This window comes from Lampetra fluviatilis, chromosome 62 (assembly GCF_964198595.1).
Source record: "Lampetra fluviatilis chromosome 62, kcLamFluv1.1, whole genome shotgun sequence".
Lineage (NCBI taxonomy): Eukaryota > Metazoa > Chordata > Hyperoartia > Petromyzontiformes > Petromyzontidae > Lampetra > Lampetra fluviatilis.
The window spans coordinates 6719158-6831787 of NC_136336.1; the positions used below are offsets into that span (position 1 = coordinate 6719158).

A 112630-nucleotide genomic window follows, 5' to 3' on the forward strand; every position below is an offset into this window, starting at 1 on the left:
ACAATACTTGCAGTCAAAATGCAAACAAAAACACGCTATGATAACGCTGGTCAACACACTTTTTCTGGCATAAGGTATTCCAACTGTTTTAAGGTAATTTTGGGGTGCTGATTCCAAATCTGGCATCAGTTTTTGTCTATCACATCAGGTTTTTGAGATATCAAATATTGCATTTTCAATAAAAACTGCAGAAGAAAAATATTAAATAAATGTGGATATCAACATAAAATTATATTATAAACACTATCCTACAACACCATGTTTTAACACTAAAGCAGTCACTGACTCGCAACAACTTGCAATCATAAGTGACAGAGTTAATTTAGGGTAAAATAAATGAAAATGGGGTATGCCGATAGCATAAAAATGAGATGTGATAGAGCAAATCTGAGATCAGATTTGGAATCACCACCCTGAAATTAGTCTAAAACAGCTGCAAAAGTCCAGGCCAGAAAAAAATAGTTTTTTTGTTTGTTGACCAGTATAATATATGCATTGTCCTTGAAACTGATTGGTCCACACCAAGGGACGGCTTTCTTTGAGACTCGACCCAATTGGTGCTCGACCAGAGGACGCCAAAAGGCGTACAGCTCAAAGACAAGGCCACCATCAAAGTAATGAGGGCTCGGGGTGAGCATCTCAATCATTAGACCTACTTTTGCCAGTACCAAAGTATAATAATAATAGGGGTTTTCCCCTTTTTTCTGGCAACAAAACTTAAACCTTTTTACGAGGAATCGTGTCTGCATTAACCACAATTCTTGTGGGTTGGTCAAAATGCAAACAAAAAACCACACTCTGATCATATATGCATTGTCCTTGAAACTGATTGGTCCACACCAGAGCCGCGTGTTAATTGGTGCTAGACCAGAGGACGCCAAAAGGCGTTTTTTGTTTGCATTTTGACCACAAGTATTGTGGTTAATGCAGACACGATTCCTCGTAAAAAGGTTTCAGTTTTGTTGCCAGACAAAAAGGGGAAAAACCCCGATTATTATATGTTGGTGCTTTTATACAGGTAACAAGCTGAGATTAGGAGCACTCCCTTTAAGAGTGTGCTCCTAATCTCAGCTCGTTACCTGTATAAAAGACACCTGGGAGCCAAAAATCTTTCTGATTGAGAGGGGGTCAAATACTTATTTCCCTCATTAAAATGCAAATCAATCTATAACATTTTTGACATGCGTTTTTCTGGATTTTGTTGTTGTTATTCTGTCTCTAACTGTTCAAATAAACCTACCATTAAAATTATAGACTGATCATTTCTTTGTCAGTGGGCAAACGTACAAAATCAGCAGGGGATCAAATACTTTTTTCCCTCACTGTACTTTATGAATCCGTAATCTCTGCCATTACATACAATGAAACAATAAATGGTAAAATAAAACAGAGCAATGTAATACAATACACTATTAGACATTGTAAAAAATAAATAAAAAGTCCATCCCATGTGTGAGTGAATTTTTTAAACATTTTAGGCAGGAAATGAGTTTTCTAATTTAGATATTTTTTTCTGGGTTGGGACCCCCAGACACCCTGGAAGATTTGGTCCCCCCCAATGTTGACTCCATGGCTACGGCCTTGCATTACACATACACACACACGCGCCCGTGCGCGCGCACACACACAAGGCGCTTGCCACAAATGAACCACAATGCCTCGCTGCTCATCTCGTCGTGGCAGCATGAAGCATCGTCACGTGACACGATACTCGTCGCAGCAGCAGCAGCAGCGTCTGTTGGCTGCCGAGCCATCGATCGAAGGCGGTAATCACCGCATCGCTCGGCGCTTCCAGATCCGCTTCCGCGGCCGTCTGGAACGCTCTTCCCTTCCGAGCATGAACCGTCAACTTTTCAAATATAAATTGAAATCGAATTTCTTGAGAAGCGTTTTGTTTTTTTTGCGTGCGCTCAGTTTGTTGCCCCTTTTTGCCGCGCCTCCGATTGGCACGGTTAGCTAAGTACGGCGCGAAAGAAGTTCAACATTGCATTACTACCTCGCCTGTGTATAGCAGGCGAGGCAGTGAGCATCTCTCGCCCGTGTTACATCAGGCAGGCCCCACTCCGAGCGTGTATATCACTCGCTCGATCCCAGCCTGCCCCCTGAGATAGGCATCAGACAAGCCGCGGGGAGCTGAGTGGTGTGTAAATGCTTGAACTATTTTTAAAACCACACACACACACGTGTGACGGCCAGGTTTATGGACCAGAATGTGCCCAATCTCGTCCGAATCTCGGAAGCTAAGCAGAAGCAGCATCAGCAGCACCAGCATCAGCAACAGCATCAGCAGCATCAGCAGCAAAATAGAAGTTTGGGGGCTTGGGTTGTGAGGTTGGCAGGCTGAGAGATGGTAGACACAGCAGTGGAATTATTGAATCTATCTGTGTGGAGCGTTAAGTGCGTCCCCGCCACCCCACCAGTGTATGTGTAGTGGATTTTCTTTCACCCAGATTTTTTTTTATTATATTTGGTCACTGGGTGTAGGGGTGGATCATTGACCAGGGCGGATAAGTGATGATAATGATGACGATTGATTATCATGTTGATGCTGTGGCTGCTGCTGATGACGATGATTATGCTGAATACTAATTATTTGATTTATGATGATTAATACTGTCCTGTTGATGGTGTTACCGATGACGGTGATGACACTGCTGATGATGATTATGACAGGGCTGATATCAGAATCAGATTATTCATTGACACTGGAGGAATCCGATGCCCTATAAAGTACAGTAGATAACGATACCACTTCTCAACCCGGATTCGGCACGCGATCACGTGTCCCCCCCCCTGATCTCACAGCCGGTGTCACCACCACCACCGCCACCCCCCTCTTCAACCTCATCGATCGCCAGCACTCGTCAACTCGAGTGGCATCCATACTACACGCGACATCAACATCGCCGCTGCCACCACCGTCATCATCATCACGACTCGCACAGCGACTATCACCAACCACCACAATTCATTACGATCATCAGCACTATCAACACCATTGCCACCATCGTCACAACTTGCACAACTATCACCATCACCGAAAGACAAAGATCCCTCGTGTAGCCTTAACAGACTTTTGGGGCAAGTGCTGTTAGCGAGCAGCACCTATGAAGGCCGGCACGGTACACGAGGGGGTGGGTGGCCCACACACATGTAACATGCAACTATCACCAACATCACTATCATTACGATCCTAAGCACCACCATCAGCACCAGCACCATCACAACCACCACGACTAGCACAACCACATCTATCACCATCACCAAAAGATAAAGATCTCCCGTATAGCCTTTAACAGACTGCTGGGGCAAGTGCAGTTAGCGAGCGCCTATGAAGGCCGGCACGGCACACGAGGGGCTGGGTGGCCAGCACCACGCCAGGCCGCCTTTGTCTCCCTAGCGTCGATGTTTATTACACACCGCACCGGATACCCAATTACAGTAGTTGGAGGCCCAGGACAAGTGCGGACACAACTCGCCACTGTTATGAGCCATGGCCGTGATTGTGGTGCGGTGTGCAAACAGCTGCACCACCACTCACGCCTCTCCCCCTCCACCCTTCTCCAAAATCCCAGCCCCAGGGCTTGAACCCAGGGTGGTCTTGAGAGTGCTGGTTCAGACGCCAACAACAGCCACCACCACACTTCTTCGTCTTCCTGAGATACAGCTGCCCACAGGGCTCGAATCCAGCATAGCAGGCGTGCCGGCTGAGAAACACCAAACACTCGTCATGCTCCTGAGATGCAGCAAGCCACCAGGGATCGAACCCAGGTTCCTATTAGGTGCTGGCGCATTTACCCCCTTAGCACCCATAATCCCCGTGAGATATTCTTAGGTTTTTTCGGTAAAGTCACGTAGGTAAAAAATTAAAATTGATAAAAGTAAAATAAAAATAAAATAAAAATCACGACGTTTTCGGTAAAGTCACGTAGGTAAAAAATGAAAATTAATAAAAGTAAAATAAAAATAAAATAAAAATCACGACGTTTCGGAGGCAACACAAGCTTAATAAAAGTAAAATAAAAATAAAATAAAAATCACGACGTGTGTTGCCTCCGAAACGTTGTGACAAGCTTGTGTTGCCTCCGAAACGTCGTGATTTTTATTTTATTTTTATTTTACTTTTATTAATTTAAATGTTTTACCTACGTGACTTCACCGAAAAAAACCTAAGAATATGAATCCTTGCAGTCACGAAAGCTTCAAATCTAGAATCCCCGTGAGAGTCAACCAGGAATTGAACCGAGGTTTCTCAGGTGTGCGTGTTGTCACGACTCGCATTCATCATCGTCATCATCGTCATCATCATCGTCGTCGTCGTCATCATCATCATCGTCGTCATCGTCGTCGTCGGCATCATCATCGTCGTCATCATCATCATCATCGTCGTCGTCGTCGTCGTCATCATCATCATCATCATCGTCATCATCATCATCGTCCTCCTCTTTCTTCTAAACGACTCCTTCAAGACTCCTCGTGACAGCGGTTGAACTCAGGTCCTTGAAGGCGCAGGGGGCTAAGTTTCCCGACGCACACACGCGCACGCCTATAGCAGTACAGCAGTAGTAGGGCAATGATATCGTTACACCGGTGCAACAGTAAACGTATAATCCGCGTATTGTTTCCCTAACTCGCTCTGTAATCGCGCTCAGGTCGATGTAAACACACAGTTTGCCCGAGCCAACTTTTGCTGCACGGGAGTTACAATTTAGGTGCCGGCCATAAATGACGTCACGCGATTTTGGACGATTTTTTACCCCCCCCCCCCTTCGTCACACGGCGTTACAAAAAGTCAGACCCCCCCCCCACTCAAATATGACGTCACAAAGCTCTGCCCCCCCCCCAAATAAAACATGCTTCAAATCGCTTTAAACTATTGTCATTGTAGTGCGTATTTAATGTGGCGCTGCACTCTGATGTTGTAGGAGAAAACATTTATTAAAGTCTATATAATTAAGTAGAACGTGTTGTCGATATTTATTTAAAGTTGAACATCTTGATTTGACGTCACATTTCTCAACCCCCCCCCCCCCATCGTCACACATCGTCACAAATGTCTGACCCCCCCCCCCTCCCTCTAGGTGCGTGACGTCATTTATGGACGTGACGTCATTTATGGCGGTCTTGTTAACGCAATATCATCGTACGACGCGATTGCTTTCGCTCAGATTCACAATGAACATCATCATGATAACACTGGTCAACACACTTTTTCTGGCATAAGGTATTCCAACGGTTAGAAGGTAATTTTGGGGTGCTGATTCCAAATCTGACATCAGTTTTTGTCTATCACATCAGGTTTTTGAGATATCAAATATTGCATTTTCAATAAAAACTGCAGAAGAAAAATATTAAATAAATGTGGATATCTACATAAAATGATATTATAAACACACTATCCTAAAAATACAGCATCATATTTTAACACTAAAGCAGTCACTGACTCGCAACAACTTGCAATCATAAGTGACAGAGTTAATTTCGGGTAAAATCAATGAAAATGGGGTTTGCCGATAGCATAAAAATGAGATGTGAAAGACCAAATCTGAGATCAGATTTGGAATCAGCACCCTGAAATAAGTCTAGAACAGCTGCAAAAGTCCAGGCCAGAAATTATTATTTTTTTACCAGTGTTATTAATGATGCACATGCATTTACAAGGAGCCTTGTCAGAATGAGGACCAGGAAAGGCCCAGGGAGACGGAGGAGCTAAGTCGGACTAAGCCGACTTCAAGGAGATGCGGGTTTCAAGTCGAGACTTAAAAGCCCCGCGGCATCGTCGGGATGCACGTGGTTCCAAGCAGAAGGGCATTTTCAAACCGTGGCACACGGACACCGGCAATCCACCGCTCACCCCCCCCGCTCAGCCCTCCCCCGCTCAGCCCCCCCCCCCCGCTCAGCCCCCCCCCACGCTCAGCCCTCCCCCGCTCAGCCGCCCCCCCCCGCTCAGCCCCCCCCCCCGCTCAGCCCCCCCCCACGCTCAGCCCCCCCCCCCCCGCTCAGCCCCCCCCCCACGCTCAGCCCCCCCCCCCGCTCAGCCCCCCCCCCGCTCAGCCCCCCCCCACGCTCAGCCCTCCCCCGCTCAGCCCCCCCCCCCCGCTCAGCCCCCCCCCCCCCGCTCAGCCCCCCCCACGCTCAGCCCCCCCCCCGCCCGCTCAGCCCCCCGGAATCGAAGTTACGCACACAAAGGGGGAGGCAGAGACTGCAGATCTGAACTAACCTTGAGAAGGGGGTTAATGTAGTCGCTTCATTTGCTGTACTCTTCCTCTTGGTTCTTTCGGTAAAGTCACGTAGAATGGAAATAATAAAATAATAAAAATACAACATAATAAAATAGTATTTAAATAATTGTATATTATTTTATAATGTTTTATTTTTATTATTTTATTATTTCCATTCTACGTGACTTTACCGAAAGAACCAAGAAGATGAATCCCTGCAGTCACGAAAGCTTTAAATCGAAATTGCTGTACTCTGTTGTTGCTGTCACATTTGGTTGATGACCACCCCCTGCCCCCCACCCACCCCCACCCAAGTCTGTCTGGAGTTGAAACCCAGCACGGTTAAAATAAATATATAAAGAGGTTTTTGGGGGGAGAGAGGTGGTTAGAGCGCGTAGGATTTACGGATGATATTGGTCGCGAAAGCGGACGTGTTCAACCAAAAGAAACACACTTGAAACAGTTGGATCGCTTCAACCTCTCAGAGAGAGAGAGAGAGAGGCACACCCAGAGCCTCAGGGGTTGAACCCAGGTCGCTCACGTGTACTGGCTCAGTGACCGCACACATTCAAAACACGTCCTCGTTCATCACCCCCCCCCCCCTTTCTAAAGACTCCGAACTCGGAAAATCGAACCGCTCACCGCACCTCCGCGCATCGCACTCACCACACCGCCGCTCACCACACCGCCGCTCACCATTCTTGCCACAACTCCACTCACCACACCGCCGCTCACCACACCTCACCACAGCAAGCGCCACGCTATTCTCCGTGCGACGTTTCCGACTGGATTCACCGTCTCGTGGCAACGCTGTCCACAGCGTGGCACGGCGTGACACGGCGTGCCGAATCCCAGCTGTGTCGGCTGCGGTGTTCCCGACACGGACATTATGACCTGACACCCACCCACCCACACACCAACCCCGCACCCACCCACACACCCACCTACACACCCACACATCCACCCACACACCCACCCACCCACACACCAACCCACCCACCAACCCCGCACCCACCCACACACCCACCCACACACCCACCCACCCACCAACCCCGCACCCACCCACACACCAACCCACCCACACACCCCGCACCCACACACCCACACACACACCAACCCACCCACACACCCACAGACACACCCACCAACCCCGCACCCACCCACCCACACACACACCCACCAACCCCGCACCCACCCACACACCCACACACCCACCCACACACCCACAGACACACCCACACATCCACACACCCACCCACACACCCACCAACCCCGCACCCACCCACCCACACACCCACCCACCCACACACCAATCCACCCACCCACCCACACACCAACCCACACACCCACCCACCCACACACCAACCCACACACCAACCCACCCACCCACACACCCACCCACACACCCACCCACCCACACACCCACCCACCCACACACACACCCACCCACACACCAACCCACACACCAACCCACACACTAACCCACCCACCAACCCACCCACCCACACACCAACCCACACACCAACCCACACACCAACCCACCCACCCACCCACACACCCACCAACCCACACTAACCCACCCACCCACACACCAACCCACCCACACACCCACCCACCCACACACCCACCCACACACCCACCCACCCACACACCCACCCACACACCCACCCACCCACACACACACCCACACACCCACCAACCCACACTAACCCACCCACCCACACACCAACCCACCCACACACCCACCCACCCACACACCCACCCAGACACCCACCCACCCACACACACACCCACACACCCACCAACCCACACTAACCCACCCACACACCCACCCACCCACACACCCACCCACACACCCACCCACCCACACACACACACACACCCACACACCCACCAACCCACACTAACCCACCCACCCACACACCAACCCACCCACACACCCACCCACCCACACACCCACCCAGACACCCACCCACACACCCACCAACCCCGCACCCTTCCCCCGGCAGCTCCGATTAGCACGGTTGGCTCCATACAGTGCGAAATAACTTCAACACACAAGCTTCGAGTTTTAGTTGAAACTTCCGTGACTGCAGGAATGCATATTCTTTGGTTCTTTCGGTAAAGTCACGCAGATATAAAAAAATGAAGTGAATAAATGATGACGACCGCTTGTGTTGCGATCGAAACGTCGTGCTATTTTATTCACTTTATTTTCATTTTATTTTCCTATCGAAGTGACTTTACCGAAAGATCCAAACAATATGCATACAAACCCCATACCCACCCACCAAACCAACCCCATACCCACCCACCAAACCAACCCCATACCCACCCACCCTACCAACCCCATACCCACCCACCAAACCAACCCCATACCCACCCACCAAACCAACCCCATACCCACCCACCCAACCAACCCCATACCCACCCACCAAACCAACCCCATACCCACCCACCAAACCAACCCCATACCCACCCACCAAACCAACCCCATACCCACCCACCAAACCAACCCCATACCCACCCACCAAACCAACCCCATACCCCACCCACCAAACCAACCCCATACCCACCCACCAAACCAACCCCATACCCACCCACCAAACCAACCCCATACCCACCCACCAAACCAACCCCATACCCACCCACCAAACCAACCCCATACCCACCCACCAAACCAACCCCATACCCACCCACCAAACAAACCCCATACCCACCCACCAAACCAACCCCATACCCACCCACCAAACCAACCCCATACCCACCCACCAAACCAACCCCATACCCACCCACCAAACCAACCCCATACCCACCCACCAAACCAACCCCATACCCACCCACCAAACCAACCCCATACCCACCCACCAAACCAACCCCATACCCACCCACCAAACCAACCCCATACCCACCCACCAAACAAACCCCATACCCACCCACCAAACCAACCCCATACCCACCCACCAAACCAACCCCATACCCACCCACCAAACCAACCCCATACCCACCCACCAAACCAACCCCATACCCACCCACCAAACCAACCCCATACCCACCCACCAAACCAACCCCATACCCACCCACCAAACCAACCCCATACCCACCCACCAAACCAACCCCATACCCACCCACCAAACCAACCCCATACCCACCCACCAAACCAACCCCATACCCACCCACCAAACAAACCCCATACCCACCCACCAAACCAACCCCATACCCACCCACCAAACCAACCCCATACCCACCCACCAAACCAACCCCATACCCACCCACCAAACCAACCCCATACCCACCCACCAAACCAAACCCCATACCCACCCACCAAACCAACCCCATACCCACCCACCAAACCAACCCCATACCCACCCACCAAACCAACCCCATACCCACCCACCAAACCAACCCCATACCCACCCACCAAACCAACCCCATACCCACCCACCAAACCAACCCCATACCCACCCACCAAACCAACCCCATACCCACCCACCAAACCAACCCCATACCCACCCACCAAACCAACCCCATACCCACCCACCAAACCAACCCCATACCCACCCACCAAACCAACCCCATACCCACCCACCAAACCAACCCCATACCCACCCACCAAACCAACCCCATACCCACCCACCAAACAAACCCCATACCCACCCACCAAACCAACCCCATACCCACCCACCAAACCAACCCCATACCCACCCACCAAACCAACCCCATACCCACCCACCAAACCAACCCCATACCCACCCACCAAACCAACCCATACCCACCCACCAAACCAACCCCATACCCACCCACCAAACCAACCCCATACCCACCCACCAAACCAACCCCATACCCACCCACCAAACCAACCCCATACCCACCCACCAAACCAACCCCATACCCACCCACCAAACCAACCCCATACCCACCCACCAAACCAACCCCATACCCACCCACCAAACCAACCCCATACCCACCCACCAAACAAACCCCATACCCACCCACCAAACCAACCCCATACCCACCCACCAAACCAACCCCATACCCACCCACCAAACCAACCCCATACCCACCCACCAAACCAACCCCATACCCACCCACCAAACAAACCCCATACCCACCCACCAAACCAACCCCATACCCACCCACCAAACCAACCCCATACCCACCCACCAAACCAACCCCATACCCACCCACCAAACCAACCCCATACCCACCCACCAAACAAACCCCATACCCACCCACCAAACCAACCCCATACCCACCCACCAAACCAACCCCATACCCACCCACCCACCAAACCAACCCCATACCCACCCACCAAACCAACCCCATACCCACCCACCAAACCAACCCCATACCCACCCACCAAACCAACCCCATACCCACCCACCAAACCAACCCCATACCCACCCACCAAACCAACCCCATACCCACCCACCAAACAAACCCCATACCCACCCACCAAACCAACCCCATACCCACCCACCAAACCAACCCCATACCCACCCACCCACCAAACCAACCCCATACCCACCCACCAAACCAACCCCATACCCACCCACCAAACCAACCCCATACCCACCCACCAAACAAACCCCATACCCACCCACCAAACCAACCCCATACCCACCCACCAAACCAACCCCATACCCACCCACCCACCAAACCAACCCCATACCCACCCACCAAACCAACCCCATACCCACCCACCAAACCAACCCCATACCCACCCACCAAACAAACCCCATACCCACCCACCAAACCAACCCCATACCCACCCACCAAACCAACCCCATACCCACCCACCCACCAAACCAACCCCATACCCACCCACCAACCCTCTGTTAAAAATTGCTTCATAGCTCATCAGATTTCCCCCCAAGTGTGAACAAACATACTGACCCCTACCCACCCACTGATCCCCTACCCATCAACCCCCTGTCCACCCACCCACCGACCTCTATCCACACAAACGCTCGCTCGCTCACTCACTCACGCTGATCATGATACACATACATGCGCAAAGGGACCCCACCCCCCGTATAGCCTTTAACAGAGTGTTGGGGCAAGTGCTGTTCGCGAGCATCTATTAAAAAAAAAGGCCGGGAACGGCACGTGAAGGTTGGTGGAGTTTGCCAGCACCGCGCCCGGCCGCCTTTGCATCCCCAGTGCCGATGTTTGCCCAGAACGCGCCAAGAACTCTCGTCTTTGAGGGCCGAGTCGACCTAGGCGAGGTCCGAGCAACGGTTCAAGATGTTCGGTGGTGGCCGCGAACGGCCGGGTTCGTGGGGCAGCGCGCTAACCGCTGCGCCACCGCTCCCCCCGCTCGCCCACTCAGTGGTGGCGCTAGACAAAATTAAACCAAACGCAAAAGGGGTTTAGGGGCCCCAAATAGCTCACGAATTATAGGGGTGGGGTGGAGCACAGATTATAATCAATCTCGAACGTTGATCCTCAGAACAATGAATACATCCGAAGTTATCATTGTTCGGTGCGTACGCAAGAACTTCTTTCGCACCGTACGTAGTCAGCCGTGCTCATCACCGGGAGGTGCGATACCTTAACGACCGCTCAGCTACGAAGGATCATGGCCCGAAACGTCGCGTGCGTCGGCACCGCACAGACGCGGCACGGCGAACACGGGGGCATTCCCTCCCTTCGTGATGTTGGCACTCAAAAAAAAAAATCCCTGCCCCCCCCCCCTCTATACTCACCCGACAACAGACTACTGTCAACCACGTGGCAACAACAGCACCACGTGGCAACAACAGCACCACGTGGCAACAACAGCACCACGTGGCAACAACAGCACCACGTGGCAACAACAGCACCACGTGGCAACAACAGCACCACGTGGCAACAACAGCACCACGTGGCAACAACAGCACCACGTCGCAACAACAGCACCACGTGGCAACAACAGCACCACGTGGCCGATCAGACCGGTGGAGGTGAGAACAATCACCGATGACACTGCCCCAACGCAACCACGCTACGTTCTGGAGGAACCAGCGGGCTGCTCCACTCAGCTACCCCAACACAACCACGCTACGTTCTGGTGGAGCGAGCGAACTGCCCCACTCAGCTACCCCAACACAACCACGCTACGTCCTGGTGGAGCGAGCGAACTGCCCCACTCAGCTACCCCAACACAACCACGCTACGTTCTGGTGGAGCGAGCGAACTGCCCCACTCAGCTACCCCAACACAACCACGCTACGTCCTGGTGGAGCGAGCGGACTGCCCTACTCAGCTACCTAAACACGATCACGCTACGTTCTGAAGAAACGAGCGAACTGCTCCACTCAGCTGCCGTGTGGGAATGGCTCACGACATTAAAAAAAAAAAAGCCGCGACAATCGATAACTTTTTTCTCTCCTCTTGACTTTTCTTTTCCAAAACTGCACGCGCAAGGCACCAAAAACAAAACGGAAAAACCCGACAGAGGTTTTCATCTCTCGGGGGAGAGGGTGGGGGGCGGGCGCTCACCGTGGGCTGGAGAGGTGACCTCCGTCTCGCTGACACCACCTCGGTCACCTTCGTGCACCACCACGATGATAGTGGGCCTCGGGTCGGCGTGACCTCGCGGGGTCACGTCGACCCCGACCTCTCCAGCCGGGCCACCCGCCCGCGATCCGGGTGACGATGATGCAGCAGCAGCAGCAGCAGCGGCGGCTAAAGCTGCCGACGAGGACGAGGAGGTTTCCGCCGCACAAGCCGCCGCCGTCGTCGTCGTTCCATCTGCGTCTTTACGCACGAAGATTCTGCTGAGCAGCCTCCTGATCCTCCCGTCGTGGTGCGTCGCGCCGAGTGAGCCGGGGCTGCCCAAGACCGCGTCAATCTCGTGGCCGTCCCAGGTCCTGTTCCTGCCCTGGCGGTCCCTGGAACGCCGCGAGAAACGCCGCTGAAGAAACGAGGACGATGCCGACGATGCTGACGACGACGGCGGCGGCGGCGATGATGATGACGGGGAGGAGGTGGTCGTGCAGGTGATGTCGGAGGCGGCGATCGTTTCGCCTCCGCAGCCCGTCTGGCGAGGGACCAATCCGTTGTGCGAGGCGCTCCCGTTGGCCGCCCTCGGCTCCGCCGTTGTCCACATTCGCCTGCCGAGGACAGGAGAGGCGCACGGGCTGCTTGGGCCATGCGGCCTGCTGGGCCGGCCGCTACCACCACCGCTGCCCTTGAGTCGGAAGCTGAAACTCTTCCTGATGAGTCCCACAAACTTCCACTCCCCAGCCTGCTGCTGCTGCTGCTGATGATTGCTACAGTTCTGGCGCTGTTCTCCGTTGTTGAGGGTTCCATTACTGCTGTAGTGGTGGGAGTGATTGTGATGATGGTGGTGGTGGTGTTGGTGGTGACATCCATCATCACGATGATCACGAAGAGGCGTTGAGTGCGCATTCGGCCGTTGCTCCTCAACACGACCTGGGGATCTGCAGGTGGCAACTTCTTCACAACGTCCACCATCACCACCACCATCACCACCACCACCACCACCACCACCACCACCACCGCGTCCTCTCGCAGAGGTTCCGCGCGCCTTCTTGAAGCTGGCGCTCAGAGCCACGAGGCGTCGCGCGAACCTCCACGGATCTGCGCCCTCTCTCCTCGTGTCGACGGGAGGCTTTTCGGGCCTGGTAGTGGGCTCCACCATCAGGCTCATGGGCCGGGTCCTCCTCCTCTGCGCTGCGCCTGCACCAGCGCCATCATCCCCACCGGCGCTGCCACGACGCAGGATCTCTGCGTCGATTTGACCGGTGAAAGACGAGGCTCTGTGACGACGAATTGGCGCTGCGACATCGTCGCCACCACCACCAGCAGCACCACCAGCACCAGCAGCAGCAGCAGCAGCACCACCACCAGCACCACCAGCACCACCAGCACCAGCAGCAGCAGCAGCACCACCAGCAGCAGCAGCACCACCAGCAGCAGCAGCAGCACCGACAGCGGCTGCATCAGTGGCGGGTGTCGCACAGGTGCTGTGCCTCGCGAGGTCTCCCTCTGCCCGGCTGCTTGCTCCCGAGAAACAAATGCTCCGTGGACGTCGAGGCGTGGGGCTCTTCGCCGGAGGCTCGGGTATGCTGCGGAGTCCGGAATGGCCCAGAGCGCCGCTCGCAAGCTCCGGGTGGCTGTACAAACTCGCAGGACGCGGCCGAGGTGCGGTCTGCTGATGCAGCTGACGCCGGTCACCGCGTTGCTGCCGCTCGAAGCTACTTCTCCTCAATCTCACGTCCTGTTGCTGCTGCTTGAGACCTCCTCCCATGATGCTGGTGGTGGTCTCGCCCCGCCTCGCGTCTTCAAGGCCGAGGCATCTCGCGGTCACGCTGCCAGTCGACGACTCTGACGACGAGCCCGTGTCAGACTCACCCTTGTTCAGGAGCTCTGCTCTCATTCCTACTCCCGTTCGGATCTCCTCCTCCTGCTGCTGCTGCTCCACGTCTCTCTCCTCCTCCTCCTGCTGCTGATTCACGTCTCTCTCCTCCTCCTCCTCCTGCTGCTGATTCACGTCTCTCTCCTCCTCCTCCTGCTGCTCCACGTCTCTCTCCTCCTCCTCCTGCTGCTCCACGACTCTCTCCTGCTCCTCTTCAACCTCCTCCCAGCCCTGCTTCTCAACCTGCCCCCCCACTTCTCCCTCCTCCACCTCCTCCTCGTCGATCTCTCGCTGTTCCTCCTCCTCAACCACCTCGTCCGCCGCCTCGCCACCCCCTGGGGCGCCGAAATCCTCTCTCCAAGACGGACACTCCAGGTCTGCGCAAAACTGCCCGATCACTTCCGTCCACGCATTGCGGCTGTTCTGCAGAATCTCGAGCGCGAAGTTGGACTCGCGCAGTGGACCCGGTCCGAGCTGGTAGCGGCCGGGTTCGATTCCCTCGTTCTGCTCCACTTCCTCGCCGTTCTTCCCCTCCTCTTCCCCCTCCTCCTCCTCCTCCACCTCCTCCACCTCCTCCTCCTCCTCCACCTCCTCCACCTCCTCCTCCTCCCACCCGACCACGACGGTCTTCGCCGTTTCGCTGCGACGTTGTGCCTCCAGGTCTCGAGATGTGTCCACTCTCATCGATGTCGCGACAGCATCCGCAAGACCATCATCGATGCGAGGTCCGCGTGCGTTTCACTCTCTCACGACGTCCCCAAACTCAAGAGTTTGCTCCGCAGAAACACGTTCGCACGTCGTGATGTTTAACTCTGCCGGGTTAACAATTCGTTTCGGATCTAGGCCCGAATTGCTGCTGACGGCCGCAAAGTTTCTCTCTATCGGGACGAACAACATGGAACTTCCGTGGCGTCAAGGGCGCACGTGGGCGACTCGAGAGGGAGCGGTGCCATCTCGCTGCGCCAGAGGTCGTCCCGCGGATGACGAGGAGGAGTTGCGCTTCAGGGTGGAGCACTTCAGGGTGACGCACGTACCCAACTTCATGGGGAGACAAAACGCGATCTTCGTTGGGGAACCCCTCTGGCCCTCTTGGCCGTGTCAGACCGATGCTCACACACGGAGACACGCACCCACCTGGCTCTCGGAGCTCGTGTTCACGCGGAGGGACGTTGATTCATCTTCGACGCACGACACCTTCTCACCGACAAGCCGCATTGCCCAGCTTGGTGAAGTATGGTGGAGCACTACCCCCACAACGGCGCTCATCCACCAACCCACAAAGGTGGAGTTGCCGGACCGGACTGGGATCGTTTCCTTTGCCTTCCTCTTGGGGTCCAGTCTCTCCACCACCCACCGACAACACCAGCCTCTCAAACTAAAATAAACTAATACAAACTCTTCGTGAACTATATAAACAACATATATATATAGAAGTCTTCTTGAGCAGTAAACAACTCCGTCGGTCTTGTGTCTTCACGCGACGGGGAAATGAAGAGGAGGAAGCCGAGACGAGCGGCTCGGCGCTTACTGCGTTTGCAGAGTAATCGCCGCCACCACCATCACCACCATCGTCAACATCATCACCACCGTGGCCTTCAGAGAGACGCACAAGGGAACTTCTGCGCGTAACTCATTTCATATTTCCTCGTCTGAATCATCATCATCAGCAGCAGCAGCGTCGTCGTCATCATCATCATCATCAGCAGGACTCTCTGGTTGTCACTGGAACATAGTCACCCCTCGTCCCATCCTCGCCTGCGTCACCAGCAGCGGACGAGGACAGAAGAGCCCCCGATGAAGGTAGAGGACTTCGACGATGACGACGACGACGATGACGGCGATGATGACGACTTCACCGTTACGGTCAAGGTGGCTACGTCTCTTGACGATGTCGTGGCTGTGGCACCGGCCGCGCGTGAAGAGAGACCCCAGCTGTAAGGTGCGTGCGCGCGTGTGTGAACGTGTGTGTGTGAACGTGTGTGTGAACGTGTGTGTGTGTGTACGTGTGTGTGAACGTGTGTGTGTGTGTGTGAGTGTGTGAACGTGTGTGTGTGTGTGTACGTGTGTGTGAACGTGTGTGTGTGTGAACGTGTGTGTGTGTGTACGTGTGTGTGAACGTGTGTGTGTGTGTACGTGTGTGTGAACGTGTGTGTGAACGTGTGTGTGTGAACGTGTGTGTGTGTGTGTGTACGTGTGTGTGAACGTGTGTGTGTGTGAACGTGTGTGTGTGTGTACGTGTGTGTGAACGTGTGTGTGTGTGTACGTGTGTGTGAACGTGTGTGTGTGTGTGTGAACGTGTGTGTGTGTGAACGTGTGTGTGTGTGAACGTGTGTGTGTGTGTGAACGTGTGTGTGTGTGTGTGAACGTGTGTGTGTGTGAACGTGTGTGTGTGTGAACGTGTGTGTGTGTGAACGTGTGTGTGTGTGAACGTGTGTGTGTGTGTGTGAGTGTGTGAACGTGTGTGTGTGTGAACGTGTGTGTGTGTGTGAACGTGTGAGTGCGTGCAGGCGCTCGCCAACAACAACACTTGCCCCAACAGTGTGTGAAGGCTATCTATTATGGGGGAGCATCTCCTGTCGACGTGTACTACATCTGTAGCGATGTGGGTGTGTGTGTCTAAGCGTGTCTTAACACAGCACTTGCTCTTTGTCTTTGTTAACACTGCAGCCAGGCTGCGCAGATTTCTCTCGCCACATCTGATGATGATGATGAAGATGACGACGCCGCTGTGCGCGTGGTGCCGGGGTTCCTCCTCGATTGTGGCGACTGGGATCCGGGCGGGGTCGAGTCTCTGACTAGGGGCGGGGCTGTGGGCGAAGGGCGGGGCTGTGGGCTGAGGAGGGGTGGAGTTTGGGAGTTTGTGTGGGGGGGTGGAGGAGCGGTGGGGGGAGCGGTTAGCGCTACATTGCGCTACGAACCCGGCGACCCGGGTTCGATTCCCGCTCACGGCCAACACCACCAGTGACGATTATCTCGAACCGGTCCTGGGGCCTCGCCTAGGTCGACTCAGCCTCAAATAAGTACCTGGTGCGGTGTGTAAACATCGCCACTGGGGAGACAAAGGCAGCCGGGGCGTGGTGCTGGCCACCCACCCCCTCGTGTGCCGTTCCGGCCTTCAAAGGTGCTGCTACTCGCCAACAGCACTTGCCCCTACAGTCTGTTACAGGCTACACGGGGGATCTGTGTCTTTGTGGAGGGAGGGGGTGGAACAGAGTTGGTGAGTGGGGGCTTCATAATGATTCACCCCTCCCCTCCCCCCACACACCAAAGACAAAGATTCCCCCCACCCCGTATAGCCTCTCCACTGTTGAGGGCAAGTGCTGTTAGCGAGTAGCAGCGCCACCTATGAAGGTCAAGAGGAGGTTGGGGTGGCCAGCACCACGCCCGGCCGCCTTTGTCTCCCCAGTGTCGATGTTTACCACACCGCACCGGGTACTCATTTGAGGCCGAGTCGACCTATGGGAGGCTCGGGTATAGGGGTTCAGCGGGGATTAGAACTCGGGCAGCCGAACTCTGCCCGCGGGGTTCGTAAGGCAGTGGGTGCGCTAACCGCTGCGCCACCGCTCTCCCACTCCACCCCTCTCACCCAACTCACTGCCACATTCTCATCTCGCCAGCCAATTCGATGAATGATGCACACAAACAAAAACACATCCAGTGAAGGTCTAGGCCACACCGTGTCGGGCATGGAGTTGTTTCCATTTAAAGCTTTCGTGACTGCAGGGATTCATATTCTTGGTTCTTTCGGTAAAGTCACGTAGAAGGGAAATAATAAAATAATAATAAATTCACATAATACAATAATAAAACATAATAAAACAAAATTCTCACGACGTTTCGGCCACAACACTCAACCCAACCATTGAACCCAACCACTGAACCCAACCACTATCCCAACCACTGACCCAACCACTATCCCCAACCACTTAACCCAACCAGTTAACCCAAACACTTAACCCAACCACTTAACCCAACCACTTAACCCAACCACTATCCCAACCACTGAACCCAACCACTATCCCAACCACTGACCCAACCACTATCCCCAACCACTATCCCCAACCATTGAACCCAACCACTGAACCCAACCACTTAACCCAACCACTTAACCCAACCACTGAACCCAACCACTTAACCCAACCACTTAACCCAACCACTATCCCCAACCACTTAACCCAACCAGTTAACCCAAACACTTAACCCAACCACTATCCCAACCACTGAACCCAACCATTATCCCCAACCATTATCCCCAACCACTTAACCCAACCACTAACCCAACCACTAACCCAACCACTATCCCAACCACTATCCCAACCACTGACCCAACCACTGACCCAACTACTATCCCCAACCACTTAACCCAACTACTAACCCAACCACTTAACCCAACCACTATCCCAACCACTATCCCAACCATTATCCCCAACCACTTAACCCAACCACTTAACCCAACCACTAACCACTAACCTAACCACTGCACCACAGCTCCACCGCCGAACAAGGATAACGACTACGCATCTCCGATGAGCACTGCTGGCTACGTACGCTGCGAAAGAAGTCCAACACACACACATGCGACGGCTGGCCTCGACTCACCACGAGGTGTCATCTCGTGTGGTGAGTTTGGGTCGTCTGTGCACAGATTCGTTGCTCCATTGCACCGAGTTAATTGTGGCTCGCTGGCTGTTTGTTACTGGCCGTTTGGCGTCTGTGGAGGGGGTGCGGGGGGAGTCTCTGGGCTGTCGCGTAGCAACTGCACGAACAGACACGCGTGAACACGGGGCGATTAATCGATTCCTGTTCGGCAAGTGGCCGGGTAAGTGCTGGGGTGAGTGGTGGGGTGAGTGGCACGTGTATACTTGGTCTAAGTGTTGTTGGGTCAATGCTTGGGTGAGTGGCGGGGTGAGTGGCGGGGTGAGTGGTGGGGTGAGTGGTGGGATGAGTGGTGGGGTGAGTGGCATATGTATACTTGGTGTAAGTGTTGTTGGGTCAATGTTTGGGTGAGTGGCGGGGTGAGTGGCGGGGTGAGTGGTGGGATGAGTGGTTGGGTGAGCGGGGTGAGTGTTTGCGGTGAGATGAGTGTTGGGGTGTGTGCTATGTGCTGGGTGAATGTTGGGTGAGTGTTGGGGTGAGTGCTGGTTGAGTGTTGGGGCGAGTGCTGGGTGAGTGTTGGGGCGAGTGCTCGGTGAGTGTTGGGGTGAGTGTTGGGGTGAGGTGAGGTGTTTGGGTGAGGTGTTTGGGGTGAGCGAGGTGAGGGCGTGGTTTTGAAAGTGCCCCTGCCCCTCCACGTTCTTGGAATTACAGAGGACCCCAAGGTAAGTGATGTGGGTGGGGGGTAGAGGGTGGGGGGTAGAGGGGAGGGGCTGGGGGGGGGGCTGGGTGGGGGGGGGAGACCACTGCAGACATTCAGCATCAGAATCTTCATTCATTCCGGAGAAATGCGCACGGGGTGAGGAAAGGGAGGTTCTCATCCAGCAGTCGATAGAACACGTGCACGACGGCAGGTACAACTACACAAAGACAAAGACAAAGATCCCCCGTATAGCCTTAACAGACTGTAGAGGCAAGTGCTGTTAGTGAGCACTTATGAAGGCCAGAACGGTACACGAGGGGGTGGGTGGCCAGCATCACGCCCGACCGCCTTTGTCTCCCCAGTGGCGATGTTTATACACCGCACCGGGTACTCATTTGAGGCTGAGTCGACCTAGGGGAGGCCCAGGACCGGTTCAGATAATCGTCACTGGTGTTGGCCGTGAGCGGGAATCGAACCCGGGTCGCCGGGTTCATAGCGCAGCGCGCTAACCGCTACACTACCGCTCCCCCCCCTACACACACACACACGTGTACACACACACACGTGTACACACACACACACACACGTGTACGCACACACACGTGTACACACACACACGTGTACACACACACACGTGTACACACACACACACACGCGCGCACGTACTACAATGACACCACAGCCTTCACAGGCTGTTGGGGCAAGTGCTGTTAGAAAGCAGCTACCTACGAAGGCCGGCACGGACACACGAGGGGGTGGGTGGCACGGCAACCACGCACGGCCGCCTTTGTCTTCCCAGTGCACACACACACACAAAGACAAAGATTCTCCGTGTAGCCTTAACAGACTGTTGGGGCAAGTGCTGTTAGCGAGTAGCGCCGATGAAGGCCGGCACGAACACACGAGGGGGTGGGTGGCACGGCAACCACGCACGGCCGCCTTTGTCTCTCCCGAAGCGGCGATGTTTACTACGACGCCGGCAACAGGTTACTCGTTTGAGGCCGAGTCGACCTAGGCGAGGCCCAGGACCCGGTTCAGATGATCGTCACCGGTGTTGGCCACTGCGGCGCAACAAACACAATCGGAATGCACAAAGCCAAAGGGGTACCCTCCTCCGCGTAGGCCTCAGACTTTTTGGAGCAAGTGCTGTTAGCGAGCACCTATTAAAAGTCGACACAGCGCACGTGGGGGGGGGGGGGTTGTGGCCAGGATCACGAGACCCCCTCCCCCACAGCTCACCCCTCGTCCCCTCCCCCACAAACCCCCCCCCCCTCCCCCCACAGCTTAAGATGTTCACCTGAAAACAGCTCCCCGAAGACGTGAAAGCGCATTCCACATCTCGGAAAGGTGAAAGGTCACCTGGGAAGTAATTTCTCAAGTCACCCCCCCCCCCACGCACCCCCCACTCGCACCCCCCCCCACCTCACCATAACTCACCCCACCCCCTCCCAACCGGCTACATGAACTCACAACCGCAACATCGTGGGCCATGATCAATCCACTGCTAGATGAAGGTCATCCTCGTGCAACGCTCGCCACTCAGCTCATTCCTTCACGCGCCACCCAACTCATTCCTTCACGCGCCACCCAACTCATTCCTTCACGCGCCACCCAGCTCATTCCTTCACGCGCCACCCAACTCATTCCTTCACGCGCCACCCAACTCATTCCTTCACGCGCCACCCAACTCATTCCTTCACGCGCCACCCAACTCATTCCTTCACGCGCCACCCAACTCATTCCTTCACGCGCCACCCAACTCATTCCTTCACTCGCCACCCAACTCATTCCTTCACGCGCCACCCAACTCATTCCTTCACGCGCCACCCAACTCATTCCTTCACGCGCCACCCAGCTCATTCCTTCACGCGCCACCCAACTCATTCCTTCACTCGCCACCCAGCTCATTCCTTCACGCGCCACCCAATTCATTCCTTCACGCGCCAGCCCCAACTCAACAAAGATCCCCCGTATAGCCTTAACAGACTGTTGGGGAAAGTGCTGTTAGCGAGGAGCAGCACCTATGAAGGTCAAGAGGAGGTGGAGTGGCCAGCGCCACGCCCGGCCGCCTTTGTCTCCCCAGTGTCGATGTTTACCACACCGCACCGGGTACTCATTTGAGGCCGAGTCGACCTAGGGGAGGCCCCGGACCAGTTCGGAGAATCGCCACCAGTTGCTAGTGGTCGTCGTGAGCGGGAATCGAACTCAGGTCGCCGGGTTCGTAGCGCAGCGCGCTAACCACTGCGCCACCGCTCCCCACTATCCTACAAAATACGCGATGCGCGTGCACCGCTCCAATGTTCTAAGGAACTGACCCCAATATCTTCTTGGTTCTTTCGGTAAAGTCACGTAGAAGGGAAGTAATAAAATAATAAAAATAAAACATAATAAAACAATTCTCACGACGTTTCGGCCACAACACAAGCAGCCGTCCTCAGGTGAAAACCAGGTCTGTCGAGGCGACAGCGTCTGAATGAAACAGCACACGTGCTTGGAACATATATATAAGCTGGGTTGGAAGGGGGGAAAAGGGCGCCTTGACAAAAGAATATGCATATCAAGAGGCATTTAGCATATTTATGGGAAATCTCAAGCGGAGCAGCATCCTCCTAAAACAAAAAAAAGTATTGATGATGGGGCAGAGGCTTTTTCCTCGGCAAGTCAATAAATAACCTCCGTCATAACTCTTTTGGTTCTGTCGGTAAAGCCACGTAGGTACGAAACAAAATAAAGGTCAACGTTTCGGGCGCAACACACACAAGCGCCCGAAACGTCGCGATTGATTTTATTTTTCTACCTACGTGGCTTTACCGGAAGAACCAAAGAGTATGGATTCCTGCAGTCACGAAAGCCTCAAATCAAGATTGAACCTCGGTCATCATCATCATCACTCGATCATTACCTCTCTCACCAGGCATCATTAATACCCGAGTGCACTGCAGGCGACTCATCATGACCACCCACCCGTCAACCACAGGCAATCAGGTTCAGAGGTCACTTAACCGGGCTGAACAAGGATCCAACTCTCTCGGCTGTGTTAACGATTAGACAATTATTAGCCGTGTAACATCCATCACACCCCTACCACAACCCCAACCCACCACGGCCCCCACTACAACAAGAGCAGCAGCAGCAGCCACCATCCGCCAACAGCAAACACAGTTATTTTCCCCACTGGCACATCCGAGCCGAGCCAGCTCGGTACGGGCTGTGTTTTGTTCCACTGCAGACGTTAGCCGAGCAGAGGCGTAAACATGCGGGATAGAGGCTGCGACCGTCCGGCCAGGGTCGTGGGTTATGATGCATTACGATTGACGTCAGACAGTAAACCGTGACAAAACAAGGACAAAGATCCCCCGTATAGCCTTAACAGGCTGTTAGAGGCAAGTGCTGTTAGCGAGTAGCACCTATAAAGGCCGGCACGGCACACGAGAGGGTGGGTGGTCAGCACCACGCCCGACCGCCTTTGTCTCCCAAGTGGCGATATTTACACACCGCACCGGGTACTCGTTTGAGGCCGAGTCGACCTAGGGGAGGCCCAGGATCGGTTCAGATCATTTGGTCACTGGTTCTTGGCCGTGAGCGAGAATCGAACCTCGGGTCGCCGGGTTCGTAGCGCAGCTTAGCGGCTGACCGCTACACCACCGGCTCCCAAACTCACACACACCGAGTTCCCCACGCACGCACACACAGGCGCGAGAAGCGAGTGACGAGTGAATGTGACGAGGGAAGGAGCGGTGTGTGTGGGGGGGGAGTGAGTTAGAAGGAGTGCGAGCGAAAAGCAACGCTCCCGTTACATCGCAGGCTCCCGGCAGAGGTGATGACCGCCTTGGCAGGGGGTGGTGGAGTGAGTAGCATCAATCTAGCAGCGGGGTGACTACGGGCTATATTGTGCAGGCACTCGGGAACCGAGAAGCTGTGGAGGAGGAAGATGAGGAGAGTCCCCCTGTGTGTGTGGGGGTGTGTGGGCTAGAGACGCGGGGTATGCGGGCAGCACTGTACAGTCTGTACGAAGGGGAGGGTGGTGGTGATACGGCGCTGGCAAATCTCGCCAAACTCGCTCCGAGGTCTCACAGAGAGAGAGAGAGAAACAACGTAATTACTGATCCCACAATCACCGCCGCCACCACCACCAATCACCCCGTCTCCACTGCTACGAAGCGGGAGCCCACCACCCTGGGCTGCGAAGCGTCCACCCGTGGAGTTGTGTCCGCCTCGAACGGTATTCGCAATGGGTGGTGTCCACCACCGCGGGAATTGTCCACCGCGGAAATTGTCCACCGCGGAAATTGTCCACCGCGGAAATTGTCCACCGCGGAAATTGTCCACCGCGGGAAGTGTCCACCGCGGAAATTGTCCACCGCGGAAATTGTCCACCGCGGAAATTGTCCACCGCGGGAAGTGTCCACCACTAAAATTGTCCACCGCGGAAATTGTCCACCGCGGCCAGTGTCCACCAAATGTTTCCTGGACATCCGAACAAAGATTCCTATTCGGTTTAGCTGTGGCCACGAGAGAGAGAGACACCCATTAACAACGTTTAGGGGCAAAAATTCGCGATGTTCGTCTGCATGGGTTCCCCCCCCCCCTCTATCTCTCTCGCCAGCGAGGGAGGTTGCGTGAACGCCAACTGGGCTGACCATGGGGGCAATACGGTGGCTAGGAGATGTTAACTACCTCGCCAGGTATGCAGGAGGTCGTGGCTTCGATCCCGACCCTGACGCCTGCTGCTGTATATTTGGAGTTTTTGGTGTCTCTCTCATCATCATCATCACGGTGGCTAGGAGATGTTAACTACCTCGCCTGGTATGAAGGGGGTCGTGGGTTCGGCCCATGCTCTGACGCCTGCTGTGTATTTGTAGTTTGCGTGTCTCTCTCTCATCATCACGGTGGGTAGGAGATGTTAACTACCTCGCCAGGTATGCTGGAAGGTCGTGGCTTCGATCCCGACCCTGACGCCTGCTGCTGTATATTTGGAGTTTTCGGTGTCTCTCTCATCATCATCACGATGGCTATGAGATGTTAACTACCTCGCCTGGTATGCAGGAGGTCGTGGCTTCGATCCCGACCCTGACGCCTGCTGCTGCTGTATATTTGGAGTTTTCGGTGTCTCTCTCTCTCTCTCCCCGCGGGCGCGTGGATTTTTCTCTGGGTCGTCCGGTTTTTCCCCCTCCACATTTGGAACCAACGTCACGAGTTTAGTTTTTGGCTGCTGCTGCTAAAGATTGCCACGTGGTAATGATAAGCCACTGAGATCAGCCATCACTTGCGATGGCCAAGTCGCTTCTAAAAAAAGAGCTGTGTGCCAGCTCAGTGGGCCTCACCTGGTAAACATAATAACACAGGTTGCTTTAGTTCAATTGGCAACTCGACTTTAAGTTTTCAAAAGCGCGATGAACACAGTTTACGGATACATTTCGATTTAAAGCTTTCGTGACTACAGGCATTCATTTTCTTGGTTCTTTCGGTAAAGTCACGTAGAAGGGAAATAATAAAATAATAAAAATTAAACATAATAAAATAATTCTCACGACGTTTCGGCCACAACGCAAGCAGCCGTCATCAGGTGGAGAACAGGTCTGTCGAGAAGACAGTCAGACTGTCTGTCTGACTCTGGCCGAAACGTCGTGAGAATAATATTATTATTTTATTATTTCCATTCTACGTGACTTTACCGAAAGAACCAAGAAGACAGTTTACGGATGTTAAAAATGAACACGTGACTGACACGGCGTGGCTCATCATCACCACGTGGTAATTTACAGCGGCAGCCAAATAACTCTGAACGCGCGGTGATGTTGCTTCTAAACATGGAGGGGGTGGGGGAACCGGGTACCCGGAAAAAAATCCACGCGACCACGGAAAGAAAGAGAGAGAGAGAGACACGCAAACTACAAATACACAGCAGCATGCGTCAGAGTCTGGACCGAACCCACGACCTCCTGTATACCAGGCGAGGTAGTCAACATCTCCGAGCCACCATGATGATGAGAGAGAGACACGCAAACTCCAAATATACAGCAGCAGGCGTCAGAGCCTGGACCGAACCCACGACCTCCTGTATACCAGGCGAGGTAGTTAACATCTCCTAGCCACCGTGATGATGAGAGAGAGAGAGACACGCAAACTCCAAATACACAGCAGGCGTCAGGGTCGGGATCGAACCCACGACCTCCTGTGTACCAGGCGAGGTAGTTAACATCTCCTCTTTGGTGGGGGGCTAGGGAGCGAGTCTTGGTGGGGGGGGGGGTTGAGTGTGATGGGGCCTTGAAATCCCACAGCGGCTGCCAGCTGCGTGACGTCAGCCTCATCGCCACAGTTCAGCAGCAAGCTGGCGTGGGGAGGCGAAATTCGTGAATAATCCACTCCGTACCCACACACAACCGTTCCCTTAGTAGTAGGTTTATACCCTTTCAACTGGTACAAAACCGACACCTTTATACAAGGGATCATGTTTGCAATAACCACCACACAAGCAGTTAAAATGCAAACAAAAAGAAACAACTCTGATAATGATAATGATATGCACTGTCCTTGAAGTTGATTGGTCCACACCCGAGACAGCTTTTCTTAGAGCCTAGTCTCACATGGTGTTGGACCAGATGACGCCAAAAGGCGTGCAACTCAAAGACAGCGCACTATCAGAGTATTGAGAGCTCGGGGTAAGCATTTACACTATGAGACATCTCCTTTACCAGTGGCAAAATATAGTAGTAGGGTTTTACCCTTTAAACTGGTACAAAAACTGACACCTTTATACAAGGCATCATGTTTGCAATAACCACCACACAAGCAGTTAAAATGCAAAAAAAAACAACTCTGATAATGTATGCACTGTCCTTGAAGTTGATTGGTCCACACCCGAGACAGCTTTTCTTAGAGCCAAGTCTCACATGGTGTTGGACCAGATGACGCCAAAAGGCGTGCCAATCAACTTCAAGGACAGTGCATATCATTATCAGATTTGTTTCTTTTTGTTTGCATTTTGACTGCTTGTGTTGTGGTTATTGCAAACATGATCCCTTGTATAAAGGTGTCAGTTTTTGTACCAGTTGAAAGGGTAAAAATATATTACTATTTTTTGCCACTGGTAAAGGAGGTCTCATAGTGTGAAAACCGTTCCCTTATAAGTATGTGTGTTGGTGTGTACGTTGAACATATTTCGCACCTTACTTAGCCAACCTGCGTTAATCGGCGGTGCAGTGGAAGCACAACAATCTAAACACACAAAAATCCAGTTCTAAAGAAATTAGTTTTTCAATGTAGATGATGATGATGATGGCGATTTCAAAGCGAGCAGCTCCCAATGGCTTCCCGACATCGGAAGGGAAGAGCGTTCCAGACGGCCGCAGAAGCAGCACGTTTGAAAGCGCCGCGCGACGATGATGCGGTGACCGCCGCCTTTGTCGAGAGACAATGTGTGTAGCACACCTTGGGGCAGGGGGGGGGCAGGGTGGGGGGGACAGGGTGGGGGGAGCAGGGTGGGGGGGACAGGGTGGGGGGGGGGCAGGTGGGGGGGGCAGGGTGGGGGGAGCAGGGTGGGGGAGCAGGGTGGGGGGGCAGGGTGGGCGGAGCAGGGTGGGGGGTGGGGGGAGCAGGATGGGGGGACCAGGGTGGGGGGCAGGGTGGGGGGGAGCAGGATGGGGGGGGGGATGAGCAGAATGTTCGCGGTTCGAATTCCAGAGGCCGCCCGGATTAACACCGCGCGGGTTGTACAACCATCACCAATCCCACACTGGAAGTGATAAGATGTGTACGGACCGCATACGTAGCCAACCGTGCTAATCGGAGGTGCGGATACCGCCGCAGACGCTGCTGCTGCTGCTGCTGATGATCATTATTTTACTTTACCGAGTGTTAACATCCCCAGCGTTTAACAGTACTCTCCTTTTTGTATTTGATTGTCAACCAACACTGGGTTAAACAACATGGGCATTTTCGTTCTCTTCTAGCATGTACACCAACAGGTGCATGTACACCAACAGGTGCATGTACACCAACAGGTGCATGTACACCAACAGGTGCATGTACACCAACAGGTGCATGTACACCAACAGGTGCATGTACACCAACAGGTGCATGTACACCAACAGGTGCATGTACACCAGTTGTTCTATTTTAGCCCCTCCCCTCCCAATACGTTCCATTCATTGGCTAACACATTCACATAAGCTCCTCCCCCTTAACTTGTATTTAAGAACTTGTATCTTGGAATCTCTGCCTCACTTGATGCAGCTAATTCGGCTGTGACGATCCCACCTGATGACGGAGACTTGTGTTGCCTCCGAAACGTCGTGATTTTTGTTTTATTTTATTTTCATTAATTTTGATGTTTTACCTACGTGACTTTACCGAAAAAAAACCTAAGAATATGATTCCTTGCAGTCACGAAAGCTTCAAATCTAGAATTAAGTTGGTGTTACAGGCTACATTGACCTCACACGTCCTCCTGCTGCTGTTGCTGCTGCTGCTGGCCCGTTGAGTCCTTGGCATATTGGATGGTGCCAAAGTTGGGATCGCACCTGTGGCAAACCATTGCCCCAACCCCCCCCCCCCCCCCAGGTGACTGCGAAAACATGGCAGGACCCTCTTGAAAACAGTCACGAGACTCGCCTAGTAGGACAGGCGCAAGTTTAAGGAACGACACCAAGAGGCGCGAGTTGAATTAACGACACCAACAGTCGCAAGTTGAATGAACGACACCACGAGGGGCAAGTTGAATGAACGACACCACGAGGGGAAAATTGAAGGAAGCACACCACGAGGCGCAAGTTGAAGGAACGACACCACGAGGCGAGTTGAATGAACGACACCACGAGGCGAGTTGAATGAACGACACCACGCGGCGCAAGTTGAATGAACGACACCACGAGGCGCAAGTTGAAGAAACGACACCACGAGGGGCAAGTTGAATGAACGACACCACGAGGGGCAAGTTGAATGAACGACACGAAAAAAACCAAACCACCACCACCACCACCTGGCCTGGCCACATTCCTGGCGCGTGGCCTCCGAGGAGGGGAACTCGAATGGGCGACTTTCCTATCCCACGCGATAGACACACACAGGTACACACAGGTACACACACAGGTACACACACACACAGGTACAGATGCACACACAAGTACACGCACACACACACTCAGGTACACACACAGGTACACACACACACACACACACACGCACACACACGCACACACACGCACACACACGCACACACACGCACACACACGCACACACACGCACACACACGCACACACACGCACACACACGCACACACACGCACACACACGCACACACACGCACACACACGCACACACAGGTACACACGCGCCCCATAACACCCGCGCGCGCCTTCCTTGCGAGCCACGTCACCCCATCTCTCAGGCTAATTAATGAATTATTTTGTTGACGGAAGACACCCGCGGCCTTGGTCCTCCCTGTTACCAAGGCTTTGGTAAAACAACAACAACAACATTTAACTCCCATCAGCAAGGCAAGTCTGCAACACTTGGGCAAGAACCCTTCTTAGAAAGGGGAGTCATGAGACTCGGCGTGCCTTTCCCGAGTAAACAATAATACGTTCTAGTAATTATTGTGATCGCTATAAATTATTATTTTAATACATTGTCATTATCATTATCATCACCAACGCAACTCCAGCACTTTCATCCTTCGCTACAATGGAACAACAGCAGCGTGGTCGACACAGCGCCCGGCGCAGTTGCACCGCCTTCGCACTCGATAGCGAGCGCCCATGAGCTCGGGTGAGTGGCTGGGTGAGTGAGTGGGTGAGTGAGTGGGTGGGCGAGTGAGTAGCTGGGTTAGTGAGTAGGTGAGCGAGTGGCTGGGTTAGTGAGCGAGTGGGTCAGCGAGTGGCTGGGTGAGTGGGTGAGTTAGTGAGTGGGTGAGCGAGTAGCTGGGTTAGTGAGTGGGTGAGCGAGTGGCTGGGTGAGCGAGTGGCTGGGTGAGTGAGTGGCTGGCTGAGTAATTGGCTGAGTGGACGAGTGAATGGGTGAGCGAATGTGTGGGCGATTGGCTGAATAGGTGAGTGATTGGGTGGGTGGCTGGGAAAGTGGCTGGGTTAGCGGGTTTGTGGGCGAGTGAATGATTGGGAAAGTGTATGGGTGTGTTGGGTAAACTGGTCGAGTGAGTGTGTGAGTGAGCGGGTGAGGATGTATAGGGTGGGGCGAGTGAGTGGCTGAGTGAGTGTGTGGGTGATTGACTGGATGAATAATTATATTGAGAGTGGGTGATATAATGTATGTGTGCTCAAGTGAGTGGGGAGCGGTGGCGCAGTGTTTGACGAACCCAGCCACCCGAGTTCGATTCCCGCTCACGGCCAACACAGGTGATGATTATCTGAAACCGGTTCTGGGCCTCCCCGAGGTCGACTCAGTTTCAAACGAGTACCTGGTGCGGTGTGTACACCGCTACTGGGGAGACAAAGGCGGCCGGGGGTGGTTCCTGGCCACCAACTCTGCCGGCATTCATGTGCTCGCTATCAGCACTTGCCCCAATAGTGTGTCAAGGATTCGTATTCTTAGGTTTTTTTCGGTAAAGTCACGTAGGTAAAACATTAAAATAAATACAGCTGTCGTGGCAGTGACGGTTCCACCTGAAGACGGAAGCTTGTGTTGCCTCCGAAACGTCGTGATTTTTATTTTTCATTTTATTTTACTTTTATTAATTTTCATGTTTTACCTACGTGACTTTACCGAAAAAAAACCTAGGAATACGAATCCTTGCAGTCACGAAAGCTTCAAATCTAGAATTAAGTGTGTCAAGGCTATACGGGTAGGTGGTGGGGGGGGTCTTTGTCTTTGGCTGGCTGTAGCCCTGCATCAGGGCCTCGTGAAGTGGCGCACATCAGGGTAACCTCACGCGCTGTCCCACACTGCTGTTCCACGTGTGGCTCGCGCCGCGCTAATCATCCCCCTCATCAATCCTCGGGGGGCGGGCGGGGGTGTCCGATCAAGTGAAGTGACTGGGCCTCCACACACCACCACCTCCCTTTGTGCGTAGATGTCAACAGCGATTGCCTCCTGCATCTAAACACAACGGACAAGAAAAGCGATAACAGCAGCCGGAGGAGAGATGCTCCCCCTTTAGAGAAGCCAGATGAAAGAGCCATTGTTCCCATGTCGAGTGCATGCGCGTCCTTGGATGAGTCGTTGTCCGACAAGAAACACGTGGTCTCGGGATACTTTTGTCGGCAGTATCAACGTACGGAAAAGGAAAAATCGGTGACAACCCCTTTTTTCGTGACAATTTTTTATTTTATCTTTATACGTGACTTAACCGAAAGAACCAAAGAATAAACACAACAGGAGTTGCGTTCAGATGCTCGCGCACCGAATAGGTTCAACCTTTTTGCGAGGAATCACGTTGCTGCGTTAACCCCACGCGGTACTCTGGTGGTGGAATATGCAAAAGGAACACGCTCTGATAAATTCATCTATATATATAAATAAGAAATGTGTGAATATGTGTGCTTGTTCGAAATGTTTAGCCTACTTCCCGACATGCAACAAACTTGAAATTTGCCATGTGGGTAGCTTCTAGACTGTACACAATGCAAAAAGTATCAAAATAGACTTTTGTATTTTGGGGGGGGGGGGGGCGCAATAATGCATTTTTTTGCACGGCAAGTGAGCGGTGACGTCACATCTGTGATGTCACCCGCATGCGGCAGCGTCACGTAGTGTGGCTGCTGACGTCACGCAGTGTGCCTGCAGACGTCACGCAGTGTGCCTGCTGACGTCACGCAGTGTGCCTGCTGACGTCACGCAGTGTGCCTGCTGACGTCACGCAGTGTGCCTGCTGACGTCACGCAGTGTGCCTGCTGACGTCACGCAGTGTGCCTGCTGACGTCACACCCCCCCACCACCCTCCGCATAGGCCGTGTATTAATCCAAGTCCCGGGCGAAGCCGGGTAGGGAAGCTAGTGTTATACTGGTAGGAACGAAGTGAACCAGCCTACAACAGATTATATCGTCCGTCCGTCACATGTCCGATTAGGTGTAGCAGCATCGCCCCCTACTGCAAACACTTGGCAGGACCCTACAAAAACCTTTAGACTCAGTGAGGCTTTCCTGGCTAAACAAGTGTAACATTCCCTTATAATTCCCTCAGATAGCTTTTAATTAACATTTAAATCAATGAGGCTTTCCTGGCTAACCAGGTGTAACATTCCGTTATAATTCCCTGAGATAGTTTGTTTTAATTCCCCGAGATAGTTTTTAATTAAAACATTTAAATCAAAAATTAACTCACAGCGGCCTAAAGCCTACAGCTAGGCCTAAAGCCTAGAACTAAGCCTCAAACTCTCCCTTCGTATCGTACCCCCGCCATTTCATTATAGCCATTCATTTGTTCGTTCCTACCAGCCCACCCCGCAGGGACCTGTTATATATATTTATATGATGATGTGTCGTCTTTGAAACCGATTGGCCTGCACCAGAGACTAACACCGGGCGTGAACAACCCGATCCGGGGGTAGGGAGAGCTCCGTCAGTATGTGTCGTCTCTCCCATCTGAAGCTGCTGCGTCTCTCGCCGTGCAGACGACGGATTGATGGAGGCACTCGAAATAAAAACCACATCATGCGATACCTTGTTTGGCAGTCTCAAAGCATTAACACTAGCAGTAGGTCAGATCGCGTTATTGATAAATATGTCGTAACCCTCCACCACCCGACACGGCCAAATAGTAAAAAAAATGTGTCACGTTTTTCAAAGGACAAAATAATTCACTTCTTTAGCCCACCGGTGTGTTAAAGAGAGAATCAACAGCATTTTAAAATTTGAGTAGTACGACGTTTCGCTGGTAATTACAATCATCTTCATCGGGCAAGAACGGTGAATCTCTCCTGTTGCTCCCGGTCTTAAATAGAGCAGCAGAAGGGTGACGTCATCATTTGATGATGATATGAGCCACTTCGCTCAGCTGATGGGTGGCCTTACAATTGTTTAAAATATAAAATTTAATTGTTTCAGTTTGAATCGACGAAAGCCGGGGTTTGAGCGCCGCCGGCTGGACACAACTGTGCACTGTGGGGGGAGCGGTGGCGGAGTGGTTAGCGCACCGCGCCACTTATCTCCATATATATTAAAGGCAAAGTTGTGAATACGTGTGTCTGTTCAAAATGTTTAACGTACTTCCCGACGTGCAACGAACTGGAAATTTGCCATGTGGGTACTTTCCAGACTGTACACCGTGCAAACATTATAAAAATACACTTTTGGGGGGGGGGAGCTTAAGAATGCATATATAAAATAAATAATGAAAATTAAACATAATAAAATAATTCTCACGACGTTTCGGCCACAACGCAAGCAGCCGTCCTCAGGTGAAGAAAAGGTCTGTCGGAAAGACAGCGTCTGAATGGCACAGACCTGTTCTTCACCTGAGGTCGGCTGCTTGCGTTGTGGCCGAAACGTCGTTAGAATGATTTTATTATGTTTTATTTTTATTATTTTATTATTTCCCTTCTACGTGACTTTACCGAAAGAACCAAGAAGATGAATTCCTGCAGTCACGAAAGCTTTAAATCGAAATTTAATGCCTATATTGTTTGCGAGGCAAGTGAGCTGTGACGTCACATCTGTCATGTGACCCGCGCATGTGGAAGCGTGACGCATTGTAGTGTAGCAGGTAGCGCGCTGCGCTACGAACCCGGCGACCCGAATTACATTAAACCCGTTTGAATACCTTATGCCAGAAAAAGTGTGTTGACCAGTGCTATCTATGTAAAACAATATATTGGTATGAGTATAAGGGCCCAGTGAGATACGACTATTTTTCAGACACGATCTGGCTATCATGAATTGCAGCCCATCGAAGTGGGTTGATTCTCGTCGTGTGGAAATGTCTCGTGTCGAGCAGCCAAATGACTCGAAACGCGTGGTGGTGATGTCGATTCCAAAATGTGACGGGGGGAAAACAATCGGAGGACCCGGAGGAAAATCCACGCGACCACGATGAGAGAGATATGCATACTTCATATATACAGCAGCAGGCGTCAGGGTCGGGATCGAACCCACGACCTCCTGTATACCAGGCGAGGTAGTTAACATCTCCTAGTCACCGTGATGATGATGATGATGAGAGACACGCAAACTCCAAATATACAGCAGGCATCGTCAGGGTCGGGATCGAACCCACGACCTCCTGTAGAACAGGCGAGGTAGTTAACATCTCATAGCCACCGTGATGATGATGAGAGAGAGACACACAAACTCCAAATATACAGCAGCAGGCATCGTCAGGGTCGTGATCGAACCCACGACCTCCTGTAGACCAGGCGAGGTAGTTAACATCTCATAGCCACCGTGATGATGATGAGAGAGAGACACACAAACTCCAAATATACAGCAGCAGGCATCGTCAGGGTCGGGATCGAACCCACGACCTCCTGTAGACCAGGCGAGGTAGTTAACATCTCATAGCCACCGTGATGATGATGAGAGAGAGACACAGAAACTCCAAATATACAGCAGGCATCGTCAGGGTCGGGATCGAACCCACGACCTCCTGTAGACCAGGCGAGGTAGTTAACATCTCATAGCCACCGTGATGATGATGAGAGAGAGACACAAACTCCAAATATACAGCAGGCATCGTCAGGGTCGAGATCGAACCCACGACCTCCTGTATACCAGGCGAGGTAGTTAACATCTCCTAGCCACCGTGATGATAATGATGATGAGAGACACGCAAACTCCAAATATACAGCAGGCGTCAGGGATGCGATCGAACCCACGACCTACAGTATACCAGGCGAGGTGGTTAACATCTCCTAGCCATCGTGATGATAATGATGATGAGAGACACGCAAACTCCAAATATACAGCAGGCGTCAGGGATGCGATCGAACCCACGACCTACAGTATACCAGACGAGGTAGTTAACATCTCCTAGCCACCGTGATGATAATGATGATGAGAGACACGCAAACTCCAAATATACAGCAGCAGGCGTCAGGGATGCGATCGAACCCACGACCTACAGTATACCAGGCGAGGTAGTTAACATCTCCTAGCCACCGTGATGATGATGATGATGAGAGACACGCAAACTCCAAATATACAGCAGCAGGCGTCATGGTCGGGATCGAACACACGACCTCCTGTATACCAGGCGAGGGAGTTAATATTTCCTAGCCATCGTGATGATGATGAGAGAGAAAGACACGCAAACTCCAAATATACAGCAGCAGGCGTCATGGTCGGGATCGAACACACGACCTCCTGTATACCACGCGAGGTAGTTAACATCTCCTAGCCACCGTGATGATGATGATGAGAGACACGCAAACTCCAAATATACAGCAGCAGGCGTCAGGGATGCGATCGAACCCACGACCTACAGTATACCAGGCGAGGTAGTTAACATCTCCTAGCCACCGTGATGATGATGAGCGAGACACGCAAACTCCAAATATACAGCAGCAGGCGTCAGGGGTCGGGATCGAACCCATGCCCTCCTGCCTACCAGACGAGGTAGTTAACATCTCCTAGCCACCGTGGCGCCCCCTATCGCGTGTCCCAATGTCACTCACGTCAGTGGCGAGCTACACCTCGAATCCCCGCCACGTCCCTCCTCCACTAGGTCGACTCGGCCATAAATGAGCGGCCTCCTCGTGCGGTGCGTAAAACATCGCTACCGGGGGAAGACACTGGCGGCTGTGCGCTGTTTCCAAGTGCGGTGAGCGCGTAGCACCACCTGGTGTCTTTGTAAGAAGATGCCAATTTAAAACTGTTGATTAGGAGAATAAATAAATATTCTCAAGGAGGCCCACTCTCCCCACTGACCTCTCTGTGCGATGGAGAAGGTCCAGTGCCCGAAACGTCGCGGGTTTGTGTATATATTCGTGCATGCACAGACACTCCGGAGATAGGTTCTACAAATCATCACGAGCCATGGTGCATCCACTGCTGGATGAATATCTCCCCATCATCAGGAGTCATGGACTATCCACTGCTGCACGAAGACTTCTCCATCACCACCACGAGTCATCTATCCACTGCTTCATGGGTAAACGGCCAGAACTAGTGGGGGGTGAAGGCCAGTTTACCCACTCGATCACTCAATCGCCCGCTCACACACTCGCTCACCCACACACTCGCTCCCTCACCCACTCTCCCACCCACTCTTCCACTCAATCACCCACCCACCCGCTCGCTCAGAATCAGCGTAAAACGGCCAGAACTCGTTGGGGGTGACTGCCAGCCTGGAGGAGGCGAATTTCAACGACGCGCAACGTGAACCACCTCGCACGACTCCCCCCATCGTCTTCTTAGCAAAGTCAAAACGTTCTTCCGTCCTCTGGTGGCTCAGCGTGGTAGCAAAAAATCGCGATCGCACCGCCCTGGGCCTGTCCAGGTACGTGCTGCACCACCACGCGGAGCACGTGGTGCACACCACGTGGTTTGGCGAAGACCAGACGCGCGACTTCGTGACATCAACATGGCAGTGTGTGCGCGCGTGTGTGGGATAGCATCGTCAGAATCATCAACATCATCAGCATCATCAGCATCGTCAGCATTATCATCAACATCATCAGCATCATCAACATCATCATCAACATCATCATCAACATCATCATCAACATCATCATCAACATCATCATCAACATCATCATCATCAGCATCGTCAGCAGCAGCCATGGTCAATCCACCGCTGGATGAGAGGCGTGTTGAACTCCGTTTAGAAGCAGTCTACCGTCGCGACCAAAATCGTTCTTGATAAAAATGTATTTTGTTGGGTTAGATTGCGTAAATATAAATGTGTCGTACTCCAACTGTGAACGTCGTAGTGGGTTTACTCTCCGACACACAACCGGTTAGTGCTGTACTAGTCACGAACTGACCACGTTCTGTTTACGTGACAACCCTCACTTACTGGCTGTGTCGGGTGGTGGCGGGTTCAACGACACATTTATATTTTTAACACGATCTAACCCATAACCCCCCCCCTCTCTTCCGTGTTGAACTCCGTTGCACTCACCCTGAAAGCACGGGTTGTGGATGACGAGGGACCGATCTTCGCCCTCACCAGAATCATCAGCATCGCCGTAGCCACTACCGCGGCCGACGAGGTCGCGAGGGTGCTCTCCGTGAAGACATCCAAGCACCGCAAACATCTTCACGCCTCTCTCCCTCTCTCTCTCTTGTTCCCCTCCTCTCTTTACCTGTACGTGTGTTGAACTTCTTTCGCACCGTACGTAGCCAACCGTGCTGAATAGAGCTCACTTCCACGCGATCTCACTCCACCTGCCTTTCGCTCCCTCTCCCTCGCTCTTCCTCTGTCTGCACGATCTGCCTCTCTTTCTCTCTCTCTTCCCTCGAACCCTTTGCTTGCGATCGACCTCGCCACACTCCACAAGCCCTCCACCAGCGCCACCACCTCCCTCCTGTTGCCTCTCTCCCCACCTCTCCACCCACCCTGGTCTCTCTCTCCCCTCCTCTCCACCCACCCTGGTCTCTCTCTCCCCACCTTTATACCCACCCTGGTGTGTCTCTCCCCACCTTTATACCCACCCACCTCCCTCCTGGTCTCCCTCTCCCCACCTCTCCACCCACCCTGGTGTGTCTCTCCCCACTTTCTACCCACCCACTCCACCCTCCCTCCCACCCACCCTGCTCTCTCTCTCCCCACCTCTGCACCCACCCACTTTCCTCCTGTTGCCTCTCTCCCCACCTCTCCACCCACCCACCCTGGTCTCTCTCTCCCCACCTCTCCACCAACCCTGGTCTCTCTCTCCCCACCTCTCCACCCACCCTGGTGTGTCTCTCCCCACCTTTCTATCCACCCTGGTCTCTCTCTCCCCACCTTTCTACCCACCCTGGTGCCTCTCTCCCCAACTTTCCACCCACCTTGGTCTCTCTCTCCCCACCTCTCCACTCCACCCACCCACCCTGGTGTGTCTCTCCCCACCTTTCTACCTACCCACCTCCCTCCAGGTCTCTCTCTCCCCACCTCTCCACCCACCCTGGTCTCTCTCTCCCCACCTTTCTACCCACCCTGGTGCCTCTCTCCCCACCTTTCTACCCACCCTGGTGTCTCTCCCCACCTTTATACCCACCCACCTCCCTCCTGGTCTCCCTCTCCCCACCTCTCCACCCACCCTGGTGTGTCTCTCCCCACTTTCTACCCACCCACTCCACCCTCCCTCCCACCCACCCTGCTCTCTCACTCCCCACCTCTCCACCCACCCACCCTGGTGCCTCTCTCCCCACCTCTCTCCCCACCTCTCCACCCACCCTGGTGTGTCTCTCCCCACTTTCTACCCACCCACTCCACCCTCCCTCCCACCCACCCTGCTCTCTCACTCCCCACCACTCCACCCACCCACCCTCCCCCCTAGCGCACTGCCCCACCAACTCCTCTGGCTGCAGACGGGAGCGGCTCCAGCGAGCGCCGTTGACGCTAGCTCCGTGCGCTCTGTGACCTCCGCATTCATCTGCCGCGTGAGGGCGGGTGAGTTGATGTGGTGGGAGGCGATGGGCTGGGTCGCCGTGTATATTCATTGATCGGATCGGGTGTGTGGGTGGGGGTGGGGGGATATTCATTGATTGAGTGGGGCGGGGGGAGGGGTCGGTGTAGCCAAGCGGTTCGCGCGCTGCTCGAAGGGGCCGTCCATAAATGACGTCACGCGATTTTGGACGATTTTTGACCCCCCCCCATCGTCACGCAGCGTCACAAAAAGTCAGACCCCCCCTCAAATATGACGTCACAAAGCTCTGCCCCCCAAAAAAAATAAAACATGCTTCAAATCGCTTTAAACTATTGTTATTGTAGTGCGTATTTAATGTGGCGCTGCACTCTGATGTTGTAGGAGAAAACATTTATTTAAAAGTCGATTTAATTAGGTAAAACGTTTTATCTATATTTATTTAAAGTTGCGCATTTTGATGTGACGTCACATTTCTCAACCCCCCCCCCCCCTCGTCACACATCGTCACAAATGTCTGACCCCCCCCCCCAAGTGCGTGACGTCATTTATGGACGGCCAACACCGTCACTGATTATGCTCTCTGTACGTCAGCATGCACGTATCGTGAACTTCTTTCGCACCGTACGTAGCCAACCGTGAACATCCGAGCAGCTCATGGGCCCTCCCCTACGTCGATTAATTGATGGGGTGGAGGGAGGGTGGGGGGCGTGGGGGGGAGGGGCGTGTCTGAATTCATTTGGTGGAAGTGGAGGGAATAGGGGCGGGGTGGAGGGGGTGGGTGGGGAGGAGGGGGTGGGTGAGTGGGGAGGAGGGGCGGGGTGGAGGGGGTAGGAGGGGGTGGGTGGGTGTGGGTGGGTGAGGGTGGGTGAGGGTGGGTGTGGGTGAGGGTGACGGTGGATGACGGTGGGTGAGGGTGACGGTGGGTGAGGGTGACGGTCGGTGAGGGTGACGGTCGGTGAGGGTGACGGTCGGTGAGGGTTAGGGTGAGGGTGGGTGAGGGTGTTTGAGGGTGAGGGTGGGTGAGGGGGAGTGAGAGTGAGGGTGGGTGAGGGTGGGTGAGGGTGTGTGTGGGTGAGGGTGGGTGAGGGTGTGGGTGTGAGTGAGGGTGTGTGAGGGTGAGAGTGGGGGAGGGTGAAGGTGGGTGAGGGTGGGTGTGTGTGTGTGTGTGAGTGAGTGAGGGTGTGTGTGTGTGTGTGAGTGAGGGTGAGTGAGGGTGTGTGTAAGTGTGTGTGTCTATGAACTGACTGGGTGGCGGTGCGGGTCGCTGCCGCACCCACGTGGTGGCGACTGGAGCGAGCGGGAAGAGAGCGGATTTTGTGATGAAGAGTTCAGGGGTCGAGGATGGAGGGTGTGGCACACACATTCACCACATTCACCACAACACCACGACACGCGCATACACACAGCGACCGTGTCGACAAAACAATGAGGCAGGACATTTGACACATCACATCAGTAATTTGAGCAGCCCGTTTCAGGCTGTCGGCCTGATGACGCTAGTTGTAATTACTGGCGAAACGTCGTACTCGGATTGTAAATGTTGTGGATTTGCTCTCCAACAAACCGGTTATGATTTACTAGTATACTACACTATACACTACACTACTATAAACTACACTATACACTAGTGCTGTACTAGTGACGAATTGGCACGTTCTGTTCACGTGACAAACCTTACTAGTTGGCTGTGTCGAGTGGTGGCGGGTTTAACCACGCACATTTACGCGTTCCCAAAAAAACCTACACTACGGATATTGCTCGCGAAAGCCGAGAGTCGTAAGTTCAACCGCCGCGCAATAGATGGCAGTGGTGGCATCTACATCTGCATAACGTGAAGAACCAGTGGCATCTACATCTGCAGAACCAGTGGCATCTACATCTACAAAACGCAAAGAACCAGTGGCATCTACATCTGCAGAACGTGAAGAACCAGTGGCATCTACATCTGCAAAACGTGAAGAACCAGTGGCATCTACATCTGCAGAACGTGAAGAACCAGTGGCATCTACATCTGCAGAACGCGAAGAACCAGTGGCATCTACATCTGCAGAACGTGAAGAACCAGTGGCATCTACAGTATGAAGGCCGGAACGGTACACGAGGGGGTGGGTGGGCCAGGCCCCCAGTTAGGGTGACGATGTTTACACACCGCGCCAGGTACTAATTTCAGGCTGAGTCGACCTAGGGGAGGCCCAGGACCGGTTTAGATAACCGTCACTGGTGTTGGCCATGAGCGGGAATCGAACCCGGGTCGCCAGGTTCATAGCGCAGCGCGCTAACCGCTACACTACCGCTCCCCAGGACAGTGAACTGAACCACCCACAACCCCCAACCTCTCACCCACCTCTCACCTCCCTCCTCACCAAGGACTTGCCCTGGCATGCCTAGCGGAGTGTTCGACTGGACACCCATTCGTGAGTTGCAGGCGCCCAGAAGAATTGTTCTATCCAGCAGTGGCTTGAACTTGGATATAAGGCGTGCCCATTTGTTTTAACTGCCGCGTCGGGAAATCGAATCGCACGCAGCTAGAGAAACAATTGCGTAGCTGGTCTTGGCTCAACACATCCCAATGTTGAAAGATTTACGACACACATTTCACTTACACGATCTGGTCTCAAAATCAACGTGGAATCATACTCAATTGTTGTTTCTTTCGGTAAAGTCACGTAGATAGAAAAAAATAATTAAAATAAAAAATACATAAGAAGTAATAAAAGCAAAGAACACGACCAAAATAGTAAAATAAAATTTTAATGAAAATGAATTACAATTTAAAAAATGCAAATAAATGATTATTATATTATTTTCAATTTATTTTAATTTTAATTAATATTAAACATTTTGATTGTGGTTTTTTGCTTTTATTATTTTCAAAAAAAAATTTCCTTATTTTTTTCTATCTACGTGACTTCACCGAAAGAACCAAGAATATTCATTCCTGCAGTCACGAAAGTTGTAAGTCAAAATCCATACTCAATTGGAAACGAAGACAAAGATCACCCGTATAGCCTTTCATCGATTTTTGGGCAAAGTGCACTATTTTTGGTCGTGAACGGGAATGGAACTCAGGTTCGTAGCGCAGCACGCTAACCAATGCGCCACCGTTCCCCGCGTAAAAAAAGACAAAGCCCCCCCCCCCCCCTTATAGCCTCAACGGACTGTTGGGGCAAGTGCTGTGAGCGAGCAGCACCTATGGAGGTCGGCACTGTGGCACACGAGGGGGTGGGTGGCCAGCACCACGCCCAGCCACCTCTTTGTCTTCCCATCTCTGTCTGTTGCACTTACATCTCAATTGGCGCAAATGCGGTTGGGCCTTTGCACGTGTAAATACATCGTTTACAAATGTGCATCAAACGTCGACAAAGGGGCATGCACGAGGGGGCCGGTTGGGCGGGCGAGGTGGCCGTACCCACCACTTTACCCCACCACCACACGCGATCTGCCAATTGAATGACGGTCAATCTAGATTTGAAGCTTTCGTGACTGCAGGAATCCATACTTTCTGGCTCTTTCGGTAAAGCCACGTAGGTATAAAATAAAATAAAAATAAAAAAATAATCACGACGTTTCGATTGCAACGCAACACATCGTCATCAGGTGGGAAAACCACAGGAAAAAAATTCTTGCTGTGGTTTTCCCACCTGATGATGATTGCTTGTGGTGTTGCAATCGAAACGACGTGATTTTTTATTTCATTTTATACCTACGTGACATTACCGAAAGAACCAAAGAGTATATTTGCATGGTTGTCGGTATTCCCTTTATAGACCCTTTCTTTTCAACATGCACGTAGCCTGGTACATACGCAGTGTGTAGTAAAACACCCAGGAGCACATTAGGTAAAGTTATTCGTGTAGTTACATTGTAAACTAACAGGTGCCCACTCCACACACAAATACACAGTATACAAGCAAGTACACATTTACACGCGCATGCACCCATCGCAATGTCAATATCTGGCATTCCGCACAGACTCGCGTCGGTTAGACGACGGCGCTGTGCCAGGAGAAGTGCACATCTAGTTGTAAAGACTCGCTGCAGGCGGGAAGTCACGGGGCAGGCCCAGGTCCAGAACGAGCGAAACGGAGCAATTGAGACAGAGACAAACAAGTTGAACGAGACAGACAATACAAACGAGACAGACAATACAAACGAGACAGACAATGCAAACGAGACAGACAATATAAACGAGACAGACAATACAAACGAGACAGACAATATAAACGAGACAGACAATACAAACGAGACAGACAATATAAACGAGACAGACAATGCAAACGAGACAGACAATACAAACGAGACAGACAATGCAAACGAGACAGACAATATAAACGAGACAGACAATACAAACGAGACAGACAATACAAACGAGACAGACAATACAAACGAGACAGACAATACAAACGAGTCAAAAAATACAAACGAGACAGACAATACAAACGAGACAGACAATACAAACGAGACAGACAATATAAAAGAGACAAAACAATACAAACGAGTCAAAAAATACAAACGAGACAGACAATACAAACGAGTCAAAAAATACAAACGAGACAGACAATATAAAAGAGACAAAACAATACAAACGAGGCAGCAGAACGTGTTTAGTTTCCCCATCAGCACCGCTGATGTAGTGGTATCATGGAAGATTCCCATTCTTTCGGCCCGGGTTCGATTCCCGAGTGGTGCAAGACATCAGAATCTTAGTCCATGTTGGACGAGGTCTTCAATTATTGCTGGGACCTTGGTGATTAGAGAGACCGCATCAAAGCTGACGAGGAAATCATCAGAGGACAGCGAAGTGTGTTCTTGATTAGAGAAACCAAGTGAACTGAGTTAAGTACTGCTGAGGCAGGTCTTGCCAGTGAACGGAAGAAAGGTATCAGACAGAAAACGGGCCAGTTTGTAGGTGGGTGAGTTGATAGTGGAGACGAATGGGCCGAAGCGGAGTTGCCATCTTTATGGATCTTGGGAAGACCATAGAATCTGGGTGGTTTAGCCCAAGCCCGAAGGTTTTAGGGTGAGCCGTTTGACTGGTTCGATTAGAGAAATCGAACTGGTAATGATATTCTATGAGACCTCCTTTACCAGTGGCAAAATATAGTAGTAGGTTTTTACGCTTTATTGCAAACATGATGCCTTGTATGAAGGTGTCAGTTTTGTACCAGTTTAAAGGGTAAAAACGTACTACTATATTTTGCCACTGGTAAAGGAGATGTCTCATAGTGTAAATGCTTACCCCGAGCTCTCAATACTCTGATAGTGCGCTGTTTTTGAGTTCTACGCCTTTTGGCGTCATCTGGTCCAGCACCAATGGAGACTAGGCTCTAAGAAAAGCTGTCTCGGGTGTGGACCAATCAACTTCAAGGACAGTGCATATCAGTATCATCATCAGAGTTGCTTCTTTTTGTTTGCATTTTGACTGCTTGTGTTGCGGTTATTGCAAACATGATGCCTTGTATAAAGGTGTCAGTTTTGTACCAGTTTAAAGGATAAAAACCTACTACCATGGTTGGCAATGATATTGTTGGTTTTTCTACTGGGTCGTACCAGCGTGTGTTAGTTGCACATTCCACTCGTTGGAAATGTTGTACATTCACTCCTCTGCCACCATCACCCCGCACCCTCTCTGCTTCTCCTCCCTGGCTCCTCCCCCCCTCCTCTCTTGCCGTATATAATATCGTGTTACGAACGGCTCTTGTCCACTACAGTAATTGTATTTCTTGCTGTGGGTTTCCCACCTGATGACGGAAGCTTGCGTTGCTTCCGAAACGTCGTGATTTAATGTATTTTTTGATTATTTTAAATTTTTAATTTTTAAAAAAATTATAATAAAGTTTTTAAATTTCATTTTATACTTACGTGACTTTACCGAAAGAAGCAGAGAGTATGGAACATTGCAGTCACGAAAACTTAAGATCTAAACTGAGCCGTCACCACTTCAGCTGGCCTGCATGTGCACCTAGCCGGGTACATCATCGGGATGACATCAGCGCCACTTAGTGGCGGATGGCAGTGATTGTTGTTGCTGTTGCGGCTAAACACGTGTACGTACCTGCACATGCGCACGTGCCTACGAGGGAAAAATGTATCTGTACATGCATGTTTAAAATGTAACTCCACGAACAATTTAAAACATTATGCCACCATGTGCTTGTACTGTACACTGAGTACGTGCCAGGCTACGTGCGTGTTTTTAACGTGGGGTCTTTAAAGGGACTAAAGATAAAACAAGATTCTTGCACCGCCCGGGAATCGAACCCGGGTCGAAAGAATGGGAATCTTCCATGATACCACTACACCAGCGGTGCTTGTGGAGAAACGGCACACGTTCTGATGTCTCGTTTGTATTGTCTGTTTCATATTCTATGGTCTTTTTGGTAAACTCACGTAGAACGAAAAAATAATAACAATAAAATAATAAAAATGTGAATAAAGTGAGTAAAAATAAAAATCAAATATCACGACGTTTCGATCGCAACGCAAGCAGTCGTCGTCAGGTTGTTTTTTTACTCGTTTGTATTGTCTATCTTCTTTGTATTGTTTAAATTGTGTGTCTCATTTGTATTGTCTATCTTCTTTGTATTGTTTAAATTGTGTCTCATTTGTATTGTATGTCTCCTTTGTATAGTTAGTCTTGTTTGAATTGTGTGTCTCGTTTGTATTGTTTTGTCTCTTTTGTATTGTCTGTCTCGTTTGTATTGTTCTGCCTCGTTTGTATTGTTTGTTTGGTCGACCTTTTTCTATTGTTTGTCTCGTCTGCACTTTGTGTTGTCTGTGTCGTCTCTATTTTTATTTTTCGTTTGGTTTGCTTGACTCGTTAAAATTGTCTGTCTCATTTGTATTCTCTGACTCGTTTGTATCGTGTGTCTCGTTTGTATTGTTCTGACTCGTTTGTATTGTTTGAATCGTTTGTATTCTGTCTCGTTTGTATTGTGTCTCGTTTGTATTGTTCTGACTCGTTTGTATTGTCTTTCTCGTTTGTATTGTTTACACCTGTTTCGTTTGTATTATTTTCATATTGTGTGTACATTGTGTGTATACTGTGTGTATTCTGTGTGTATGTTATTTGTGTACATGTCTCTGTCTCGTTCGTATTGTTTAGCCCTGTCTCGTTGTTGACGTGCAATTCGCTCTGGGCCTGTCCCGTGACGTCCTGCCAGCAACGAGCCGTCACCACTTCAGCTGGCCTGCATGTGCACCTAGCCGGGCACAGCGTCGGGATGGCATCAGCGACACTTAGTGGCGGATGGCAGTGATTGTTGTTGTTGTTGTTGCAGCTATATGTGTATGTACCTGCACATGTGCATGTGCCTACGGGCGCAAAATAACGTGTGTACATGCGTGTTTAAAATCTAACTTCACGAACAATAAAAAAAATATTATGCCACCATGTGCTTGTACTGTACATGAGTATGTGCCAGGCTACGTGGGTGTTTGTAACGTGGGGTCTTTAATGGAACTAAAGATAATTATAAAACAACATTCTTGCACCGCCCGGGAATCGAACCCGGGTCGAAAGAATGGGAATCTTCCATGATACCTCTACACCAGCGGTGCTGATGGGGACATCCAAACACGGCCTGCTGTCTCGTTTGTATTGTCTGACTCGTTTGTATTGTTCTGTTTTGTTTGTATTGTCTGACTCGTTTGAACTGTTTTGTCTCTTTTGCATCGTTCTGACTCGTTTGTATTGTCTGACTCGTTTGTATCGCTTTTCTCCATTGTCCTGGGCCTGTCCCGTGACTTCCCGCCAACAGCGAGTCTTCAAAATGTCACTTGGACTTGATGTGCACTCGCCTGGCACAGCGCCGTGGTGTGGTCAACGCGACTCGGTGATGAATGGGAGCTGTCGTTGATATTGCTCAGTGCATGTCTTTGTGTGTGGATACGACGCGTCAAAATAGTGTGATTAAAATGTAACTTCACGAACATGTTAAAATAATATACAAAGCATGTGCTTGTACTGTACAATGAGCATGTACCAGGCTACGTTCATGTTTAGAAGACTGGGGTCTGTCAAGGGAATACCGACTACTATTAAAAACAACATCCTCGTTGATTCTTTCAGTAAAGTCACGTAGGTATAAAATAAAATAAATCACGCTTGTGTTGTGCCCGAAACGTCGTGCTTTATTTTATTTTCTACCTACGTGACTTTACCGAAAGAACCAAGGAGTATGGATTCCTGCAGTCACGAAAGCTTCAAATAAAAATACCACTACACCAGCGGTGCTGATGTGGAATCTAAACACGTTCTGCTGTCTCGTTTGTATTGTTTTGTCTCTTTTGTATTGTCTGACTCATATTCTATAGTTATTTCGGTAAAGTCACGTAGAAAGGGAAAAAAATGAAAACAATGATAAAATAATTAAAATGAGAATAAAGTGAGTAAAATTATAAAAAAATATCACGACGTTTCGATCGCAACACAAGTGGTCCTCGTCAAGTTATCAGAGTGTGTTTTTTTGTTTGCATTATGACCACAAGTATTGTGGTTAATGTACACATGATTCGTTGTAAAAAGGTTTCAGGTGTATTGCCAGAAAACAGGGGAAAACCCCTTTTATTATATTTTGATGCTGGAAAAGGAGGTCCAATGATGCGACTAACGAGAATTTTAAAACAACATTCTTGCACCGCCCGGGAATCGAACCCGGGTCGAAAGAATGGGAATCTTCCATGATACCACTACACCAGCGGTGCTGATTGGGGAAACTCAACACGTTCTACATCATGAGACCTCCTTTGCCAGTACCAAAATATACTAATAGGGGTTTCCCCTTTTTTCTGGCAACAAAACTGACACCTTTTGCAAGGAATCATGTTTACATTAACCACAATACTTGCAGTCAAAATGCGAACAAAAAACAATACTCTGATAACACTGGTCAACACACTTTTTCTGGCATAAGGTATTCCAACGGTTTTAAGGTAATTTTGGGGTGCTGATTCCAAATCTGGCATCAGTTTTTGTCTATCACATCAGGTATTTGAGAAATCAAATATTGCATTTTCAATAAAAACTGCAAAAGAAAAATATTCAATAAATGATGATATCTACATAAAATTATATTATAAACATACTATCCTAAAAATACAGCACCATATTTTAACACTAAAGCAGTCACTGACTCGCAACAACTTGCAATCATAAGTGACAGAGTTAATTTTGGGTAAAATCAATGACAATGGGATATGCCGATAGCATAAAATTAGATGTGATAGAGCAAATCTGAGATCAGATTTGGAATCAGCACCCTGAAATCAGTCTAAAACAGCTGCAAAAGTCCAGGCCAGAAAAATATGTTTTTTCTTGTTGACCAGTGTAATGTGTGCATTGTCCTTTAAACTCATTGGTCCACACCAGAGGCAACTTTCCTTAGAGCCGAGTCTCATGGTGTCCGACCAGATGACGCTCGTTCTGGACCTGGGCCTGTCCCGTGACTTCCTGCCGATAGCGAGTCTTTACAACTAGATGTGCACTTCTCCTGGCACAGCGCCGTCGTCTAACCAACGCGAGTCTGTGCGGAATGCCAGATATTGACATTGCGATGGGTGCATGCGCGTGTAAATGTGTACTTGCTTGTATTTGTGTGTGGAGTGGGCACCCGCTAGTTTACAATGTAACTACACGAATTACTTTACCTAATGTGCTCTTGGGTGTTTTACTACACACTGCGTATGTACCAGGCTACGTGCATGTTGAAAAGAAAGGGTCTATAAAGGGAATACCGACGACTATAAAATAAAAATATGTTTGCACCGCCCGGGAATCGAACCCGGGTCGAAAGAATGGGAATCTTCCATGATACCACTACACCAGCGGTGCTGATGAGGCAGCTACACGCGGCCTGCTGTCTCGTTTGTATTGTTCTGTCTCGTTTGTATTGTTCTGTCTCGTTTGTATTGTCTGACTCGTTGGTTTCGCTTTTCTCAATTGTCCTGGGCCTGTCCCGTGACTTCCCGCCAACAGCGAGTCTTCAAAATGTCACTTGGACTTGATGTGCACTCGCCTGGCACAGCGCCGTGGTGTGGTCAACGCGACTCGGTGATGAGTGGGAGCTGTCGTTGATGTTGGTCAGTGTATGCACGTGTCAACGCATGTCTTTGTGCGTGGATACGATGTGTGTCAAGATAATGAGTGTATACTGTGTGATTAAAATGTAACTTCACAAACATATTAAAATTATATACAAAGCATATGCTTGTACTGTACAATGAGCATGTACCAGGCTACGTGCATGTTTAGAAGACTGGGGTCTGTAAAGGTAATACCGACTACTATTAAAAACAACATACTCGTTGATTCTTTCGGTAAAGTCACGTAGGTATAAAATAAAATAAATCACGCTTGTGTTGTGCCCGAAACGTCGTGCTTTATTTTATTTTATACCTACGTGACTTTCCCGAAAGAACCAACGAGTATGGATTCCTGCAGTCACGAAAGCTTCAAATAAGAATAAAACATGTTTGCACCGCCCGGGAATCGAACCCGGGTCGAAAGAATGGGAATCTGCCATGATACCACGACACCAGCGGTGCTGATGGGGAATCTAAACACGTTCTGCTGTCTCGTTTGTATTGTTTTGTCTCTTTTGTATTGTCTGACTCATATTCTATAGTTTTTTCGGTAAAGTCACGTAGAAAGGGAAAAAAATGATAACAATGATAAAATAACTAAAATGAGAATAAAGTGAGTAAAAATTATTAAATTATCACGACGTTTCGATCGCAACACAAGTGGTCCTCGTCAAGTTATCAGAGTGTGTTTTTTGTTTGCATTATGACCACAAGTATTGTGGTTAATGTACACATGGATTCGTTGTAAAAAGGTTTCAGGTGTATTGCCAGAAAACAGGGGAAAACCCCTTTTATTATATTTTGATGCTGGCAAAGGAGGTCTAATGATGGGACTAACGAGAATTTTAAAAGAACATTCTTGCACCGCCCGGGAATCGAACCCGGGTCGAAAGAATGGGAATCTTCCATGATACCTCTACACCAGCGGTGCTGATTGGGGACACTCAACACGTTCTACATCATGAGACCTCCTTTGCCAGTACCAAAATATACTAATAGGGGTTTCCCCTTTTTTCTGGCAACAAAACTGACACCTTTTGCAAGGAATCATGTTTACATTAACCACAATACATGCAGTCAAAATGCGAACAAAACACAATACTCTGATAACACTGGTCAGCACACTTTTTCTGGCATAAGATATTCCAACGGTTTCAAGGTAATTTTAGGGTGCTGATTCCAAATCTGGCATCAGTTTTTGTCTATCACATCAGGTATTTGAGAAATCAAATATTGCATTTTCAATAAAAACTGCAAAAGAAAAATATTAAATAAATGTGGATATCTACATAAAATTATATTATAAACACACTATCCTAAAAATACAGCACCATATTTTAACACTAAAGCAGTCACTGACTCGCAAAAACTTGCAATCATAAGTGACAGAGTTAATTTTGGGTAAAATCAAAGAAAATGGGATATGCCGATAGCATAGAATGAGATGTGATAGAGCAAATCTGAGATCAGATTTCGAATCAGCACCCTGAAATCAGTCTAAAACAGCTGCAAAAGTCCAGGCCAGAAATTTTTGTTTTTTTGTTGACCAGTGTAATGTGTGCATTGTCCTTTAAACTCATTGGTCCACACCAGAGGCAGCTTTCCTTAGAGCCGAGTCTCATGGTGTCCGACCAGATGACGCTCGTTCTGGACCTGGGCCTGTCCCGTGACTTCCCGCCTGCAGCGAGTCTTTACAACTAGATGTGCACTTCTCCTGGCACAGCGCCGTCGTCTAAGCAACGCGATTCTGTGCGGATTGCCAGATATTGACATTGCGATGGGTGCATGCGCGTGTAAATGTGTACTTGCTTGTATACTGTGTATTTGTGTGTGGAGTGGGCACCCGCTAGTTTACAATCGAACTACACGAATAACTTTACCTAATGTGCTCTTGGGTGTTTTACTACACACTGATTATGTACCAGGCTACGGGCATGTTGAAAAGAAGGGGTCTATGAAGGGAATACCTTCGACTATAAAATATGTTTGCACCGCCCGGGAATCGAACCCGGGTCGAAAGAATGGGAATCTTCCATGATACCACTACACCAGCGGTGCTGATGGGGACAGCTACACACGGCCTGCTGTCTCGTTTGTATTGTTTTGTCTCGTCTGTCCTTTGTGTTGTCTGTGTCGTCTCTGTTATATTTCTCGTTTGGTTTGCTTGACTCGTTCATATAGTATCTTTTTCGTATTGTCTATTTCGTTTGTATTGTATCTCTCGTTGGGATTGTATTTCTCGTTTGGATTGTTTACCCCCGTTTCGTTTGTATTATTTTCATATTGTGTGTACATTGTGTGTATACTGTGTGTACAGATAGTCCCTGAGTTACGATGGTCCGACTTACAAAATTTCGTTCTTACGATGGCGCGGCAGGCAAACGCACGTAGCCTGGTACAGACTCAGTGTACAGTATCATCACACCATTGAATAATATTATAATATTTGAAGTTCTTGAAGTAAAACTTTACACACATTATTTTTGCACACATAGGCACGTGTACATGTGCACATAGACATATAGCACCGCAACAACAACAACCACTGCCATCTGCAAATAAGTGGCGCTGATGGCATCCCGATGCTGTGCCCGGCTAGGTGCACATGCAGGCCAGCTGAAGTGTTGAAGGCTCGTTGCTGGCAGGAGGTCACGGGACAGGCTCAGAGCGAATTGCACGTCGACAACGAGACAGGGCGAAACAATACGAACGAGACAGAGACATGTACACACATAACATACACACAGTATACACACAGCATACACACAACATACACACAGTATACACACAGTATACACACAATGTACACACAACATACACACAGCATACACACAATGTACACACAATATGAAAATAATACAAACGAAACTGGGGTAAACAATTCAAACGATTCAAACAATACACACGAGACAGACAATACAAACAAGACACACAATATCAACGAGTCAAGCAAACTAAACGAGAAATAAAAACAGAGACGACACATTTCGATTTAAAGCTTTCGTGACTGCAGGGATTCATCTGTCTCCCCGACAGACCTGGTCTTCACCTGAGGACGGCTGCTTGCGTTGTGGCCGAAACGTCGTGAGAATTATTTTAATATGTTTAATTTTTATTATTTTATTACTTCCCTTCTACGTGACTTTACCAAAAGAACCAAGAAGAGACGACACAGACAACACAAAGTACAGACGAGACCAAACAATACAAACGAGACAGCAGAACGTGTGCAGCTGTCCCCATCAGCACCGCTGGTGTAGTGGCATCATGGAAGATTCCCATTCTTTCGACCCGGGTTCGATTCCCGGGCGGTGCAAGGATGTTGTTTTAAAATTCTCGTTCGTCGCATCATTAGACCTCCTTTGCCAGGACCAAAATATAATAAAAGGGGTTTTCCCCTCTTTTCTGGCAACACACCTGAAACATTTTTACAACGAATCATGTGTGCATTAACCACAATACTTGTGGTCATAATGCAAACAAAAAACACACTCTGATAACTTGATGAGGACCACTTGTGTTGCGATCGAAACGTCGTAGTAATTTTTACTCACTTTATTCTCATTTTAATTATTAAATTATTGTTATCATTTTTTTCCCTATCTACGTTACTTTATCGAAAGAACTATAGAATATGAGACAGACAATACAAAAGAGACAAAACAATACAAACGAGACAGCAGAACGTGTGTAGATTCCCCATCAGCACCGCTGGTGTAGTGGTATCATGGAAGATTCCCATTCTTTCGACCCGGGTTCGATTCCCGGGCGGTGCACGAATGTTGTTTTATAATTATCTTTAGTCCTTTTAAAGACCCCACGTTATAAACACGCACGTAGCCTGGTACATGCTCATTGTGTAGTGAAACACCCAAGAGCACATTAGAAAAGTTAAACAAAAACATTGGCACTGTCTCTGTGTGTCTCTGTGGTATCTCTCTCTGCGTATGTGTCTCCGGTTCTGTGTTTAATCTCTCTCATAAATTTAGCAATCTTTGGAAGAACGTAATCAAGCAGGTAGGGTGTTGACTGTTATGTTAGCCCACTATTTGTGTTGCATTGTATTTCTAAGTTTACGAGGCTTTGTTTTCTCTTTCATTTGTACCTGATGGTGATTGCTTGTATTGCAATCGAAACGTCGTATGCTATTATTTAATTTAATATTTTCTCTTTCTACCGTGACTTTTACCGAAAGAACCCAAGAGTGAGACGAACAATACAAAGGATACAGACAATCCTCACGAGACACGAAACAAAGGAGACAGACAATACGAACGAGTAAAAAACAACAACCTAATGACGACCGCTTGTGTTGCGGTCGAAACCTCGTGATATTTGTATTATTTTACTCACTTTATTCACATTTTAATAATTTCATTATTGTTATTATTTTTCCTATCGGCGTGACATTATCGAAAGAACCATAGAATATGAGTCAGACAATACAAAAGAGACAAAACAATACAAACGAGACAGCAGAACGTGTTTAGATTCCACATCAGCACCGCTGGTGTCGTGGTATCATGGAAGATTCCCATTCTTTCGACCCGGGTTCGATTCCCGGGCGGTGCAAACATTTATTTTTATTTCATAGTCGTCGGTATTCCCTTTATAGACCCCTTTCTTTCAACATGCACGTAGCCTGGTACATACGCAGTGTGTAGTAAAACACCCAAGAGCACATTAGGTAAAGTTATTCGTGTAGTTCCATTGTAAACTAACAGGTGCCCACTCCACACACAAATACACAGTATACAAGCAAGTACACATTTACACGCGCAGACACCCATCGCAATGTCAATATCTGGCATTCCGCACAGACTCGCGTTGGTTAGACGACCGCGCTGTGCCAGGAGAAGTGCACATCTAGTTGTAAAGACTCGCTGTTGGCGGGAAGTCACGGGACAGGCCCAGGTCTAGAACGAGCGTCATCTGGTCGAACACCATATGAGACTCGGCTCTAAGGAAAGCTGCCTCTGGTGTGGACCAATTAGTTTCAAGGACAATGCACACATTACACTGGTCAACAAAAAAACAAAAATTTCTGGCCTGGACTTTTGCAGCTGTTTTAGACTGATTTCAGGGTGCTGATTCCAAATCTGATCTCAGATTTGCTCTATCACATCTCATTTTTATGCTATCGGCATACCTCATTTTCATTGATTTTACCCGAAATTAACTCTGTCACTTATGATTGCAAGTTGTTGCGAGTCAGTGACTGCTGTAGTGTTAAAACATGGTATTGTATTTTAGGATGGTGTGTTTATAATATCATTTTATGTAGATATCTACATTTACTTAATATTTTTCTTCCGCAGTTTTTATTGAAAATGCAATATTTGATTTCTCAAAACCTGATGTGATAGACAAAAACTGATGCCAGATTTGGAATCAGCACCCCAAAATTACCTTAAAACCGTTGGAATACCTTATTCCAGAAAAGTGTGTTGACCAGTGTTATCAGAGTATTGTTTTTTGTTCGCATTTTGACTGCAAGTATTGTGGTTAATGTAAACATGATTCCTTGCAAAAGGTGTCAGTTTTGTTGCCAGAAAAAAGGGGAAACCCCTATTAGTATATTTTGGTACTGGCAAAGGAGGTCTCATGATGTAGAACGTGTTGAGTTTCCCCAATCAGCACCGCTGGTGTAGAGGTATCATGGAAGATTCCCATTCTTTCGACCCGGGTTCGATTCCCGGGCGGTGCAAGAATGTTGTTTTATAATTATATTTAGTTCCATTAAAGACCCCACGTTAGGAACACGCACGTAGCCTGGCACATACTCATGTACAGTACAAGCACATGGTGGCATAATATTTGTTTTATTGTTCGTGAAGTTAGATTTTAAACACGCATGTTATTTTGCGCCCGTAGGCACATGCACATGTGCAGGTACATACACATATAGCTGCAACAACAACAACAATCACTGCCATCCGCCACTAAGTGTCGCTGATGGCATCCCGACGCTGTGCCCAGCTAGGTGCACATGCAGGCCAGCTGAAGTGGTGACGGCTCGTTGCTGGCAGGAGGTCACGGGACAGACCCAGAGCGAATTGCACGTCGACAACGAGACAGGGCTAAACAATACGAACGAGACAGAGACATGTACACACATAACATACACACAGTAGACACACAGTATACACACAATGTACACACAATATGAAAATAATACAAACGAAACTGGGGTAAACAATTCAAACGATTCAAACAATACACACGAGACAGACAATACAAACGAGAAAGACAATACAAGCGAGACAGACAATACACACGAGACAGACAATACAAACAAGACACACAATATCAACGAGTCAAGCAAACTAAACGAGAAATAAAAACAGAGACGACACATTTCGATTTAAAGCTTTCGTGACTGCAGGGATTCATCTGTCTCCCCGACAGACCTGGTCTTCACCTGAGGACGGCTGCTTGCGTTGTGGCCGAAACGTCGTGAGAATTATTTTAATATGTTTAATTTTTATTATTTTATTACTTCCCTTCTACGTGACTTTACCAAAAGAACCAAGAAGAGACGACACAGACAACACAAAGTACAGACGAGACCAAACAATACAAACGAGACAGCAGAACGTGTGTAGCTGTCCCCATCAGCACCGCTGGTGTAGTGGTATCATGGAAGATTCCCATTCTTTCGACCCGGGTTCGATTCCCGGGCGGTGCAAGGATGTTGTTTTAAAATTCTCGTTCGTCGCATCATTAGACCTCCTTTGCCAGGACCAAAATATAATAAAAGGGGTTTTCCCCTCTTTTCTGGCAACACACCTGAAACATTTTTACAACGAATCATGTGTGCATTAACCACAATACTTGTGGTCATAATGCAAACAAAAAACACACTCTGATAACTTGATGAGGACCACTTGTGTTGCGATCGAAACGTCGTAGTAATTTTTACTCACTTTATTCTCATTTTAATTATTAAATTATTGTTATCATTTTTTTCCCTATCTACGTTACTTTATCGAAAGAACTATAGAATATGAGACAGACAATACAAAAGAGACAAAACAATACAAACGAGACAGCAGAACGTGTGTAGATTCCCCATCAGCACCGCTGGTGTAGTGGTATCATGGAAGATTCCCATTCTTTCGACCCGGGTTCGATTCCCGGGCGGTGCAAGCATTTATTTTTATTTCATAGTGGTCGGTATTCCCTTTATAGACCCCTTTCTTTCAACATGCACGTAGCCTGGTACATACGCAGTGTGTAGTAAAACACCCAAGAGCACATTAGGTAAAGTTATTCGTGTAGTTCCATTGTAAACTAACAGGTGCCCACTCCACACACAAATACACAGTATACAAGCAAGTACACATTTACACGCGCAGACACCCATCGCAATGTCAATATCTGGCATTCCGCACAGACTCGCGTTGGTTAGACGACCGCGCTGTGCCAGGAGAAGTGCACATCTAGTTGTAAAGACTCGCTGTTGGCGGGAAGTCACGGGACAGGCCCAGGTCTAGAACGAGCGTCATCTGGTCGAACACCATATGAGACTCGGCTCTAAGGAAAGCTGCCTCTGGTGTGGACCAATTAGTTTCAAGGACAATGCACACATTACACTGGTCAACAAAAAAACAAAAATTTCTGGCCTGGACTTTTGCAGCTGTTTTAGACTGATTTCAGGGTGCTGATTCCAAATCTGATCTCAGATTTGCTCTATCACATCTCATTTTTATGCTATCGGCATACCTCATTTTCATTGATTTTACCCGAAATTAACTCTGTCACTTATGATTGCAAGTTGTTGCGAGTCAGTGACTGCTGTAGTGTTAAAACATGGTATTGTATTTTAGGATGGTGTGTTTATAATATCATTTTATGTAGATATCTACATTTACTTAATATTTTTCTTCCGCAGTTTTTATTGAAAATGCAATATTTGATTTCTCAAAACCTGATGTGATAGACAAAAACTGATGCCAGATTTGGAATCAGCACCCCAAAATTACCTTAAAACCGTTGGAATACCTTATTCCAGAAAAGTGTGTTGACCAGTGTTATCAGAGTATTGTTTTTTGTTCGCATTTTGACTGCAAGTATTGTGGTTAATGTAAACATGATTCCTTGCAAAAGGTGTCAGTTTTGTTGCCAGAAAAAAGGGGAAACCCCTATTAGTATATTTTGGCACTGGCAAAGGAGGTCTCATGATGTAGAACGTGTTGAGTTTCCCCAATCAGCACCGCTGGTGTAGAGGTATCATGGAAGATTCCCATTCTTTCGACCCGGGTTCGATTCCCGGGCGGTGCAAGAATGTTGTTTTATAATTATATTTAGTTCCATTAAAGACCCCACGTTAGGAACACGCACGTAGCCTGGCACATACTCATGTACAGTACAAGCACATGGTGGCATAATATTTGTTTTATTGTTCGTGAAGTTAGATTTTAAACACGCATGTTATTTTGCGCCCGTAGGCACATGCACATGTGCAGGTACATACACATATAGCTGCAACAACAACAACAATCACTGCCATCCGCCACTAAGTGTCGCTGATGGCATCCCGACGCTGTGCCCAGCTAGGTGCACATGCAGGCCAGCTGAAGTGGTGACGGCTCGTTGCTGGCAGGAGGTCACGGGACAGACCCAGAGCGAATTGCACGTCGACAACGAGACAGGGCTAAACAATACGAACGAGACAGAGACATGTACACACATAACATACACACAGTAGACACACAGTATACACACAATGTACACACAATATGAAAATAATACAAACGAAACTGGGGTAAACAATTCAAACGATTCAAACAATACACACGAGACAGACAATACAAACGAGAAAGACAATACAAGCGAGACAGACAATACACACGAGACAGACAATACAAACAAGACACACAATATCAACGAGTCAAGCAAACTAAACGAGAAATAAAAACAGAGACGACACATTTCGATTTAAAGCTTTCGTGACTGCAGGGATTCATCTGTCTCCCCGACAGACCTGGTCTTCACCTGAGGACGGCTGCTTGCGTTGTGGCCGAAACGTCGTGAGAATTATTTTAATATGTTTAATTTTTATTATTTTATTACTTCCCTTCTACGTGACTTTACCAAAAGAACCAAGAAGAGACGACACAGACAACACAAAGTACAGACGAGACCAAACAATACAAACGAGACAGCAGAACGTGTGTAGCTGTCCCCATCAGCACCGCTGGTGTAGTGGTATCATGGAAGATTCCCATTCTTTCGACCCGGGTTCGATTCCCGGGCGGTGCAAGGATGTTGTTTTAAAATTCTCGTTCGTCGCATCATTAGACCTCCTTTGCCAGGACCAAAATATAATAAAAGGGGTTTTCCCCTCTTTTCTGGCAACACACCTGAAACATTTTTACAACGAATCATGTGTGCATTAACCACAATACTTGTGGTCATAATGCAAACAAAAAACACACTCTGATAACTTGATGAGGACCACTTGTGTTGCGATCGAAACGTCGTAGTAATTTTTACTCACTTTATTCTCATTTTAATTATTAAATTATTGTTATCATTTTTTTCCCTATCTACGTTACTTTATCGAAAGAACTATAGAATATGAGACAGACAATACAAAAGAGACAAAACAATACAAACGAGACAGCAGAACGTGTGTAGATTCCCCATCAGCACCGCTGGTGTAGTGGTATCATGGAAGATTCCCATTCTTTCGACCCGGGTTCGATTCCCGGGCGGTGCACGAATGTTGTTTTATAGTTATCTTTAGTCCTTTTAAAGACCCCACGTTATAAACACGCACGTAGCCTGGTACATGCTCATTGTGTAGTGAAACACCCAAGAGCACATTAGAAAAGTTAAACAAACACATTGGCACTGTCTCTGTGGTATCTCTCTCTGCTTATGTGTCTATGGTTCTGTGTTTAATCTCTCTCATAAATTTAGCAATCTTTGGAAGAACGTAATCAAGCAGGTAGGGTGTTGACTGTTATGTTAGCCCACTCTCTGTTTTGTATTGCATTGTATTTCTAAGTTTACGAGGCTTTGTTTTCTCTTTCATTTGTACCTGATGGTGATTGCTTGTATTGCAATCGAAACGTCGTATGCTATTATTTAATTTAATATTTTCTCTTTCTACCGTGACTTTTACCGAAAGAACCCAAGAGTGAGACGAACAATACAAAGGATACAGACAATCCTCACGAGACACGAAACAAAGGAGACAGACAATACGAACGAGTAAAAAAACAACAACCTAATGACGACCGCTTGTGTTGCGGTCGAAACGTCGTGATATTTGTATTATTTTACTCACTTTATTCACATTTTAATAATTTCATTATTGTTATTATTTTTCCTATCGGCGTGACTTTATCGAAAGAACCATAGAATATGAGTCAGACAATACAAAAGAGACAAAACAATACAAACGAGACGGCAACACGTGTTTAGTTTGCACAGAAGCACCGCTGGTGTAGTGGTATCATGGAAGATTCCCATTCTTTCGACCCGGGTTCGATTCCCGGGCGGTGCAAACATTTAATTTTATTTCATAGTCGTCGGTATTCCCTTTATAGACCCCTTTCTTTCAACATGCACGTAGCCTGGTACATACGCAGTGTGTAGTAAAACACCCAAGAGCACATTAGGTAAAGTTATTCGTGTAGTTCCATTGTAAACTAACAGGTGCCCACTCCACACACAAATACACAGTATACAAGCAAGTACACATTTACACGCGCAGACACCCATCGCAATGTCAATATCTGGCATTCCGCACAGACTCGCGTTGGTTAGACGACCGCGCTGTGCCAGGAGAAGTGCACATCTAGTTGTAAAGACTCGCTGTTGGCGGGAAGTCACGGGACAGGCCCAGGTCTAGAACGAGCGTCATCTGGTCGAACACCATATGAGACTCGGCTCTAAGGAAAGCTGCCTCTGGTGTGGACCAATTAGTTTCAAGGACAATGCACACATTACACTGGTCAACAAAAAAACAAAAATTTCTGGCCTGGACTTTTGCAGCTGTTTTAGACTGATTTCAGGGTGCTGATTCCAAATCTGATCTCAGATTTGCTCTATCACATCTCATTTTTATGCTATCGGCATACCTCATTTTCATTGATTTTACCCGAAATTAACTCTGTCACTTATGATTGCAAGTTGTTGCGAGTCAGTGACTGCTTTAGTGTTAAAACATGGTGCTGTATTTTAGGATAGTGTGTTTATAATATCATTTTATGTAGATATCTACATTTATTTAATATTTTTCTTCCGCAGTTTTTATTGAAAATGCAATATTTGATTTCTCAAAACCTGATGTGATAGACAAAAACTGATGCCAGATTTGGAATCAGCACCCCAAAATTACCTTAAAACCGTTGGAATACCTTATTCCAGAAAAGTGTGTTGACCAGTGTTATCAGAGTATTGTTTTTTGTTCGCATTTGACTGCAAGTATTGTGGTTAATGTAAACATGATTCCTTGCAAAAGGTGTCAGTTTTGTTGCCAGAAAAAAGGGGAAAAACGCTATTAGTATATTTTGGTACTGGTAAAGGAGACCTCATGATGTAGAACGTGTTGAATGTATCCATCAACACCGCTGGTGTAGTGGTTTCATGGAAGATTTCCATTCTTTCGACCCGGGTTCGATTCCCGGGCGGTGCACGAATGTTGTTTTATAATTATCTTTAGTCCTTTTAAAGACCCCACGTTATAAACACGCACGTAGCCTGGCACATGCTCATTGCACCTAACAAGCACACGTTTGCACAATATTTTAAGTTGTTCTTGAAGCTACATTTGTATCACACTTCCACAAGTTAATTTTGCGCCCATATGCACGTGCACATATGCACATAGACATATATCACCGCAACAACAACAACAACCACTGCCATTTGCCACTAAGTGGTTCTGATGCCATCCCGATGCTGTGCCCGGCTAGGTGCACATGCAGGCCAGCTGAAGTGGTGACGGCTCGTTGCTGGCAGGAGGTCACGGGACAGGCTCAGAGCGAATTGCACGTCGACAACGAGACAGGGCGGAACAATACGAACGAGACAGAGACATGTACACACATAACATACACACAGTAGACACACAGCATACACACAACATACACACAGTATACACACAGTATACACACAATGTACACACAACATACACACAGTATACACACAGTATACACACAATGTACACACAACATACACACAGTATACACACAGTATACACACAATGTACACACAACATACACACAGTATACACACAGTATACACACAGTATGCACACAACGTACACACAGTATACACACAGTATACACACAATGTACACACAACATACACACAACATACACACAGAATACACACAGCATACACACAATGTACACACAATATGAAAATAATACAAACGAAACTGGGGTAAACAATTCAAACGATTCAAACAATACACTCGAGACAGACAATACAAACGAGACACAATATCAACGAGTCAAGCAAACTAAACGAGAAATAAAAACAGAGACGACACATTTCGATTTAAAGCTTTCGTGACTGCAGGGATTCATCTGTCTCCCCGACAGACCTGGTCTTCACCTGAGGACGGCTGCTTGCGTTGTGGCCGAAACGTCGTGAGAATTATTTTATTGTTTAATTTTTATTATTTTATTACTTCCCTTCTACGTGACTTTACCAAAAGAACCAAGAAGAGACGACACAGACAACACAAAGTACAGACGAGACCAAACAATACAAACGAGACAGCAGAACGTGTGTAGCTGTCCCCATCAGCACCGCTGGTGTAGTGGTATCATGGAAGATTCCCATTCTTTCGACCCGAGTTCGATTCCCGGGCGGTGCAAGGATGTTGTTTTAAAATTCTCGTTAGTCGCATCATTAGACCTCCTTTGCCAGGACCAAAATATAATAAAAAAGGGTTTTCCCCTGTTTTCTGGCAACACACCTGAAACATTTTTACAACGAATCATGTGTACATTAACCACAATACTTGTGGTCATAATGCAAACAAAAAACACACTCTGATAACTTGATGAGGACCACTTGTGTTGCGATCGAAACGTCGTGATATTTTAATAATTTTTACTCACTTTATTCTCATTTTAGTTATTTAATTATTGTTATCATTTGTTTCCCTATCTACGTGACTTTATCGAAAGAACTATAGAATATGAGTCAGACAATACAAAAGAGACAAAACAATACAAACGAGACAGCAGAACGTGTTTAGATTCCCCATCAGCACCGCTGGTGTAGAGGTATCATGGCAGATTCCCATTCTTTCTACCCGGGTTCGATTCCCGGGCGGTGCAAACATGTTTTATTCTTATTTGAAGCTTTCGTGACTGCAGGAATCCATACTCGTTGGTTCTTTCGGTAAAGTCACGTAGGTATAAAATAAAATAAAGCACGACGTTTCGGTCACAACACAAGCGTCATTTATTTTATTTTATACCTACGTGACTTTACCGAAAGAATCAACGAGTATGTTGTTTTTAATAGTAGTCGGTATTACCTTTACAGACCCCAGTCTTCTAAACATGCACGTAGCCTGGTACATGCTCATTGTACAGTACAAGCATATGCTTTGTATATAATTTTTATATGTTTGTGAAGTTACATTTTAATCACACAGTATACACTCATTATCTTGACACACATCGTATCCACGCACAAAGACATGCATTTACACGTGCATACACTGAGCAACATCAACGACAGCTCCCACTCATCACCGAGTCGCGTTGACAACACCACGGAGCTGTGCCAGGCGAGTGCACATCAAGTCCAAGTGACATTTTGAAGACTCGCTGTTGGCGGGATGTCACAGGACAGGCCCAGGACAATTGAGAAGAGCGAAACAAACGAAACAGACAATGCAAACAAGACAGACAATACAAACGTGTCGGTACAATACAAACGAGACAGCAGGCCGTGTATGGCTACCTCCATCAGCATCGCTGGTGTAGTGGTATCATGGAAGATTCCCATTCTTTCGACCCGCGTTCGATTCCCGGGCGGTGCACGAATGTTGTTTCATAATTATCTTTAGTCCTTTTAAAGACCCCACGTTATAAACACGCACGTAGCCTGGTACATGCTCATTGTGTAGTGAAACACCCAGGAGCACATTAGAAAAGTTAAACAAACACATTGGCACTGTCTCTGTGGTATCTCTCTCTGCTTATGTGTTTCCGGATCTGTGTTTAATCCCTCTCATAAATGTAGCAATCTTTGGAAGAACGTAATCAAGCAGGTAGGGTGTTGACTGTTATGTTAGCCCACTATTTGTGTTGTATTGCATTGTATTTCTAAGTTTACGAGGCTTTGTTTTCTCTTTCATTTGTACCTGATGGTGATTGCTTGTATTGCAATCGAAACGTCGTATGCTATTATTTAATTTAATATTTTCTCTTTCTACCGTGACTTTTACCGAAAGAACCCAAGAGTGAGACGAACAATACAAAGGATACAGACAATCCTCACGAGACACGAAACAAAGGAGACAGACAATACGAACGAGTAAAAAACAACAACCTAATGACGACCGCTTGTGTTGCGGTCGAAACGTCGTGATATTTGTATTATTTTACTCACTTTATTCACATTTTAATAATTTCATTATTGTTATTATTTTTCCTATCGGCGTGACTTTATCGAAAGAACCATAGAATATGAGTCAGACAATACAAAAGAGACAAAACAATACAAACGAGACGGCAACACGTGTTTAGTTTGCACAGAAGCACCGCTGGTGTAGTGGTATCATGGAAGATTCCCATTCTTTCGACCCGGGTTCGATTCCCGGGCGGTGCAAACATTTATTTTTATTTCATAGTCGTCGGTATTCCCTTTATAGACCCCTTTCTTTCAACATGCACGTAGCCTGGTACATACGCAGTGTGTAGTAAAACACCCAAGAGCACATTAGGTAAAGTTATTCGTGTAGTTACATTGTAAACTAACAGGTGCCCACTCCACACACAATACACAGTATACAAGCAAGTACACATTTACACGCGCAGACACCCATCGCAATGTCAATATCTGGCATTCCGCACAGACTCGCGTTGGTTAGACGACCGCGCTGTGCCAGGAGAAGTGCACATCTAGTTGTAAAGACTCGCTGTTGGCGGGAAGTCACGGGACAGGCCCAGGTCTAGAACGAGCGTCATCTGGTCGAACACCATATGAGACTCGGCTCTAAGGAAAGCTGCCTCTGGTGTGGACCAATTAGTTTCAAGGACAATGCACACATTACACTGGTCAACAAAAAAACAAAAATTTCTGGCCTGGACTTTTGCAGCTGTTTTAGACTGATTTCAGGGTGCTGATTCCAAATCTGATCTCAGATTTGCTCTATCACATCTCATTTTTATGCTATCGGCATACCTCATTTTCATTGATTTTACCCGAAATTAACTCTGTCACTTATGATTGCAAGTTGTTGCGAGTCAGTGACTGCTGTAGTGTTAAAACATGGTATTGTATTTTAGGATGGTGTGTTTATAATATCATTTTATGTAGATATCTACATTTACTTAATATTTTTCTTCCGCAGTTTTTATTGAAAATGCAATATTTGATTTCTCAAAACCTGATGTGATAGACAAAAACTGATGCCAGATTTGGAATCAGCACCCCAAAATTACCTTAAAACCGTTGGAATACCTTATTCCAGAAAAGTGTGTTGACCAGTGTTATCAGAGTATTGTTTTTTGTTCGCATTTGACTGCAAGTATTGTGGTTAATGTAAACATGATTCCTTGCAAAAGGTGTCAGTTTTGTTGCCAGAAAAAAGGGGAAAAACGCTATTAGTATATTTTGGTACTGGTAAAGGAGACCTCATGATGTAGAACGTGTTGAATGTATCCATCAACACCGCTGGTGTAGTGGTTTCATGGAAGATTCCCATTCTTTCGACCCGGGTTCGATTCCCGGGCGGTGCACGAATGTTGTTTTATAATTATCTTTAGTCCTTTTAAAGACCCCACGTTATAAACACGCACGTAGCCTGGCACATGCTCATTGCACCTAACAAGCACACGTTTGCACAATATTTTAAGTTGTTCTTGAAGCTACATTTGTATCACACTTCCACAAGTTAATTTTGCGCCCATATGCACGTGCACATATGCACATAGACATATATCACCGCAACAACAACAACAACCACTGCCATTTGCCACTAAGTGGTTCTGATGCCATCCCGATGCTGTGCCCGGCTAGGTGCACATGCAGGCCAGCTGAAGTGGTGACGGCTCGTTGCTGGCAGGAGGTCACGGGACAGGCTCAGAGCGAATTGCACGTCGACAACGAGACAGGGCGGAACAATACGAACGAGACAGAGACATGTACACACATAACATACACACAGTAGACACACAGCATACACACAACATACACACAGTATACACACAGTATACACACAATGTACACACAACATACACACAGTATACACACAGTATACACACAATGTACACACAACATACACACAGTATACACACAGTATACACACAATGTACACACAACATACACACAGTATACACACAGTATACACACAGTATGCACACAACGTACACACAGTATACACACAGTATACACACAATGTACACACAACATACACACAACATACACACAGAATACACACAGCATACACACAATGTACACACAATATGAAAATAATACAAACGAAACTGGGGTAAACAATTCAAACGATTCAAACAATACACTCGAGACAGACAATACAAACGAGACACAATATCAACGAGTCAAGCAAACTAAACGAGAAATAAAAACAGAGACGACACATTTCGATTTAAAGCTTTCGTGACTGCAGGGATTCATCTGTCTCCCCGACAGACCTGGTCTTCACCTGAGGACGGCTGCTTGCGTTGTGGCCGAAACGTCGTGAGAATTATTTTATTGCTTAATTTTTATTATTTTATTACTTCCCTTCTACGTGACTTTACCAAAAGAACCAAGAAGAGACGACACAGACAACACAAAGTACAGACGAGACCAAACAATACAAACGAGACAGCAGAACGTGTGTAGCTGTCCCCATCAGCACCGCTGGTGTAGTGGTATCATGGAAGATTCCCATTCTTTCGACCCGAGTTCGATTCCCGGGCGGTGCAAGGATGTTGTTTTAAAATTCTCGTTAGTCGCATCATTAGACCTCCTTTGCCAGGACCAAAATATAATAAAAAAGGGTTTTCCCCTGTTTTCTGGCAACACACCTGAAACATTTTTACAACGAATCATGTGTACATTAACCACAATACTTGTGGTCATAATGCAAACAAAAAACACACTCTGATAACTTGATGAGGACCACTTGTGTTGCGATCGAAACGTCGTGATATTTTAATAATTTTTACTCACTTTATTCTCATTTTAGTTATTTAATTATTGTTATCATTTGTTTCCCTATCTACGTGACTTTATCGAAAGAACTATAGAATATGAGTCAGACAATACAAAAGAGACAAAACAATACAAACGAGACAGCAGAACGTGTTTAGATTCCCCATCAGCACCGCTGGTGTAGAGGTATCATGGCAGATTCCCATTCTTTCTACCCGGGTTCGATTCCCGGGCGGTGCAAACATGTTTTATTCTTATTTGAAGCTTTCGTGACTGCAGGAATCCATACTCGTTGGTTCTTTCGGTAAAGTCACGTAGGTATAAAATAAAATAAAGCACGACGTTTCGGTCACAACACAAGCGTCATTTATTTTATTTTATACCTACGTGACTTTACCGAAAGAATCAACGAGTATGTTGTTTTTAATAGTAGTCGGTATTACCTTTACAGACCCCAGTCTTCTAAACATGCACGTAGCCTGGTACATGCTCATTGTACAGTACAAGCATATGCTTTGTATATAATTTTTATATGTTTGTGAAGTTACATTTTAATCACACAGTATACACTCATTATCTTGACACACATCGTATCCACGCACAAAGACATGCATTTACACGTGCATACACTGAGCAACATCAACGACAGCTCCCACTCATCACCGAGTCGCGTTGACAACACCACGGAGCTGTGCCAGGCGAGTGCACATCAAGTCCAAGTGACATTTTGAAGACTCGCTGTTGGCGGGATGTCACAGGACAGGCCCAGGACAATTGAGAAGAGCGAAACAAACGAAACAGACAATGCAAACAAGACAGACAATACAAACGTGTCGGTACAATACAAACGAGACAGCAGGCCGTGTATGGCTACCTTCATCAGCATCGCTGGTGTAGTGGTATCATGGAAGATTCCCATTCTTTCGACCCGCGTTCGATTCCCGGGCGGTGCACGAATGTTGTTTCATAATTATCTTTAGTCCTTTTAAAGACCCCACGTTATAAACACGCACGTAGCCTGGTACATGCTCATTGTGTAGTGAAACACCCAGGAGCACATTAGAAAAGTTAAACAAACACATTGGCACTGTCTCTGTGGTATCTCTCTCTGCTTATGTGTTTCCGGATCTGTGTTTAATCCCTCTCATAAATGTAGCAATCTTTGGAAGAACGTAATCAAGCAGGTAGGGTGTTGACTGTTATGTTAGCCCACTATTTGTGTTGTATTGCATTGTATTTCTAAGTTTACGAGGCTTTGTTTTCTCTTTCATTTGTACCTGATGGTGATTGCTTGTATTGCAATCGAAACGTCGTATGCTATTATTTAATTTAATATTTTCTCTTTCTACCGTGACTTTTACCGAAAGAACCCAAGAGTGAGACGAACAATACAAAGGATACAGACAATCCTCACGAGACACGAAACAAAGGAGACAGACAATACGAACGAGTAAAAAAACAACAACCTAATGACGACCGCTTGTGTTGCGGTCGAAACGTCGTGATATTTGTATTATTTTACTCACTTCATTCACATTTTAATAATTTCATTATTGTTATTATTTTTCCTATCGGCGTGACATTATCGAAAGAACCATAGAATATGAGTCAGACAATACAAAAGAGACAAAACAATACAAACGAGACGGCAACACGTGTTTAGTTTGCACAGAAGCACCGCTGGTGTAGTGGTATCATGGAAGATTCCCATTCTTTCGACCCGGGTTCTATTCCCGGGCGGTGCAAACATTTATTTTTATTTCATAGTCGTCGGTATTCCCTTTATAGACCCCTTTCTTTCAACATGCACGTAGCCTGGTACATACGCAGTGTGTAGTAAAACACCCAAGAGCACATTAGGTAAAGTTATTCGTGTAGTTACATTGTAAACTAACAGGTGCCCACTCCACACACAATACACAGTATACAAGCAAGTACACATTTACACGCGCATGCACCCATCGCAATGTCAATATCTGGCATTCCGCACAGACTCGCGTTGCTTAGACGACGGCGCTGTGCCAGGAGAAGTGCACATCTAGTTTTAAAAACTCGCTGTTGGCGGGAAGTCACGGGACAGGCCCAGGTCTAGAACGAGCGTCATCTGGTCGAACACCATATGAGACTCGGCTCTAAGGAAAGCTGCCTCTGGTGTGGACCAATTAGTTTCAAGGACAATGCACACATTACACTGGTCAACAAAAAAACAAAAATTTCTGGCCTGGACTTTTGCAGCTGTTTTAGACTGATTTCAGGGTGCTGATTCCAAATCTGATCTCAGATTTGCTCTATCACATCTCATTTTTATGCTATCGGCATACCTCATTTTCATTGATTTTACCCGAAATTAACTCTGTCACTTATGATTGCAAGTTGTTGCGAGTCAGTGACTGCTGTAGTGTTAAAACATGGTATTGTATTTTAGGATGGTGTGTTTATAATATCATTTTATGTAGATATCTACATTTACTTAATATTTTTCTTCCGCAGTTTTTATTGAAAATGCAATATTTGATTTCTCAAAACCTGATGTGATAGACAAAAACTGATGCCAGATTTGGAATCAGCACCCCAAAATTACCTTAAAACCGTTGGAATACCTTATTCCAGAAAAGTGTGTTGACCAGTGTTATCAGAGTATTGTTTTTTGTTCGCATTTGACTGCAAGTATTGTGGTTAATGTAAACATGATTCCTTGCAAAAGGTGTCAGTTTTGTTGCCAGAAAAAAGGGGAAAAACGCTATTAGTATATTTTGGTACTGGTAAAGGAGACCTCATGATGTAGAACGTGTTGAATGTATCCATCAACACCGCTGGTGTAGTGGTTTCATGGAAGATTCCCATTCTTTCGACCCGGGTTCGATTCCCGGGCGGTGCAAACATATTTTTATTTTATAGTCGTCGGTATTCCCTTTATAGACCCTTTCTTTTCAACATGCACGTAGCCTGGTACATACGCAGTGTGTAGTAAAACACCCAAGAGCACATTAGGTAAAGTAATTCGTGTAGTTACATTGTAAACTAGCGGGTGCCCACTCCACACACAAATACAAGCAAGTACACATTTACACGCGCATGCACCCATCGCAATGTCAATATCTGGCAATCCGCACAGAATCGCGTTGCTTAGACGACGGCGCTGTGCCAGGAGAAGTGCACATCTAGTTGTAAAGACTCGCTGCAGGCGGGAAGTCACGGGACAGGGCCAGGTCCAGAACGAGCGAAACGGAGCCAACGAGACAGAGACGAACAAGTTGAACGAGACAGAACAATGCAGACGATGCAGACAATACTAAGGAGACAGACAATGCCAACAAGACTAACAATACAAAGGAATCAGACACTACAAACGAGACACACGAAACAAAGGAGACAGATAATACAAACGAGTAAAAAACAACAACCTGATGACGACCACTTGTGTTGCGATCGAAACGTCGTGATATTTTTTTTATAATTGTTACTTTATTCACATTTTTATTATTTTATTGTTATTATTTTATTTTTTACACAAAAGAGACAAAACAATACAAAGGAGACGGCAGAACATGTTTAGTTTCTACAGACGCACCGCTGGTGTAGTGGTATCATGGAAGATTCCCATTCTTTCGACCCGGGTTCGATTCCCGGGCGGTGCAAGAATGTTCTTTTATAATAATAGTTAGTCCCCACTTTAGAAACACGCACGTAGCCTGGTACAGACTCAGTGTACAGTATCATCACACCATTGAATAATATTTGAAGTTCTTGAAGTAAAACTTTACACACATTATCTTTGCACACATAGGCACGTGTACATGTGCACATAGACATATATCACCGCAACAACAACAACCACTGCCATCTGCAAATAAGCGGCGCTGATGGCATCCCGACGCTGTGCCCGGCTAGGTGCACATGCAGGCCAGCTGAAGTGTTGAAGGCTCGTTGCTGGCAGGAGGTCACGGGACAGGCTCAGAGCGAATTGCACGTCGACAACGCGACAGGGCTAAACAATACGAACGAGACAGAGACATGTACACACATAACATACACACAGTAGACACACAGCATACACACAACATACACACAGTATACACACAGTATACACACAATGTACACACAACATACACACAGTATACACACAGTATACACACAATGTACACACAACATACACACAGTATACACACAGTATACACACAATGTACACACAACATACACACAGTATACACACAGTATACACACAGTATGCACACAACGTACACACAGTATACACACAGTATACACACAATGTACACACAACATACACACAACATACACACAGAATACACACAGCATACACACAATGTACACACAATATGAAAATAATACAAACGAAACTGGGGTAAACAATTCAAACGATTCAAACAATACACTCGAGACAGACAATACAAACGAGACACAATATCAACGAGTCAAGCAAACTAAACGAGAAATAAAAACAGAGACGACACATTTCGATTTAAAGCTTTCGTGACTGCAGGGATTCATCTGTCTCCCCGACAGACCTGGTCTTCACCTGAGGACGGCTGCTTGCGTTGTGGCCGAAACGTCGTGAGAATTATTTTATTGTTTAATTTTTATTATTTTATTACTTCCCTTCTACGTGACTTTACCAAAAGAACCAAGAAGAGACGACACAGACAACACAAAGTACAGACGAGACCAAACAATACAAACGAGACAGCAGAACGTGCGTAGCTGTCCCCATCAGCACCGCTGGTGTAGTGGTATCATGGAAGATTCCCATTCTTTCGACCCGGGTTCGATTCCCGGGCGGTGCAAGGATGTTGTTTTAAAATTCTCGTTAGTCGCATCATTAGACATCCTTTGCCAGGACCAAAATATAATAAAAAAGGGTTTTCCCCTGTTTTCTGGCAACACACCTGAAACATTTTAACAACGAATCATGTGTGCATTAACCACAATACTTGTGGTCATAATGCAAACAAAAAACACACTCTGATAACTTGATGAGGACCACTTGTGTTGCGATCGAAGCGTCGTAGTATTTTTGTAATTTTTACTCACTTTATTCTCATTTTAATTATTAAATTATTGTTATCATTTTTTTCCCTATCTTACTTTATCGAAAGAACTATAGAATATGAGTCAAACAATACAAAAGAGACAAAACAATACAAACGAGACAGCAGAACGTGTGTAGCTGTCCCCATCAGCACCGCTGGTGTAGTGGTATCATGGAAGATTCCCATTCTTTCGACCCGGGTTCGATTCCCGGGCGGTGCAAACATGGTTTTATTTTTTTTATTGTTGTCGGTATTCCCTTTACCAGCCTCACTTGAAACAGTAAATCTAGCTGTGACGGTCCCACCTGATGACGGAGACTTGTGTTGCCTCCGAAACGTCGTGATTTATTATTTTATTTTGTTTCTATTAATTTAATTTTGTACCTACGTGACTTCACCGAAAAAACCTAAGATTATGAATCCTTGCAGTCACGAAAGCTTCACATCTAGAACTTCACAGACCCCTTAATACAAACATGCACGTAGCCTGGCACAAACTCATTGTACAGTACAAGCACATGCTTTGTATATTTCTATAATATGTTTGTGAAGTTACATTTTAATCACACAGTATACACTCATTATCTTGACACACATCGTATCCACGCACAAAGACATGCATTTACACGTGCATACACTGAGCAATATCAACGACAGCTCCCACTCATCACCGAGTCGCGTTGACCACACCACGGCGCTGTGCCAGGCGAGTGCACATCAAGACTCGCTGATGGCGGGAAGTCACAGGACATGCCCAGGACAATGGAGAAGAGCGAAACAAAAGAAACAGACAATACAAACGAGTCAGACAATACAAACGAGACAGAACAATTCAAACGAAAGAAACAATACAAACGAAACAAACAATACAAACGGGTGAGACAATACAAACGAGTCAGACAATACAAACGAGACAGAACAATACAAACGAGACAGAACAATACAAACGAGACAGAACAATACAAACGAGTCATACATTACACACGAGATGGAGAAAAAAACATTCAAGACAAACACCACTTACGTTGCACGCAAAATGGTTGCTTCAGTTGCACATGACATGGTTGCTTGAGTTGCACGCGACATGGTTGCTTAGGGGCCGTCCATAAATGACGTCACGCACCTGGGGGGGGGGGGGTCAGACATTTGTGACGATGTGTGACGAGGGGGGGGGGGGTTGAGAAATGTGACGTCACATCAAAATGCGCAACTTTGAATAAATATAGACAACGCGTTCTACTTAATTAAATAGACTTTTTAATAAATACGCACTACAATGACAATAGTTTAAAGCGATTTAAAGCATGTTTTATTTGGGGGGGGGGCAGAGCTTTGTGACGTCATATTTAAGGGGGGGGGCTGACTTTTTGTGACGCCCTGTGACGACGACGGGGGGGGGGGGGTCAAAAATCGTTCAAAATCGCGTGACGTCATTTATGGACGGCCCCTTAGCTTGCACGTGACATGGTTGCTTAGGTTGCATAGGTTGCACGCGACCCGGTTTCTTAACTGATTGCTCAATCGTGAAACCGGTGTGAGCACTGGGGCGTGTGTGTGTGTGTCTCTCGGGGTAGGAATGTTTCCGTGTTCATCGCTGAATCGAGCCGGGGCCGGTTCGGAGCGGAATGTCTTCTCGCCATGGACAAGCTGTCAATGTCTGGCTGAGAATTTCATCATCACCTCCGCATCGCCAGCAACAGCTGCAATGGGCAATTCACTGCTGGATGAAAACCTCTCCCCCAGCCCTCTCGCACCAACCCCACCCACCCCCCCCCCCATCATCTCTCACGATCCGGCCATGTCCGAAAGTATTTGTGCCGATGACAACATTCCTTGGAACGTCAAAGGCGGTACGCCGCGGGTCTCCGTCTCACCGGTGTCAATAAAGTTGCACGGATGTCGTGAAGACAAAGAGCTCCCGTGGAGCGGTGAACAGGCGAATTTACTCTTACGCGATCGAACCCCAAAAGCCTTTTTCGTTATGAATAATGCTGGTGGCGAAAGCCGACGTGTGCAATTTATTACGGGTGCATCTTCTTATTATGTAAATAATAAAATAAAATAAATAAAACATAATAAAATAAGATTGATTTATTATGCTTTCTTTTAAAATAAGAATTATTTTATTATGGAAATAATACAATTTAAAATAAGAATTATTTTACTATGGAAATAATAAAACAAAAACTGATGCCAGATTTGGAATCAGCACCCCAAACTTACCTTAAACCCGTTGGAATACTTCATACCAGAAAAAGTGTGTTGACCAGTGTTATCATGATGATGATGTCCTTGAATGCCATGGGAGGTTAATGAAAGGGCGGTGACTCCCAGTGACTCCGTGTTCCCATCGCGTCCAGCAGGGATCTCGAGAAACGTGGACCGCCCTCTGCCCCCCGTGGCTCACGGAGCCAGACCGCGGCTCCCCCGAGGCGAAGCACAATGGGGCGACTCGGCAGAGCCGCGCAGAGACCCAAACAGGATGTTGCTGCTGCTGCTGATAAAAGTGATGTTCTTTCTAATGTTGGTGCCGCTGATGAAAGTGATGTTCTTTCTAATGTTGCTGATGATGATGACAGTGGTGTTCTTTCTAATGCTGCTGCTGCTGATGATGCTGCTGCTGATGAAAGTGATATTTTTTCTAATGCTGATGATGATGATGCTGCTGATGAAAGTGATGTTTTTTTCTAATGCTGATGATGCTGATGCTGCTGATGAAAGTGATGTTTTTTCTAATGCTGATGATGCTGATGCTGCTGATGAAAGTGATATTTTTTCTAATGCTGATGATGATGATGCTGCTGATGAAAGTGATGTTTTTTCTAATGCTGATGATGATGATGCTGCTGATGAAAGTGATATTTTTTCTAATGCTGATGATGCTGATGCTGCTGATGAAAGTGATGTTTTTTCTAATGCTGATGATGATGATGCTGCTGATGAAAGTGATATTTTTTCTAATGCTGATGATGCTGATGCTGCTGATGAAAGTGATGTTTTTTCTAATGCTGATGATGCTGCTGATGAAAGTGATGTTTTTTCTAATGCTGATGATGCTGATGCTGCTGATGAAAGTGATGTTTTTTCTAATGCTGATGATGATGATGCTGCTGATGAAAGTGATGTTTTTTCTAATGCTGATGATGCTGATGCTGCTGATGAAAGTGATATTTTTTCTAATGCTGATGATGATGATGCTGCTGATGAAAGTGATATTTTTTCTAATGCTGATGATGATGATGCTGCTGATGAAAGTGATGTTTTTTCTAATGCTGATGATGCTGATGCTGCTGATGAAAGTGATGTTTTTTCTAATGCTGATGATGATGATGCTGCTGATGAAAGTGATGTTTTTTCTAATGCTGATGATGATGATGCTGCTGATGAAAGTGATATTTTTTCTAATGCTGATGATGATGATGCTGCTGATGAAAGTGATATTTTTTCTAATGCTGATGATGATGATGCTGCTGATGAAAGTGATGTTTTTTCTAATGCTGATGATGCTGATGCTGCTGATGAAAGTGATGTTTTTTCTAATGCTGATGATGCTGATGCTGCTGATGAAAGTGATGTTTTTTCTAATGCTGATGATGATGATGCTGCTGATGAAAGTGATGTTTTTTCTAATGCTGATGATGATGATGCTGCTGATGAAAGTGATGTTTTTTCTAATGCTGATGATGATGATGCTGCTGATGAAAGTGATGTTCTTTCTAATTGTGCTGCTGCTAATGATGCTGTTGCTGCTGCTGATGATGATGCTGCTGCTATCGATGCTGCTGCTGCTGCTGCTGCTGATGATGATGCTGCTGCTGATGATGATGCTGCTGCTGATGATGATGATGCTGATGATGATGCTGCTGCTGCTAATGAAACTGATGGTCTTTCTAATTCTGCTCCTGCTGCTGCGAATTTGCGTACAAGCGAGACAGAACAACACAAACGAGACAGACAATTCAAACGAGAAATAAAAACAGAGACGACACAGACAACACAAAGTGCAGACGAGACAAAACAATACAAACGAGACAGCAGAACGTGTGTTGCTGTCCCCATCAGCACCGCTGGTGTAGCGGTATCATGGAAGATTCCCATTCTTTCGACCCGGGTTCGATTCCCGGGCGGTGCAAGACTCTTTATTTTATGTTAACTTTTAGTCCTCTCGCTGCACCGATCCGACACCAATTAATCATTTGGCAGAACGCCTCCTTCCCACGTCTTCCGTCTGCTTCTTTCTCTTTCGTGAGTTATATGCTCCAGCATGACGCGTACCGCTCTGTACAATCCCACAACCGGGTACAGTGCTTGGTAAGGGCGACTGCTTGGTCATGATAAAGCTGGTGCGCATGAAAAACTAAATAAAACTATTTATTCTTGATTGGAAGCTTTCGTGACTGTAGGAATCCATACTCTTTGAGCTGATAGTCACGTTGCGTTGCTCGGTCAATGGCCAGGGTCAACGGCGGCGTGGTGTATTCCGCAAATATGCCCGACTGTGAGGGCGGGCACAAGCCGGCGTGAGTAGGTTAAACGTTAAGTTTTATAAGGGCACCACGGGGTGACCAGCCCCTCCCCACCCTCCCCTCCCCACCCAGCCCCTCCCCACCCTCCCCACCCAGCCCCTCCCCACCCTCCCCACCCAGCCCCTCCCCACCCTCCCCACCCAGCCCCACCCCTCCCATTTTTGGATGCACGACGGACGGACGGACACAATAATCCCCTGTGGGCTGGTGGAACCAGGAGGTCCTTACCAGTACAAGTCCTTATATATAAAGAGGAATCTACATATAGAAGGACTTGTTTCAGAGAGCTTGTTTCACTATCCCACCTGAGGACGATTGCTTGCGTGGCGATCGAACCGTCGTGATCTGTTATCGTTTTCTACAAAACTATTTTTTATTTCACCAGGTAAGTCCCACTGAGATATGCAGCTCTTTTTGCAGAAGCGACCGATTAGCCCAGCGAGGTGGCTTGTCATCGTTCGGACATTTATCGCAGTAGCCAAACTTCTCTAAACGCGGGGATGTTGATTCTAAATGCGGAGGGGTAAATAAGTATAACCCGTAAAAACAAAGTTTTTCACTATAAATCCTTTATATGCGTGGCGGCTAGAGTCCTCTCGTCCTCTGGCTTGAGATGGCTGCCACCTATGGGTCAGATGATTGCATTGCACCATTAAGCAATTGGTAATTAAATATAATATTTTTGTCCTAAAAAGTGTAAAATTTTGGAGAAAAAAATTTCACGAACATTAATTGTCACGCACAACGAGTCTGTGTGGAAAATGTCAGCTCGATTGGATCACGGGAAGTGGGTTAAAAAACGACCGAAAGATTTGCACGGTCGTAAGCAAGCAAGCGAACTTAATATAAAGGATTTAAAAATACGGAGGACCCCGAGGGGAAAAACCCACGCGACCACGGGAGGGAGAGACACGCTGCACATTCCAGCTCATAATGCTGACACAAACTGATGTTGCAGCTGTAGTGCAGCTGATGATGCTTTCACCATCAACCCGCGTTGACCAGCGTGGGTGAAGTATGGCCAAACCTAGATTTGAAGCTTTCGTGACTGCAAGGATTCATATTCTTAGGTTTTTTTCGGTAAAATCACGTAGGTAAAAAAAAAATTAATTAATAAAAGTAAAATAAAAATAAAATAAAAAAAATAAAAATCACGACGTTTCGGAGGCAACACAAGCATCCGTCTTCAGGTGGAACAGTCACAGCACGATATCTGTATTTTATTTTTATTTTACTTTAATTAATTTAAAATTTTGTACCTACGTGACTTTACCGAAAACAACTAAGAATATGGTCAAACCATTCCCAGGACTGTACGTAGCCAGTCGTGCCAATCGGAGGTTCGGCAGAAGCACCACAAACTAAGCACACAATTGAACTTGTAGCAGAAAAATTGTACTTGTAATGTTAGGAGCAATACCCCTACTGCAGTGCTATAGACGGGAAATCCCCCCCCCCCACCATCTCAGCCCTCCCCTCCCCCACTTCACCCCTCCGCCTCCACCATCAAATCGCACGCTGTTGCAAATCAAAAGAAGCACCGCTTACAAGATGTTTATGCAACAGATCAGTCGATATCTCTCACTAACGTCTGTGGAGGTGCGGGAGGTTCGTGTGGCCGAGTGGGTGGTGGTGACCTTGGGTCCCAGAGGGGATATTTTGGAATCCAGCATCTGGGGCGCCACGGTGGCTATGAGACGTTAACTACCTCGCCTGGTATACAGGAGGTTGTGGGTTCGATTCCAACGCCGAGGCCTGCCGTGTATTTGGAGTTTGCGTGTCTCTCTCTCTCTCATCACGGTGGCTAGGAGATGTTAACTACCTCGCCTGGTATACAATAGGTCGTGGGTTCGATCCCGACCCTGACGTCTGCTGTATATTTGGAGTTTGCGTGTCTCTCTCTCATCATCATCACGGTGGATAGGAGATATTAACTGCCTCGCCTGGTATACAGGAGGTCGTGGGTTCGATTCCAACGCTGACGCCTGCTGTGTTTGGAGTTTGCGTGTCTCTCTCTCTCTCATCACGGTGGCTAGGAGATGTTAACTACCTCGCCTGGTGTACAGGAGGTCGTGGGTTCGATCCCGACCTTGACGCCTGCTGTATATTTGGAGTTTGCGTGTCTCTCTCTCTCATCATCATCACGGTGGTTAGGAGATGTTAACTACCTCGCCTGATATACAGGAGGTCGTGGCTTCGATCCCGACCCTGACGACGCCTCTAAATTTGGAGTTTGCGGTGTCTTTCTCCCCATGGTCGCGTGGATTTTTCCCCTCCAGAGTTCAAATCCCGGTTGGGACCATCACCCATCGGTGGTCGATACACCAAGTACAATGTTGAGAGAAGCCACACACATATACAGGCGTCGTCAGGCTCGGGATAGAACCCACGGCCTCCTGTATAGCAGGCGAGCTGGTTAACATCTTGCCACAGTGGTGCCTTGGCGAATCGATATGATCGCGGGTCAATGCTTAGAATTCCAGGTGAGCGTTTAGAACATCGGGTGTGGTTTTCGATTTTTAGCTTTCGTGACTGCAGGGATTCATATTCTTGGTTCTTTCGATAAAGTCACGTAGAAGTGAAATAATAAAATAATAAACATTTAAATAAAACAATTAAAAAAATATTTGATTATTTCCCTTCTACGTGACTTTACCGAAAGAACCAAGAATATGAATCAGGTGTATAGTTTAGGATCCCAGGTTAGTGTTTAGAATTGCAGGTGAGTTTATATGATCACGGGTGCATGTCTAGAATCGTAGGTGAGTGTTTTGGCTCACAGGTGAGCGCTTTGGCTCACAGGTGAGCGTTTTGGCTCACAGGCGAGCATTTTGTCTCACAGGTGAGCGTTTCGTCTCACAGGTGAGCGTTTTGGCACACAGGCGAGCCTTTTGTCTCACAGGTGAGCGTTTTGGCACACAGGTGAGCGTTTTGGCTCACAGGTGAGCGTTTTGGCACACAGGCGAGCCTTTTGTCTCACAGGTGAGCGTTTTGGCTCACAGGTGAGCGTTTTGGCTCACAGGTGAGCGTTTTGGCTCACAGGTGAGCGCTTTGGCACACAGGCGAGCCTTTTGTCTCACAGGTGAGCGTTTTGGCACACAGGTGAGCGTTTTGGCTCACAGGTGAGCGTTTTGTCTCACAGGTGAGCGTTTTGGCACACAGGCGAGCCTTTTGTCTCACAGGTGAGCGTTTTGGCACACAGGTGAGCGTTTTGGCTCACAGGTGAGCGTTTTGGCTCACAGGTGAGCGTTTTGGCTCACAGGTGAGCGCTTTGGCTCACAGGTGAGCGCTTTGGCTCACAGGTGAGCGCTTTGGCTCACAGGTGAGCGCTTTGGCTCACAGGTGAGCGCTTTGGCTCACAGGTGAGCGTTTTGGCTCACAGGTGAGCGCTTTGGCTCACAGGTGAGCGCTTTGGCTCACAGGTGAGTGCTGCGTACACTGAGGTCACAACAGGTAAGTGACTTGTAGGTGATTGCGCCAGAGGCAGCTATGCGAAGAATTTCTTCGAATAGTTGCAGCTCACGGTCAACGTCAACCCCCCCCCACCGCCACCGCCACCGTCATCGCCTGCCGCCTTTCAAATGAAGAACATGTAGCCCAATGCCCCCGTGTCCTCATGCCCCCGCGTCCGCCGTGTTCTAATATTCATGCCTCCATACCCCGATGCCCCAGTGCCCCCCGTGCCTCAGTGTTTACGTGGCCCCGTGGCCAAATATTTATGTACCCCATGCCCCGGTATGCCCATGCCCCATGTCTCAATATGCCCATGTCCCATGTCCTAGTATGCCCATGTCCCCATGTCCCAGTATGCCCATGTCCCCATGTCCCAGTATGCCCATGTCCCCATGTCCCAGTATGCCCATGTCCCAGTATGCCCATGCCCCCATGTCCCAGTATGCCCATGTCCCCATGTCCCAGTATACCCATGCCCCCATGTCCCAGTATGCCCATGCCCCATGTCCCAGTATGCCCATGTCCCATGTCCCAGTATGCCCATGCCCCCATGTCCCAGTATGCCCATGCCCCCATGTCCCAGTATGCCCATGTCCCCATGTCCCAGTATACCCATGCCCCCATGTCCCAGTATGCCCATACCCCATGTCCCAGTATGCCCATGTCCCATGTCCCAGTATGCCCATGCCCCCATGTCCCAGTATGCCCATGCCCCCATGTCCCAGTATGCCCATGCCCCATGTCCCAGTATACCCATGCCCCCATGTCCCAGTATGCCCATACCCCATGTCCCAGTATGCCCATGTCCCATGTCCCAGTATGCCCATGCCCCCATGTCCCAGTATGCCCATGCCCCCATGTCCCAGTATGCCCATGCCCCATGTCCCAGTATGCCCATGTCCCATGTCCCAGTATGCCCATGTCCCCATGTCCCAGTATGCCCATGTCCCATGTCCCAGTATGCCCATGTTCCAGTATACCCATGCCCCATGTCCCAGTATGCCCATGTCCCATGTCCCAGTATGCCCATGTCCCATGTCCCAGTATGCCCATGTCCCAGTATGCCCATGCCCCATGTCCCAGTATGCCCATGTCCCATGTCCCAGTATGCCCATGTCCCATGTCCCAGTATGCCCATGTCCCATGTCCCAGTATGCCCACCGAAAGAACCAAAGAGTATGGATGCATGCAGTCACGAAAGCTTCAAATCAAGATTATACCAGCCACTCGGCCAGTAAACATCGCCACCGGGGATTCTAAATAATGTATTCTTGACACTGCGTTTATGACCGCTTCTGGAAAATTATATTTCAATGCGTCAGCATTAATTTTATAACTATCTCCATTTCGCCTTCGCTGGACAAATAACAAAACAACATGCCAGCAACAAAATCATCTTCTTGGTTCTTGCGGTAAAGTCATGTAGAAGGGAAGTAATATAATAATAATGTGGCCTGTTGCCTGCTTACGTGACTTTACCGAAAGAACCAAGAAGATGAATCCTTGCAGTCACGAAAGCTTTAAATCGAAAAGCAACAACATAGTCATTCATTTCACTTCTTATTTGCGACTTTCCCTAACGTCACGTACATTGCTTCGTTCGTTACGTACATAGCCCAATTGCCGTGAAATCTTGAATGCGACTACGAAATAAATGACTACAAATACTATTGCAATATTAAAGTGCAAAACTTCCACTTATGTACACGGCAGCCTGCTTCTTGATCGCACTCAGTGTACTGGCAGTCTATACCAGAGGTGGGACAAAGTCATTGTTATGCAAGTCCAAGTCGAGTCGCAAGTCATCAAATTCATGACTCGAGTCTGACTCGAGTCCAAGTCACATGACTCGAGTCCACACCTCTGGTCTATACTGTCCACTGTTGCCTGATTATTAAGTAAGGTGAGTGTACTGGCAGTCTATACTGTCCACTGTTGCCTGATTATTAAGTAAGGTGAGTGTACTGGCAGTCTATACTGTCCACTGTTGCCTGATTATTAAGTAAGGTGAGTGTACTGGCAGTCTATACTGTCCACTGTTGCCTGATTATTAAATAAGGTGAGTGTACTGGCAGTCTATACTGTCCACTGTTGCCTGTTTATTAAATAAGGTGAGTGTACTGGCAGTATATACTGTCCACTGTTGCCTGATTATTAAGTAAGGTGAGTGTACTGGCAGTCTATACTGTCTACTGTTGCCTGATTATTAAGTAAGGTGAGTGTACTGGCAGTCTATACTGTCCACTGTTGCCTGATTATTAAATAAGGTGAGTGTACTGGCAGTCTATACTGTCCACTGTTGCCTGATTATTAAGTAAGGTGAGTGTACTGGCAGTCTATACTGTCTACTGTTGCCTGATTATTAAGTAAGGTGAGTGTACTGGCAGTCTATACTGTCTACTGTTGCCTGTTTATTAAATAAGGTGAGTGTACTGGCAGTCTATACTGTCCACTGTTGCCTGATTATTAAGTAAGGTGAGTGTACTGGCAGTCTATACTGTCTACTGTTGCTTGATTATTAAGTAAGGTGAGTGTACTGGCAGTCTATACTGTCCACTGTTGCCTGATTATTAAGTAAGGTGAGTGTACTGGCAGTCTATACTGTCTACTGTTGCCTGATTATTAAGTAAGGTGAGTGTACTGGCAGTCTATACTGTCTACTGTTGCCTGTTTATTAAGTAAGGTGAGTGTACTGGCAGTCTATACTGTCTACTGTTGCCTGATTATTAAGTAAGGTGAGTGTACTGGCAGTCTATACTGTCTACTGTTGCCTGTTTATTAAGTAAGGTGAGTGTACTGGCAGTCTATACTGTCTACTGTTGCCTGATTATTAAGTAAGGTGAGTGTACTGGCAGTCTATACTGTCTACTGTTGCTTGATTATTAAATAAGGTGAGTGTACTGGCAGTCTATACTGTCCACTGTTGCCTGATTATTAAGTAAGGTGAGTGTACTGGCAGTCTATACTGTCTACTGTTGCCTGATTATTAAGTAAGGTGAGTGTACTGGCAGTCTATACTGTCTACTGTTGCCTGATTATTAAGTAAGGTGAGTGTACTGGCAGTCTATACTGTCTACTGTTGCCTGTTTATTAAGTAAGGTGAGTGTACTGGCAGTCTATACTGTCTACTGTTGCCTGATTATTAAGTAAGGTGAGTGTACTGGCAGTCTATACTGTCCACTGTTGCCTGATTATTAAGTAAGGTGAGTGTACTGGCAGTCTATACTGTCTACTGTTGCCTGTTTATTAAGTAAGGTGAGTGTACTGGCAGTCTATACTGTCTACTGTTGCCTGATTATTAAGTAAGGTGAGTGTACTGGCAGTCTATACTGTCTACTGTTGCCTGATTATTAAGTAAGGTGAGTGTACTGGCAGTCTATACTGTCCACTGTTGCCTGATTATTAAGTAAGGTGAGTGTACTGGCAGTCTATACTGTCTACTGTTGCTTGATTATTAAGTAAGGTGAGTGTACTGGCAGTCTATACTGTCTACTGTTGCCTGATTATTAAGTAAGGTGAGTGTACTGGCAGTCTATACTGTCCACTGTTGCCTGATTATTAAGTAAGGTGAGTGTACTGGCAGTCTATACTGTCCACGGTTGCCTGATTATTAAGTAATGTGAGTGTACTGGCAGTCTATACTGTCTACTGTTGCCTGCTTATTCATTAAAGTCAGTGCCCTGGCAGTCTATTATCTACACTGTATATGTTGTTAGTAGGCTGCGTGAGTGTGCGCCAGTCTATAACATCTACTCTTGCCTGCTCATATTGTTGGTTCTTTCGGTAAAGTCACGTAGAAGGGAAATAATAAAATAATAAATTAATAAAACATAATACGCAGAAATAGAGCTGTCGGAAAGACAGCATCCTAATGGACACTGCTGTGAACACTGCTGTGTTCATTAGGATGCTGTCAGTCCGACAGCTCTCCACCTGAGGACGGCTGCTTGCGTTGTGGCCGAAACGTCGTGAGAACTTTATTATGTTTTATTTTTATTATTTTATTATTTCCCTTCTACGTGACTTTACCGAAAGAACCAAGAATATGAATCCCTGCAGTCACGAAAGCTTTAAAATCGAAAAATATTGCCTGCTTCTTGACCTCGGTCAGTGTACTGACAGTCTTTCATGAAGACTGTAGCCTGCTTTTTAAACTGGTGACCGTATTGCCGGCTTATTATGTCGACTGTAGCAATGCTTGTGTAAATTTCGATTTAAAGCTTTCGTGACTGCATGGATTCATCTTCTTGGTTCTTTCGGTAAAGTCACGTAGAAGGGAAATAATAAAATAAAAAATTTTAACATAATAAAATTCTCACGACGTTTCGGCCACAACGCAAGCAGACGTCCTCAGGTGAAGAACAGGGCTGTCGGAAAGACAGCGTCCGAATGAACACCACCAAGCTTGGCAGCGTATATTTAAGCAGGAAGTGTTACTACCTAGGCCACATTGCCCGAAACGACCACAAATACCAGCTATTAAAGCAAATCCTGGAAGGAAAAATCGAAGAGAAAAAACGACATGGCTCAGTAACATCAAAACATGGCTACAATTAACAACAGCAGCACAAACTCTACACGCCGTGCTAGACCGGGACCAATGTCATCGTGAAGTCGCACACGCAGTTAGGCAGCACTAAAGAAGAAGAAGAGGAGGAAGGGCGCCTTGACAAAGGAATTTACATTTCAACAGAGTAATTTAGCATATTTATGGCAAATGCAGATATGGCATTGGTCACTACTTGTGGAATGTGTAGGTGGTGGGGAGGTCTCAAAGTCATATTGTGCGTGGGGTGAGTGTGCGTGGGGTGAGTGTGCGTGGGGTGAGTGTGCGTGGGCTGAGTGTGCGTGGGCTGAGTGTGCGTGGGCTGAGTGTGCGTGGGGTGAGTGTGCGTGGGGTGAGTGTGCGTGGGGTGAGTGTGCGTGGGCTGAGTGTGCGTGGGCTGAGTGTGCGTGGGGTGAGTGTGCGTGGGGTGAGTGTGCGTGGGCTGAGTGTGCGTGGGCTGAGTGTGCGTGGACTGAGTGTGCGTGGACTGAGTGTGCGTGGGCTGAGTGTGCGCGGGGTGAGTGTGCGCGGGGTGAGTGTGCGCGGGCTGAGTGTGCGTGGGGTGAGTGTGCGTGGGCTGAGTGTGCGTGGGGTGAGTGTGCGTGGGGTGAGTGTGCGTGGGGTGAGTGTGCGTGGGCTGAGTGTGCGTGGGGTGAGTGTGCGTGGGGTGAGTGTGCGTGGGGTGAGTGTGCGTGGGCTGAGTGTGCGTGGGGTGAGTGTGCGTGGGGTGAGTGTGCGTGGGCTGAGTGTGCGTGGGCTGAGTGTGCGTGGGGTGAGTGTGCGTGGGCTGAGTGTGCGTGGGGTGAGTGTGCGTGAGCTGAGTGTGCGCGGGGTGAGTGTGCGCGGGGTGAGTGTGCGCGGGGCTGAGTGTGCGTGGGCTGAGTGTGCGTGGGCTGAGTGTGCGTGGGCTGAGTGTGCGTGGGCTGAGTGTGCGTGGGCTGAGTGTGCGTGGGCTGAGTGTGCGGGGGTGGGTGTGCGTGGGGTGGGTGTGCGTGGGGTGAGTGTGCGTGGGGTGAGTGTGCGTGGGCTGAATGTGCGTGGGCTGAGTGTGCGTGGGCTGAGTGTGCGTGGGCTGAGTGTGCGTGGGGTGAGTGTGCGTGGGCTGAGTGTGCGTGGGGTGAGTGTGCGTGGGCTGAGTGTGCGTGGGCTGAGTGTGCGCGGGCTGAGTGTGCGCGGGGTGAGTGTGCGCGGGCTGAGTGTGCGCGGGCTGAGTGTGCGTGGGGTGAGTGTGCGTGGGGTGAGTGTGCGTGGGCTGAGTGTGCTTGGGGTGAGTGTGCGTGGGGTGAGTGTGCGTGGGGTGAGTGTGCGTGGGGTCCGTGTGCGTGGGGTCCGTGTGCGTGGGCTGAGTGTGCGCGGGGTGAGTGTGCGCGGGGTGAGTGTGCGCGGGGTGAGTGTGCGCGGGCTGAGTGTGCGCGGGCTGAGTGTGCGCGGGCTGAGTGTGCGCGGGCTGAGTGTGCGCGGGGTGAGTGTGCGTGCGGTGAGTGTGCGCGGGCTGAGTGTGCGCGGGCTGAGTGTGCGCGGGGTGAGTGTGCGCGGGGTGAGTGTGCGCGGGGTGAGTGTGCGCGGGCTGAGTGTGCGCGGGCTGAGTGTGCGCGGGCTGAGTGTGCGCGGGGTGAGTGTGCGCGGGGTGAGTGTGCGCGGGCTGAGTGTGCGCGGGCTGAGTGTGCGCGGGCTGAGTGTGCGCGGGCTGAGTGTGCGTGGGGTCCGTGTGCGCGGGGTGAGTGTGCGCGGGGTGAGTGTGCGCGGGGTGAGTGTGCGCGGGGTGAGTGTGCGCGGGGTGAGTGTGCGCGGGGTGAGTGTGCGCGGGCTGAGTGTGCGCGGGGTGAGTGTGCGCGGACTGAGTGTGCGTGGGGTCCGTGTGCGTGGGGTGAGTGTGCGAGGGGTGAGTGTGCGCGGGCTGAGTGTGCGTGGGGTGAGTGTGCGCGGGGTGAGTGTGCGCGGGCTGAGTGTGCGCGGGGTGAGTGTGCGCGGGGTGAGTGTGCGTGGACTGAGTGTGCGTGGACTGAGTGTGCGTGGGGTCCGTGTGCGCGGGGTGAGTGTGCGCGGGGTGAGTGTGCGCGGGGTGAGTGTGCGCGGGGCTGAGTGTGCGTGGGGTGAGTGTGCGTGGGCTGAGTGTGCGTGGGCTGAGTGTGCGTGGACTGAGTGTGCGTGGGGTGAGTGTGCGCGGGGTGAGTGTGCACGGGCTGAGTGTGCGCGGGCTGAGTGTGCGTGGGCTGAGTGTGCGTGGGCTGAGTGTGCGTGGGCTGAGTGTGCGTGGGGACGTGTGCGTGGGGTGAGTGTGCGCGGGGTGAGTGTGCGTGGGCTGAGTGTGCGTGGGCTGAGTGTGCGTGGGCTGAGTGTGCGTGGGCTGAGTGTGCGTGGGGTCCGTGTGCGTGGGCTGAGTGTGCGTGGGGTGAGTGTGCGCGGGGTGAGTGTGCGCGGGGTGAGTGTGCGTGGACTGAGTGTGCGTGGGGTGAGTGTGCGTGGGCTGAGTGTGCGTGGGGTGAGTGTGCATGGGGTCCGTGTGCGTGGGCTGAGTGTGCGCGGGGTGAGTGTGCGCGGGGTGAGTGTGCGTGGACTAAGTGTGCGTGGGGTGAGTGTGCGTGGGGTGAGTGTGCGTGGGGTCCGTGTGCGTGGGGTCCGTGTGCGTGGGCTGAGTGTGCGTGGGCTGAGTGTGCGTGGGCTGAGTGTGCGTGGGCTGAGTTTGCGTGGGGTGAGTGTGCGTGGGCTGAGTGTGCGTGGGCTGAGTGTGCGTGGGGTGAGTGTGCGTGGGGTGAGTGTGCGCGGGGTGAGTGTGCGCGGGGTGAGTGTGCGCGGGGTGAGTGTGCGCGGGCTGAGTGTGCGAGGGGTGAGTGTGCGCGGACTGAGTGTGCGTGGGGTCCGTGTACGTGGGGTGAGTGTGCGCGGGGTGAGTGTGCGCGGGCTGAGTGTGCGTGGGGTGAGTGTGCGCGGGGTGAGTGTGCGCGGGCTGAGTGTGCGCGGGGTGAGTGTGCGCGGGGTGAGTGTGCGTGGACTGAGTGTGCGTGGACTGAGTGTGCGTGGGGTCCGTGTGCGCGGGGTGAGTGTGCGCGGGGTGAGTGTGCGCGGGGCTGAGTGTGCGTGGGGTGAGTGTGCGTGGGCTGAGTGTGCGTGGGCTGAGTGTGCGTGGACTGAGTGTGCGTGGGGTGAGTGTGCGCGGGGTGAGTGTGCGCGGGCTGAGTGTGCGTGGGGTGAGTGTGCGCGGGGTGAGTGTGCGCGGGGTGAGTGTGCGCGGGGTGAGTGTGCGCGGGCTGAGTGTGCGCGGGGTGAGTGTGCGCGGACTGAGTGTGCGTGGGGTCCGTGTGCGTGGGGTGTGTGTGCGCGGGGTGAGTGTGCGCGGGCTGAGTGTGCGTGGGGTGAGTGTGCGCGGGGTGAGTGTGCGTGGGCTGAGTGTGCGCGGGGTGAGTGTGCGCGGGGTGAGTGTGCGTGGACTGAGTGTGCGTGGACTGAGTGTGCGTGGGGTCCGTGTGCGCGGGGTGAGTGTGCGCGGGGTGAGTGTGCGCGGGGTGAGTGTGCGCGGGGCTGAGTGTGCGTGGGGTGAGTGTGCGTGGGCTGAGTGTGCGTGGGCTGAGTGTGCGTGGACTGAGTGTGCGTGGGGTGAGTGTGCGCGGGGTGAGTGTGCGCGGGCTGAGTGTGCGCGGGCTGAGTGTGCGTGGGCTGAGTGTGCGTGGGCTGAGTGTGCGTGGGCTGAGTGTGCGTGGGGACGTGTGCGTGGGGTGAGTGTGCGCGGGGTGAGTGTGCGTGGGCTGAGTGTGCGTGGGCTGAGTGTGCGTGGGCTGAGTGTGCGTGGGCTGAGTGTGCGTGGGGTCCGTGTGCGTGGGCTGAGTGTGCGTGGGGTGAGTGTGCGCGGGGTGAGTGTGCGCGGGGTGATTGTGCGTGGACTGAGTGTGCGTGGGGTGAGTGTGCGTGGGCTGAGTGTGCGTGGGGTGAGTGTGCGTGGGGTCCGTGTGCGTGGGCTGAGTGTGCGCGGGGTGAGTGTGCGCGGGGTGAGTGTGCGTGGACTGAGTGTGCGTGGGGTGAGTGTGCGTGGGGTGAGTGTGCGTGGGGTCCGTGTGCGTGGGGTCCGTGTGCGTGGGCTGAGTGTGCGTGGGCTGAGTGTGCGTGGGCTGAGTGTGCGTGGGCTGAGTTTGCGTGGGGTGAGTGTGCGTGGGCTGAGTGTGCGTGGGCTGAGTGTGCGTGGGCTGAGTGTGCATGGGGTCCGTGTGCGTGGGCTGAGTGTGCGTGAGCTGAGTGTTTGCGTGGGGGGTTAGGGGCGGGTAAAGAACCGGTTCAACGCACCCGACTGTTAGCCGAGGCCGGACACCCAACCTGGGTGAACGAGGTTCATCGTCACTGTGGGCTGACCGCTTCGCCAGCTCTCCACGCCCCCACGCGTCACGCTGGATATGCCGTTCGTCCAGATGATAATTTTAGCCACAATTCTGAGAAGCTGCATTGTGTTCTTTCTCGGCGCTGAAACATGCGGGGAACATTCCTCAACACGGGTCGAACCCAATGGACCTGAGAGGGCTTTGGACTAACCCAATGACTCGCTGCTTGCGTTGTGGCCGAAACGTCGTGAGAATTATTTTATTATGTTTTATTTTTATTATTTTATTACTTCCCTTCTACGTGACTTTACCGAAAGAACCAAGAAGACGTTTTTTTTTATTTTACCAGATAAGGTCCACGCAGCTCTATAGCTCTTTTTTTCAGAAGCGACCTGGCCACAAATGATAGCTCAACTAAGTGACTTGTCATCGTCATCAGGTGGAAATGTATAGCAGCAGCCAAATCCACGCGACCACGGGGAGAGAGACACGCAAACTCCAAATATACAGCAGCAGGCGTCAGGGTCGGGATCGGGATCGAACCAATGACCTCCTGTATACCAGGCGAGGTAGTTAATATATCATAGCCACCGTGATGATGATGAGAGATAGAGACACGCAAACTCCAAATATACAGCAGGCGTCAAGGTCGGGATCGGACCCATGACCTCCGGTATACCAGGCGAGGTAGTTAACATCTCCTAGCCACCGTGGCGCCCAGCTGGATGGTTGTTTCCGTTTAACTGGTTGTCGCCCGGATATTTTACACGGGAGATCCGTGGTGCCTGCGATGAGCGCAGCAGCAGCAGCAACAACAACAACGCGGATATAAAGACATCAACATCGCAGAGGAGCGGTATAGCAAGGAGGGCACCTCCAGCAGAATTTGCACGACTACCACACGAGGTGTGAACGAAACAGACGCGAGTTGAAAACAGCGCCGGTGGAGGATGTAAAAGTTAGGTGGAGGTGCAAGCACGTTGCGTTTCGCGTCGGACTGGCTGCCCGCTAGAGCGTGAAGAGAAATGGGCCCCCCTCGCCTTGTAAGATCACAAGCGTCGATTCAAGCGAACGGACACTGCTGCTACTGATGATGATGAGACACTGTATGTCGAAACCGGCCCAGAGTTTTGCTTGTCTTGAATCGATGCTGCTGAAGTCATACACTCCCCGAAGGAGGCCGTGACTGCGGCTCAAGGGATGTGTAAAATACATGTACGATTTCGATTTAAAGCTTTCGTGACTGCAGTGATGAATCTTCTTGGTTCTTTCGGTAAAGTCACGTAGAAGGGAAGTAATAAAATAATAAAAATAAAACATAATAAAATTATTCTCACGAGGACGGCTGCTTGCGTTGTGGCCAAAACGTCGTGAGAATAATTTTATTATGTTTTCTTTTTATTATTTTATTACTTCCCTTCTGCGTGACTTTACCGAAAGAACCAAGAAGATACATGTACGATGTTTTTACGCGGAGGGACCGATACGTGAAGGAGGCATTGGCTGTTAATTAATAACACTGGTCAACACACTTTTTCTGGCATAAGGTATTCCAAAGGTTTTAGTGTAATTTTGGGTTGCCGATTCCAAATCTGGCATCAGTTTTTGTCTATCACATCAGGTTTTTGAGATATAAAATATTGCATTTTCAATAAAAACTTGCGGAAGAAACATATTAAGTAAATGTGGATATCTACATAAAATTATATTATAAACACACTATCCTAAAAATACAGCACTATATTTTAACACTAAAGCAGTCACTGACTCGCAACAACTTGCAATCATAAGTGACAGAGTTAATTTCGGGTAAAATCAATGAAAATGGGGTATGCCGATAGCATAAAAATGAGATGTGACAGAGCAAATCTGAGATCAGATTTGGAATCAGCACCCTAAATGTAGTCTAAAACAGCTGCAAAAGTCCAGGCCAGAATTTTTTTTGTTTGTTGACCAGTGTAAGTGGAACACTCGTGGTCTGACCTCGTTGACTCTGTCGCGTGCGAAGAAGACGAATACAAACACACAAAACGACGCATTCATAGCGAGACACAAAGACCAAGACCCCCCGTATAGCCTTCATCAGACTGTTGGGGCAAGTGCCGTTATCGAGCACATATGAAGCGTCGACACGACACACGAGGGGGTGGGTGGCCAACACCACGCCCGGCCGCCTTTGTCTCCCCAGTGGCGATGATTTTTGACACACCGCACCAGGTACTCATTTCAGGCTGAGTCGACCTAGCGGGGAGGCCCAGGGCCGATTCAAATAATCGTCACTGGTGTTGGCCGTGAGCGGGAATCGAACCCGTATCGCCAGATTTGTAGCGCAGCGCGCTAACCGCTGCTCTACCACTCAAGATACACACGCACGCACACACACACTACAACAACAACCGCCATTCGCCAATGAGAGGCGGTGACGTCACCACGACGCTTGTGCCAGGCTATGTGCACCTTGAGACCACGTGAAGTGTCGAACGCCCGCTGGCAGGAGGTCACGGGGCAGACCCAGGTGCCACGGGTCGACTGACTGAGATCACTGGCTGATGCACCACCTGTGCCCCCAACTGTGCCAACTTTACGTGCTTTAGCCACCCGGCGCTCCGCTCGTTGTTGTGAGCGTCACTCCTCCGCCTTCCGTTGTTGTTGGAGGGCGACTGCCTCCAACTGCGTCCTTCACGAGCCTCCTCCACAGAGGCCGATCTTGACACCGCTGGTACCAGTCATCGGCAAGTCCACTTAGCTCCACATCCTCCTGTACCACGTCACTCCATCTCTTTTTTAGCCCGTGCCGCGCCCGTTTAGCCCCCTCTATCCGGCCGAACAAAAGCTGTTTAGGCATGCGGTGACTGGGCATGCGGGCTACATGACCCAGCCAATGCAGCCTTGCTTGCCGGAGGAGTTCACCGATGGGACTTTGCCCAGATCTTTCTGGGATTTGTGAGCTCCTTACACAATCCAGCCTGCTTAAACCCAGGATGGATCTTAGGCAGGCCAGCCTAAATGTTTCCAATCTGCGAAGATGCTCCATTAGGGGGGTCCACGTTTCGCAAGCGTAGAGAAGGGATGGAATGACCATGGCCGAGAAGACTTGAGGCTTCGTGCGGAGCGACAGACCAGGTAGCTTCCACACAGCGTTACGCAACCGATGAAAAGATATTGCCGCTCGACTGATTCGGAGTGAGACCTCTGCTGTCAAACCGGAGCCAGTCATGAGCACACTGCCCAGGTATGGGAAACTCTCCACTCTCTCCACAACTTCCCCATCACCGATTGGGAGTTGTGTTGGTGGGTTGCCCGATGGTACAAAATACCCAGGCAGGTGCTTAGTTTTGGTGGGGCTGATGGTAAGGCCCCACCTCTTAGTGGCACGCTCCAGGTTCAGCAGCAGCGCCTCCAACTCCTCCTCTGAGTGAGAGGCAATTACCAGATCATCGGCATACGTAACATGGTTGACCAATAGGGAGCCATCCCTTGACCGCACCCGGGCATCGATCAGCCTCCCATTATATCTGTACCAGATGGAAATTCCTCTGGTACAGCCATCAAAGGCTTCACGCACTACGTGGTCGAAAAATATGTTAAATAATGTGGGAGCCAGAGGACATCCCTGTCGCACCCCAAGGTGAACAGGGAATGACTCCGACTCCCGGCCACGTAGATTTACCCGGGCCCGCTCACCATCATGAAGGTCCTTAATGATCATTAGCAGAGGGTCATGGACTCCGAAAGCACGAAGAACAACCCAGAGCCCAGGCCTACTGATGGTATCATAGGCCTTGACCAGGTCAATAAAGCAGAGATGTAGGTCTTGTTGGAATTCCCTACATCACTGCTGTAGCAGACGGACATAAAATATGGCATCTTTGCAGGACCGCCCTTTCCTGAAACCGCATTGGGGCTCCGCAAGCCTCTCCTCAGCGTGCCTAGCAAGGCGATGTTGAATAATCCTTGCCCAGGACCTTTCCCGGCACACTGAGGAGTGAGATGCCCCTGTAGTTGTTACAGTCTGTGCGGTCTCCCTTCTTAAAGAGGGGGACCACCAGGGCATCCTTCCAATCCTGCGGAACCCGTCCAGTGGTCCAGACTGTTGTTATGATGTCATGTAGGGCAGTCTGTGCACAAACGCCACCCTCCCTCAGCATTTCGCTTGGGAGATCATCTCTGCCCGGTGCCTTTCCTGGTCTCAGACTCTGGGTCGCCTTCAGTACTTCCTCAACAGATGGCACCTCAGACAGCCACTCACAGGGGGTGACTTCCTCCTCCAATATTCGAGGCACCGCAGCCTCAGCAGGGTCATCCCCACTTTGTCCCACGATGTTTTCCAGGCCGAGGGATTCCCCCTCCCCCAGGACCTCACAGGAATGCTCAGCAAACCTGTTCCTGGGGGTCGGAGATTGGATCACCGTTCTTTCCCCTAATGATGATAATAGGTGTGGCACAGCAGGTTACTTTTTTGATGGAGTTAAATAGGGATTTGTGATTGCGGGCATTGAGGCAGACTCCATCTCCTCAGCAACCCGCGACCACCACCCATCCTTACAGCGACTCACGGCTCTCCGAACCTCCGAGCGAAGGCTGCGGTAAGCCTCCTCATTCTCTGACGTGGGATGCTGTAATCGATGAGTGTGGGCATGTCACTTTTTCTCAACCATCCTGAACACCTCCTCTGTCAGCCAGGGTCTCTGGGGAGGTCTGGACCACGTACCCAAAGCAGCCATTGCAGCTGCATGAGTCACAGTCCTAAACCTGGCCCATCTACCCTCGACATCAGGAGGAGTGGGGGACGATGCCAACCCCAGCCGCAAGCGATGATGAAATTCTCGCTTGAAACTTCCATCAGCTAGCTGAGACCAGGCAACCTTTGGTTGGAATGGGGTCGTGGGTGTACACCCACCACCGGAGTGGAAAAATGGCATCTTACAGATGACAAGTTGATGGTCAGAGGAAAGATCAGCTCCACAGTAGGTCCTGGTGTCAAGGACATGGGCTCGCATCCGCTGGTCCGTCACTATGTAGTCCAGCAGATGTGCTTGATTAGACCCGGCATGCATCCATGATGGTGTGTGGATGCGCCGACGCCGGACCAGCGTGTTGCTAATTACAAGCCCATGGGCTGCACAAAAATCTAGCAGCCTCCTACCGTTGTTCATGAGCTGATCTGGCCCATGGCTTCCAATCACTCCAGACTAGGTGCCAGCATCATGACCAACTCGGGCATTGAAGTCACCCCAACAAGATGACTCTATCCCGAGGGGCCACTTTAGCCAGCACCTGTGACAGGAGGTCATAGAAGGCATCTGACTAATCGGTCTTGCCTGCATCCCTCCACGGATGTTCGTCTTCGGTGGGGGCATAAGTAACCACGACCACCACTCCTCGCCTCCGGTTTATGGGAAGGCGAGTCCACGTCTAAAGAAAAAAAACACTTACTAACAAAGATCCCCCGTATAGCCTTAACAGACTGTAGGGGCAAGTGCTGTTAGCGAGCACCTATGAAGGCCAGCACAGCACACGATTGGGTGCGTGGCCAACACCACGCCCGGCCGCCTTTGTCTCCCCAGTGGCAATGTTTACACATCGCACCAGGTACTCATTTGAGGCTGAGTCGACCTAGGGGAGGCCCAGGACCGGTTTAGATAATCGTCACTGGGTGTTGGCCGTGAGCGGGAATCGAACCCGGGTCGCCAGGTTCGTAGCGCAGCGTAGCGCTAACCGCTACACCACCGCTCCCCACTACTTACTAGCAAAGACAAAGATCCCCCGTATAGCCTTAACAGACTGTAGGGGCAAGTGCTGTTAGCGAGCACCTATGAAGGCCGGAACGGTACACGAGGGGGTGGGTGGCCAGCACCACGCCCGGCCGCCTTTGTCTCCACACACTGACACACACACGCTAACACACACTAACACACACACACGCACGCGAGTTCAAAAGCACGCACACTCACTATGACACACGCAGCAGCAAACAGCAGCAGCAGCCTCCCCGCCCCTCCTCCACACCCCTCCCCCGATGAACTCGGAGGAATCTCTTCGGCACGCGCTGAGATGTTTGTCGTCGCCAATGGGTGAACGACGGGGGCGAGGGGGACTGGGTGAGACGGGGCACTGGGTCCCCGGGGTCACTGAGCCACTCTGCCGGCACCCCGAGACTCCTCGAGTGCGGAATGCTTCACCGTTGAAGACGTCTCGCACGCCCACTCAATGGGGGGTGTCGGTGGTGGTCGTGGCGGGGGGGGGGTCCCGCTGATCTACGATTATCGATAATGAGTGGGGGAGGGGGGGTGGGGGAGTGCGAGGTTATCTGAACCGGTGCTGGGCTCTCCCCCTCTAGGTCGACTCAGCCTCAAACGACTACTCTGGTGCGGTGCGGTGTGCCGGCCTTCATTGGCGCTACTCGCTACCAACAGCACTTGCCCCAACAGTCTGTTGAGGCTATACGGTTGGGGGTGGGGTCTTTGTCTTTGTATAATTATGTATGGATATTCCATCCCCCTACCCACCCCCCGCCTGCCCCTCGATCGCGACGTAGCGGCCTCTAGCGGCTGCCGGGTCACGTAACTCTATGACGTTGCAAAGCCACGATCGTTCGAGGAATTATTGCCGAACCGGTCTGGCAGTTTCGCCCCGCGGTCGACTCAGCCTTAAAACGAGTAAGGGGCGCCTCCCGCGAGGCCCCCTTTTCATCGCGCACATCCGCGGCCTTTGTGTCTGGGGAGACAAAGGCGGCCGGGCCGTGGCTCCTGGCCTGCACCAAGCCGTGGCTCCTGGCCTGCACCAAGCCGCCACGATCGTGGGAATCGCCTGTTTGGTGGCGATAATGTAACGCACACTCTGACCGTGTCGAGGCGCTTTGCATTATTGTTACTCTGTCTGTGTGTGTGCGTCTGTGTGTGTGTCTGTGTGTGTGTATCTGTGTGTGTGTGTGTATCTGTGTGTGTGTATGTGTGTGTGTATGTGTGTGTGTGTATCTGTGTGTATCTGTGTGTGTGTATGTGTGTATGTCTGTGTGTGTGTATCTGTGTGTGTGTAGGTGTGTGTGTATCTGTGTGTGTGTCTGTGTGTGTGTATCTGTATGTATCTGTGTGTGTGTCTGTGTGTGTGTATCTGTGTGTGTGTATCTGTGTGTATCTGTGTGTGTGTGTATCTGTGTGTGTGTATGTGTGTGTGTGTATGTGTGTGTGTGTCTCTGTGTGTGTGTGTATCTGTGTGTATCTGTGTGTGTGTATGTGTGTGTGTCTGTGTGTGTATCTGTGTGTGTGTGTGTATCTGTGTGTATCTGTGTGTGTGTATCTGTGTGTGTGTAGGTGTGTGTGTGTGTATCTGGGGAGCGGTAGTGTAGCGGTTAGCGCGCTGCGCTATGAACCTGGCGACCCGGGTCTCGATTCCCACTCACGGCTAACACCAGTGACGATTATCTGAACCGGTCCTGGACCTCCCCTAGGTCTACTCAGCCTTAAATGAGTACCTGGTGCGGTGTGTAAACATCACCACTAGGGAGACAAAGGCGGTCGGGCGTGGTGCTGGCCACCCACCCCCTCGTGTACCGTTGCGGCCTTCATAGGTGCTCGCTAACAGCACTTGCCCCTACAGTCTGTTAAGGCTATACGGGGGATCTTTGTCTTTATCTTTGTGTATCTGTGTGTGCCCCGGATTGAGACTGGTTGCCGGATGAGACTGGTTGATGTTGGTGGTTGATAGACGTGCTGATGGTGGTGGTGGTGGTGGTGATAGTGGCGGCGGCGGTGATGATGATGGCACCTGGGTCTGTCCCGTGAGCTTTCGACAGCTTCACGTGGCCTCAAAGTGCACCTAGCCTGGTACAAGCGTCGTGGTGACGTCACCGCTACTCAGGGGCGGTGAAGTTGCTGTTGTGTGGTTGGCTGCGTGGTTGTACTCGTGGTGGTGGTGATGAAAGTGGTTGTGATGTTGGTAGTAAGTAAAGTGGTGATGATGGAGGAGGTGGTTTTGGTGGTGGTGGTAATGATGATGATGGAGGTGGTGTTGGTGGTGTTGGTGGTGTTGGTGGTGTTGATGGTGATGATGGAGGTGTTTTTTGGTGGTAGTGGTGATGTGATGACGATGATGATGGAGGTGGTGCTGGTGGTTATGATTATGATGGCTGTGATACTTGTAGTTGTGCCGATGATGGTGGTGTTCGCTTTGGTTGTACTAACAGTGATGATGGTAGTGATGATGATGGTCGTGGTGATGATGGTAATGATGATGGTGGTTGTATTTATAGTGATGATGGATGTTACTGATAGTGATGATGATCGTGGAGGATGTAACCACCGGAATTACAGCGCCGTTGCATCAACAAGTCAGATATAGCATGAGGTGATGGGGCGGTTCCTCATGCTTAAAGCATTCTGACCCACCCACCTACTCACCTCCACCATCTATAAAACATCAAACGCACAGCTCACACGCGAGGCGGACGTTGGAGCAGGAACGCCCACGGTCGATCAGTCGTCGCTCCCTTCGCAAACAAAAGTGGTTCCTCGCCTGCGTGCGTAGCTGCGCTTATTATTCTCATTTCTGTTGCGAGCGTGTCGCTTGCTAACTCGGCAGCCGAATGCGTGGCACCTACTACACATCGGGACGGCAACCGCTGGGCTGAATCATTTATTTCGGCATCGCCCTGGTGCCACGCGGTGGCTTCTACACCTTTTCGACGGCAATTCGGGTCGACGTTTCACTCGGCGTGTCCGGACGCCGCTTGTGTAGAGACACGCGCTCGCACGCGGCCGACTTGAATCCTGCAACTGCGAGCGATCTCTGGCACCGAAGGTAAGGCGCACTTGGGCAGTCGACACCAGAGGTTGCAAACGGGTTTTGATTCCTTGCAAACGGGTTTTGATTCCGTACCCGGCCGCACCAGGGTCGCAAATGGGTACCCGTATCCGGCCGGGTACAGGTAGCCGTATCCTACCCATACCCTACCCGAAATGAGTGACAAACGGTTACTCACCAGTGACTCACGGCCTACCCGTACCCGTCCCCGGCCGCACCAGGGTCGCAAACGGGTACTCGTACCCGGCCGGGTACGGGTAGCCGGGTATCGGGTAGGGTACGGGTATCGGGTACCCGGTTGCGACCTCTGGTCGACACGCACGGACATTGGCAGGGCACAGTAGGACTTGTGGGGCCAAGCGAACGATTGGCATGGCGGGAGCTGTCCCGGCTAAGATGATTCGTAAATGCATCAAAAGGGGGAAACTCCGAGCGAGCAGAAAGAACGCGAACGCGAGGTGAGACGTCGCATCGATATTCGTCCAGCGGTGGATAGACCACGCTCGCGATGTGAAGTCCACGTGGGGGAAGGGAGGTCTGTGGGTCTGTGTCCGCTTGGGGCTTTCACTGAGAGGGGGGATGGGCACGTGGCTTATTCCAGAACGCGGCCATAGTTGGGGGGGCTATCGTGCATGTAGTTCTAGTTTTGAGTGGAACTTGGGCGGATAGACTATGGCGATGTCGATGTGGACGATGGTCGAGACAAATAACGGAACGAAAGCCCAACGGAGGGAACGCAGCGTGCGAGCGGAGGAAGACGTCGACCGGAGGGAGATGAAGCAATGAAATCAACCCGGCGGTATTTTTCGATTTAAAGCTTCTTTCGTGACTGCAGGGATTAATGTTCTTGGTTCTTTCGGTAAAGTCACGTAGAAGGGAAATAATAAAATAATAAAAATAAAACAATTCTCACGACGTTTCGGCCATAACGCAAGCAGCCGTTCTCAGGTGAAGAACAGGTCTGTCGGGAAGACGCTGTCTTCCCTTCTACGTGACTTTACCGAAAGAACCAAGAAGATCAACCCGGCAGTGTTCAGGTGCTGGCAGGAAATGGCAGATCGCGTGTTCGTGAAAGAAGGGGGAGGGGTGGAGGTAGTTTAAGGGTAAACTATAAACTTTTTATTTCGCCAGGTAAAGCCCCCGACGAAGCTGCTTTTTTTTACAGACGCTAGTTTGGCTGTCACGAACGATATCGGCTCGACGAATTGGCTCCTCGTCGTCACGTGGAGATGTTACAGCAAGTCGGCAAATAGTGTGAGACGCGGAACGCCGTGCTCCTTGCACGTGGAGGAGAAAAACCGGATGAGCCGGATAAAGATCCACGCGACCACGGCGAGAGAGACACGCGAACTCAAAATATACAGCAGCAGGAGTCGGGATCGAACCCGCGAACTCTTGTATACCAGGCGAGGTAGTTAACATCTCCTAGCCACCGTAGTGATGATGAGAGAGAGAGACACGTAAGTCCCACTTGACTCCCCTCGATTCCAAACATGTACGGCGTGTACACGAAACACGGGGAATGGCTTTAAAAGTTGTATAACCTCTTAACCTCTGGCAGATGTAGATGCCACTGGTTCTTCACGTTCTGTAGATGTAGATGCCACTGGTTCATCATATTCTGCAATTGTAGATGCCACTGGTTCTTCATGTTCTGTAGATGTAGATGCCACTGCTTCTTCGTGTTTTGTATATGTAGATGCCACTGGTTCTTCATGTTCTGCAATTGTAGATGCCACTGGTTCTTCATGTTCTGTAGATGTAGATGCCACTGGTTCATCACGTTCTGTAGATGTAGATGCCACTGGTTCTTCACGTTCTGTAGATGTAGATGCCACTGGTTCTTCACGTTCTGTAGATGTAGATGCCACTGGTTCTTCACGTTCTGTAGATGTAGATGCCACTGGTTCTTCACGTTCTGTAGATGTAGATGCCACTGGTTCTTCACGTTCTGTAGATGTAGATGCCACTGGTTCTTCACGTTCTGTAGATGTAGATGCCACTGGTTCTTCACGTTCTGTATATGTAGATGCCACTGGTTCTTCATGTTCTGTAGATGTAGATGCCACTAGTTCTTCATGTTTTGTAGATGTAGATTCCACTGGTTCTTCACGTTCAGCAGATGTCGATGCCACCACCGCCATATATAACTTACGACTCTCGGTTCGAACAGGCAACTGGACATACGTACGGGTTTGTTCGTACCTCTGAAAGTTCGTAAGTGGAATGTTCGTCAGTAGAGGAGTGCCTATACAGCTCGCTAACAGCACTTTCCCCTACAGTCTGTTAAGGCTATACAGCGGATCTTTGTCTTTGCCTTTGCCTATACAGCAGCTGGGTCCCTAAGGGATTTGTCACGACTCACAAACGAGGTTTATTAAACGGGTGTTAAACGAAACGCAGGGTGCAAAGTGTCATTTGGAACGTTAGGTACAGGCGCACGGCAGCGCCTATTGTTTAGTGGCATGAACGCACGCGAATCGAGCATCAGCATCTTGATTTAGACTGCGTGGAGGAATCTGATGAGCTACGAAGCTGTTGTTATCACAGACGGGCGGGTCTGCAATGGAAACCTTCGGTGGTTGCACGAGGCGCCGGGGATATGTTGGAGCTTACCAGCAACTTGACTTGTGTTTTGGTTGAATAATGCAGGTAGAGTGGGGGGCGGGGGGGGGAGGAGACCAAGCTGGAACGTGCAGGCAGCAACTCGGAAAGACTTTTGAATTTTTAGCAAAAAAAACTTTTGAGCATTTAAAGCTTTCGTGACTGCAGGGATTCATCTTCTTGGTTCTTTCGGTAGAGTCACGTAGAAGGGAAATAATAAAATAATAAAAATAAAACGTAATAAAATAATTCTCACGACGTTTCGGCCACAACGCAAGCAGCCGTCCTCAGGTGAAGAACAGGTCTGTCGGAAAGACGCTGTCTGAATGAGACGCTGTCTGAATGAGACGCTGTCTGAATGAGACGCTGTCTGAATGAGACGCTGTCTGAATGAGACGCTGTCTGAATGAGACGCTGTCTGAATGAGACGCTGTCTGAATGAGACGCTGTCTGAATGAGACGCTGTCTGAATGAGACGCTGTCTGAATGAGACGCTGTCTGAATGAGACGCTGTCTGAATGAGACGCTGTCTGAATGAGACGCTGTCTGAATGAGACGCTGTCTGAATGAGACGCTGTCTGAATGAGACGCTGTCTGAATGAGACGCTGTCTGAATGAGACGCTGTCTGAATGAGACGCTGTCTTTCCGACTGTCTTTCCGACAGACCTGTTTTCACCTGAGGACGGCTGCTTGCGTTGTGGCCGAAACGTCATGAGAATTATTTTATTGTTTTATTTTATTATTTCCCTTCTACGTGACTTTACCGAAAGAATGGAAATAAAAAAATAATAAAAATAAAACACAATAAAATAATTCTCACGCCGTTTCGGCCACAACGCAAGCAGCCGTCCTCAGGTGAAGAACAGGTCTGTCAAGAAGACAAAGTCTGAATGACTCTGTCTCGCCCGATGAGGCTGGCTGTTGTCGTGATTGCCGGTGAAACTTCGTTCAATGTTGCAGCGGGTTTTACTCTCCGACTCACCGGCGAAGTGCTCAACTAGTAACGTATTGGCACGTTCTGTTCACGTGACAAACCTTTAACCAACTGGGCTTCATCTTCTTGGTTTTTTCGGTAAAGTCACGACTCTAGGACCTGCTTTCCATCTGAGGACGGCTGCTTGCGTTGTGGCCGAAAACGTCGTGAGAATAATTTTATTGTTTTATTTGTATTATTTTATTATTTCCATTCTACGTGACTTCATCGAAAGAACCAAGAAGATGAATCCCTGCAGTCACGAAAGCTTTAAATCGAAATTTTATTATGTTTTATTTTTATTATTTTATTATGTTTTATATGTATTATTTTATTATGTTTTATTTTTATTATTTTATTATGTTTTTTTATTTCCCTTCTACGTGACTTTACCGAAAGAACCAAGAAGATGAATCCCTGCAGTCACGAAAGCTTTAAATCGAAATTCAACTGGGCTTTGTCGGGCGGTGGCGGGTTTAACGACACACTTATATTTACGCAACTCTAACTCCCCACCCCACCCCCAATAGCCTCTAAGGATCAGGAGGCACTGCTGGGGTTTTACGGGTGGGAGTTTAGAAATAAACTAAGTTGCCCTCTAGGTGATTGGCAGGATTTGTTATTTTGAGATTTTTGTTTTGTGTGATGAGTCGTCTTCCTGGCACCATCACAGCGCACGCGAGCTGTCGGTCGGCTACGAACCCGGCGTCCCGAGTTCGATTCCCGCTCACGGTAAAGGGCCGTCCATAAATGACGTCACGCACCTAGGGGGGGGGGTCAGACATTTGTGACGATGTGTGACATCAAAATTGCGCAACTTTAAATAAATATAAACAACACGTTCTATTTAATTAAATCGACTTTTTAATAAATGTGCCACATTAAATACGCACTACAATAACAATGGTTTAAAGCGATTTGAAGCATGTTTTATTTTTTGGGGGGGGGCAGAGCTTTGTGACGAGGGGGGGTCTGACTTTTTGTGACGCCGTGTGACGACGGGGGGGGGGGGTCAAAAATCGTCCAAAATCGCGTGACGTCATTTATGGACGGCCCCAAACCAACACCGGTGACGATTCTCTGAACCGGTCCTGGGCCTCCTCTCCTAGGTCGACTCGGCCTCAAATGAGTGCCTGTAAAAAAATCCATCGCCATTCGGGAGACAAAGGCGGCCGGGCGTGGTGCTGGCCACCCAAACCCCCTCGTGTGCCGTGCCGGCCTTCAATAGGTGCTCGTTAACAGCACTTGCCCCAACAGTCTGCTGAGGCTACTCGGGGGAACTTTGTCTTTTGTTGATGTCGTCCCTTTGATATATTGGCGCAAGGTGTCTGGTCACGTGTGTAGAGGGGTCAAGTGACGCGGCTGCCTCCGTCTTTACTGTACACCACCGTCATCATCGTGACCATCATCACCATTACAATCATTGTTACCATCATCATTACCATCATCATCATCACTACAATCATTGTTACCATCATCATCACCACCATCATCATCATCACCACTACAATCATTGTTACCATCATCATTACCATCATCATCATCATCACTACAATCATTGTTACCATCATCATTACCATCATCATCATCATCACTACAATCATTGTTACCATCATCATCACCACTACAATCATTGTTACACCATCATCATTACCATCATCATCATCACTACAATCATTGTTACCATCATCATTACCATCATCATCATCACCACTACAATCATTGTTGCCATCATCATTACCATCATCATCATCACTACAATCATTGTTACCATCATCATTACCATCATCATCATCACCACTACAATCATTGTTGCCATCATCATTACCATCATCATCATCATCATCACTACAATCATTGTTACCATCATCATTACCATCATCATCACTACAATCATTGTTACCATCATCATCACCACCATCATCATCATTACCATTACAATCATTGTTACACCATCATCATTACCATGATCATCATCACCACTACAATCATTGTTGCCATCATCATTACCATCATCATCACCACTACAATCATTGTTACCATCATCATTAACATCATCATCATTACAGTCATCGTTACCATCATCATTACAATCATTGTTACCATCATCGTTACCATCATCATCATTACAGTCATCGTTACCATCATCATCGTTACCATCATCACTATTACAGTCATCGTTACCATCATCGTTACCATCATCATCACCATTACAGTCATCGTTACCATCATCGTTACCACCATCATCATCATCACCACTACAATCATGTTACCATCATCATTACCATCATCATCATTACAGTCATCGTTACCATTATTATCATCACCATTACAATCATTGTTACCATCATCGTTACCATCATCATTAGTCATCGTTACCATAATCGTTACCATCATCACCATTGCAATCCTTGTTACCATCATCGTTACCATCATCGTTACCATTATCATCACCATTACAGTCATCGTTACCATCATCGTTACCATCATCACCTTTACAGTCATCGTTACCATCATCGTTACCATCATCATCACCTTTACAATCATTGTTACCATCATCACCACCTTTACAATCATTGTTACCATCATCATCACCTTTACAATCATTGTTACCATCATCACCACCTTTACAATCATTGTTACCATCATCATCACCACCATCATCATCACCATTACAATCATTGTTACCATCATCATCACCACCATCATCATCACCATTACAATCATTGTTACACCATCATCATTACCATCATCATCACCACCATCATCATAATCGTCACCATCCTTGTAACCCGCACTTCCAATTAGCGCTGTTGGCCACGTACAGTGCAAAACAAGTTCTACATGCATATATAATGGCCCCCGCAGTGACGAAATGTTAACTACCTCGCCTGGTATGCAGGAGGTCGTGGGTTCGATCCCGACCCTGACGCCTGCTGCTGTATATTTGGAGTTTGCGTGTCTCTCTCTCTCATCATCATCATGGTGGCTAGGAGATGTTAACTACATCGCCTGCTGCTGTATATTTGGAGTTTGGGTGTCTCTCTCATCATCATCACGGTGGCTAGGAGATGTTAACTACATCGCCTGGTATACAGGAGGTCGTGGGTTCGATCCCGACCCTGACGCCTGCTGCTGTATATTTGGAGTTTGCGTGTCTCTCTCTCTCATCATCATCACGGTGGCTAGGAGATGTTAACTACCTCGCCTGGTATGCAGGAGGTCGTGGGTTCGATCCCGACCCTGACGCCTGCTGCTGTATATTTGGAGTTTGCGTGTCTCTCTCTCTCTCATCATCATCACGGTGGCTAGGAGATGTTAACTACCTCGCCTGCTGCTGTATATTTGGAGTTTGGGTGTCTCTCTCTCATCATCATCACGGTGGCTAGGAGATGTTAACTACCTCGCCTGGTATGCAGGAGGTCGTGGGTTCGATTTTAACCCTAATGCTTTATATTTGGAGTCTGCGTGTCTCTCATCATCACGGTGGCTAGGAGATGTTAACTACATCGCCTGGTGTACAGGAGGTCGTGGGTTCGATCCCAACCCTGTGACGCCTGCTGCATATTTGGAGTTTGCATTGTCTCTACCTGTGCTTGTGTCGCTTTTTCTCTGGGTCCTCCGGTTTTGCCCCTCCACATTTAGAATCAACATCGTGTGCTTGGAGTATTTGGCCGAAAAATATTTCTACGTGACGATGATGAGCCACTTCTTTGAGCTATCAGTTAGTGGCCAGGTCGCTTCTGAAAGAAGATCTACATAGCTCAGTGGGCCTTACCTGATGAAACAAAATATCGTTTAATAAATAGTTTTTGTTTATTGTAGAGAGTGTTTAAAAAAGATGGACCCGGTATATCTCTGCAACCACGAACCGCCCATGAATGAAACTCTTACCACTTGAAAGTGCGGGGCACAGAGTTTCAAATGATGACTGCTAGATGCCTCTCCCAGCGCACAAACAGCCCCTAGCCTCGGTCATTCGCAAGACGGCGACCCCGCAACACACAAGGGGCGTTTTGCGTTCTGCAGTTCGGCAAGACTGAAAATCCGTAATTGCGGTGCAGCGTGCGTTTCAACGGCGTCTTGGCATTGATCCGCCAACGTCAAAGAGCGTCCGCCGTCAGTGCCGACAATTTGAGGAAACGGGCTGTTGATGTAAGGGGAAGAGCACAGGGCGACCACGCACCTCAGAGGGAAACGTGAGAAGAGAGGCGTTTGGGATGAATTCAACTATCGTCTCGATGTTGTCCGTACAGCACGTGGAGGGCACATTTATTAAAGGGTTAGTAAAACTTGATAACTCGTTAAACCGTTTGTAACTTTTTGTGTAATTGTAACAAGTTGCCATCGTGAAATATACTGCTTTGAAAGTGGGTCCATCTTATTCAAACACCCAGTATGATAGAAAATAGTTTGATTAGTTGGCAATATAGATGTGTGTGTCTGTACGCTACTCGGCAGGCAGCTATCGCCTCATGCAGTGCATTGTGGGTTGGGTGTGACCGCGTGGTCCGTGATGCCACGCAATTTCACTGCCTGCTCCCCTTTATTCTTTGAAAAAAATCTACTACGCCGACTACCACCGCACAGAGCGAGGGGAAACTTCTTACGACGATCACCTTGCTCTTACGATGGATAACCTCTTACGATGAACCTTGCTCGTTCCCAGCCGCGTGTGAATGCACTCTTCATCCGTCGCAACTCTGACGCTTTGGGGCCGGCGGTGAACAACCGATGGCATCAACTCGGTGGGCAGGCACATCCCGACGTTGGGCCGACGTTGGGTCAACGTTGGGCCAACGTCGAGATCTGGTTGCAAACGTTAGGCCTGACTTTGGCCCGGCGACGTTCCATGTTTACTGGGTGGCCTCCTCCCTTTAAATTATTTCTTCCGTGTGATGTGCATCTACATCAACTAACGGCTACAATTTCACATTCAGGTGTTCAGGCCAGATAACCGCGTCAGGAGCAAGCGGAGTGTACCGCTGTGATGTTCTCCGTCGTGTTTGTGGATCGGGGCATTGTGCCATTCCACGTTGTACTACGTGTCTGCCCTGGGTGACTCACAGTCCCACGCTACTGGAGATTTTTCAAATGTTCCACCAGCGCAGCAGGGATCAGCATGTGCTGCCGCTGAAGCTTTGTCAAGCGGATGCGGTTTAGGGTGGGAAGTTCAAACCCAGATGTTCTTGCTGCGTGTGGCTCTTTCACAACAAGCTGGTGTTTGTTCACGAGATCTTTTGAATTCCATTCTCGGCGTCGTTGTCGGTTAAGCGCACAGGTCCAAAACGGACATGCCGTGACTTTGCAAGCGACGACGAGCGGACGTCATCGTGTTGAATGGGGAAAGGCGACTTCTCCACCCCCACTCTCCCCCCCCACGCCCAACGACTCTCAGGACTTTTCTATCTAAAGCTTTCGTGACTGCAGGGATTCATCTTCTTGGTTCTTTCGGTAAAGTCACGTAGAAGGGAAATAATAAAGTAATAAAATAATAAAAATAAAGCATACTAAAATAAATTAATTTTATTATGTTTTATTTTTTATTATGTTTAATTTTTTTTAAACATAATAAAATAAAATACTTTTATTATGTTTTATTTTTATTACTTTATTATTTCCCTTCTACGTGACTTTACCGAAAGAACAAAGAAGATGATTCTCAGGAGGTTCCCTTTGCTGTGTGTGTCACCTCGACGTGGCATTTTTCTTTCCTCGCCGCAGCGCGCCCGCCACGACCGCGTCCCCCGTCACTCGTGGTCCGTGCCGCGGAGACGAACGCCGCCGCCGCCGCCGCCACCAACCCCGCCCCAACGTTTGTTCTTTCTCTCTCTCCAGGAATCCGCCTACCCCAGGATCGTTGGGGGGGCTACCTGCGTCCTCCACCCGCAGCCGCCGAGATGGCCGGGAAGGGGAAGGAGAGCGACGGATTTGACCTGACGCCAACCTTCGTTCCCGAACGAGGTAAACGCTCCCACCGGGCTCTTCGTTTTTGGCGGTGCCCACGCGAAATCCCAAACATTCATCCGTCGCTCCAGTCGGCCAAACGTCCCCAATGCAGTACCGCCAGCAGCAGCAGCAGCAGCTGCAGCGGCAGCAGCAGCAGCAGCAGCTGCAGCTGCAGCGGCAGCGGCAGCAGCAGCAGCAGCGGCAGCAGCAGCGGCAGCAGCAGCAGCCTCCTGGGAAGTAGGCCTTGGTACTCGGCGAGGCATGATCGTAAATAAATTTCACCACCACGAGGTCAAGCCGGGGTTGAGCCTGGACAATGCTCGGATGGGGTGACCACCGTGCATGCCAGGTGCTATAGGCTCCTGCTGCTGCTGGGATGCATGGCGGGCAGCAGAGGACAGGGTAGCCCCCCCCCTCCCTGCCCCCACATTTGGTGTTGTGCTGTACTCTCTGCGCTGCCCGTCTTCACCAAACCCGCACTGACCAGCACGGTGAAGTACGGTCAAATAACGCCGCGCGGCTCGCGCGAGGCTCTAGTCCAGCGGCGGATTGACAGCGGCGTCTGGTTTCGTCGCTTAGTCCGGAGTCACGGACAGGTGGCCTAAGGCTTCATTCTCTTTCTGCGTGCGGCGTTTATTTAACCTGCGTGTGTGTCTGCGTGTGTGTCTGCGTGTGTGTCTGCGTGTGTGTCTGCGTGTGTGTCTGCGTGTGTGTCTGCGTGTGTGTCTGCGTGTGTGTCTGCGTGTGTGCGGGGAGCGGTGGTGTAGCGGTTAGCGCAGCGCTGCGCTCCGAAACCTGGCGACCCGGGTTCGATTCCCGCTCACGGCCAACACCGCCGGTGACGATTGTCTGAACCGGTCCTGGGCCTCCCCTAGGTCGACTCGGCCTCAAATGAGTACCTGGTGTGGTGTGTAAACATCGCCACTGGGGAGACAAAGGCGGTCGGGCGTGGTTGCTGGCCACCCACCCCCTCGTGTGCTATGCCGGCCTTCATAGGGGCTACTCGCTAACAGCACTTGCCCCTACAGTCTGTTACAGGCTATACGGGGGATCTTTATCTTTGTACACGTTGAACGTCTTTCGCACCGTCCGTAGACAGCCGAGCTAATCGGAGGTGCGGGGGAAAGACAAGAAACTAAACGCACACAAAGCATGTTTGGCTTCAGTGGCCTTTATAATAACCTTTGTGTGTGTGTGTGTGTACCGTGCATACACGACTGTTTGTGTGTGTGTCGTATGTGTACATGTACACATGTTAGGAGCGGTGGCGCAGCGGTTAGCGCATTTAGCTGCGGAGCCGGCGACCCGAGTTTGATTCCTGCTGGTGGCTACCAACACCTGTGATGATTATCTGAACCGGTCCTGGGCCTCCCCTAGGTCGACTCAGCCTGAAACGAGTACCTGGTGCGGTGTGTAAACATCGCCACTGGAGAGACAAAGGCGGCCGGGCGTGGAGCTGGCCACCCACCCCCTCGTGTGCCGTGCCGGCCTTCGTAGTGCCTCTGAAGCCAACGACCCGAGTTAGATTCCCACTCTCCCCTAGGTCGACTCAGCTTCGAATGAGCACCTACCTGGTGGGGTTGGCAAACCGCAGTAAACGTGGAGCGTTGGGGCGACGTTGGGTCAACGTTAAACCAACGTTGGACCAACGGTGGGTCAACATTGGCATGTTAACCGCGCGTTGTGTGTGTGTGTGCGTGTACGTTGAACTCCTTTTGCACCGTACTTCGCCAACTGTGCCAATCGGCCTCAATAGGCGCTCGCTGACAGCGCTGGGGTGGGGGGCGCGGTGCCCCCCTTTTTGTTGCGTGCAGGTAGCGTCAAGAATGGCTTCCACAACGCCGGCTTCGAGCGAGACGCGCCAGCGGAGGACACAAAGGAGGAGGTCACAACGAAGGCGGACAAGTGAGTCCACGGTTCTTTCATTGGGCGGTGGAGGGGGGGTGAGGCTGGGCTTCTGTGATGTCAGAACGGTTCGACGGCGACAATGAGGGGCGGCCTATCGCTGTGACCCAGAGGTCGCAAACGGGTTTTGATTCTTTACCCGTACCCGTATCCGGCCGCACCAGGGTCGCAAACGGGTACCCGTACCCGTACCCTACCCGAAATGAGTGACAAACGGTGACTCACCAGTGACTCACGGTCTACCCGTACCCGTACCCGTACCCGGCCGCACCAGGGTCGCAAACGGCTACCCGTACCCGGCCGGGTACGGGTAGCCGGGTATCGGGTAGGGTACGGGTATCGGGTACCCGGTTGCGACCTCTGCTGTGACCCAATGACAACGACCGCTGGCGACTGTCGACGGTTGCTCATCGCGACCCGCGCACGGGCAGGGGGAGCGGCGGAGTCGATGGGTCGGGGGGGGACATTGAGCGGTGGAAGACGAAGAATCGGAATGCCGATTTTTTTTTTTATGCTCGAGATTTTTCTGTGCGCTATGCAGCCTTTTTTTTTTGACGGGTGTCCAGTCAGGGTGGCGGGGCAGAGAGATATAATACAATACAACAACAATACAACAACACTACAACAAAACAACAACAACACTACAACAACAATACAACAGCAACAATACAACAACAACAATACAACACTACAACACTACAACACTACAACACTACAACAACAATACAACAACAACAATACAACAACACTACAACAACACTACAACACTACAACAAAACAACAACAACACTACAACAACAAAACAACAACAGCAACAATACAACAGCAACAATACAACAATAACAACAACAAACAACGATAGGGAGTGCAAAGTACAGGGAAGGGTAAGCAAAGCGCAAAAAATAAACTTAAACCGCAACTTTAACACGTAGCAGGCTTTCGCGGCCAGTATTATTTACAATAAAGGTATTTGGGTTAGATCGCATTATTTATAAATGTGTCGCAACCCTCCACCATCCGACACGGCCAATTAGTAAAAAAAAGTGTCTCTCCCCCCCCCCCCATCTCTCTTCCCCCCATCTCCCCCCCCCATCTCTCCCCCCTCCATCTCCCCTCCCCATCTCTCTTCCCCCCCCATCTCTCTCCCCCCTCCATCTCCCCCCCCCCCATCTCTCTACCCCCCCCCCCCCATCTCTCTCCCCCCCCCATCTCCTCCCCCCCATCTCTCTCTCTCCCCCCTCCATCTCCCCCCCCCCCCCATCTCTCTACCCCCCCCCATCTCCTCCCCCCCATCTCTCTCTCTCCCCCCCCCATCTCCTCCCCCCCATCTCTCTCTTCCCCCTCCATCTCCCCCCTCCATCTCCCCCCCCCCAATCTCTCTACCCCCCCCCATCTCTCTACCCCCCCCCCCCATATCTGTCCCCCCCCCATCTCTCTACCCGCCCCCCCATCTCTCTACCCCCCCCCCATATCTGTCCCCCCCCCCATCTCTCTACCCCCCCCCATCTCTCTACCCCCCCCCCATATCTGTCCCCCCCCCCCCATCTCTCTACCCCCCCCCCATCTCCCCTCCCCATCTCTCTCCCCCCCCTCCACCCAATCAGAGACAAGAAGGACAAGAAGCCAAAGGGGGCAGTCGGCGTACTGGAAGTGGTAATTATAATCACTACACCGCACGCACATTTACATACGTATAGTTATTATACACACGCGGGTAAAACATTGCTTCTACCTGAGTCGTTGCCTCCGCGTCATTGTGTATCGATGTCTCCGTGTCGATGTTGCTCGATCAATGTGTCCGTGTCTCCATGCCGTTGTTTCTGTTGATGTCTCCATATCGATATCCGTGTCGATGTTCCGATATCGATGTGTCCGTGTCTCCGTGTCGATGTCTCTGTATCGATGTCTCCGTGTCGATGTTGCTCTATCAATGTGTCCGTGTCCGTGTCTCCATCCTGTTGTCTCTGTTGCTGTCTCTGTGTCGTTGTTTCTCTATCAATGTGTCCGTGTCTCTGTGTTGATGTCTCAGTGTCGATGTCTCTGTGTCGATGTTTCTCCATCAATGTCTCGATGTCTCTGTGTCGATGTCTCTGTGTCGATGTCTCTGTGTCCGTGTCTCCGTGTCGATGTCTCCGTGTCGATATCTCCATGCCGTTGTCTCTGTTGATGTCTCCCTGTCGATGTTTCTCTATCAATGTGTCCGTGTCTCCGTGTCAATGTCTCCGTGTCAATGTCTCTGTGTCGATGTCTCTGTGTCCGTGTCTCTGTGTCCGTGTCTCCGTGTCGATGTCTCCATGCCGTTGTCTCTGTTGATGTCTCCCTGTCGATGTTTCTCTATCAATGTGTCCGTGTCTCCGTGTCGATGTCTCCGTGTCGATGTCTCCGTGTCGATGTCTCCGTGCCCGTAGTTCCGGTTCGCCGACGGCCTGGACGTGGCCCTCATGATCGTGGGCCTGGTGGCTGCGACGGGTCACGGAGGAGCCCTCCCCCTCATGATCATCGTGTTTGGCCAAATGACCGACAGCTTCGTCCGCAGCGGCATCAACGGTGGGAAGGGGCGGGGGGGGGGGGTCACGACCTCGCGATTCACGACCTCGCGATTCACGACCTTCATTCAGACCGGAGGAAATCCGATGAGCTATGAAGCTCTTTTTCACAGGCGTCCAGATTCGCTCTCTTTGCCTCTCGTTCTCTCCGTCTCGACGCCGTCGGTCTGACGCTGCCGTGACGCTCTTTTGGCGCGACTGTGTGGGGCCGCAGCGACTCTGGCCCCCCCGTGATTGAACCAGACTCTCAAAGACTCACTCGAGTGACACTTGAAGACGGGATATCCGGAGGTAGCTCTGTGGTGTTATCTACTCCTGCGGGTCATTCTCTAACATGGGAAGTGGGTTAAATTTTGACTTAAAGCTTTCGTGACTGCAGGAATTCATATTCTTGGTTCTTTCGATAAAGTCACCAAGATAGAAATAAATAAAAATTTAATTGAATAATAATAAAAGCAAAAAGCCCACGACGTTTCGATCGCAACACAAGCGGTCTTCATCAGCCGGAGAGAAAAAGAAAAGAGAAAAAGATCGCTTTATTTTGTATTTTATGCTATTATTTGTATTTCTATCTACGTGACTGTACCGAAACAACCAAGAACATGGCAAGTGGGACCAGTGTCGTCACGTGATGAAGGGATCTTGGAGGTAGCTCTGTGAAATCCGCTTCTGCGGGCCGCTCTCTGCTCATGTGGAGGCGTCCGTGACGCCGCGATGCCGGCAGAGGCGATCCGGGGATCAAAGCCCGGAGAGAAACGATGTGAAACCTCCTCTCTCCATCGCTCGCTCGGTGCGTGTGAGTGCGTGTGTGTGCCTGTACGTGTGGGGAGCGGTGGTGCAAGCGGTTAGCGCTGCGGTGCGTTACGAACCCGGCGACGCGAGTTCGATTCTCGCGCCCGGCCAACGCCGGTGATGATTATCTGAACCGGTCCTGGGCCTCCCCTAGGTCGACTCGGCCTCAAATGAGTACCCGGTGCGGTGTGTAAACATCGCCACTAGGGAGACAAAGGCGGCCGGGCGTGGTGCTGGCCGCCCACCCCCTCGTGTGCCGTGCCGGCCTTCATAGGTGCTCGCTAACAGCACTTGCCCCAGCAGTCTGTTGAGGCTACACGGGGGATCTTTGTCTTTGTGTGTTATCCGCGTGGAGTCTCCGTGTAATCAATTCTCGGTGGCTTCTGCGTGCGCCCTGTCCTGTGCCACAGCCACGGTGCCCGGCGGCGCCAACGACACGAACGGCACCTTCCCGTCGGCAAACCTGAGCGCCACCGAAATGGGCGACTTGCTGCAGGCCGAGATGTCGAGGTGAGGATCGTCATCGCCCTTGTCCTGCGTCATCATCGTCGTCATGATCGTCATTGTCGTTGTTGTCGTTGTCGTCATTGTCGTTGTCATCGTCATCATCGTCGTCATGATCGTCATTGTCGTCATTGTCGTCATTGTCGTTGTTGTCGTAATCGTCGTCATGATCGTCATTGTCGTCATTGTCATCGTCATCATGATCGTCATGATTGTCATTGTCGTCATTGTCGTCATTGTCGTCATGATCGTCATTGTCGTCATTGTCATTGTCGTCATTGTCGTTATTGTCGTCATTGTCGTCATTGTCATTGTCGTCATTGTCGTCATGATCGTCATCATCGTCATTGTCGTCATGATCGTCATCGTCATTGTTATTGTCGTCATTGTCGTTGTCGTCATTGTCGTCATGATCGTCATCGTCGTCATTGTCGTCATGATCGTCATCGTCGTCATTGTCGTCATGATCATCATCATTGTCGTCATTGTCGTTGTCGTCGTCGTCATCGTCATCATATCGTTATTGTCGTCATTGTCATTGTCATCATGATCGTCATTGTCATCGTCGTCATCATGATCGTCATTATCGTCATTGTCGTCATTGTCGTTGTCATCATGATCGTCATTATCCTCATTGTCGTTGTCATCGTCATCATCGTCGTCATGATCGTCATTGTCGTCGTCATCATGATCGTCATTGTAGTCATTGTCGTCGTCATCGTCATCATGATCGTCATTGTCGTCATTGTCGTTGTCGTCGTCATCGTCATCATGATCGTCATTGTCGTCATTGTCATTGTCATCATGATCGTCATTGTCATCGTCGTCATTGTCGTCATTGTCGTCGTCGTCATCATCGTCGTCATTGTCGTCATTGTCATT

The 112630-nt window shown here is 49.4% G+C and overlaps 2 protein-coding genes and 33 non-coding genes across 35 annotated transcripts in view; 27 read left to right on the forward strand and 8 right to left on the reverse strand.

Annotated features, from left to right (window-relative positions):
• The window catches only part of LOC144951401 (uncharacterized), a 46828-nt gene extending 31558 nt beyond the window's left edge, over positions 1 to 15270 (reverse strand). Inside the window, exon 1 of the mRNA XM_078881639.1 lies at positions 12705 to 15270. Coding sequence (XP_078737765.1) covers positions 12705 to 15270 — 2566 coding nt within the window. The remainder of the gene's footprint in view (positions 1 to 12704) is intronic.
• A 27691-nt stretch (positions 15271 to 42961) lies between these two features.
• TRNAG-CCC (transfer RNA glycine (anticodon CCC)) lies at positions 42962 to 43032 on the forward strand. Its single transcript has one exon. It is a non-coding gene; the product is annotated as a tRNA-Gly (tRNA).
• Positions 43033 to 44582: 1550 nt separating this feature from the next.
• TRNAG-CCC (transfer RNA glycine (anticodon CCC)) lies at positions 44583 to 44653 on the reverse strand. The gene has a single exon. It is a non-coding gene; the product is annotated as a tRNA-Gly (tRNA).
• Positions 44654 to 45831: 1178 nt separating this feature from the next.
• Positions 45832 to 45902, reverse strand: TRNAG-CCC (transfer RNA glycine (anticodon CCC)). The gene has a single exon. It is a non-coding gene; the product is annotated as a tRNA-Gly (tRNA).
• A 1075-nt stretch (positions 45903 to 46977) lies between these two features.
• On the reverse strand, positions 46978 to 47048 carry TRNAG-CCC (transfer RNA glycine (anticodon CCC)). The gene has a single exon. It is a non-coding gene; the product is annotated as a tRNA-Gly (tRNA).
• Positions 47049 to 48103: 1055 nt separating this feature from the next.
• TRNAG-CCC (transfer RNA glycine (anticodon CCC)) lies at positions 48104 to 48174 on the reverse strand. The gene has a single exon. It is a non-coding gene; the product is annotated as a tRNA-Gly (tRNA).
• Positions 48175 to 48816: 642 nt separating this feature from the next.
• Positions 48817 to 48887, reverse strand: TRNAG-CCC (transfer RNA glycine (anticodon CCC)). The gene has a single exon. It is a non-coding gene; the product is annotated as a tRNA-Gly (tRNA).
• A 398-nt stretch (positions 48888 to 49285) lies between these two features.
• Positions 49286 to 49356, reverse strand: TRNAG-CCC (transfer RNA glycine (anticodon CCC)). The gene has a single exon. It is a non-coding gene; the product is annotated as a tRNA-Gly (tRNA).
• A 1056-nt stretch (positions 49357 to 50412) lies between these two features.
• On the reverse strand, positions 50413 to 50483 carry TRNAG-CCC (transfer RNA glycine (anticodon CCC)). The gene has a single exon. It is a non-coding gene; the product is annotated as a tRNA-Gly (tRNA).
• A 1187-nt stretch (positions 50484 to 51670) lies between these two features.
• Positions 51671 to 51741, forward strand: TRNAG-CCC (transfer RNA glycine (anticodon CCC)). Its single transcript has one exon. It is a non-coding gene; the product is annotated as a tRNA-Gly (tRNA).
• Positions 51742 to 52130: 389 nt separating this feature from the next.
• On the forward strand, positions 52131 to 52201 carry TRNAG-CCC (transfer RNA glycine (anticodon CCC)). Its single transcript has one exon. It is a non-coding gene; the product is annotated as a tRNA-Gly (tRNA).
• A 725-nt stretch (positions 52202 to 52926) lies between these two features.
• Positions 52927 to 52997, forward strand: TRNAG-CCC (transfer RNA glycine (anticodon CCC)). Its single transcript has one exon. It is a non-coding gene; the product is annotated as a tRNA-Gly (tRNA).
• Positions 52998 to 54061: 1064 nt separating this feature from the next.
• Positions 54062 to 54132, forward strand: TRNAG-CCC (transfer RNA glycine (anticodon CCC)). Its single transcript has one exon. It is a non-coding gene; the product is annotated as a tRNA-Gly (tRNA).
• Positions 54133 to 55042: 910 nt separating this feature from the next.
• Positions 55043 to 55113, forward strand: TRNAG-CCC (transfer RNA glycine (anticodon CCC)). Its single transcript has one exon. It is a non-coding gene; the product is annotated as a tRNA-Gly (tRNA).
• A 389-nt stretch (positions 55114 to 55502) lies between these two features.
• Positions 55503 to 55573, forward strand: TRNAG-CCC (transfer RNA glycine (anticodon CCC)). Its single transcript has one exon. It is a non-coding gene; the product is annotated as a tRNA-Gly (tRNA).
• Positions 55574 to 56637: 1064 nt separating this feature from the next.
• On the forward strand, positions 56638 to 56708 carry TRNAG-CCC (transfer RNA glycine (anticodon CCC)). The gene has a single exon. It is a non-coding gene; the product is annotated as a tRNA-Gly (tRNA).
• A 910-nt stretch (positions 56709 to 57618) lies between these two features.
• On the forward strand, positions 57619 to 57689 carry TRNAG-CCC (transfer RNA glycine (anticodon CCC)). The gene has a single exon. It is a non-coding gene; the product is annotated as a tRNA-Gly (tRNA).
• Positions 57690 to 58078: 389 nt separating this feature from the next.
• TRNAG-CCC (transfer RNA glycine (anticodon CCC)) lies at positions 58079 to 58149 on the forward strand. Its single transcript has one exon. It is a non-coding gene; the product is annotated as a tRNA-Gly (tRNA).
• A 721-nt stretch (positions 58150 to 58870) lies between these two features.
• On the forward strand, positions 58871 to 58941 carry TRNAG-CCC (transfer RNA glycine (anticodon CCC)). The gene has a single exon. It is a non-coding gene; the product is annotated as a tRNA-Gly (tRNA).
• Positions 58942 to 60004: 1063 nt separating this feature from the next.
• TRNAG-UCC (transfer RNA glycine (anticodon UCC)) lies at positions 60005 to 60075 on the forward strand. The gene has a single exon. It is a non-coding gene; the product is annotated as a tRNA-Gly (tRNA).
• Positions 60076 to 61195: 1120 nt separating this feature from the next.
• On the forward strand, positions 61196 to 61266 carry TRNAG-CCC (transfer RNA glycine (anticodon CCC)). The gene has a single exon. It is a non-coding gene; the product is annotated as a tRNA-Gly (tRNA).
• A 398-nt stretch (positions 61267 to 61664) lies between these two features.
• TRNAG-CCC (transfer RNA glycine (anticodon CCC)) lies at positions 61665 to 61735 on the forward strand. The gene has a single exon. It is a non-coding gene; the product is annotated as a tRNA-Gly (tRNA).
• A 642-nt stretch (positions 61736 to 62377) lies between these two features.
• Positions 62378 to 62448, forward strand: TRNAG-CCC (transfer RNA glycine (anticodon CCC)). The gene has a single exon. It is a non-coding gene; the product is annotated as a tRNA-Gly (tRNA).
• Positions 62449 to 63168: 720 nt separating this feature from the next.
• On the forward strand, positions 63169 to 63239 carry TRNAG-CCC (transfer RNA glycine (anticodon CCC)). Its single transcript has one exon. It is a non-coding gene; the product is annotated as a tRNA-Gly (tRNA).
• A 1062-nt stretch (positions 63240 to 64301) lies between these two features.
• On the forward strand, positions 64302 to 64372 carry TRNAG-CCC (transfer RNA glycine (anticodon CCC)). Its single transcript has one exon. It is a non-coding gene; the product is annotated as a tRNA-Gly (tRNA).
• Positions 64373 to 65492: 1120 nt separating this feature from the next.
• Positions 65493 to 65563, forward strand: TRNAG-CCC (transfer RNA glycine (anticodon CCC)). Its single transcript has one exon. It is a non-coding gene; the product is annotated as a tRNA-Gly (tRNA).
• Positions 65564 to 65961: 398 nt separating this feature from the next.
• TRNAG-CCC (transfer RNA glycine (anticodon CCC)) lies at positions 65962 to 66032 on the forward strand. Its single transcript has one exon. It is a non-coding gene; the product is annotated as a tRNA-Gly (tRNA).
• A 642-nt stretch (positions 66033 to 66674) lies between these two features.
• TRNAG-CCC (transfer RNA glycine (anticodon CCC)) lies at positions 66675 to 66745 on the forward strand. The gene has a single exon. It is a non-coding gene; the product is annotated as a tRNA-Gly (tRNA).
• A 721-nt stretch (positions 66746 to 67466) lies between these two features.
• Positions 67467 to 67537, forward strand: TRNAG-CCC (transfer RNA glycine (anticodon CCC)). Its single transcript has one exon. It is a non-coding gene; the product is annotated as a tRNA-Gly (tRNA).
• A 1062-nt stretch (positions 67538 to 68599) lies between these two features.
• TRNAG-CCC (transfer RNA glycine (anticodon CCC)) lies at positions 68600 to 68670 on the forward strand. The gene has a single exon. It is a non-coding gene; the product is annotated as a tRNA-Gly (tRNA).
• Positions 68671 to 69359: 689 nt separating this feature from the next.
• On the forward strand, positions 69360 to 69430 carry TRNAG-CCC (transfer RNA glycine (anticodon CCC)). Its single transcript has one exon. It is a non-coding gene; the product is annotated as a tRNA-Gly (tRNA).
• Positions 69431 to 70523: 1093 nt separating this feature from the next.
• TRNAG-CCC (transfer RNA glycine (anticodon CCC)) lies at positions 70524 to 70594 on the forward strand. Its single transcript has one exon. It is a non-coding gene; the product is annotated as a tRNA-Gly (tRNA).
• A 395-nt stretch (positions 70595 to 70989) lies between these two features.
• On the forward strand, positions 70990 to 71060 carry TRNAG-CCC (transfer RNA glycine (anticodon CCC)). The gene has a single exon. It is a non-coding gene; the product is annotated as a tRNA-Gly (tRNA).
• A 3841-nt stretch (positions 71061 to 74901) lies between these two features.
• Positions 74902 to 74972, forward strand: TRNAG-CCC (transfer RNA glycine (anticodon CCC)). The gene has a single exon. It is a non-coding gene; the product is annotated as a tRNA-Gly (tRNA).
• A 21145-nt stretch (positions 74973 to 96117) lies between these two features.
• LOC144951402 (ATP-binding cassette sub-family B member 5-like) lies at positions 96118 to 111758 on the forward strand. Its single transcript, XM_078881640.1, has 6 exons — positions 96118 to 96471; positions 105891 to 106016; positions 107816 to 107906; positions 109511 to 109559; positions 110315 to 110453; positions 111655 to 111758. Exons 2-6 carry the CDS (start codon positions 105953 to 105955, stop codon positions 111756 to 111758), a joined length of 447 nt encoding a protein of 148 aa, XP_078737766.1. The 5' UTR covers positions 96118 to 96471; positions 105891 to 105952.
• Positions 111759 to 112630: the final 872 nt, after the last annotated feature.

What these genes read in the sequence shown, in the direction of transcription:
- LOC144951402 (XM_078881640.1), top strand. Translation starts at nt 105,953, where the DNA reads ATGGCCGGGAAGGGGAAGGAGAGCGACGGATTTGACCTGACGCCAACC. An exon ending in AACCTTCGTTCCCGAACGAG is followed by an intron (nt 106,017 to 107,815) that starts GTAAACGCTCCC and finishes TGTTGCGTGCAG; the next exon opens with GTAGCGTCAAGAATGGCTTC. An exon ending in CAGTCGGCGTACTGGAAGTG is followed by an intron (nt 109,560 to 110,314) that starts GTAATTATAATC and finishes CCGTGCCCGTAG; the next exon opens with TTCCGGTTCGCCGACGGCCT.